Here is a 118,923-nt window from a genome sequence, read left to right as displayed (position 1 = left end):
GCAATTCTGCTACGCTACGGAAAGCCAAGCGATGTGTTGAGGTCTGGCAAACAATAACAGTGTGCAAGCAGACCAAAGCAGTAAACAAGTGCCTAAGATTTGTTTGTATTTTGTTTTTGAAGGTTTACTTAGCAGACCCCTTGGGTTTCTTCCTACATTCGGTACTGACTTACCAAGCGAGGTTTCCAGAATATCATCTCTTCAAAAACAAGTCAGTAGCATGACTCACAGCCTGAGGAGATCCAGCACATATTGCAAGGTGCTAAAAATTCAAAGCACAGTGCTGCACTTGAAAATAACAGAAAGAGATTTTCTTTTCAGAACTAACATCAGTTCTCTTTTGAGCTCTTATTACAGCAATACTAAGGCTATTGCAGTCAACATATATTAGCTAATTCGTTTCCCAAATGATAAAGGAAAGAATCTGTATTACGTGCTCCCTGTACAGGATCTCTTTTGTGGCATTTATTAAATTACATATCTATATGCCTACAGACGCAACAAGAGGTCACAAGTGTTATCTCTGCCTTACAGATCGATATGGAATACAGACCACAACCCAGGTAGCCTAAGGTAACAGGATAAATATAATGGCAGTGAGAATCCCTTTATTCTACCTTCCTTCTATGGCATCATGCTACCTATTAGATATGTCAGTTCTCTCTTCTCACAACAGACAGTTAAGCAGTGCCATTCTGGAATTTGGCATCATTCTTTTATCTTCAGATATATCTACTAACATACAAAATACATTAGACACACAACTAGTCCTTAAAGAATACAAGATAAAAATACTATAGCCCTGCTCTTCATTCTTCACTGCCATCACTTCATAAAATAGTTCTGCTAGTGTGAAGTGGGTGTGAAATACCAGCATTCTGACTACATACCATATTACATTACAGACTAATGTAACACATATTACAGTGCAACAGAGACCAGCCCTATATACTCACTAAACCATCTATCTAACTCTGTATCAGCATATTTCAGACTTTCAAATACTCTATTAAACAGAAAATAATTAATACATGCCAAGTGTAAGAAGCCTGCCATATTCCACAATAGCATCATTTCAGGGGGAAAAGAAAGGAGGGAGGGAAAAAAAAATAAGGATTAATTATAAAGCATGACAAAAAATTCCTGCAACATAACCCACATTCCCAAGACAGAACTCTACAGTACCTGCACAGCTTCCTGCATCTGAGCATGTGACAGGTATGAATCACTCAAGGCGTTTCTGTAAGGAGCTAACACAAAAAACCACTACCATACAAGAGTGGCATTACCCATTTTATTCTGTACGGAACAAACCCTGAACTTCGAATAATAGCAAGGGCTGAAAACTTTCATTTTAGTCCTGCCATTCAGCCAACCCACCACTAGCTGTCGCCATTGCTTCACAAGAAGTTAAAAGCCAGCGCTGCAACGGCGAGGCTGTTTTCAGTCAGTGCTGCTACTCCTGGGGGCGGAAGGGGTGGGGGCAGTCGGAAAAATGAAAAGGAGCTACAAAAGGAGCTACTTGAGTTCTGTAACTTTCCAGATAAGGAAACAGATGTGCAGGAGAATTCCTACATCCTACAACAGCGATGTGGCTGCAATTTGAAGCAGATTGGCACAGAAAGCTTGAAAGGTCCACGACATTTTAGATGTATGACATGAAAACAGAAGTCCCTGGAAACCCACTCACGTGGCAGAATAAGAACAATCAAAATGGACTGGAGTAAGCCAGCATTTCTGTCTACTTTCTGACTCCAAACAGTGCAGCAGCAGTATTGGATGCAATAACTTTAAGAGATGTTTTCTCAGCCATTACCTATGGTGGCTGCACTACTTCCATCTCATACTATGCAAACTGTCCAAATTCAGAAATGGAAAATGCAACTCAATAAAGCCAAGGGGTAAAAGTTTGGTGGGGTTTTTTTGTTGTTTGTTTTTTTGTTTGTTTGAGTTTTGTAAATCAACCCCCAAATCTGCTTTGTAATACTTACTTCTAAATACTAAAGACAAAGCAAGGCCATTTCTGATATTCTGGTGGACCCTTCTAGCCAGTGAAACTAGTCTATAGCAAGCAAGTTAGCTTTTCATCAAATCAGATGTTCGGAACAGAATCTACCCTCCTTCTTTGCTACATTACAGCCAGACTAAGCTGAGAAGGGTACAAAAGGTTGGGATTACAATACCCTTCAAAATATAGATATAGGAAAACATAAACGGGAAAGAGAGTGTTATCCCTGTGTAAGCTTCAGAAGTGAAACTACAATGTTTGTTAATCTGTCAAAAAAAAAAAAAAATGTTTAATATAAATGTCTGCGTATCTTTTTACAGAGGCTAAGAATTCTAACAGAAAGATAGCAAATATCAAAACCAAAAAGGACACGGAGAAAAAGAGAGCATTAAAAAAATTAAGATGCAATTTTCTAGGCATTATCTTCTACGTTTATGTTACATAGTAAAGTGGTAAATCTGGATCAGCAACAGGAAGGAGCTTTATCCTCACCTTATGACACAGAACAACAGTTTTTCTACAAAAGACAATTGATTTGGTTTTATGAGACTGAGCAGGGCAGTAGGTTCCATTCACCAAAACAAGTAGCGTACTCTAAATACCATACACATACACATACAGTACTGCAGACACTTTGCAGATGCAACAACTGATTATGGAGAGAATACTGACTTTCCCCCCCACAGCTTTCGTGAAATAAAACCAACTCAGGGTACTTGGGATTCTGAAAGAAATAGTTTCCTGCTTAGTGCTCACAGCATGTTGCTGGAGGAGTAAAACATTGCCAGCTTAACAGTCATAAGCTCTAAGTACTTCCTTGAAGCAGTATGGAACACAGAAAAGGTTCTCTTCCATGCCAGTATATACGTACTAGTTTAAAGCATCTAAAGGTATTTCTGTCATCATTGCTGTTTGTTTGTTAGTTTTTCTAATAAACATGAATAGATTCTATTTTACTTTCTCTTGCTTCTGTTATGAAAACAGAAGGGCTACAACTAGTGGCTTGGGCCAATGACAAAATGCTGCTTCTTCATTTAGCTGCATTTGGGAAAGGTACAGAAGGTACAGAAATGCTTTGAAGGATGCAACAGGCTGGAAGGAAAAGAAATGGAAATCAGGTTCCAATAAAAAGTCAAATAATCTTTCTTTGCAACCATTTCAACACAGTTTGAACTTGAGGGCTACCGAACAACTGCATCAGTCATTTACCTTACGTGTTACAAAGCGATTGAAGAACTAAATATTCTAGTTTTGTTTGCTGCAGAATGTAAAGGATTTAAAATCCCCTTGCACTGGACAGCTACAGTCACAGGCCGTCTGGACATCTGAAAGGTAGTTGGATTAATAGTTTTGGGGGTTTTGATTTGTTGTTGTTGGGTTGTTGGTTTTTTTTCCTGGTACAGGAGAATTAAGTCATTCAGTCACAACACAACGATCAGCACCCTCCCTAGGTGTGGTGAGCTGACTAGACTTGGCCATGCTGAGTGACAGCTCTCACATGCATAAACTGCAACTGAACAAGCTCACAAACAGCCTTTGCCAACCTCCCATGCTCAGTGTTTTTAAGATACCTGTCAACAACTATGCCATGGTTCTCCAAAAGCTCACAGGAAGCAATACATATACGAGTACAAGACTTACTGAAGTACACAGTAGGAAAATGACAACAAATAAAGAAGTGAGAAAAGAAACAATGATACTAACAGATAAATATATTTCAACAACTACAGTTCATTATCTTGTGAATACAGCCTAAAGAAACCATCCCCTCACACAAAGAAATGACAGCGTTGTCAGGAGGCGTGTGAAGTGATTCTTCCCTCCTGAGAACCAGGAGGAACCTGTAAGCTTAGAAGGTGTTAAAGTGCAAAAAGGCACTCAAAGAAAAAATACACCTCTGAACAAAGAAAAAGCTCATGATACTTTACACCTGTTTAAGAAAAAATATTTAACAAATTGGTTTGTTACTAAAGGTGCAATTAAGTACCACATCATTGAAGAAATACAAACGAAAACAGAAAACTCTAAGAGAAAATGTTAAAGTATCTATCTCATAAATAAACAAAATCAGCACCCTCGCCCCTCACTCCTGGTTATAGACAGTCTCTTAGGAATCTGTTACTTATTAACATAGGATTGTTCCTAAAATTTAGGAAAGTGTTCTCAGTTTTTTCTTTTTTTTCTTTCTTTTTCTTTCTTTTTCTTTCTTTTTTTTTTTTTCTTTCCCCTTTTTTTTGTGAGCTGAAAAGCTGGTATTTGTTCCCAGATTTCCAAGAAAAGGTGCTACTTACTGTGAACAAACACAGCAATGAGAACAGAAAAACCTTTAGGGAAAACTGCTGCTCATTTCAATATCACAAACAAAACACAAGTATGGAGAAAGTGACAAATTTTGCATTCTCTCAATAACAGATTCTCTTTCTGTTAACATTGTAAGCTAGAATAAACTTCAATCACTGTGGCCAGCAGCCAGCTCATGAATAGGCTTACTAACATCAACAAGACTATTGGTATGAACAAATGCTCAAAATGACTATGAGGCTTCTTGTATGTCCTTTGTAATGTTAAAAGCAGTAGGAATACTGTAGCTTGCAAGTGCTCTCCCACATAGAGTAAGAGCTGAAGGCAAGAGGAGCGCTCATGTGAGAAAGTGTGGAAGAGCTGTAGATAAAGGCTGAATTGGTCCATTGCTGTCAGTTAAAAATAGAGCACTGCCTAACAAAAAACTACCAAGCAGGCAGCTCCCAGGCTTTACCTAACTAAAAACTTATGCCTGATGTTAGATTCTGCTATGTACTACTCAAGTAAAGCATTACCTCTACTGTTTGAATAGTACTTGGTTAACTACATATGCAATTCTACTTGAAGAACATGAGATTTCAACCTACATTCAAAAAGTATGGAACCACGATGGTAATACATAAAGGTTCTGTGAGAAAGGAAGCACCAGAACTAGCAGCAAGGTGGGGTTGCCTGCATGGTCAGCCCTTCATTTGAATGCAAATGCAATTTTGGGGCAGGCAGTTATCTGTGACATCAGGCAGGACCTTAGTAAACTGTTACCACCAGCACCTGGTAAAGCCATTGTTAATCATGTGTAGTAAAGGGACATGAGGGCTAGCATGAGTCATTTATAGAGCCAGTCAGAGCTAGAAAAGAGGGAGAAAGAAAGAGGAGGGGAAGAGATCAAACAAACACTGTGAGGAGCAGGATGTCCCAGCAAGACAAAGCCAGGCTGTGAGCATCATGTATGTGAGTTACCTTTTGGATAAAGAGACCAGCATGTATCCAGGACCTGCAAGGTGCAGCAACAACAACCTGCCAGTGCAGAACTTTGTGCCTGCTCCCCCTTACTCAGACTACATGGGGTATCACCACGTGCCAGCTCCAGACAGCCACGGACAGCCCGCGGGAGCCTGGGGACCCCACTACGGCCCCCAGAGGGAGGACTGGAACGCTTACGGCCCGTGCCCAGGGCCCTCCGGCACGGCTGCTGCCGCACAGCTCAGCGGCTCGTCTCCTGGGCAGGGCTCCTACAGTCCAGCCGAGTACAACTCCCTCCATCCCGCTGCAGCCGGGGGGTTACCTCCTGCAGGTACCGTTGGCACACAGCAGGTCTCACCCACCAGCCAAAGGCACAGCTCTTACGAATGGATGAGGAAAACGGTGCAATCCACTTCTACAGGTATGAGGGCAGTGAGGCAGCTAGGCTGAGAAGAGTTTTCCCTTTTTTGGGGTGGTTGGTTTTGGTTACTGTTGTTTTGTTCTGCATATATATATATATTTATTTTTTTTTGCCAGGTTCCATATGTTTTAACAACAAGATTTGAACAAGACTCTTGCTAGCAGTGATGTATTGGTTCAGTTTTTGGATGCTGTTTTTGATCAGCTGATGATTCCTTATATATATATATATATATCTTCCTTGACGTCCATAGCTGAAGCAAATAAAAAAGCAATGCCCTTAGACAGTAAAGTATTTTCATTTGAAATTTGTTTTTAAAAAGTTACATCAAGTAGTTGCTTTTAGCAGGAGTCCAATAGATTTAAAGAAGTATGTCTGCAGAAAGAAATCATGATGAAAACATCAAATATCTCTGCTATCCATGCCTTATTTTCCTTAATTTTTAGGGTAAACATGAACAGTTCAAGCAAAATATATGTAGTATTGGGGTTGGAAATAACTTTGTATTAGATATAGCCCCCATAAATCTAAGAACAGTAAAATGAAATATCTGCAGGATCAAATGCTTTAAGAACAGGAGCAATAAGAAAAGACCTGCCACTTTTCGTAGCAGTAACTCAAAATATGCAGGAGTGTAACAATCTCTGGAAACACAATAAGTTAATGCTATGACAGGTCGATCTCTGATACATGAGAGTGGAGAATTAAAACAAAAATCTTCAGTCATGATTAACAAGTAAAAATAACAAGTTTGATGAAAAGATTCTCCTTGGTTGTGGGAATTAATGCAAAATATATATATATACAACTGTTAAGTACACCAAAAACATCTCTGTTCCTTGAACCAACAGGAAAAAAATAATGAAACAAGGGAGGGGAGAAGGAAATGTAGAGGGGCACTGCCTGAAAAGAACAGGGACAATCTTCTATAGGTGTATGTGATCCGCTGAGGTTCTGAGCAGCTTTGACATGCACCAACCCCAGTAGGAGTTAAGGATACTCAGTACCTCCCCCAGAAATGCTCACAGTACCTCAGTGTCACAACTCAGGGAGGTTCCCTTCCTTCCAGACCTTCCTCCCTTTCCCAGGTCAGTTCCCACACATCTGTAAATGGTGGTTTTCAAAACCAGTACTGAATTAAACTCTGAAGGGAAAGCAATTATTTAAGCATATATTCTACATAAATGAAAGCAACTAAACAACATCAACAACAAAAATATTGTCTTTGCTAAAATAATGCACCTATTTTGCATAAGCACACTGAGTCATACCTATTACTGCTCAATGCAACTTTAGCTCACAGAGAGTCCATGGACAGTACTTGGAGAGAACGCTTTCTTATATTGGGTGAACAAGAATTTTGGCAAATACAAAAAACAGAGGTTGCTGTATACGTATCTCACTGAATGCTACTCAAGAAAAGACAAAAGAGGGGCAGCCTTGTAAAAATTTACTGCTTTCTTCTGCACAGTCCTTATGAACACGAAAATCCTCAGGGGCAGTATGGTTTACAGATGGCAACATACTTGCTCAAAAACCGCTACTGTTTCTCTTTTCTTTACCTCCCTGCCTCCTGCTCTTGTGGATTTAAATTGTAGCCTTACAGTTCTGTTAGCCTTATAACTGTTAGAAATTTCAATAGAGATTTTGTAAAGGAAAGAAGAATTATATATGTTATTTATTACCTCTTTTTAGTCCCTGTAGAAAAAGATAGGAACTTTTGTTCCTGAAGATGGAAAAAATAAGGCTTAGATTTACCTGATGGCACTAAAGCAAATTATAGAAATAAAAAGCATCATTTGTTCATTATGTGTGGCAAAATAATACTTATCAATAGTATGATTTCTCTATAGAAATTATTATTATTAAGGCAAGTAATTTTTGTAAGATGTTCATGAATGTCTGCAAGTAATGCTACTCTAATTGCATCCCTTTAGAATCAGGAGAGACTCCTTCCATAGATTTACTCACTTACATGCCACTGGGCAGCAGTTTGACTTGTAACAGCAATAGAAACAAGGCCTAGAAACAATGACATTTCCATCTCCAGGGGTTTCATGGTTATCTTCTCTTGTTGTGGTGCTTCATTGATTCATGACCTGAGAGAAAAGAAAGAAAAAACACTTGATTGAAGCTTTTCCCACTGCCTCATACCCTACATGTCTTCTCATATTGTTGTTTTTTATACAATTCACCTGGGACATAAGAAGAAATTATTTCAAGTTAAATTTACTGTATGTAACTTGAAAAACAACACTGAATACAAAACCAGGTCTTTACCTTGTATTAAGCAAAATTCATGAGAATACAGTACTTAAAACTACTGAAAGATCTCAGTATTTAATGCAAGACTGTCATGCTGATATGGTGGTACTGGAATGCACTTCCCACATTAAAGACTTAATCAGGATTTCATCCACCATCCTCCCTGATTGAAGGATGTATGAATGCTCCTTCTGCAGTCTTCGAATTGGAGGGAGTAGGACTTCCTCCATGTAGGTTGTAATGCCTGCTCACTGCTTCCCTGAGGGTATTCAGGATACAAGAGAAAGCAAACACATTCTGCTTCAGACCACTTGAATAAAGAACTGAGTTTTTTCATCCAAGAACACCAGTGGAAAAAGACCCTTCCCTAACCCTTATACTGTACCTATCTGTCTCAATTGCTAAAATACCAAGCTGAAAGGGAAAAGAAACACACAGCTACTAGAAATAGTAACTGAGGTCAGAACCATGACAACTAGAGACAGCAATTCTATGTACACAAAGTGTAATTACAGGCACAGTCTTTGATGAAAAGTATAAGCCCATTATTGAATAAATTACAAATCTCCTTATACTGATTTCTGTATTTTTACGGAAGTGTGCAGTGCCTTGTGTAGGAGTAGACTTTACTTACAGCCTTTGTCTAGAAAACAAAATACATCTGTGTAAACCGGCGCACAAAATCTAAAGTATGAAGAGGTAACTGGCAGGTAGTTTCAGCAGCAGTGAGAATTAGATGAAAAATATACCTAAAGATCTGCACCTATCTAATCATTAAAAAGGGAGAGAGCAAGTACAGAAACAGAGGGAAAATAACTGTAAGCAGAGACATCAAGTACAGGAAACACTGTAGTCATTCAGTAAAAATTTACTTTGACAATTTTTCTGGTGGTGCTGACAGTATCATTACCAAATGCTCTGTAAATGTAGAGTATCGAGAAGGAGGAAGAAGTGATATCCTCTCAAATGTAAGAAAGAGAAGCAGAAGAATGACTCTTAAGGAGTCTCTTAAGGAGTCATTCTTGTAAAATTCTGAATGCCTACAGAACATTCACCTGGAAAAAAAATCCAGGTAATCACTTGCTTTTTCATTTATACAGTCACTGGCAATGTGACTTTTCCTGACCCTGCCACTTAGAAAACTACCTGCACTTCCTACAGCTTGTGTCCTTGTGCCAAACAAAACCCCACAGAGCAGTCTGTCCAGATGTCATTTAAAGGGGACAAAAATGATTCTGCTTTGGATTCAGTTATCTTCTGTATTACAAAGATTAATAGCTTACACTAACCAAGGCCAGTGGGCATTACTGCAGAACATACTCAACGTGGAAAATAATTGCACTTTAAATAGAAGTCAGCAGAACAGAGGGAAAACCCTCTAAGTCCAATGAAAGTTGTCAGTTCTATGATGCTACTCTGTTCTTTTCACCACGAGTTACCTGAACATGGATAATAAGAAAAATGATCAAGATCCAGCAGAAAATACAAATACAGAATTTCAGCATCCCAAACCTCTATGCATCCAACTTGGCAACATTTCTATTCAGCTCATTGAAACTTGTGGCAGGAATGCAATTACTGACACTGTGCAGGGCAGCACCCTCGTAACTTCACAGAACTTCACGTGCAGCACAGTGCCCTCCCTTCAATGCATTTATTCATTTTAATTACTTCTGTTTCTCAGATTCAGTTAAATCAGTGAAATTCCCTAGGGTAAGTTTGGAGCTTTTGTTTCCTAAATTTTAAAGGGCATGAATATTGAGAAATAGCTCTCTCACAAAATAAATAAATTAAATTAAATTAAAATAAAGAAAGAAGATTCCACACTGCTGGGACACACTCCAGTGGTCTTTTATTATTAACACAAAAAACTAACTCTACTCCCTTTCTTAAAACTGAGCCACCTTAAAGATGCAGATATGTGGAACATATCTTCAGGCCAGAAAACTATTCCACAATTGAAGTGAGCTTACGCTGCCTTTCAGCCATCACATACAACTATTAACTCCCTCTGATACTATACTAAGCTATAAAAGTGAGATGCTGATACTTGTAAGTAGTCTGACACTATTCTGTACAAGGAGACCTCCTGTCTGAACTAAGGAGCTGCTGGATTTTATGAATGATGTCAACTTAGGTAGACAAGGATATTCCTGGACAGTTAAGAGAGGAGGCACTAAAAAAGGGGCCAGGGACCAGTTCTCATGCTAATTTATTTTACTTTGTAAACTAGTTGTGAGGTCTGACAGTGTTGGTTTGGTTTTGTTGTTTTTTTTTTTACTCCTTTCCTGGGCTACATTGTCTTTGGTTTTGAGGCCTATCTGTCATATTGAGGCAACAGACCCTCTCAACACTTCTCTTTGCTTTGATATGCAGCCTTGTCTCTTCCTTCTCCCTTTTTTCTTCAGGAGTTATATTGCCGGAAAGGGTGATGATTTTCACAGCAAATAAAGAGGCCTTCTCCGAGCTTTATTGTCTTCAGAAGAAATGCTCTGTGAATTTTATGACCAAGGGGAAAGCTGTTCCCTTCCCCCAACTCAGAACTTGGCCAGTCACAAAAATTGCTGAAGAGGGTGTGTGATAAGACAGGATTGTTAAACTTTATCTCACAAAAAAGTCGAGTAAGGCTGAAATATCTTATTTCTCCTTGATCTAAAGGCAGTCTTAAATAATCACTGCCTGTAAAATAGGTTTTTGGCAAAACCCCGAGTTGTTAAATAGCTCACCCAACTCAGAAAAGCTGCCCCCCTCAACACAGAGGCAGTTTTTCTTTAGTTCCACACAGCTCCTGATAACCTCCCCAACCACCTGCAGCTCCATGCTATGACTCCCAAAATATAAATTCCCAATAAAACTGATACTAAGTTGCTGATTAAAGCCATCATCTGTCTTTAATAAAAGATTAACACTGTCAGAAGGTAAATCTTGGTAATTTCCCTCACCTAAGTAAAATCTGCAGGACCTTTAGTCAACTAAAGGACTGGATTAAAATATTAACCTTTATCACTGGATCATTGCATTTTGTCATTATCTACCAAAGAGATCTGACAAATGAAGAACATTCTTCTGCTGTCTCCAGGGTGATGCATTAGTTCTACCTCAGATTTCATTCAGGTAGTACTCCTTGAAATAAAATGCATCACTGTAATTGAAATGAGCAGAAGATCAGTAAGATTCACAACAGAACGCCATCTATTCTGTCAATCTGTTTAATAACAGGCTTTATTGCTGCTAACTCTAGGAAATAAATAAAAAATCCACTCTGCCTTTGAAATGAAATGCCATATGCAGAGTAACTCCAAAACAGCATCCTACAAAGGGATACAGAAGTCCCTTGCAGACACTGGGACCTCACCAGGCCTCACCAAGAGCAAAACATTATATTGCTACCAACAAGGGTTCTCTCTGAAGACCTCAGCAGATTTCAGACCTCTACAGCTCAGATAAGGTTTTAAGCACTTAAAATCGGGAATAGGAAGCTGTATCTTGAAGTTTTCCATCTTGTTTTGGCAACAGAAGCAGGTCTGATATTTGACTGTGACTTCAGAATGAGAATAGAGCTGAAGATAAGATCACCTTTCTCTTTTGTGTTCTCCATCTTAACAACACAAAGGAGACTAAGGAAACATCTTAAGCATTTCTGTCCCAAAGAATGACCTCAAGTTCTCAATTGAAGAGGAAAAAACAAAAACAAAACAAAAAACAAGCTAGAGATCTGAAGTTAAATTATATCAAGTAAAGCATTAAAGCACCACAGGTGACCATATGTTAAACAAACAATTTACACTTCCAATGAATGAAAACAAATGTTATAGTGTTTATGTGGACTGGGCTAAATAATTGCTGTTCTCCAGAGACTTTAACATTTTCACCATAATATTGTAGAATTAGCAGCACTTTTCACTTGATTATCTGAGTAAACATACTTGGGCTAATTCTGCCTTTCACTACAGTTCCACCGTGAGCTGAGAATGTCTGACCCAGCCAAGGCACAATGTGCACAAGAAAATTAACAGAATAATTTAACAGAGTTGTTTTGGCTGCATAGAGGGAGCAGAAACACCAGAACAGGCAACAAACAAAAATGTATACATTCATTCTTCCTACTGAAATATTCCTTTACTTGGAATATGAATACACACTGAAGATCTCATGACAGTTGGAAAATATCTATATCACTGTAAACTCACTATTAATGCACAGTGCTTCCCTAAAGTCAAAGAGCAAGAAGTACGGAAGCTGAATGACCAAATTCTAATGTACAACTTGTAATGAAAGCTGGGAGGGGTCCCAGAGAAAGATTATCACAGAGTGAACCAGTCACTGTCCACAGTCAGAGGTATTTTGTTTACAGCACTGCAGTGACAAGGACTTCCAGTCCTAAACTACTGCGTGTCTAATATCTATACCAACAATACAGAATGGGTCATCACCTTAAGAACCTTGTCACGCATATACCTTAGTGAGCCAAAAATACTTACAATTTGACAACAAAGTTAAATCCTGGAAGACAATTAATTACCATGTGGTGTATGCATTTAGATAACAAGTAGAAGGCAATGTTAACTTTAAACACATTCAGCTCTAAAACAATGAGACTATGCCTTTCTCCACTGGTTGGGAAAAACACATTAACCTGTGAAACCAAATCATGAAGTAAAGGATAAAGTACTTCAAGATTCCACTATATTTCTGTACCTTGAATTCTGAGCCTTGAGTACTACTTCACAAGCTAGGGAAGCTGGAAGAGGGGCTGAGGAGTAACCAGGCTTGGCTACCACCAATACACCCCCAGCTGTTCTGTTGCTGCATACAAGGCTGGATGCTCAGTGGTGATGCATCATGGGGAGCTGCTCAGAGAAGGACATTTTGCCAGTTCACTGACTGATAGTCTATCTCAGTGTTCTCCATTAATTACTCTCATGACCACTGCAAGTCTTATAAGTTTAAGGTATATCTTTTTCTGAGCAGTTAGGCGTACATACATTTTTTTCAGAAAATGATGTCTAAGACAAAAAAAGCCCTTGTATGAAGCTAAGCTACATCTTCAGCACAACCAGACTGCTACGGGCAGCAAGCCCCGGTATGCCTCCCATTTTATGTATGATCCAAGAGAATCTGACTCCAACGGGGTTGTTCTTGCCCATTGGACAGGAAGGTCCACAAAGCGTAGTACCACTGTGCAACACAAGGCACAAATCACCAACTACAAATGTGTTCTCTGTCCCAGAAAACTGACAGTCAATATATATACATTTGAACAAGTGTCCTGACTAAAACAGACAAGGAAGCACAAAACAAACCAATGAGTCACTATTTGCAATCACCGTAACATTGGTTTTAGTCCCAAAACAATCTAATCTTTCCAAAATGCAGGGGGACCTTAAGGCAGGGCTCAGCGGCCATCATTTTAGGCAGCTGTTGACCTCTGATGTTTTGATTGCCTAAAATGAACATTAACAAGGGTGAAAAGGCTGGTGAGAAAGGAAGCATTAACAGTCTGCCTCATTCTCAGTTGTGTTTAATGACTGCCAATATCTGTCCTCACAGATGAAATCGATACATTCCAGCTACTTGCATCTATGTTCACTCACTCATGTTATTGCTCTTACCTTTTTAAAGACCCAGTTACTGCTGAGCTGTGTCTGCTTCTGTCGGCTGTACCCGTAAATGAAACATTGCAGCCATGCTGCCTGAAAGAGAACCAATGGTGCGATTCTAGCATTGTTGAACATCCTTTGTTAGATATTGCTTTCCTTTCCTCTTTTTCTATTGTCATTTGAAAATTTAGCTTACTATTCCATGAGATGTGATCAAGGTACGGTTAGATTGTGCTAGTCTTGAAGGAAAAACACAGACACCAAATTGCAGTAACGGCAACAGTGCTGCATCACTGTTTCTAGCAACAGGATCCTAGGTCCTCTGGAAGTTCTCAGTATCTTCTGTGTAGTAAAACATCACTCACAATTCAACTCTGAATTAAGTAGCAAACAATCAACTTTAGGGAAGAGAAAAAAGCAATCCAACATTGTGCAGTAAGCCTGCATCAGAACAGAACCCAGGCCTCCTGGCTCCTCATTCTTAATAAGAACAACTTCTCTTTCCCAAATGATAACCCAAGGGTAATAAAGAATACAAGATGCAGTTTATCATCTATTTACTAAGGAGCAAATCCAAAAGTTGATGACATTACCCTCTTGTACCATAAATTGATACCAACTCCACTGCAGTCAAAGAAGTTACTCTGGGTAAGTGCATAGAGAACCAGGCTTAAAATACCCACAAACATCTGTCAAATATAAAGTCAGATATTTTATGTGACTGAAGTTAAAAAAAATTCTAGGTTGAAGCAATGTGTTCTTCTTTTAAAACAGGTAAAACAAGAACAAGAGAGAAGTACCGAGTGGTTTACACAGATCATCAGAGATTAGAATTAGAGAAGGAATTTCATTACAACAGATACATTACAATCAGGAGGAAGTCTGAACTTGCTGCAAACCTAAGACTTTCCGAGAGACAGGTAGAGTATGGATTACCCATTCAGAATTTCCTTTGCATTTATTATTGCCGAGGAGGAGATAACCACGCTGGTTAAGAATACAGAAATGTTAATACCTCAAAACTAACATGACTGAATTCTCTTTGTGATTTAGGAACTCATATTATCCAGCTGAATGGCTTGATGGCTTTGTTTGCGTTCATTTTGAAATATCCCATCAGCATTAGTTCAGCTTGCACGATGACAGCAGAGAGCTATGCAACTGCACAGAAAAGACAAACAGGAGTCTGACATACTGTCCTGTTCTGAGAGAATATCAACCAAATCCTGTCAGGACTTTTTGCTGTTCAGCTGGGTCAGTATTAGTAGGGAGAAGCTTTTGCAAACATTTCCATGTCTTGGTTCCACTGAGGTTAGTGGGAAACCTTAAACAAAGCCGTTCTTAGGAGAGGCGTAGCTACTGAATATAAGTGATGAATTCCAGTATGTTCAGGACACTGAAGATATTTAGGTCTTGGCTACCCTCTACCTTTTGTTTAAAATTCCCTGCACACTTGCTAATCCTTTCTCTATTTCCCTCCAGTCCCTGAAAATTCCATTTCATTTCTCACAACTTAAATCCATTCTTCTTGACATAAAGACATGAAATACAACTTGCTTTGGAACGACTTGGTGCCACATTCTTCAATCATGTAATTGTTGTGCCAGTGCCACGTCCTGCTATAGCAAAGCAGAAGCCAAGCCCCTGGCTCTCGAGCACCTCAACTGACTCACGCCAAGCAAAATAAAATGCCTGTCTAGATCTCCAGTGTACTCCTAACATGGGCTGAGCATGTTCTGTCCCATTTTACTTGAGGGTTACATAACACAGTACACGGAAGTAAGCATTGATCTTAAAAGATTCATTGGAAGGACTCTACAATAGTCTATCTCAAGACAGAAGAACAAAGAATTATATGTAAACAATAAAGGGAAGAAGAAATATCTGATTATTTTTTTAAGTGACAAATGATGCACTTCTGATATGGACAGAATAAAAGCATAGAGGAGATGGTGAGGACAAGAAAGAAGAGCTAAAAACTACACTTTGGGACTACTTGCACAACTAAGCAGTGGCAAAAATACTGTAAAAGGACCGCAACAGTTTAAGAACAACTCCACACAAGCTATTAGACTAATGTTACAGATTTGTATTTACTTGTATCCGATAACTGGTATGCAACCTTCAAATGCCTACTAAAACATCTCTCTGGATCTCTGCTGCAGGTCTCTACATCTAGTTTAATAACGAAAGGGAATAAAAGCCCTAAACTCAAAGCAGCTAACACTGAACACAGAGGGCAATTCTGAATCAGGTATTAATTTGGTTTTTAGATAGCTTCATCACTTCATATATTCTGGCAAATGATGGGAAAATCTCGATTACCACAGCACAGTCAGAATGTAGGATATTCAAGACAGCTTTAATACAACATGAACATCATTTGCTACTGAAGTGATATTTCAGAAATTAAGACAACAAAATGAACTGCCACGTGTTTGAGATGACTGCCTGGGACTTAACAAACTTGGGGTCAAATTTCTACATGCTTTATATGCATCCAGAATCTTCATATTCCAATGGAAAATGGGTATAATAATGGCTCAAGAATAAGTACACTGAAACTGTCACAGAGTCCCCATGATGTCTTGAGGGACTTCACCACCAGATTTCTTTTAATGGCCACTGATACTACCACTTTTTCCAGTTTTTCCTTCTTTCTGATTGTCAGTTACCTGTCTGCCAAGCAGTTAGAAAGGAAAAGAATTGCCACAGAATAGTCCTTTTCACACCTGAACAAATTCTGTTGCATTTTCAATTGAACACTGTCAGCTTCATCTCACATCCTCACCTGTTCTGTCCCAATCAAAATCCATATATTTTTCAATAGTTCGTCTCTTCTCAAAGATTGTATTTCTATGACAGAGCAATGACTAAGAAATAAAGTCATGGTCTGTGTGGGAAATAGCAGCAGATTTTGACTTCATCTACACATGCAAGAAAAAGTGCTCAGCTACTAACGCACCACTTCTATAATACTCTGAAGTTACACATACCTACAATGGCACACTGGTGCATTTCTGCTCAAAGGTATATTGCCACTGGCTTATACACTGTAGGAAAGGAATTAATGTTCAGCATGCAAACAGGAAATCTTTTCCCAGCTCATAGGCCAACAACAGGCTTTGAGTTGCTCTGACTTAGAGCAAATAACTTGTCAAAGTAAAGATGCTTTCAAACTGTTTTGGCCACTACTGTGATGCATTAGGTTCTATTCCACTTTGTACCAAAACCAAACAAACAAACAATGACACCAAAAGTCAGAAAGAATCAAACTCCTTTCATAAATACTTTCTAGGAATAAATCGCTTAAAAAGCTACTTATCAAACAAAATATTTTATTATCACATAGGAAAGATTACCTATGTGGAAAAAAAAATACATAAAAGCAAGCAAAGAGCTCAGTTGTCTCATTTTGCTACTGCTTTTCTCACTGGTCCTCATGCAGTTGATTTTCTCCTATGCCCCTTGACTACATACATCAAGAACCACACTGCATTCTATTAACAACTGTAACAATTTTCCTCTGCTCCTCTGCAGGTGAAAATCTGGTTCCAGAATCGTAGAGCCAAAGAAAGAAAATTAATGAAGAAGAAAATGACTCATTTTGATGGCAGCAATCTTGGCTCTATGCAGAGTGACTCTGGCTCAGTGAGCCCAATGCCAGCTCCTGACCAACAGACTCACTCAGAAATGCCCAGCTCTTTGTTCCCTCCTCCACCTCCTCCAGCTCCGCTTCCAATGAACGGCCTGCAGCACACTGGGAACCTGCAGCAGGTGGTGGCCTCTCAGTAAGACTGGCTGAGGAGCTGCTGCTTAACGAACACTATGAACTCCCGGTACACATAGCACTACAATATGAAAGAGGACATCTGCAGCTGTTTTCTGGGGTCCCCAGCATGACACAGTTCTGTGCACATAAGCTCCAAGTTCAATAAATCAAGAGTCACTTGCCGGGTCTGCAGGACAGTGCAAGCTCCCAGTGGCACTGGAACTGCTGTGTGCCAGGAGTCCTAGCTGCAGAGAGCCTCGCAGGAGGCCACCACATCCCTGCAGCAGGTGGGCAGGCACTGGGGAGGAGCTGAGCCAAGGGCTGGAGTGGCCACTTTTGTATTCTGAGAACAAACCAAAGCACGGAAGAGGCCATAGGCAATATGACACTGCTGAGGCTGTGATGGCAGCTTAATGCGAGTGCTCTGTCCCCGCCCCTAGGTAAAGAGTGTATTCCTTCTCCTTCCATCTCCACACGGGTTCCATGTACTAATCTCACTTTCATCAACGTTACACATGGACCTCGATAAAAGAGAACCTGGCTTAATTGTCTTGACTCACTTGATGGAAAGCCTGAGTTGTGGTGGTTGCACTCACTGTGTTTTAAGGGTAAAGGTCATGGATGAGCGTTTTGGATTTGTTTTGTTTTGACAGGTATGATTTCCAGTGCTCCCTTTACTGGTATAAACACGCATGAATCAATCTTACCATAAATGATTTGAAAACATTCTGGAAATATCAATCTTGGCCTAAGTTCATTCTTGGTGGAGATTGCATTTTGTGAGACAGCAGATCTCCTGGATAAAGATGCAATACTTGCATTCAACTAATTTTATACTTGGAGTGGTTTTCAGACCTATTGTGATACTAAAAAAAATAAACGAATTTAAAACGTGAAAAGCTAAATTAATAGAAGACAAAGCAAAAATACTTTACCTGGATATAAGATCTTGCCAATTTCTAAATGGGCATGTAATACTAATCTCCTAAACCCACATCTGAGAATCTAAATAGGAGCTTCCAATTCCCAAACGCTGATCCCTTCCACACTAAGCAGACTTGGGAAGATAATCGCTACTTAGGAATAATCTGGATATCTGCTTCCTGAGTCGACTGCCAATGACACGTATATAATCTCTGCCTGCAAAGAGAACATTTTTGAAGCACTCGGGTAATTTGGGAATTTATACTCCCCTTTGCCAAAAGCTATTTAGAAGTTTAGGATGCTTATCCTCACAAGTTTCCATCGAAGCGTCCTCCTAAATATCTCCAACACTGTTACAAATAAGACTTAGGAACATCAAGTCATTTCGGCACTACGTTCTTTTTTTTTTTTTTCTTAATTATAACAAATAGTACTATTAGATCATCAAATGTAGGTAATGTAAAGTTACTTTGTATATAGAGAACATAAAAATAAATGATGTTTTCAATAATCATTTGCCAATGTGATGTTAGCTACTATAGAAAATGAACATAATTTTCACGAACATTCTGTTACTGAATTGCAGCATCAAGTTGAAAAGCAGGGAGATGCTTAGAAAAAACAGAGTGGTAAAAGCAGGCTGACTCGGGGAGGTGGCAATTTTCACTCGCTCTCTCAATTTTACCTAGAATTTTCTGGTTGTAACAAGGACAGCACGAAAGAAGAGTAAGCTTAAAAGGGATGCACATTTACATTGTAAAATTCCCACACTTTTCCTTCCATTGTGCTGCTAGAAAGAGTACTTTGAAGCTTTGAGTTGGTAAGATAAGCCAAACGGGATGAAGAAACTCAATTACAATACAATTCAAAGTTCAGCAACAGAAAACCTTCTGCTGTCTGTCACTTATTATGAAAAGCAGAAGTTAACAAATAGCACTTATGAACAGGAGTGATTTAACACCCACATTGATGAGCACAACCATCAAACTGAAACATCGATCTCCTAAAGAGATACTTCCTGTATAGCTCTAAAAGAAGAATCCATTGGAAATGCCTAGAACAGCCATTTTGCCTACAGAGGGAAATGCTACAGATATTTTACACACACAGTTCATCGGCATATTTTAACTTAACTGATATTGAAAAAGGTTCAAAGTGAAAAGCAATCTCAATTTGGCCAATTAAACAGAATTAAGGTTACATACCAAAGAAAAATCAGTAAAAGCATCCAGATATACAACTTAAAACTTGCCAGAATACAGAAAGCAGCTTTGTTTTTTGTAATGACATACAATAATTTGATACCTAGTTCTACCTAAATGCACCAGAGCCCCAGGATCGAGTTCACTGTTAGCTTTTAATTACACTTCCGTGACATAGTTTGGTTTTGTAACTGATTTTTTTTACATAATATATTCCTTAAAACTATAAGAAAATAAATCTGAACTCAACTTCTTTCTCTTTAAAATTATTTAAACGTCATTCAAAGAGTGAGGGATCTGGCAAAATGACCCGTTTTATCTTGTTTACATGTAGAAGAGTTATTGAGGAAGATAAGTGACTACTTTGAAGATCCGCCTCATTTCTCCCCCAGTTTGCTGAAAGCATGCTTGCTATAGGTTGCTATGTGTTTCCAATCAGAAGTTGTTAAGTACACAAAATAAGGCTGGATTTTATTTGCAGAAGCACATGTTCAAAGGTTAAAATTTATTGCTCCAAGAGCAGTATCTATAAGCCAGGGCAATACCTTAGGGATTATTAACCCTCTAGTTATGCCAGTGATTGTTTTAAGTGGTTTAATTAATGAATTTTTTTTTCTTTTAAACTTGCTAGCAATCTATTCAAATAAGTATTTTCCAATGTGCTTTAACCTTTTAAAAAGTTGTCTGCCAAAAAAAAACACAGTAAGATATTTTCCATTAAAAAGCTCATAAAATACTGTTGTGTAGGTAAACGAAAAATGAGATGAATCAAGTGGGAGGCAATTAACTGGAAGTATTTTGGTCCAACATTTTGAGTCATGGAATACCTCTGAACACTACCTACTTCCCTTCCAACACTGGGCATATCATGTAACCTGTCACTTTTAGCACATCTATAAAACTAGGGACACTAAAGCGGAGTTGCTGCAAGGCTTGACTGGATGTAAGCAAAGTGCCTTGAAGAAGAAAAGCATATCGTGAGCTACATCACAGGGATACCTAAGCCCTTAATCCTAATTGTGATTAAAGCAACAATCAAGGTATATGCAATCTACAGATATTCACTGAACTCTAAGCCTCATTACCCAGCAAGAAGTATATAGTACAAAAAGAACACACCAGGCAGGATCTCCTACAAAAACTTCATGCAACTAAGAAAGCTGTACAATTCAAAATGCCATTTCCAAAGAAAAGAAAAAAAAACAAAACCCTTCAGTTTGACAAAGATATTCATTCGAGGTGTTAACACGAAAAATAAAAAATCATGCTCCTACTTCAAGTATCCTTATTCAGTTTGCTGGTGTAGCACAGGCTGGCTCCAGACCACACTTCTACAGCCAGAGCGTGCAGAGATGGTGCATCTCTGAACAACTCAGATGGCTAGTCACGTTTTGGAAATGGCACTGGATGTTATTATTGGGACTCAAAATTGTGTTGATACCACTATTAAAAGAATAGTATCATCATAGTATCATAGTATCATAGTATCATAGTATCATAGTATCATAGTATCATAGTATCATAGTATCATAGTATCGTGCGAGTTGGAAGGGACCTTAGAGAGCTCTTAAAAGGCACTCTTTTAATGGTGAAAATGTTTCCCAGCCGTTTTCATGATCAAAGAGCACAAACAACTATTTTGTACATTTTGTAACAGACCATTCTGCAAAGTACCTCAAAATGGAGAGGCTTAACTTAGATTTATCCTGAATGCACTTGGTCCTCCAGGACAGGAGGGACTCGATACACACGACCTCCTACCTGAGAGCAAGGAAAAACAGTTAAATTTCTGTGACAGAAAGGCTGGTCTGCCAGGAATGTAAGCCATGTGTATAGCAAAAGTTGTAAACAGTAAAAGCAGTCAATTCCTTTGTTTCCTAATGAAAAACAAGGACCACACTCAAGGAACTCCCAAAGGACTAAATACGGGGCATCCAACAATCCCCATCTAGCTGTATTCAAGTCAGGATGAATTAGGTACAGTTAGTGGGAACCCCACACCACAGGTTCAGGAAGGAAGCCAAATATCAACAGAGGATCTGCTGATCCTGTTTACAGCTCTGCTAAAAAAGATCAATTTAACCTGCATTTCACATACAGGTTCTTTAAAACCTGCTGCACTCAGACTGTTTGCTGAGCAGTAAGGCACACTTATTACTGTTTGTATTGATTTTGTAACAGATTTTAACTCGTCTTGATTTCAGATCAGAAGACTCTCTTTCCATTCCACTCTTCCCTAGCACATGCAACACTGGTGCAGATCATATACGACTACGACATGTATTGCTGCTACCCTAAGAAAGGGAAAAAAATAACATCAGGAAATGAGAGCTAACTCATTGTTAGCAGCAGTCAGAAAAATAGCTATAAGAGGTAGAAGGGTAAACATTTCACTTTTCAGTACTGATCATTTTTCAGAAGGATTTGTTAACAAGCAAAATCTAGGAGTATAGAATTCAAAACCGCAGCACTGAGGAAGGCTTCGTGGACAGTTGTCATCTCTATTTCTACTTGTTTGTACCAGAGTGGAACTTCTGATCTCTCTCCCATTCCCCCCAGAAGAGCTAACTGGGGAAAGTGAACAGCAAGTGAAAGTAGCTCAGTCACCACAGCTGATTCAGCTCTCCGAGCTCTACCACACTCATCAGTAAGGAGAAAAATCTGGCATGATCTGGTACCTCATGCCCTGAGAATGAGACCTAACTAGACTGTCATAAATTAAACCATCCCGATTAAAAAGAGTAAATAAAATTTTCAGAATGGTTGTTTGTAGAAGCTCCCGTGAAATTGAGATTACTCTTTTCAGTGGTGTGTTTTAAAATTTAGAAGCCAACAGTCTTCCTTCCTTAATTAATATACTTTTTTCCCAGCAAAACTGACCTCAGCTGACAGCATGCTCTGTACTGACTGTCCTTTCCCTCAGATTTATACAACTGTTAATGCTAGGAGGATTGTGTGTGCGTGTAAAGCCTGGTTTGAATAAAGGGTAACGTCTCTGAAATGCTACATTAAACCCATCATTAATATGAAGCTCACCAGCAAACTCCTTAGCCAGCCATAACACTGAAATTGTAGGCATGCAGTTATAAAGGTGCCAGCAAAAAGCATCCCCAAGCCCTACATTATTGATGTGTTACTGGAGTGGTCCCCTGGAGGCAAGGAAACAAACATCTGTTCCCAGCACCTTAGCTAGGATGAGGCATACAGAGATCATATACTTTCTTCTCCTCAGAAACATTACCCCAGAAAGCAGATTGCATACAGTTTTCAAGTGTCAGAAATATATTTCTTATCTTTATGTACAAAGGAGAATGACTTGATGAGTAAGTATTCACAATAGGCTTATAAAAACAATCACAGGTATAAGCACCTTTAATTCATATATCATACAGGTCAATTTTAATCTACCAGTATTCCATGGAATTACAGCTATAACACTTGCCATTAAAACACCTTAACCACATATTTGTGGTTACACTGTTATTGCTGGCTTTGGAAATGCTCTTTAGAACAGCACCCATATTATGCTATGCCATCAACGCTGCCTGTGACAATAAAACTTTTATGGTCCCAATGGCTATCACTACACTTGTTGCTATGAAAATTACCAAACTTTCATCAACCACTTGTTAGAAAACCAGACCATTCTCTTCCCCAGGGAGTAAATACACATAAAGGACAATGGCCACTTCAAAAGTAATGCCTCCTATTTTTATTACATTGGCCCATGATGTCAGAGGAGCATGCTGATGGTGCAGCAGTACAGGTTGAACCTTCCCACCAGTATTACTTTACATTTTGTTGCCGTGTGACAGATGGCAGCAGAGGGGCAGTCTGACACAACGGCGTCTGACACGGAAGTGCATATGAAACAAAATTTCTCCATGCAGAAAAAATTGTACCCGTTGATATTTGTCAAAACTTTCTAAGCATTTATGGAAACCAAGTTGTGGATGTGAGCACAGTGAGGCAGTGTGTGGTGCATTTCAGCAGCAGTGTGAAATACAAGCAGTGTTCTGGATGGCCAGGCAAGTTTTTGCAAGCACAGCATGCATGCTCTTGTTTATTGCTGGTGAAAATGCATAAGGTAATGGAGGTGATTATGTTAAAAAAAAACTGGGGTTTGTAGATGAGGATTTGCTCTATCAGATAGTATGATCGTGCACTTTGTATCTGTTGTAGTTTCCATGGAAACAAATAGAAGGCATTGCTTTCAGAGCAGTCTATGTATATTTAATTTTACAAGTAAGCCACTTCATTCCAACCAAAAGCTCAGGCAATTCCCCGTGGACACTGGCTAAATTAGACACAATATTTTGACGGTTGGAGTAAAATGAAAAGTTATTACCTTGGAGCTCAGTTCTCACTCCAGCCACCAGTGTCTCTAAAGCAAGCCAGGCAGTGGTAAAAATAAAGCAACAGCCTTGCTGCCAGTACCTTACCAATGATTCCTAATCTGCCTTTTTTTTGCCCACTGCTGAAAATTGTATAAGTATAGCACCTGTATGGATGGGACTCCTAGACAACCAGCCTACTGCCTCAGATCAGCTTCTCCTTTTCTATCATCCCAGAAAGGCAAAGAGTGACCATGGTAACACAACTGTCCCACAACCACTTGGAACAGCCATAAGCAGCACACTGACCCTTGCTCTCCCACCATCAACTCACTGCTGCTCCATCACAGTGCAAATATGGAGAGGGAAAAGTGTTTCTGGAACTGCAGAGTAAGGCACTGCTACACTGATGGCAATGCAGCTCTGTGGCTCTGAAGCTAATGACAGGGTGGATTTGAAAGGAATGACACATGGACAGCTAAGAAATGACTCCTGGGAAGGCAGACCTCAATTAACAGTCAGTTAGCTCTCAAAACCCACCAATTCCAAAATTACAGTATCCATAAAATACTAGACTGTGAAAAGATGTGATTCCTTTCTAATGATCCACACAGTTCTTTGATACAAAATGGGAGACATAAGAGCCGGGCTGTGGGAGATGATCTGAATGCTACCATTTTAGTTATCTTATTCTCACTCTGGTGTTAAAAAAATCTGCAGTCTTACCCAGCAATCTTATCCTTCTATGTAAATCTTTTTAAACAAAATGCCTTATTCAAAGTTTACTATTGTCAACCGATATCAAATCAGTGCAGCAATTCGTGATCAGTGTATCTTGATCTAATTACTTTCTGGAAAGAATCGAAAGAGATCTAAAGAAATTTCAGATAATGGAACAGGCAAAACAAGAAAGGGAAAGGAGGAGCATAAACAAAAGATAAAAGAAGAACAAGGAATGAAGGATAAGGTTCTGAGATACAAAAAATAGGATCAAGTGATAATGAAGTTGTGGTGGTATGAGGAGAAGCATAAACAAAGGAAGATAGTTAAAAATTAAGTTGTTAGTAAGTATATATATTATGTGTAATACTTTCTGGATAGGAAACAGTATCTTGTTTAAGCTGAACGATGCTCACTGAGTCCATATATTGTCCACATATGTTCTTTTTATTTTATTTTAAATGAGGAACACATCACTGACAGGAGTCTAGCTTTCTCCATGTCCACAATGCAACTTTCCTCAGCATTATCTCATGGATTAAGAAATAAATCTATAAATATATATAAAAAAATAACCTTAAAGACCACAGCATTTATTTAAAAAAGGTCGAAAAGAAAGAAAAAAGAAAAAAAAAGAGGAATCCTTCCCCTAAGTACATAGAATCCATTGGTACTGAGATTAGAAGGGATGTGCGAGTACAAGCAGTGTCAAAACTCAAAGGCTGATGAATGAAGATCCACACCTTCATAAAGGGAAACAAGCCATTACAATTTGCACCTCTTTTGCAAGCATATCCCCTGACAAGCAGCTCATAGCAAAGAAATTAATCCACAATAGAAATCTGATATCAAAGGCACTCTACAAATTGTAATGAGGCAATTCTCAAGTCATAAAGAGTGGCCTAAGTCTCCCACATTAATACCTAACACTAACATACAACAACAGATTTGGAATCATTCCTCTTAGTAAAGAAGCTCACCTGCACAGTAACAAGTATCAAGCACGCAGCAAACACTATGAGCTCTGACAGAAGATGCAGCCGCTTCATGCCAATGTTCCAGCTGCCACCACTGAACAAACTACACACAAGTTTCAGAGGAAGGCCTTTCAGACACATAAGAGTTGTCATCAGTTTGAACCAGAAACCAACTCAAAATGAGATTTTTGAGCACCTGAGAAATTAAGGGAGTAATAGATTACTTGCTGGTTGAAAACGTGTGACAAAAAAGATAAATATATTCCAGGAAAAAAAAAAAATAAAAAATCATTCAAACTATAATAGCATTTTATGGTGTTTAGACAACTTTCTTTTCCAAAACGTCTGTTTTCTACATTCCAAATACAAGCAACAGTTGCATCATGTTACGGGAGTGGAATCACTGTTGAATATCAGTGCAGGGTAATGGGATAGATAAAAGTTCTCTAAAAGAGAAAGCACCAGAACTAGCAGCAAGGTGGGGTTGGTCAGCCCTTCATTTGAATGTAAATGTAATTATGAGGCTGGCAGTTTGGCTGACGTCAGACAAGATCTTGGTAAACCATTACCACCAGCACCTGGTAACACAGTTGATAATATAAGAGGATGAAGTAGAAGATTCCAAGCAGTTTGGCACTATTAGTGAAAAATCAAGCTACTATTTTTAAGCAGCAATAGAAAATACAGAAGAGCAAGATGTTGTGACTACATATTTACATTCCGCAAGCATCATGTATGTGAGCTCTCTCTTGGATAAAGAGACCAGCATGTATCCAGGACCTGCAAGGTGCAGCAACAACAACCTGCCAGTGCAGAACTTTGTGCCTGCTCCCCCTTACTCAGACTACATGGGGTATCACCACGTGCCAGCTCCAGACAGCCACGGACAGCCCGCGGGAGCCTGGGGACCCCACTACGGCCCCCAGAGGGAGGACTGGAACGCTTACGGCCCGTGCCCAGGGCCCTCCGGCACGGCTGCTGCCGCACAGCTCAGCGGCTCGTCTCCTGGGCAGGGCTCCTACAGTCCAGCCGAGTACAACTCCCTCCATCCCGCTGCAGCCGGGGGGTTACCTCCTGCAGGTACCGTTGGCACACAGCAGGTCTCACCCACCAGCCAAAGGCACAGCTCTTACGAATGGATGAGGAAAACGGTGCATGCTAACACTACTGGTAAGTGCATACTAAACTTTCTACCTCAAAAAGATTTTTTCTGCTATCACTGATCTTAGAAATAATTAACTTCAGTTAAAGCACATAGGCTGGTGGATCATTTATGACATTTATTTAACCTACTACTGCTTAATGCAGTTTTAACTAAAATTGCACTAGTTTCACTTTCACCCTATAAAGGTTTTATATGACTACAGTAGAACGGCTGTTGTATTTACACACGGTTACATCTAACTCAAACCTGAGTATCTTTGCTCTGACAAATATAAAGCATTACAGATGAAAACTGACACCTGAAAACATTGCTTTTAACAGTTACATGCAAAACCAATACATAATCATTTCATGCCACAAGATCAATATACAAGCTGGATGATCTTCTTAAACCTTTACAGACTTATAAATACTTCTAAAGAAAACTATGTGATAATGCAAATTTCATCTGTTGATCCTGTGGTATTTATTGTTCCAGATATTTACCAGAGGGGAAGAAATATCCCCAGACAAGTGATCTGACTCAAATACTCTAGCATAGACTATTTTGTTTGCAGACCACGTGTCTCTATCAGTAAAGCTTTTGCTTCATTTACTTTCAAATCAAAATTCTTACTACTATTAGACAACAGAATACACTTTCTTCCAAGTGTCAGTCATTGATGTGCCTGTTGCAGTCACAAGCTGTGTGCCAGAGGAACTTTTCTGTGTATATTCCCAAGGTGTAAATTGTGTGTAGCAAGGTTTGTTAAACCCATGGTTAAGGTTAAAAGTAGTAAGTGTGTGTCAGAGAGCATCAAAGAAAACACTCTAAAGAGATAAGTGCAGTGACAATTGGAGCATTTCTAGAAGACAGAAAATCAGCAGTGCCACTTGAGAAACACGATCCTTCCAACATTACCACTCAAGAGTAAAATTAGTCTAATAATTGTTTCTCAGCTATAAAGTAGATATGTGCTGTTTCCTCCTTGTTACCAAGTATAAAATGACTAGAGGACATCAAGGCATTGCAGTGTGTTAGCTCCACTGGAAGCCTTTACAAAGGTCTTCAAAGCCAGGCAGATTTCAAATCTATCCTCCCCCCTCCCCCCCCAAACTATGTATCCTCATGTAAATCTGCAGTAACTTCATTAACATAATTGGAGTTTTCCAGGTATAAAAGCAATGCAAGAGCTAAGGTAGATCAGAAGTAACCGCGTCTGTTGCAACGTCATCAAGCCAACCCCTTCTGCTGTGCCACTGAAGTTTAAACATGTTAGGATTTTCTAAGATTAAAACATATAAAATCTAAACCTTAGTTGTACGCATAATGCACAGACAAGGAAGATGCTGCAAAGTTTCACCCCTGCTTGCTCAACTTCATAAAGTGCATAAGCAGTACAGAAAAGCTGTTATGTGTTTCAATTCATCTCTAGTCAGAAAAGCACACAGCTTACAGCCATGCTGAAATACCTCATGATCAATACTGGACAGGTGAACTGGGGGCTGTGCATAGATAAATGTCCTGAGGCTTCACAATCCTGGAGGCCAGTCCTTTGAAGTGTTACAAGCAGCTAAAGACTGCATTGAATTTGACTCGAGAGAACAAGCCTGCTTAATGCAAAGGGGTTGGGAAAGTAAAACACAAACCTGGCTATTTTGTAAAACAAAGAAAGTACTAAACATCTGGATTTCATCAGTGCTTTTATTACAACATTAAGGGTAAAAATTGGATAAATTTGGCACAAGAAGTTGCATGAAATTAAACTCCAGTGTAATTGCAAGAGTAAAATTATGCAAGTAACTACATATTAACTTGTCCATTCTTTCTCTAGGACATAAAACCTACTTGATGCCACTAGCCACTCTTTGAAACAGACTTGCTTTCTACTGGCTCCTCCCCATCAATCATTTTGTTGACTAATACCGCTCTTTTTTTCTAAAATTCCAGGATTATTTAGCCCTGAAGTTTACAATTATTTATGTTTGCCCATGTATCCTTAACACCATTATGGTGCACAGTCACACTAATTTATGGGAGCAGCCTGGAAAAAAACGAAATCCAAGCACACCTAATTAAATGAGGGAACCTTTTAAAATACTAACGCTGGGAACCAGCTTGGGAAAGGAAGCGTTAATTGAATTTTTTCCCTCTATTTACTCTGATTCAATATACTTGGCATTTCATATAGAAGAAATAAAAATAAATCAGGAAGGCTGAAGTGCAAATTTACCCAAGCAAGACAATCCTTAGAATAGAGTAGTACCACCAAGACAGAAGTGCTACTTGCTTACAGCAGTTCAAATCTAGCTTAAAATTTTTACTATTAACACATCTTCTAAGTAGAAAATTGTAACTGCATGTTTAGAACAAACTTTGTGCTGAAATATACAGACATTGCAAATGTATTTACTAACAAGAAAGAGGAAGTTAAGAAACAAACATCCAGGCTTGTTAAAAGTATCTTCCCACACAGGCTCCAACATTGAGAAAAAGAACACTTCCAGTATGTCCTATCATCTTCAGTTACATGAGACTAAAACCTGGGACTAAATCATTTCTAAACCCTGTAAGCTCACGTGTAAGATGTGCAATTCTATGAGAGCAAATCTTCAAGGCACGAAACTCACTAAAGAAACCATATCTAAACAGGGGTCAAGAACTTTGTATCTTTAAATTTATATGAAATTTCAGCTGGGAATGATCCTTTTCAGAAAAAGAACAACTTCAAGGTGATCATGGAAAAGGACAAGAGTATTTTTTTTATATTTTGCAAGATCAGCTTCAGGTTGCTCAGTGTTTCTTATTTGCCTTTATTTATTAAAGTATACGTAATACTTTTATGTCACAACAAGCAGTGATACCCAAATAACTCAGGTTACATCACAGCAGAAGCACAGTTAGAAAGCAAAACAGAAAAGCGAGAAAAAGGGCCAAGTCTCTGCTCTAACGCTCATTTATTTCACTTTGTAAACTAGTCGGAACATCTATTTTCCACTGGGCTACATTGTCTTTGGTTTTGAGGCCTATCTGTCATATTGAGGCAACAGACCCTCTCAACACTTCTCTTTGCTTTGATATGCAGCCTTGTCTCTTCCTTCTCCCTTTTTTCTTCAGGAGTTATATTGCCGGAAAGGGTGATGATTTTCACAGCAAATAAAGAGGCCTTCTCCGAGCTTTATTGTCTTCAGAAGAAATGCTCTGTGAATTTTATGACCAAGGGGAATGAGGAAAACTGCTCCTTTTCTCCACCCCCTCAAATCATGGTTATATTTGCTGATTATATTGAATCCGGAATAACCCTGTTGAATTTTAACTCCTTTTCAAAGATTACCTTCTAAGCCTTTAGTTTACAAGGAATCTGAATATCTATACTCTTGTTAGCATTATAACTATCATCTAGAGCAAATATTTCAAAGCCAACAAATTGTAACTACTAAAAATGTAAACTTAAGTTTAATGGATGTTTTTGCCCTGCAAAACTAAGCAGGAAAATCCTGCATGCTAGAAATCAGAGCGGCACAGAATTTAGGAAAACACCCTTCATTTTCTGTATTGCAAAAGGTCTTAACTTATGTTACCTTCAAATTAAAATATCTGTTTATCCTAAATGTTTGCCCTGAAGAGGACTGAAGAAAAAATACTCGATTTATTTCTGTCCTTTTTTCTCTTCTGTTAAGATGAAAGAGTCTGACATTTGTTTAGGGCTTGTAAATTCCAAACCAATTGGCTTGTGTTTCTGAATGTAAAAGGAGTTCTTGATAAGATCTCCTTGTCGCTCCTTTGTGTGGCGTGTGCTTCATCTTAACACCTCAGTGGATTTTAGGGAACCACTTTAAAGGAGTCTTTGTCTTACAGTTTGTCCCAGAATACTCACATCAAAAAACCAGAAACCTGGGAAGATCAGATGAAAAAGAGCAACTACCTACTTGGCTGTTAAAAGTGAAAAAGAGGAAAAAAAATAAGTTGAAAAGTGATCTCTGTGTATTAATACTAGACAAATAATTGTTTTAAGAAAGTGTAAGAAGTGAAAACTATCTTTTAAACTTCTTCTAAGCTTTTCTCTTCACAGTATTCATCCATTCAAAAGAAAATCATTTTACAAGTTTTTTTATTGTCTAGTCTTATAAGCTGTCAAGTGCCTTCAGTTTCAAATGGTAACTCAGCACACCAAGTAACCCCAGCAGAACTACGCAGGCACTCAGCATCTTGAAAGATTGTACCTTACTGGGAAAAAGAAAAATAACACATTATTATTGAACTTGTAAGTATAGCTACATGGACAGGGGACACACAGAGGTGAGCTATAAAAGCCCAAATAAAGAATTAGGTATAAATAAATAGTGACTGGAGTCAGTCCTGAAATTCTGCAATATTTATGCCTACATAAACATAGAGGTCACTTCCATGAACAATGACATGAAATTCGGAGGTCAAATATATCCAGTACCAATTAAGGTACTGCTATGAATTTAAGATGCTTCACGTAAGAGCTTTATATTTAAATATATGTCTACAAAGAGAGAGAGAGGGAAAAAGATAACCAATGTGCTCTCAGAACATTTAGGACAAAAAACTTACTATGCATCTCATATTCCTTCTCTATAATGAAGAAAATAATCTCAGAAAATCGTTATATGCAAGTACTCTGTAGTTTTATTAACTGCCTATAAAATGGTTGAGAGGTGTGAAAGAAAGATGCTACTGAAAATCAACTACAATGAATTAATAATGTTTCTTTCTCAAACAGGTAAAACAAGAACAAAAGAGAAGTACCGGGTTGTTTACACGGACCATCAGAGAATAGAATTAGAGAAGGAATTTCACTGCAACAGATATATTACAATAAGGAGAAAGTCAGAACTTGCAGCAAACCTTGGACTATCTGAAAGACAGGTACCCAGAGACTAACCATCGCCTGCACCCCTTCACCAGACATGGCTGCTGTCAGAAGATACAAACAGCATTCTTGTTCTGTATGCAAAAGCAGCGCCAGGGCAACCATGACAGCTGATAATAGCCACACAGTGAATACGCCATACAATTACAAATTAATACATAGGTTAATTTGACAGAAACCTCTCCAGTTACAGGTAACCAAGCATTAGGAGTTCATCTGTAATAGAAGTATGGAAAAGTAGTTATTTTTACTTGCAAAGCAGCTTGCTAGGCATCTAGGAATTAAGCAATTTGGCTTAACATTCTCTTAGCGAAGTCGTCAATAGTTATGACGTACTCCATTTTATTTTAGCATGTGTTAAGGAGCTTTTACAGGTGATTTTCAAGTCAGGATTTCATTTGGCTGTTGTATTCACAGGTACTACAAACACCTGTCATGTACAGGAAGCTTTAGGCTATGAAATTTGCTGCCAAATTTTTATACTTGTTATACATGTAATAGACTATCTGCTCAAAAAATTTTCAAGTGCACACTTAGATCAGTTGCTTACTTGGAAAGCACCTCTGCATTCCAATTAAGTATATAATTAAGCACTGTCCTGAATACAGACAGCCTCCTAAACTATCCTAGTTGTGTTCATACAAAGCTTAGAGGAATTCAGGAGAGCTTCGTAAAATCACTGAGTTGGAAAGCACATTTATGAAATGTCTGAAAGTGTAGCAACTGTTGCATCCAGTCTTCCTTATGTAACAATTTCAGTGGTTCTGCTAAAGTTGGAAGATAAAAGAAGACTGGCGGTACTGAATAAAGCATCTCATAACTCAGTAACCAGATTTATTGCCCCCAGAAAAATTTAGAATTTTACAAACTATTGCTTGTATACATACTAAGTCCTTTAAAATACTCTTCTCTTTTGCATTAAGTTTATGCAAGGACATGGAACAGAAAGGGATCACTTGAGGCTGGAAAGTGTAAGGATGAGTAAGCAAGCAATAGGACTTTAGGCTCAAGCACTGGGTTTTTAGACTCATCCTGTAGTACAAAGATGTTCAGTCTCAAAAGCCAAACAGCACACAGACTATAAATCAGATTGAATATTAGGAAAAGGTCCTACATTGAGAGAACGGTTGTGTACTCACAGGATGGGGCAGCATTCACAGCACCAGTAAGCCAGTGGACAACAGTAGCATGCATTGGTTAAGCTTTAGGTAGTTCAGCATGGAGCTGGGAGTTGTACTTGATGATCCTTCCACCTTATGCTGTGGTTGGCTAAGCAGCTCTGGGAAGTAACTAAGAAAACAATTCCATCACCAAAGAACTTTCATTTGTTATACCCTAGGATATAGCTCCCTTGGACAATATTCTGAGAGCTGCAGCTATAGAAAATTCAGTCTCTCTGTGCTAATGTTACTAGCTGGCTGATTGAGAACACAGACATAACTGGAGTAACCAGGGATTCTGCATCAAACCAGCGGTTAGCTTTATCTAACTGTTGCTCTTCTCTTAAAGCCACCCAGTTTTTCATTGGTAATTCTCTTCAGGTGAGATGTAATCAAAACATGACCTATTTCTATTAGCTGCTGATGGAGCTATATGTTTCTGTCATTACCTGTAAGGTAATAATAAAATAACTACTTAGAAAATAGTAGATTACCAACAGCAAAGGTAGAATTTCCTATGTAATGTTGTACTCGGTGTACCTTGAAGGATGTAACAAAAACAGTGAAATCGGAAAGGGAAATTAACATTAAGGAAAACAAAAGGAGTTTTCTGTTCATTTACACTCTCACAAAAGGAAAACAAAAATAGGTATTTAACTACAAATGGGTTTCACATAGGTATGAGTCTTTCAGTATAAACAATTAGTTTGAAATTCACTGTCCTCAAGCAGCACTGACATAGCTGTAAACGGGACATAGCACAGAACCACAGAATCAGATGCCCATTAAAAAAATTAAAAACAAATAAAATGCATCCAAACACAAATCACAACTGAAAGAAGAAATGCACTCTCTCCATTTAGGTTTCAATTAAACTGAGATGAAGAAGAAACCTTAAAAAGTACTGTCTGATTGAATCTTCCTTTAAGTATGGCACATGCTACCATCCAAGTTGAGATGATGAACAAGGTGGATGCTGAGTATAAGCGAGAAATTTGAGTACAGTATTCAAAACACAGCAAGGTCACTATATACCACAACTAAGAAAAGCAATTAATTTCCTACTGATTATGATACAGAAAGTGAATACAGAGTAACTTCAGAAAGTGCCACTGCACAAGTCCAGCACTGGCTTTTGGCAGTTGAACTGGGGGTGTTTATTTGTTTTGCTCACATTTATTTTTCTCATTGCTACTGTTGCTGCAGAAAGTTTGACTGCTTTAAACTAATCAGACATCACTTGTAACGTTGCAGGTAAAAATCTGGTTCCAGAATCGCCGAGCCAAAGAAAGAAAAATAATCAAGAAGAAAATCTCCCAGTTTGATGGCAGCGGGGGCTCAGCTCAGAGTGATTCTGGTTCACTCAGCCCAAATGAAATAACAAGTACCCTGTTCCAACCACCACACGGAATAAGTGTATTACAGTCTGCTGACATCCATCAGGTCATAGTTTCAGAATGAACAGCGAGGGAAAAAAAAAGGAAAAAGGCAGAGTTTCTTTTAACTCCCTCTCTTGAAAACTCAACTTCGCAAAGGACCATTCTTGTTTAACTACCTTCTGAGTGCTTATTTCTACGTAGAGGATCTGGGACTACTGCAAAAATATTTCAACTAAAGAAACCTCAGGGAGCTCATGCTGCTGCTAATACTCACCACCCAAAATCTTTTGAACAGGAGATAATCTACTTCAGATACTGAAGCAGACAAAGATGCAACAGAAGATTCAAGTAAACATAGTTCTAGTCTGCTCACATATACAAAGAAAACTGTCTGTGAATTGATTATAGAGTAATACTGCATATAATGTAAGATGCTGGATGGATTTAGTTTGTTACATTTTATATAATTAAACAGTAGATTTTATAAATATTGTACTGTATAAATATTGTGTACTGAAAATTAAGTCATTTTTTGAAAACAACTTTTTAAACACTTAAACACTCAAGAAACGTAACAGTGTTACACATAGTGACACACTGCATCCAATTAAATTAAACAAATAGTTTTGTATTCTGTGCAGTCCTATCCAAGCATGCCAATCTCCTAAGCAATAGATATATAACATCACACAAACCCTGCTAAAATTTCTTCAGTTGTAAGAAATGTAACAAATTGTGATGCACGTTAATAAATACCAAACAGTTTGGAAGATGTAAATATTACTTGTACTTCCATCTTCAGTAAATGCACATAATGTCTTTGAAAAATCAAAGGACAAAAGTAATGGAAATAGAACTGTTATTACTATCACACTACCAAAAAAGCAAATGAAGAATTCAATTAATGTCTCTACAGCTTGCTCAAGCAGCAGACTTGAGCCACCAGTTTCACATGTAACACTTATTTCAGGTTAAAAGGCAAGAAGTAACCCAAGGTAGAAGACTTTGTATTTCAAAGCTGTTATCGAGCAGCTTCGCATTCACTGTCACCGCAAGCACATACCAAACGTGCACTCCTGAAAGAGCACAACTTTGGGATAAACATGCTCACAGTGTGGTTAGCTTTTATTACTGGTCCACACTGTCAGGGGAAACAGAATCAGCATCTAGAAGGCAACTGATGAGACTGAAAAAAGAAGCAAGAAAACAAAAAGTTCTAGAAAAACATAGATCTTTCCCTAGTCCTACTTATGGGTATTTCCTAATATGAGCTTCTCTGTTGCACTGAATTAAATGCTCCATATAAAAGCTTTCATTTCATTGGAAAAGTCATCAGAAACGAAAAACAGAAAGTACTGTTATCTTGCATATCAAAATCCACACATCATTCTTTATTTCAACAGCATCAAACTCTTGGTCTCTGAAAAAGCAGATCCAATTTCTGCTTAGCAGCACCAAGCATTGATAATGCACTGAGCAACAACAGGCAGAACTTGTCAAAGCATTCATTATCTTGATTCAATACATCAGAAAACTTAAAATTCCCAACTATTTAAAAATAACTCTATTGGAGGAACTCCGTAAAAAATAATTCTGTTGGGAACCACTAGAATAACACTCCTCCAAAAGGAATTTTGCAAGTGCTTCTCTAATGTATTTCTATTAATCCTTTACTCATATGGTTGAAATAAACAGACATTATATTAATGTAAAGAAACTGGAAATGGGAAAACATATTAATATAAGTATTTGTAAAAACTGAAGCCTGTGAGAATTTGAGACTGTGTTCGGACAACTTTAATGAATTTGGGATGCTCTAAAACTGCTCACTTGGCTACAGTGCATGTGCTTATATGTGCACTTTAGAAAATATAGCAGCATATCATAGAGCATACACACAAATCTGCTTCTGCTTATCTGCACAGAGGTGTATCTACTAGCAGACATCTGGACACATACATGATGCTTTGCTCTTCAAAGAAATTGGAATTTGTTACATAAGAGGTCTGGGAAAGGAGGGGTTCATAGTTCCACCAGCCTCTCTACCTGTGTTGGCTGTTGATACATGAAGGATGTAGAATAAAAAAATAAATTAAAATAAATAAATAAATAAAAAGAAGAAGAAGAAGAAAACCTGTCATACCTTACACTGACAAGAAGCAAAAGTACTGTTATCTTGCTAATCAGCTCCAACGTGGAATGCCCTGCTGCTACAGAAGGGTAGGTGACAGCTTTTCTGAAGGTATCTGTGACAGAAACAAAAAATGAGTCAACACTTTTTCTATTTTCTAGGTGTTTTTGTTTTCTTTTCCCCCCTGTCTTCCCCCAAATATTACCACAAACTGAGACTCCAAGCAGCACCACAGTGATTTCACTTCATTAACTAATGAACTAATTAACCTCTAAATATGAGCATGGGGGAAAAAAGATGTACACATTTATTTAATTACTGTAATACTTATTTGACAGTGGAAATCAGAGAGAATCCTGTTGAAATATACTTTAAAAAATAAAAAATAAAGTAGATGAGAGCACAATCAAATCCAAATTTGGCTACTACTAGTAGTAATACAGTAGTAGAAATAAAAACCTGGATCATAAACTTGGCAACTTCTTGAAACTAAGACTACTACGAAAATTATCTACCTCTGCAATAGGTATTTTCAGTGCAGTCACCAAGTAATCCAAGTCGTAATCTTGGATCTGAAACCTGTCATTAGTTGCTGCTTCTCTTGTGCAGTTGAGATTAAAGAGTTTCTAATCATCAACTTAATAGTTCATTCCATGAACTAAAATTCCCTAGAACTCACTATCTTCCTCAGGACACTGGAAAGAACATGCAAGGTTTTAGTAGCACACATTTTATGACTGCCTTCTGATAGCTCTGAACACCGTGTTTTAAAACCACACTTGCCATCATCTTCTGTGTTAAAATTCAGCACACAATAGAACCATCTCAGTTACTTCTAAGTTTATTTCCACGTTAAAATCTCAGTGGTTAAGAAAGCATCATTATGTTGAGAAAGAAATCTGGCCTAGGTCTTCAGAGAAAGGTCAACAAAGCAACATGGTGAATTACACTAAGGTTTATACTAAGTGTACTTTGCAGAGGAATTTAGAAACAATTGGATATGAAATAGACCATTTGAAAAACTATGTATATGGTGAAAAGCTGACACAAGGAAAAAAAGCAATTCAGAATTTGATAGCAAGAACCTAGACAGATGTGTTCTGGACAGAGAAATACACGACTGACACCAAGCAAGCATTCAGCAATGGCTGCACTGAAGGCAGCAGCACAACTGTTCATTCACGGGGCAGCTGGTTGGTTCATGACTTTTCAGGGGTATAAGGCTTCCTTATTTGACACTATTCCTACAGTTTGGGTTTTTAAGGGCTTTCAGCCTCTAGCAAATCAAAACAGACCTTGGTACTTCAGCACACACCTGTACAGAGTCACTGACCTTTGTCCTCCACATATTGTCCATATCCAACCCAAACATCTTTCTATTCAGTCACGTTTGTAAATCCTGTCCAGACACTCACACCAAGACTATGGCTATAGCACAGCCAGACCAGTTTTTATACTGAACATGCTTGCAGATCATTTTTAATGTTTATGTTCGGGCATTTCTATACGCATTCCAACACAGAGCTACTGCTTACTGCCACAATCTATTCTTTCATTATGATAAAAACAATAATGACTAAAACCCGTAGAGCTGAGGCGCTGCACCAAGCCTATCATTTCTTTTTTTTCTCCCAGTTAAGGGTTATTCCTCACATGTCAGGACTTGCTGTAGCTGCAGCCCCACACGAGGCGCAGCACACTGAGGTACGAGCACACAGCACTGCTTATCCGTAACTCAGGCAGTTCTGCTATTAGCAGCAGTAAAGATATCCAAAACTAAGTCAACTGCTTTTTGCTAATGTCCAGAAAGTCCTGGAAAAACAGTGAAAATTGATGAAGGAAGCTTTTCCCAAGAACAGCTGATGGGAACAGAAATCTTTTTCCTCCCTTTTTTTTTGCAGGTAAATGACACGCACTGTGAGCTCCCTTATGATGCACCAAATGCATCCCCTTGCAGCACCTACGAATAAATAAATCTCTCAGAGCTGTGTCTTTGCCACAGCAGGTGGCTGCCAGCCCAGCAGCCCTCCTGAGGGCTCTTCTCAGCTTTGGGTCCCTCCTGGACAGCACTCCCTTCCCACTCAACACCCCATTATTCTGTACGGGGATCGATTTCCAAAACGATCCAAACAAAACAAACAAAACATACAAACAATCTTAGCAACCAAGCCTCGGGAAAACTGCGTGCCCAACTCAGCCCGTTGCACCTCAGCCCCTTACCAACACACCCGTGAGCGCCGCGAGGGAACAAGGAGAGCTGCAAACGAAGGGGCAGGAGGGCAGGGTCTGTTCTCTGTTATTTTACTAAAAGCAGCCCCGCAGAAGTACGCTGGAAGCAGGGATCGAAGCGGGGCTGGAAGCGGGGCTGGAAGCAGGGCTCAGGGCTGCCTCAGGGCTGAGCAGTCTCGGCACCGTGGCCGCGTGCCGCTCTCCTCAGCAGCGCCTCGCGCTCCTGGAAAGGGCGGGAAGAGCAACGAGACGCGCCAAAAAGACGCGGCGGCAGCGCCGGGCAGATTCACGCCCACGCGCACCCTGACGCACAGTGCGCATGCGCACCCGCCTTTCCCCGCCTGTGGCGCTTGGCGCTCCGCCCCCTCCCCGCGCACTGCGCAGACGCGCGGCGAAGCCGCGTCGGGGGTGGGGTTGAGATGAGCGTGCTGCTCCCCAACATGGCGGATTTTGACACGATCTATGAGCTGGAGGAGGAGGAAGAGGAGGAAGAAGATGAAGAAGAAGAGGAGGAGGAAGAGGAGGAGTCGTCCGAGCCTGAGCCCGTGGTGCGGAGCCAGGAGCTGCCGCGGCCCCGCGACGCGCCGGATCCCGTGGTGGTGCGGGGCGCCGGGCACATCACCGTGTAAGGAGTGGGGGCTGCGGGGCTGCGGGGCGGGAGCGAGGGTCGGAGCCACGGGGACTGTGAGGGGCAGCGTGTCACAGCGTGTCACTGTCCCACTGTCCCGCAACTGCGGCCCCTCGCTGCTCTTCGCAGAGGGGTGGCCGTTCAGAGGGCAGGTGCCGGCCCACAGGGGGCTGCCGCAGCTCGGGGCGATCCGGCAGGTGAGGCGGCGTTGGGAGCTGAGGACCCGCGGCGGCCCTGCGTGCGCTGCCCCGCTTCGCCGCCTGCCGAGTGAACGTGCGCTGAGCCGCCGTCCTTCGCGCGGCCTCACCGTTGCGGCCGCCGGGTTGGCGGAGCTGGGGAGGCCCGGCGCTGAGCTGTGCTGCTGGGGGGCACGAGCAGCCACGCTGTCATTTACCGACCCCGAACTTCCTTCTGAGTTCTACTCAGCTTAAGCGTTTTCCTCATTGGAGCGCACCACGAGGCGCAGTGTTTGCTGCCCGGCTGAACAGTTGGAGCAAGCTGCGACATAAATGCGGAATGTCCATTTGGTTTTGCATTCTTGGTGTTTACTATCCCCACTCCAGCAAGTGAAGAGTTAGCGCAACACAGTGTGCCCGTACCGAGTTGTTAGCAGTTACGCTCATTTATGCAACAAAAAGGGTGGTACTGAAACTTTCACGTTGAAGGTATCCATCAAGCTTGCGTTGCTTTGGGTCTGTCTATGGGTTGCATAAAAGAACACACGTTTCTCTCTGTGAATAGGTGCAGTGTGATCTAGCTTTCTGCAGCAAAGGCACTGGGTGGGGAAGTCTCTCATCCTAGGAGATCTAATGTTGGAGTTGCTGTGTCCGCCATGTAAGTCTGAAGCAGTTTGCTGAGCTGGTGCCATGGGTGGCTGCTCTGCTGCACCGCGGTGTGCCCACTGTGCTGACCCCACGCAGCATGCAGCCTGACTGGAGGAGGGATATAGCTTAAGTGAAATGACCAGAGTAGCATATATCCACTTTATTAGCTATCTGTTTTTAAGTACCAAACGGAAAAAAAAGTACATTACACATTCTGCTGAGAAGCTTCCTGTGTATTAGCCATGTTCCTTAAAGTTCCTTTGTGGCTCCATCACCTTTTGGAGACAGGCAGGAGCACCTCCAAGGGTTGTCAGCTAGTGGTGTCGACATCAAAAGAAAGCAATAACTGTAAATGATATGGGAATGGTGAGCTAGAATACTGCCCATGTAAGTACCTGGCCTGAATTCCCACCCGCCTTATTTTCCCTATCTTCCACTCCTCCCAACTTCCTTCCTGTAACAACTGTACCTGTTTGATGGTAGTAAACAGCTTTTCTTGTATCAGTTTGTGACAGTTCCTCAAAATCTCTCTATGCTAATAAAAACTATTAGTGGACGCTATCGGTGGAATGCAAATAGGCTGTGGACACTATAGTAAACAGTCCTAACCTCTTTAATAAATGGGGCAATATTTGGCTTCTTATAGATTTTCCGATTATTGGTGTGCATCAGCTCTGCAATTCTGTCACCTTCTGATCACACGGATGCTGCACCTTTTGGAATCAGCGGGCTTCAGAGACAGCCTGCTCTAGTTATTCATGTGAGACATATCAAGCCCTAAAACTTGTGTTTGTTTTCTGAACCTGTCTGGAATGTTGCTAATAAAAACTTCTGTCCTGACAGAAGTCAGAAACACTCCATTTAAGTGAAGAAAAAAAGAGAAGCATTTCTTTTTAATACAAGCCATCTATTATTTTGTCTCAGATATTTTCTGTTCCTCTCCTGACACTGGCACCTACTTGGATATTTACATAGAGAAAGATATCCTCTAACTCTAGGGTCATCCAGCTTTTCATTTACAGTCTTCATTTACAGCCAATTCAAACTACATGTTGGTTTCTTGCATGAGAGTTGTTATGACCTTGTCAGTGAGTGGCTGACCCTAACAGAGTTACCCTGCAGTCTCCAGCCGTACTAAAAGTAAATTCCAGGAATCTTTTTAGCTGGATCTTGCTTTTTCTACTGACTGTTTGCTAACCTTTCACCCTTGTGCATGGTAAGAGTGAGTGTATAAGTTGTGTTTGTTTCGTTTCTCACTGCAAGGGCATTTCGGAAAGCAGGTAGTGGAGTTTGTGCTCATCTTGTTCAACACTCGCAGCTGAAGATTCTCGTTTTAGGAAAGTTAACTAGCCATCTTAGTTTTAAGTAAGCTTCAGAATTTTAGTGCAGAGAGATCACTACAACTTGGTGAATGCCTTTGTTTGTTTTTGCATCTAGAATCACATGTAGGGGAGATTTCTGTTCTACTACTTAAGTTAGTGTTACTCTGATGGTGTATTGAAGTGTCTCAACAGAAACATTTGTAATGAAAACCGTGTCAAAGCAACAACAGTAACTTTCAAAAACAGGGCAGGGAACTGAACTGAGGAGTTTGGGTTTTTCTGACATACTGACATACATGAGGCAGTGAAGTAAGACATTGAGCCTCATTTTGCCCTTAGCCTTCTGCTTGGGATTCCTGCTTAGGTCTGCAAACTTTCTAGTGTTGGATATAAGTTGACTTTTGTTCTTCCATGATGTTCCCTTTAGGAGTGCCTGACGGACCTACGATGCATCAGGTGCTGATGAAAAGTATATTGTCAGGGGTTGAATAAGGCAGGGAAAAGACAGGTGCTCTCAGTTGCGAAGAAAGGAGATATTTGGCTGTCTCCTATTGCTCCCATCTACACATCTTCTGTGTATTCAAAATTGCAAATGACCTCAAGCTACCACAAGTTCCCAATAAGTTAGTTCTCCAAAACATTATCTGTGAGGAAGGATGCCCTTTAGTAGTTCTGCTGGCTTCATAGTAAGGGTTCATAGACTAGAAAGAAATTTCAGCTCAGGGCTCTTGATGAATGCTTTCATTATTCAGTGACTTTGAACAGAGCTGAGGTGGTGCCTCTATAAAGGAGGTGTCTGGTGATCTGAGTTCATCCGTTCCAGGTAGGTTAAACTTGTGCTGGATTAGGTGTGGGGAAGGGAGCCATGCAAAAAGGAAACCGGAGAGCCTGTCACAGGAGAGTTGACTGAATAGTTTTAGTTTGCATAGTCTTGTAAGGCTGATTACTGTCTGTAAATACAGTAGTGGGATAAGCAAGAATGAGAGACTATTGAAGTTAAAAGGAAGCAGCTCAAGACTCTGTAAATACGTCTGTTCTAGATATAAGTGCTTTCCAAAATGTTTCTGTTGCAGTTGTGGGGACAGGAGACCTCGTTTCTCTCAGTGCTTTGTAAAGCAATCTATAATGCGATCCCTATCACAGCTAGGATTTACAGATGATGATCCAGAACTTTCTTTTCCAGCTTTAATGTATGAGCTTTTATTTACTACATCTGCCCCTGAGAAACTGCATTAACTCTGTTTTACAAATCGGCAAAGTAAGATGATGGGGCTTCTGCTATGCCACACTTCAAACAAATAACAAAAGAGAACAGAAATTGAGGCCATCCTTGTTCTGTCCCACTGCTGGTGCCTGTTAGCCAATGGTTCCTTGCTTTTAGAGGTATGTCATCCAGAGAGAAAATTCCAGCAAAAGTGTGTGAGTAACTTCATGTGAATTGCTGAGCGTTGGACCTCGCACACTTTACACTGAGGGCGCAGTGAGAGTGCTCGGAAATAGTGGCCACCAACTGATGTTTTAAATAATTGAACGGACTGATACTGCAGTTTATTTTGCATAGCTATTTTTAAAGCATTCCGGATTTTACAGGATAGCAGAGGCAGAATCGTGTTATCAGTTATTGCCATGAATTAACTTATTTTGGAAGGTCTAGGCTATTTCTTAATTAAAAGTATTTACCTTATTGAAAGTGCTCACAGAGCTGTAGAACTGTGTGATGTTCTGCTTTAACCGTTATTGCTGGGAACAAATATGTTTTGTTTCTGGAATCTCGTACCCCACCTAATAAAGGTTTCATCTTCCTGAACTCCATGGTGTCACTCCATGGTGACTCAGTGGGAGGGCAGCCTGCACAACCTCTGCAGGTGTCTCTGTGAAACTGCTGAAGGCCGCAGTGCTGCTGGCTGAAGGTAGTGTTGTAGCACAGCATAGTTGTGTTTGCAGGATAGCCAAAGCCTCTGGAACTCTTTCAGCCATTTGTGGGTGTCAGTGTAAAACAGATGCATTTCTGTAACTGAGGAGTCTCGGTCACGTTAAATCTGAGTGGACTGTTATGGCAACTGATACAACTAATACATTCTAAATATGTTTCAAGACATTGTCAGCCTTCAGATTTAACCCAGTAACGTGCACTGTGCTGCACTGTGCTCTCGTTATGTTCTGAACAGCCCTAAGTCAAAAAGCACTCGTTTGTTTTATTTTCTTGGGGAATTGGTAGTACAATGGGGATTTTAGCGAGTAGATGTGAGCAGTGAGATGAAAGATGCTGCCTGTGGCTCAGGAAACTTTTGAACTACAAACTGTTGAAGGTTTGAATTGTATTCTGGGGCAACAGTGCATAAAGTTTGCAAGCTTTTTCCTTCTACCATTCCCTGAGCATCTGCTGCTGGCGCTGTGAGAATCAGTGTTGTGATCTAGGTGGGTCTTTGGCACCAGTTAGAGCAATTCTAGTCTGTGACGTGGGTGAATAATTCTGCAGAACTTCCATAGCATCATAGAATATCTCAAGTTAGAAGGGACCCATAAGGATCATTGAGTCCAACCCCAGGCTCTGCACAAGACCACCAAGGCAGAGCATTATCCAGATGCTTCTTGAACACCAGCAGCTCAGGGCTGTGCCCACTGCCCTGGGGACGTTCCATGCCCACCACCCTCTGGGGCAGACCCATTCATTCCCTGACCCCCTGCCCCTCCCCTCACACAGCTCCATGCTGTTCCCTCGGGCCCATCACTGTCACAGGGAGCAGAGCTCAGCGCTGCCCTCTGCTCCCTGTGAGAGCTGCAGCTGCCATGAAGGCTCTGCTCAGCTCCTCTGCCCCAGGCCCAACAGACCCAGGGACCTCAGCTGCTCCTTATACACCGTGTCCTCCAGGCCCTTCCCCATCCTCTATAGCCCTGCTTTTCAGTAGTTCATTTATAATGAGTTAATTACACTGCTTGCTTGCTAAAGCTTTGTGATCATTTCATGTATTTTCTCAATAGAGAACAGGCTCACATACGTGTTTTGTAGGGCTGTTAGTCTTTTCTGGTTTTTTGTTTGTTTGACCAACTTACTTAGAATCATAGAATTACCCAGGTTGGAAAAGACCTTGAAGATCATCAAGTCCAACCACAGCCTAACCATAGTACCCTAACAACCCTCTTCTAAATCACATCCCTAAGCACCACATCCAAATGGCTCTTAAACACATCTAAAAGACAAGCTACAGAATGTGGAGACTGACCTGCAGGTTACATTGTCAGAAAATGAAGATGAGTTTATATCAGTTACCTCCTTGTTTGCTTAAAATCATACTGTGTTTACCTTTTGCATTTACAGCAGTAATTTAACATCATGGCTTTCCAGTTGACTCGGATATGCTGTAGCCAACGCTGTGCTGCTGTTCAGTTCACTCGCATTGACCTCTAGAAAATTTCCAATGAAAGTATGTTGAAGGAAACACAAACAAGTGGCAATAGGTCATAGTGCTTAGGAAAGCAGAAGAGGCAGAGGTTGACAAACACCTCGGTGAAGGTCTGATCTTTGGGGGTTTTGTAATATTTACACAGATAGCGTGCTAACGTGCTGGTTTTTACAGGTGCCAAGGCTCTGACTTAAATTAGCAATTGAAGAACTTGATGTGACCAGTACTGTTGATAGACACCTTGATTAGCTCACTGGATTTCTGAGGACAGCACAGATTTTTACGCTTCTCTCACCCTTCAAGTTTATGTTTTACTTGTCTGTACTGCTAAGCAAGTGCCATTGCTGGGTTTGGGTAACTGAGTTATTTCTGGGTGCACGTGGGCTGTGTGCTGTGCGGTGGTAGGGGACCCATGCTTGGGCAGTGTCAGTGTTCGTTGGGGTGGCCAGTGAAGAACGCATCAGTGTTGGTTCAGAGGAATGCTCTTTGCCCAGAGGGGTTTGTTTCTATGGTAAATATTACAATGCCAAATATTCATGCTCATCTCTACGGCTGTGATTCTTTTGTTTGCTGTTTGCTTTGAACAAAGATGTTCAGGAAATGGTTTATTAGGGCTGGCAGAACTTGGTGTGCAATGCATTTAACTTCACAGGCTTTACAGGAAGCTTTCTTTGAATAGAGACACTGGAGCTGAGTGACCAGTTGCTGTTGTTTCATTACTGAATTGCAAAAGTTAGAATTCATATGAGACGGAGAGGACAGAAGATCAGAACATTTTATTTCACAGAAACTCATGGGCTTAGTGTCAGGTTGAGTTAAAATTTCTTGCCTACATGTATGCTTTAAATATCACAAAGTCAGCTGTGCTTTCAGCATCCTACTGACCTACACAAGTAGCTCCTTGACGTGGGCAGTTGTCGGTTCAGTAGGTTTGGATCTCAGAGCAACCTGGGTTTTCAAGCAAAGCATCTAAATTCCGGAGAACACCTTGCTGCCTGTAGGCTCTGTTGGTTGTAATGAAGACTTGCTGCTTGCAGAGTAAAATGGCTTCGCTGACAGGAGCCACCAGGCACCGCGTTAGCTAAGATGGCTTTCTAAAGTTCGCAGTTGCTTGAAACCACTGGATGTGTGGGCCCCTATGTGTTTGCATGTGATAGTTTAACCTGGATCCAAGCAGTTCATAAGAATTGTGTGATTATAAACTTTCCAAAGTGGTGAATGGTTGCCTTATAAGTAGCTTCATTTGTTGCATGTGATTGAATTGCATGAGTAAGAAAAACAGCAATGAAAAGATTGGCTACAACTTGGAGGTTCTTGGTTTTTTCTTTAAGAAAGAAAAAAATGGAATCTTACTGCTATCCAATTGTAAAATGTTTTTCTGCTCTTAGTGGCTTGAAGGTATTGCAGTAAAGCAACAAGCTGTATATCTCTTTTCGTCTTATGAATAATACAGAAGAACTTCTATAAAAATAGATTGAAAGCTTATAAAGTAATGTACATGTAAAGGCAAAAGAAATAGTTTTTCTTTAAAAAACAAAACAAAACAACATCTATTGCATTTTTATTAAGGGAAACAAAATAAGTTAGGTGGAATATATTTTGTTTGTCTCTTTTGTTTTCAAGGTTTGGCTTGAGCAACAAGTTTGATACAGAATTTCCCTCTGTTCTGACAGGGAAGGTAAGTGTGAGATTAAACTGTTCTTTTAAATGGAAAGCTCCAGTGCCTCCAGTGGTTTTTGTGTTACAAATATGTGCCTATGAATCCAACACAACTGGTTGCAGGCCAGCACTGCACTGAAGGCTGCTAAATTAACTCTGTCCTGTATGAAATAGCTGGTTGAAGACCAGTCCCCACAGCAAAGATAGTTTGCAATGACTGTAGACTTTACTGACATTCTGAGCACACCATGATACTGTCCTCATGTAGGCAATCTGCGTAAAAGCAAGACTTGCACTCCCTTGCTTCATAGGTGCCTGCAGTTTGTGCTGCATCCTGTGCAAACTAAACTATTTCAGGTACTAGACCTCATTTTTCAATCTGTCTGTCAAGTCCTGAGATTATTTTTAGACAGATCTCTAGAAGAGAATCTATTTGATCTGAAGCTCAATGGAATTAAACATGGCCTCAAGTCTGCAAGTGAAGCAGGTTTTTTTTGGAACGTTTACTGAAATACAGAAATTGTGTCTTCTGCAAATTTGTTGTGACAAGTCTCAGCGTTCCTCTGCAGTCTTGCTGTGTTGCTAAATGCAATTTAATAAATATTCATTTGTAGCTATTTATTAATGAAAACTTGTAGCAAAGTTCTCGACTTTTAAATTCTTTTCATAATTCTGCTTTTGTTTTGTTTGCTTGGGTTTTTTTTTTTGTTGTGTTTTAGACTTTTTTCCCCCCACTTTTGTTGTTTTTTTTTTCCCATTCAGCTGTTTTAGCATACAGTGCTTTTCTTGTGCTTTGTTTTGTCATCCTCTTGCGTATCTCTTCCAGAATTTGAGACAAAAAAGGTACTTGGCTCTTGCTGCTTTCTCTAAGGACATCCCTTACGGCTGCAGCCTCCCCAGCCCCTTGCAGTCACTGTTTTCGCAATGCGCAGAATGCAGCTGAATCCTGTGGAGGTTTCCCCCCTCTGGTGGCATCCCGGTTCTGCCAAACCCATCTGGGATTTTTCTCCTTCATTTTCACCTCCAAGCTTAATGAATAAAACACTTGTGGTGAATTTGTCCAGCGTTTTTGACAGCGGTCCAGTTGTTGGCTGGACAAGCTGCTCATTTGGGTGTTAAAAGGCAACCTGTAAATTCTGGCCTTGTTTCAGGTTCTCACTGGGCAAAAAGGGAAGGCTCGTTGACTTAACAGTGCCTGATGCACGGGCTGGCAATAACACAACTTGCGCCTCACTGCTTTGCATGTCTGAAGTTTTTCTGTAAAGTTCTTTCAGATCGCTGAAAAGCCATGGAATAATTTTTGGGAAGAGTTGTGTTCTTTTAATTAAATGGTAGTTTTCTGTAAGTCATCCTATATTTTAAAAGAAAAAAAAAAACAACCACTACCCTGCCCAAAAATACGTTCATTCTAATACAAGCCTCAATGCCTGTCACATTTCCCACTTGATTGACTTCCTGTTAAATAAACAGTGAGAAATGGATGTTATTACAGGATGTAAGCTTACAGGTGCAAAAGTTTCATTTAAACTGCAGTTTACTGCTTGGGTTTAATTTAGCAAAGAGAGAAAAGGGGATGTTCTTTTACCTGACACGTGAGTGTTGACTTGGTGCCTATGGGCGTGCTGCTTATGGTGAGAATTCTGATAATCCAGTTACTTGTTTTTTTCCCCGTGTGTGGATTGATGGGTTTTGAGGAAAATGACTGAAAATAAATCCAACTTTCACCAATCAGATGAGACAGTCAACAAATCCTTCTTAATGCTTCCCACACACGCTTGTGGAAGGTGGCAAAAGGCACAGCTGTGGCTTGTTGGGGTTTTTAATACTTTCATAAACTGACAGAAATGAATAATCTGCTTCTTCCTCTGGTTATGGCAATCCATCACCTTTACTGCTGCTGAAAATGAGAACTCAGATTTTTTCCAGTAAGTGTTCTTCAAATACCCTGATTAATAATTCACAGCAGGCATTGTGGTCTACTGATGTATCGCTTGAAGATCTTTCTTCTTTACTTTTTATGAAATCTGTTTATGAATAGCACGGTGGCTGTTTATATTAACCATTTTCTATTAAAACGTTCACTGTAAGGCTGCATTAATACGTAGTGATGGTTGTCATAGTTGGAGAATGTCCATGTGATGTTAAGTTAAATGACTTTGTTGTCTACTGTGAATTGATACTAATATAATTCCTCTGCTAATACAGCGTAAAAGATGAAGCTGTTACATGGAGTTGATGGACTTCTCTGTTATGCTGGTTTTCTTCTAAGAAATTCAGGATGAGGATTTAGGTTTTTAAACAAAGGATGAAATCATGAATTTTTTAGATCTATGCTCCCATGTAGTCCTTGGGAATTTACTTCAGTTTCCTGACCCTCGGTTGGTTTACATCTGCATCATGACTCTGGTAAACCTTGCACTAATTTTATTCTTTATCTTTTTTCTATGAAATACACTTCTTTATCCATCTCCTTCTTCCTCTTTATTTCTGCAGGTTCTCTAACAGTTGTTGTAAATTAGCATCGAGCTGAAATGCCTGTGAGTGCATCTTAAATATTTAAGTGGTTGTGGATGTTTGAGGAAATAACGTAGATAATAAAACAATAAAGAAAGTATCAGTTAGGGTAGATATTGGGTCTGGTTAATTCAGCTCGTTTGGCTTAATGTTTGTCTTGCAGAATAAGAAGCAAATATCAGCTGGTGTATAAATACAGAGCTCAGCTTTCAGGAGCATTTTTGGCAAAATTTAGTAAGCCAAGACTTGATGTGCATAATAAAGGGGCAGTAATTAACTTGTAGAAATTGGCTTAAATTTCAATTCTGGCTAAATTCAAATTCTGTGCCCTACAGTTTTGGAGGGTTGTTCTTTGAAAACATACATTTAAAATGGGCTTTAAAACAGCTCTCTTGGTAGCTATTCTGGAATGAAGTAGAACTTCTAGTGCTAAAAGTTTCTCTTGCAGCCATGAATTTTAAACCTGGCTTATAAAGACAATACATTGTGTGAGGAATTGTTCCAGGTGACAAGAAAGTGATGGTGCCAGTGAGCCTTAAGAGAAAAAGTAGAGTTTCCTGCCCCAAACCTAAAACAATCAGGGTCTCGTACAGAGATTGCCGTGCAGCGTAGGTAAATGTAAGCCATAAAATGTGCTCTTGCTATTGTGATCCCATTGCAGTGTGATTGATAGGGTTTGTGATCATGATTGAAGGAGGAAGATCGGGCCTGCTGGGCTGTACTTGCTCTCTTCCTGTGTTTGCAGATTCTCTAACATCCTGTTGTAAAATATTATAACACTCCCTCCTTCCCTTTTATGTCTTTTTTTCCCCCCTTGGAGACCAAAAAGGACCCAGTGTCTCTTTACAAGGTGTACTGCACAGCCAGGAGCTATGCGTTTATCTCATTCTTTTCCAGACTCAGAAATTCAACAAGTGACATTCCAAAACTGCTCAAAACTAAGCTGTTAGTGAGCTTCCTTTGCTCAGCAGATGCTCTTAATTGTTTGTTTTAAACACTTTGACATTTTCTGCTGAACTTTCAGTATCTTTATCTGCAAAAAAGGCAGGATTTAAAATTATGTCAAAAAATCAGCAGCATTCTTTTGTGACTGTTTCATCCTAAAAGCATTTTCTTGCTGAATAAGAACAATGCCATTTTATTTACAGATATTTCATTCTTTGTCAAAGTAGCAAGACTGAGCTGTAAACTGAAAGGAACAAACTGGTTTTGCTTCTCTTTATCACAGAATGAGGCTTATCTTGGTCACTGATTAGTTTAGCTTGAAATGAAGATGTCACTGACACACAGAAGTATTTTTCACGATAAGGTGTCTGCAATGGAGAAACACACCCAGCAGTTTGGGTTTGCTGAAGCAAACTTCAGTAATTTCATCTTGTGCTGCAGTGAAGAGATACACCTTTATTGAAGTAGTTGGTGCATTAGCAGGTAGTCGTTGTGCTGTGCTAATATGACAATAGCCCAAGTAGGAATCTGTGTTTCTTGGCACCCAAAATTTGTTTCTAGGTTAGCCACGTGCAGTGCTGTGCTCATGACAGCATTACACTGTTGTTCTTATAATGCAGCATCGTGCTGTTTGACAATGGGACCAGCGGGCAAAGAATCTAATTGGCTTCTTTCATGTTGGATGGTAACAATTGTGGTTATAAAGTTTGTTCATGATATACAGAACTCTAGACTGCAGATCCAGTGTCTTCAGTAGGTTTGTACAGCTGTGTCTGGGGATGAGATGTGATGTTGTGAAGGTCCAGTAAACTTTGTGAGTGATACAAAAGGAGCCATTCTCTTTCCTTAGTGGACTTCATATCACAAGTACTAATGGGGTAAAGAAAAAATAGGTTATTACTTTTCAAATAAACAGATAGGATGATACATGTACAAATTTCAGCAGACTTTCTGAAGATGGACCTGTTTTTGTATATATGAATGCTAAGAACATAACTTGCATATGGACTTCCTTGAGACTTCTCAAGGAGCTGTGCTTTGTTCGTGCATGTGAGTTTGATTCACTTTGGATCCCGTCTGATTGCAGAAGCTGAACTCCTGTACTCCTGTAACACGCACCGTACAACCAGCCCTGTCATACCTCACTACCAGTCTTGCTCCCATAGTGAATCTGAAGTGGTCTTACTCACATGCATCAAATATTTGGGGTTTCCTAAATATGAGAGTTGCCACTGGCAGAGCTCTGCAAAGCCTTCTGTTTTGAATGCTTGAAAGTACAGGCTAAGTTTCCACATCACAATGTATTTTTTTCTCTTGTTCATTAAATACATCCCAATGCTGTTTCTTTTTGCTCATTTATTTATTTAACTGGGATATTTGTTGTAAAACACGTTTAAACATCGATGTACCATTTAATCTAAGGAAAATGTTTGGACTTGCTTCATTTGTATATGTAGAAAGAAGTACAAGAAGGACATTTCTATACTGAGGAAACAAAGGTAGTCTGTATAATTGCAGAATAAGTGGTTGCTGTGTAGTTATTCATTCCTGCTATAAAATAATCACAATGTTAACTGCTGTTAACTGTAGGTCTGGCTAGCGTACAGACCCAGATGACCTCTCACTCTGTACTGGGTGGTGATCTGAATGGCCAGGAAACAGATGCTCTGTATTTACTCCCTTTCCTGCAGAGCTTTAATCAAGTTATTTCTTGTGATAGGTGGAGGTGGCAGAACCAGGTTGTTGCTGCTTCCTGGCTGCTAGATTCATCTCTTCAGAGCAAGGAGGCACTGCTAATTAATGTCTTTTTTCCCTCCTTGTCTGTGGAATCAAATGAAAAGAGTCAGACTTGATGGTTGGAAGGTTTCTGTAGGAGTTTAATAACTTGGTATGCAGACCCGTTCTAGGCAGGAGATTCTTCAACATGGCAAGTAGGAAGGAAAGATTTTTTTGTTATTTCGGAGTTGTTACATCTGGCTTTTCAAGTCTGTTGAAGTTGGATCTCACTGTTCTGCTTTGTGTGTCCAGCTCTGGGCTTTGTTATGGTTAGGAGTGCCATCCTGGATTCAAGTTAGCTGTAAGACAGTGAATGGATGCCTACTTGTTATTTAGGTACTGTAGGGAGATGGTGGCTTAGGAGTATGTGAGTAGGCAAGTGCTAAAATATAGGAAATATTACTTTAAGAAATAGTGAGCTGAGTGTGCTGAAAAAAAAACAAACGTGTTTCAGCAGCTAGGTTTTACTAGAATCATGTACAAGGTGCATTGCTGAGCCTTGGATGTAATCCAGTCCCTCTCTCTCTTTCTGGGCTTCCCAGCATAGGAAGAAGCCACAAGTAAAGTTGCAGCCCCGTGACTGCGTGGGCTGTGTGAGGAACTGGCTTGTGGACAGTGGTCCACCCTCACCCAAGCACAGTGTAGATGTGGTATGAAAGTAAACTGGACATATCATCCTTCTTCAATGCACACAACAGTGGTTTTGCTATGGAGTAAAAACCTATTACTCCTTATTCTGTTGGAAACAAGATAGTCATCATTCTTTCTTTCTTTTTTTTTTTTTCTTTTTTTTTTTTTTTTAAATTCATTTTATTCCTTTCTTTTTTTCCTGATTTATTTCTGTATGTATGTATTTATTTATTTTTTTATTGTGGTCAGCATAGCTAGGATGCTGCATGGCTGTGTTCCACTTTTTAGCCTTGTTAGGGACCGCTGTGTTATCAAGTCTATTGACCTATGGTATAATAAATATGGATGAGGCTGTTCATCTAAGCTTCACTGGGCTTTTTAAGGCAAATTTTTGCAGGGCTCGCACTGTAAATGAATTTGTTACAGGAAAATGACTTTTCACGCTCCCTGGGTGACTGTTGTTTTGGAAGATGGAGTCATGTTGCAGAATGGAATTACATTGCCTTTACATTTTAATCTATAAAGGCTATTCTTGAGAAATAACATCTGTAATGGCATCCCACTGAAGTTCAGCACTTCTGTTGCAGGTTGCCCCAGAAGAATTCAAGACCAGCATCAGTCGTGTGAATACCTGTTTAAGAAAGAATCTTCCTGTCAATGTAAAATGGCTGATCTGTGGCTGTCTGTGCTGCTGCTGCACACTGGGCTGTAGCCTGTGGCCTGTAGTCTGTCTTAACAAAAGAGTGAGTACGTTTTTCGTTTGTCTTATTTTCTTGATTTTGCAATTTCGATAGCATTAAATAATGCTGAATAGCATCATCCCTGTTCCAAAGCCCTTTTCTTTATCTCACGTTCAAAAGCTAATTCAATTTTCCACTCCTTAGGAAACAGAAAAAAGCATTTCTTAATGAAGCAAATGATATCAAATTGCCAATTGAATTGATAGTCAAGGATATAGCTTAGCTAATCTTACCTCAGTTCAAAGAACAAGGTGTTATGTAGGAGAATCTAAATTTCTGGGGTTTTTAAAGCTCTAAACACTGAATTAATGAGTGCAGACCGAGATGCTGACCCTCTAAAGTAGCCTGAACTACAGTGAGTATTTCTCCTCCTCTCCCACAGCCCATGTTTATTACTGTTATTATCTCTAATAGATACCATAACGTTTCTGGTCTGTTATTTGTTTGTCATACTTTACTGTGTTATTTCTATTAAGAACAAGCAGAGGAATGGGCTTGAAATGCAGAGATGGAATATTTGCAGTTTTAAAAGCATATTTCATATCCCTGTGCAACTGAAAAAATAAATGTCCATGTGAGGTTGTAGTATTAATATCATTCTCAAATGTATGAAGGGTTATACATGTATGTACATGACTGTATATGTGATGTGGTCAGTCTAAGAATCAAAAGTGTATGGTTGTTGTTGATCTCTTGTGGAGGGTTGAGCCAGGCAGTACCTGAGCACACAGCAGCCCTTTGCTCACTTAGTCTCCAGCAGGACTAGACAGAATTCAAAGAGCAAAAGCAGGAAAAGCTCAGGTTGAGATAAAAAACAGTTTAATAAGTGAATGAATAAAAGGAGAAAAACCCAAGAGATACAAAGACAAATCACTCCCTACCTCCCACCAGCAGAGCAATGCTCAGCCTTTCCCTGTGCCATGACAGCCCCAGCTTTGTTGCTGAGCATGGTGTTGTGTAGCCCTTCGGTCAGACTGGGGCAGCTGTCCCAACCTCTTGCCCACCCCTGCAGGAGGTAGGCTTAGAAATAGAGGTCCGTGATGCTGTGCAAGCACAGCCAGACCTCCAGCACTGCTGTGCTACCAACATTAAGTCATTAGATCTATAGCATGGCACTATACAGGCTGCTGTGATGGATTTAACTGCATCCTAGCCAGTCCATGTATGTTCATTTAGGAAAAAAAAAAGGCAAGATCCAGAGGCTGGAATCAGAAATTTAAATGGCACATGAAACAACATGGAGTTTTTAACTCAGAGGATGGCTTCATCGCTGGAATAATTTGCAAAGAGTTAGTGGATTCTCCATCATTAAGTATTTGACTCAGGATTTGGTATCTTTGCATCTTTTTTAATGAAGTAATGTAGCTCACCTACCATTATTAAGTTTGTGAACAAAATACCTGCGTGGAATATCGTGCAGGTAGTTGAGTAGGTGATCACAGTGGTCCTTCTGTGACAATAGAGGGGAAAAAAAGTAGTTGAAACTTCAAAAAAGCTTCATTCTCCCAGTCAGTAAAATGGCTTCTTCTTGAAATGGGCTGCTTTCTTCAAAATAAGATCCCTTCTGTAGGTATAAGCTAAGGAAGCAGATATATCTTCTATCCAGGGTTTCACCTTTGTGTTTTAATAGTTGCCATGATCTTATACAGTATTCTGAGTATTGTGGAAGCTCTTCGTAGCTGTAAGCCTCATTGTAAACCATTTATAATATCAGAGTGAAGTCTGTAATGGGACCATATTTTAAGGGCACTTGTAGAAAAAGTGGAATGTGTTCCAGTTCTGAGCTTTGTGGTTTTTTTGTTTGTTTGTTTTCTGATGCTGAGGATCAGAAGTCCTATCACTTCAACTTCCCATTTACAAATGTTCAATTGTTCAGTTCTACTTCAATGTAACTAATTTATTTTAAGTGATTCTTGAGCCAGAAATGCAGTAGTGAGGCTCTTCTGGATGAGGTTGGCTACCAAACCATTCATAATACAATCTTGACCTATTTTTCTAGACTAGAAGATCAATTCAGAAGTTATTAGAATGGGAAAATAACAGACTATATCATAAGGTAAGAAGTTAGTGCTTGTTTTCTTCGCTTTTAAATAGAAGGAATTTTTTGCATAGTTGGCATGTAGGAATTTTACTGTCTCATTATAATTCCATACTTTCTGCACGGTAAATCTCATTGTCTGAAGTGTTGCAGATCCAAATGATTAGACACTGCTTATGCTTGTTACATTAGTTATCAAAACAACATTGTAGCATGTGTTAATCCTCTGATAATTACTTCCTTAGCTTGGCTTGCACTGGAAGCTGAGTAAAAGGAAATGCGAAACTAGCAATATGATGGAATATGTAAGTATTATTTCTGTTATTTATTTGGTATTCAACATCCATTATTTTATAGTGGAATGTTAACTTACCAGACTTTTACCTATCTGAATAAGCTCTCATAAAAAGCAGCAGTTGTTTGATATACACCTGTGAAGGCCAGCTTTAAAGAGTGGCTATGTCATATATTAAAACAGAGACACTGTCACTGCTGAGCTTGTTCTTCATTCGTAACAATGCTGTGTTTGTACTACAAGTACACTTTGATCAGTAACTGATAACAATGAAGGCCCACTGGGTCTTCCTGCCCTACTGTGATTCGCACAGCAGTCCATAGTTCTTTAGCACTTACCCACCTTTCCTATTGCTACTTATAGTTACTTTGCTTGTTGGTATGGAAATACTGCATGATTTGTAGTAGTGTATTTTTTTTATCAGACCATGGACTTTTATTTATGTATTTTAGTCCTGGCTCCTGGTCTCATAAACATTTAACCACGGTAGTCCATTTAGGAAAGTGAAATTTCAAATATTTCTGATATCCTACCAATCTCTGATCCACTTTCATGTATAACCATGAAGATTGCCGAGGCTTGAAGAGAAAGGAGAATCACTCCCCAAAAGTCAAGAGTTGATAAGCTGTGTATTTCAATATAACCTGAATCTTCTTTGTTACTTTGGATACCGATTCCTTGTAAAATAATCTTTGGACGAGTATAATCCTACAAACCAACTAATGTTATGTGGAAGTTATGCTGAACATTTGAAGTTGTTGATTACTGTGTTTTGTTCTTGTTTTTTTTTTTCCCTTCTTCAACAGGTAATATTAATAGAGTTCTTACCAAAATATCCCATATTTCGACCTGACTGAGGAACTGCATTTGGTCTTTCACGTTACCTGTCATTTTCTACCCTTAGTGCCTTGTAGATGATTTTGGAAAGAAGATGGTCTACTTTGCTGTGATTTAAGAAATGTTCTTCAGTCGAGTACCTTCCTTGCGATGTTCCTTTTTGTTTTGACAACAATTTGCACATTTTTTTAAATGTTAAATGAGGCTTCTGTGTTGCACTCTGAATTTTTAAGATGAACAAAAACTGAGATAGTTGCCACTAGGGATCTAACATCAGTGCTGCTTTAACTCGTTCTGAGCATGCTGCCTTATTAATTTCTATGTTTAGCGTGTATTCTCAAACATGCACCCTGATGCTGTGTCATACTGTATTTCATTCTAAACGTCGCAATCCTATAAGCCCCTCAGTAGAAATGTCCAGGTAAGCGTCTAATAGTAAAGATTTTAGTGTCACTTGCTTGCATAGGACTTGCAATTAACAGCACTGGTTTTGTCCTGCACTTTGCAAAATCATCATTTACATTAGGGGGTTAATTCTTTTACCCACTATAGATTTGTAAATATTGACTCTTTGCATAATGTAAAGTGTGGTATGCCAAGTTTACAGAATGTAATATAGCTCTTGTTCTATTCCCAACAGTTTGGCATAGTTTTATTCATTACATTTGTTATCATCCCTCTGATTGTATAGACCCGTTCACGTACTGTTTTTATGGTAAAGCCATAATGAGTTTGTACATACTGTCAGATGTGTAGGGCTCAGTTGCACTTTTGTTTAGTAAATGGGTGACAAATGTGTAGCATTTGTTTGTTGGTTGTTGTTTGGTTTATATTTTTGCTTTCTGTTTTTTCCGTATTTCAGGTGTTATTTGTGGCACCTGAAATGGGAACCTTATATATTGTTTATCTTTTGAAAGAATTATGTTTATGGGGAGATGGCGGCTGCTATTAGCAAAGCATCCCAAAGCCCACTTCTTACATTTAGAAGATCTGAAAGTCAGTTTCTGTGGGTCGTTTTGTTTTGTTTTCAGAGTAAGACAAAGTGTACATTGTGATTGGAGAGAGCCCTTACTAAGGAGAAGAATTTGCAACAGCCAAATGAAAGTTGAAGTAACAGTGAATATTTCTGTAGCACAACAGTACTTCAGCATTGCAACAGTTAAATGGTGTAGCATCCCTTTCTAGCAGAAATACTTTCTGTCGAAATCAGAGCAGTGTTTCGGAATGTGCCGATGGGAGGAAGTACATCAATCAAATGGGCTCACGTGTGTATTTTGGCATTCGGGAACAGTCTGAAGAGCCACAAATGCCTTGTGGAATTCAGAAGCGTTTTTGGACTCCTCCCTGTTTGCTTGATGTCAGGAACGGAAGTGACCGTAGAAAAACTGTAATGCCTAAGCAAGACCATTTGGTCATAGCAAATGAAAGAAAGAAGCAAATGACAATGCATTGTTTCTCACCCTGTCCCTTTTCCTAGATAGAAGTAAGAGGGAAAAAAAAAAAACAGATGACTGATTATCTGCAAGTTGTGATGAATATAATCATAAATATAATCATAAATGTCCACAGGTATTTCTTTGCAGCGACTTGACTCCTTGCAGCATCACAGGTTGCTTTTTAGTTTCAGACTGACTTAGGACTTCCTCTGAATGTATTTGCATCTCTTCAGTGTGCAATATTGTATTAAAAGACAGTATTAGTAAAGTCATTACATCCTAATAGCTGTAACGGGCCAGATACCCAGTACACAGTGTTTACAGGCCAGTTTTATGTAAGTTGTTACTTGGAATCAAATTTCTTGCTCTTCTAACTGTACGGCTTAGTGTCCGGTTCCAGCACTTGCAGTAGTTCCTGATCTCAGACTGATGCTTCAGGCTCTGAAATCTGTATGGTTAGTGCAGAGGTTTTGTTGGACCAGTAGATTGGTAATGACTAATGGATCAATTGAATTTGTAATTGAATTTAATGAATGAAGTGCAGCGTTGTGTGAATTTAACGTGAGCCACACCTTGCAGTTCAGATTTCTGTCATAGAACCATGCAAAGTATTCTGTCCTTTTTATTTCTACTTGTGTTGTTCAGGATGAGTGTTAACTGGAAGCAGAGGAAATGCTTAATGGCAGAAAGAAACAGTGAAAAGCAAACTTGACATTGCACAGTCAGTTTCCCTTAGAAATAAGCATATGTGGTATAAGTGAAGGGAGCTTAGTTGGACAGGACAATAGAAGTTTCTTACAGTTTTGTTCTAACAGCTTTGTTAGCTATTCTCTTGTGTAAGAAACTCAAGAAATTTCAGCAAGTTCTTAATTTTTGCTTTTATGTGACTATATTTTCAAAGCATTTTTTCCAGCTGAGAGAAGAGTCAAGTGAGAGTTTCAGTAACTGCCAGTGCTGAGCGCTCAGCAGCCCTTGTCTCACTGTGAGCAGAAGTCCTCTGCTGAGTCTGTGCTCTTTTCATTGGATGGAGCTGGGAGTTTTTCAGCTGATCTGTCTTGTTTCAGTGAAGTGCTGTGCCAAGCAGGGGGAATTTCCCACTTAAGAGTTTCCCACTTAAGCACAGAGTATTTATTTTAAAAGTTTACATTTCAAACACGTAAATTCTATACGTTTTACTTTGTCCTAAATTATTCATTGTATTCAAACCGTGAAAGGGTCTTTTCCTATTATGTTTTAATAGGCACTTAAAAACGTGGCCATAGACCAACTAGTAGAGTACCAGAGCTGAAACAGAAGTTTACAGCAAGCTCCGTGTTTTAATAGGAAGATAAATTTGCATTAAACGCAGTATTACATTTGCATCTGAAAGACAGGTTTAATAGCTCATTAAAGATGAAAGCAACTGTAAATGGTGCTGTGAACTTTTCTGCCTACAGGTTCTCTTTTGCCTAGGCTGTCCTTTGCTTTAATATAAAAACATCCGGCAGGTAGTTTGTATCTCATAAGACTGGAGAACTCATTTTCAATAAATCGGCATGCAATGGTAGGCCTGTTTATAGAGGATACTTGTTAATTGGAGAAAGCACCCATGGTAATGTAACAGACTGACATGAGCAAAGTGTAATAGAAATGGTGAAGACAGTGACTGGCTTCAGTGAAATGAAAACGTGCAGCAAGAAAGGAGAAAAGGGAACTGGTAGCAGTACATAGGTGAGTTTGCAGCCATTTTTATACAGCCCTTACAGGAATATAATCCGTCTAATCAGTGTTCAGTTTTTCATATAAACGTGCTGACGCTTCCCTTCTTAACTTGTATGTATGAAATGCCTGTTTGTTTCTTTGTTTGAAATAGAAAGTTTTTGTATGTGAGGAGCATTAAGGAATACTGCGGAGCTCTTACCTACAGTTCCCCACCTGCTTCTTGTGAAGTTCTTTTACCATCGGAGGAGAAAAGAGCTATTTTAGGACATGCACAGGCCAGTCTAGGATGCATAGACTCGGCTGTAGGTGAATAACTTGAAAAAAGAACATGTTTGCTAAAATCTAGAGTGGTATCGATTGGGGGAAAACGTCCCTGTACTCTTCTTCATAGGTACAAAAAAACACTATATGCAAACCCATAAATATATGCATATTAGTGCCCCACTATGACAATTAACCATGTTTACTCGTCAACACACTACCATCAGAGCAATAAAAACGTCCAGCTATTAAAACTCACTGTAAATAAGTTATTACTTCAGTAAGTAACGCTGTGTGATTCCTCTGCCATTTTCTTCCGCTCTCGCTGTTCTTACGATGCTGTAATGTTACTTGTATGGCTTCTGGAAAGTGGTTTTGTTTAAGGTGTATGAAACTTTTTAAATTGTCTTAACATTTTTATTCCGTTCACGAGTGAAGAGCCACTTTTTTAATAGGACCTCACACTTTGAAAGGTTTTTGCTTTTCTTTTAAAATAAAGTTCTGAGCTCTGTTTCTACATTTTACCGCATCGGCTCGTGCCGTTTAAAGAAGTTGGAAGTCGGACGTGCTTAATCACTATGAAACATTTTTCTTTAATTAAATTGAAAGATGAAAAACCTCTGAATAGTGCCGCGTGTTTCTGCTAACAAAGTGGTTTGTGTCTCCCTGCAGCACTTTGCGAGCGCCAATGGCAGCCAGTGGTTGGTTTCCTTTACGTGAGACTCGTTTCTGACACAGAGCAGTGGGACACCCGGTATGGCTTGGCTGGTTGGAAGGACAACGCTTGGAAAACTTAGCAAGGCTTTCCCAAAAGCTAAATTGTAGAATGAACATCACATTTAGTCTTCTCCATGTAACTCAGCTGGCGTGCAGACCCTCTGTAACGAGCAAGTGTTGTGGAATTCTCTTCCTGCAGCCTTCCTGTTCCTTGCAGGCGCTCTGTCACTACTGGAGCGCAGTGATGCAGAGTTCAGAGAGCAGAAAAGAGCAAAGGTTTTTTCCCTATTCCATTGCAGTAGCACTGCAGAGGGAACTTCACTTGAGCACGGAGAGCGTGTTCATGAAATCCATCATTGGCTCATGTAGTGCAATTGGCTCATGTAGTGCACCGTGAGCGGAGGACAGCGCAGCCTTTTGTGTGTGTTAGTGGGCTCACTTTGTAGCTGTGAAAGCAAGGCTTAAAATTAAAGCCTTTGGTTCATCCCCGGAGGGAAAAACATCACATTCCCCAGATAGGCACGTGCAGGGTTTTTTGTTGAAAACTGATGTCCTCAGTTGTTTTGGACAGATCCAGGAGCACCTGGGTCAGGCATGCAATTGATACTCGTTATTATATGAGAAATATAGAGATTGTGCCTTTCTTGTTATGCCAAACATAGGAACGTTTGGCTGGGCCACGGTATCAATCCCACGAAGGGTTAGGAGATGCGAGTGCCTGGGCTTACCGCAAAGGTCCATTTTAAGGACGTTTGGCATTTTGCCCTTTATTCTACTCTTGGACCGTTCAGTACCGAAGCTCACCAAGTGCCAACACACTCGTAAGAAGGGAACCTGCGTACAGCCGTGCAGTCCCGCACCGCCCGCCGTCAGCTCCGCTTCCCGCTGCGGATCCGTCCCCCCGCCCTCAGGCGGGCTCGGTGAGGCGCGAAGCCGCGCTCTGGGGCGCTCTCTCCTCTCCTTCGGCGCATGCGCTCCCGCCCCGCGCATGCGTGTTGGCCGTCCCGCTGCGCGGCGCCTTTGTGGCGGCGGGAGCGGGTGGCGCTAGGGCCCGGGGCCGCCTCCGCTCCCGCCGGGGGTCCCGGCCCATCCCGTCCGTTCCCCACCTCCCGCGGGAGGCAAAGAAAGAGCGATGGCGGCGCGCTAGCCGGGCGTCCTCGGCGCGGCCCGGCGGCTGCGGCCCTCCCCGCCCCGTGCCGAGCGCAGCGGGCGCGCGCCTCGCCTCAGGCCGCGGCGGGAGCCGAGCGGGGCCCGGGAGGCCGCGGACGCCGCTTCTCCTCCTCCTCCTCCTCCCCTCGGCCATGGCCACCGAGCTGGAGCCGCCCGCGGCCGGGGCCGTGTCGGGCGCGGCGCCGCTGGAGGCGGAGGAGGACGAGGAGCACTGGCTGTACGGCGGTACGGGCCGGCGCGGGGCCGGGGTGGGGTGGGGTGGGCCGGGGGTGCGTGGCCGTGGCCTCACGGGGGTGGGTGTGTGTGTGTGTGTGCCGGGGGCTGGGGCGGGAGCCGGCCGCCTCCGGGGTGCAGCCCAGGCCGTGCCGGGATGCCTTCAGCCCCCGCCATCCTCGCGCGCCTCCCAGCTTCACAGTTCCGCGTTTCCTCTCCCCCGACGTATTCGACCCCGCAGCTGCCGCCAGCTCCCCGCACGGCGCGTGCCTTCGGGCGGCTGTTCTGCGCCTCTGGGTGCGGGTTTTGAAGCCTGTGCCCGCTGCTGAGGCTTCTGCGGGCAGCTGCTGTTGGGTGTGTGGGCTTGGGATGCTTTTGGTTGGTTGTGAGCTGGGTTTTTTTGGTTCTGCCATTTCTAGTTGAAATTTGTTAGGCTGCCCTGGGGTGACGTTGGCCATGTCACGACTGGGTGTTTCTCTTGCTGTGCGTGTTTTGTACTTAAATCTAGCCGGTGTGCATTCACTCGAATAATGTTATTGTTACCGTTTTTCCAGATGACACCACTGGTAAGCAAGAAGACGGACCAACTTCTGGGTAAGTCGGAGGTTGTTTCTTCATTCTAAGACTGTGCTGCAGAGGTTGAGGTGCGCTGAGCGCAGCCTGAGGAATGCCATGGACCAGTGCTGCTGCCAGGTGCATCCCAGCCCTCCCCATCGCATGGGGCCACCACCATCAGACCGGGCTCACACACTGTTTGTACGTGTGGAAGGTGAACTGGGTCAGTCGGCCCATTTGATTTAAAACTCTCCCTTTTTTTCCCCTCCAATACATTTTAAATCAGATTTATTCTCCAGTTTAATTCCCAGGGAAAATAAAATGGCCTGGGGGTAGAACTTCATGTCAGTCTGCTGTTAAAACTGTGGCAGGTACTGGAAAAGCGAAATACCTTGAGCCTAAGTGAAGAACTTACCACGATCAAGTCAATTTTGTGTGTGTGTGGTCTGTAAACTATGTGGTTCAGGTAATGCTTACCGAGCTGTGGTGTGCTCAGTGCCATCACACGCTCTTTGTCGCATTCACTGTCCCTGAAGGTCATTGTAGAACTGGAATCTGGTACTTTGGTGGTTGTTACATCTACTATCCTACTGCTGCATTACGTACCCTGTGCCCATGGGATACAACAAACTGACCAAACAAAAAAACCCCAACAAAACAACAGAACAGAAGTTTTAGGCAAACTTGGTAAATGTTTACCTAAAAACATGTAAATGAGTCAGAAAGAACCACCCTTGGTTTAGGTGGTTTGCAACAAGTTTCTAGAATGAAACTATTGTTTGTCCCTTTCTTCTAAAAACATTTATATTTTACAAGCAGGGTTTTAAAACTGGATTTCCAGCAACCATCTCTATCAGCTGTGATATGTGCGACAGCATCCTTGTTGCACAATGAGTATCCTGAATTCAGAGCTGTGGTGTGTTCTGTGAAATCCTCTGTTTGTGGCCCCTATTAGCAGCTGCCCAGGGATGTGGTGCTGGCTTGGCTGTAGTGTTTGCCTCTATCCACAAAGTGTGGCTCAGGGCACAGCACCCACTGTCATTCCCAAGCCTAAAGGGATACCTGCAGCCTGTGCGAGAGGCTGCACCATCCGCACACAGTGTGCGGGGTTACCCTGGCGTTCTGAGGAAATAGAACAGCTCTGATATTTCTTTTGTGATGGCTGTGGTCCTATCAACTTGTTGGTTCCCAGGGAGCAGGCATGTTAGGGACTGCCTGTCATACATTTTAATGCACACCCACGGATACTTCATGTAACTGAAAGCTGGATGTAATCCTTGTCGCTCTTGGTTAATTCAGTCATCTTTGATTGTTAAGAAAGTTGCAGGATTGAGGTGGATGTTACAAAGTTGCCTGGATGTGGCAAACCGCTGTGAAAGTTTTTGGAGCCATCTGTGAAGTTTTCTGTAGTGATACATCTTCTGGTCCTTGTGTGACCGGCCATGTCTGTGACCTTGACCTACTTCCAGAGGCAGATTGTTCTCTTAGACACCTTTGCTAATTTGTATAACAAAAGGGTCTTCAACCATCACCTCATGAACATCACTTCAGCTGCTGAACCTTCCTCCATCTCTTTTGTCTTGACTGAAGTTCTCTGTATATGGGGGGATTCTGCAAGATAAGAGCTTCAGTGACTGCTCGTATTGTTCCTGCCTGATTTTGTTGTTGTTCATTTTTCTCGCTAGCTGCTGAGTTTTGTTAGTGTGATTTGTGGCTTATCTGTTTGGTGTCTCCTTTTATGCAGCTTCCTCGGTGGTTTTAATCCGACCAGCGTTTGGATTCTGTTGGGTGTTACGTGTGTTTGTTTTTGAAGATAACCTTGTGTGTGTTTATTATCAGACGTGATGTTTTAAATTAATTGCAGAGTTGTTGGTTGTTTTTTTTCCTCCACAAAGTACTGGTGGCAAAACTGGCTGAGGCTACTCCAGCAGTGTGTTATAAAAGCCAAAACTGTTTTGAAGTTCTGCTGGGTTTTTACCTGTGCCATTAGAGAAGAATGGCCTCTCTTCACCTTCCAGATCTGTAACACTCAGTATACTCTTTTCTAGCTTATGTGTGCCAGTTTGACTTCCTTGCTTGGTGAATGCAGTAGGCAATGTTAGCGTTTGTACCAACTCTTTCATGGGAGATAAATCTGAAACTGACCATTGTCGCATTAGGACTAATCTGTAATGAACGGTAAGATGGGGTAGATACTTCTCTGTCTCTTCTTCATCAATAAGTAGTTAAAGTTTAACATAAGCGATTTGTGGGAAGACTACAATCACTTTCTCCCTAATTTCTACTGGATGAATGTCCCTGTTTTTTAACATATACACATATTGTTAGCAGTCTTTAGGACAAGATAACTTTTGTTATGCTGTGGACTTTGAATTCTGGTTTTATTCTATCAGTGGTGATTGTGTCAAACCAAAACTGAAAGTCGTTGCAGCAGCCACAAGCATAAACTGCTGAGTGATGTTTGGCCTTGCTGGCTGTCAGGCATTCTTTGGAACCTCTAGCCTTGCTCTTCCCAAGAAAAGCAAAGCCAAGCAAGGATGGTTAACAATTTGTCCTACCTCTGAGGCAACTGCCAGCAGCATAAGCACACTTCATAAGTAGAACTGCTGTATGAAAGTCACCTGGGCAAATGCTTTAGAGATATTTGTAGGTAAACCTCTAGGTTGGACTTATCCACTTATTTTTACCTGTTGCATTTGCTAGACATGCAGAATCTTCTCATCCTCTGCAAGATGCTCCTCAGGAGAACCGGCCCGTCGGCAGTGAAGACCGAGAGGTGTCACAACATGTATGTATGTGTTCCACTGCAACTGGTAGACGTACTTGGTTTTGTGCTTGTAAATATTCACATATAAAACAATCTGTTTGTGAAATCTGCTGTTAAATACATTTGGATTATTGTGGTATCCTGACGATTCCCGATAGTGGTGACAGCAACAGACTTTGCATCTTGGTCTGTCATGTGTAGAGGGGACTGAGCTGTGGTCTAAACATTGCTTATGCCCGCTGAGGTGGCAAAGGAGGACTCTGATGCCACAGGCTGGAAGGAAAAGTATGGCATTGCCATCAGCTCAATATATAATGTTATTTGGGGGTCAGTAAAATACTGGGAATGCCGTAAGAGAAGGCCCAAAGTGCTGAGGTTGCTGGGAGTCTCATTTTGATTCTTCTCAGACCTCATCTCATTGCTGAATGGTGGGAAGAGGCTTACTTTTCCCCTCCCTTGTCCTCCAGACTATTCAGTGGGGTTACTTTCTGCCACTATGGTATGTTTGTAGCCTTTCTGGAGAGTTCTATCACTCCTGCTTGCTGTGGAAAGGCAGGGAGTGTTGGGAGCAGCTTCCCTATGCCCTTTTGTAGTGGTGAAGTGTTAATTCAGCTCATGCATCTTATGAAACTGCACCTGCTGGATATTCTGGAGAGGTTTGCTGCTCTCTTGTACACCAGCAGCAGAAATGTGTTCTTGATCACAGTGGGTGATACACTGAAGGTAAATTGGCAACTGAAGAATTAACGTGTAAAGTTAACAAAGTCGTTGTGGGAAATGAGCCAAAGAGAACTCTTGAGCAGCCTCCTGCTGTGAAGAATGTGGTGTGAGAGAATACTTATTCCAAGGGCCTTACAAGAAGGCTGTTGAATGTTTTAGTGATTTTATTTGGAATTTTATAGCATGACTGTGGACCAGTAAAGCAATGTCAGACTCTCCCATCTGTCTCAAAGAAAGCAGAAGAGTGGATCTGTGAGATATGTTGTGATTTTTTGGACTGAGATAAATCAGTTCCACCTTGAGAAATCTTGCTTTGGTTTTCGTCTAGGGTCTTTTCTTCAAAGGACACTGTATTTTTTATGGGCATCTGTCTATGCTGAAGACTGGTTGCATCCATGTTTTTGTGGGGGGCAACTCCATGGACAACTTCATCCAGCTTTGGATTGCAGTAGAAAGCATTATCTCTATATCAGATCATTCTTTATAACAGTCCTTCCTCGTACAAGATTCGTAAGATTTAGAAGTACTGTCTGGGAAACTTCTTAATTTTATGTGCTAGTAAACTCCTGTGTGTTTTTATTATTGTAAGGCCCTTCCAAGTGGAGAAGATGATGAAGAAGACAGTGATAGTGACAGCGATGACGATGACGTGAAAGTTACTATTGGCAATATTAAAACAGGAGCACCATCATACATGTACGTATTGCCAGTTGTGACGGCAGGGTTTGATCCGAGGTTGACCTGGTGCATTGATTGGGATTGGAAGTGGGGATAAGGGTTGGTCTGCATTCTGGGAGACATGGAGCAATGGCCAGAAAGCAGGAATGAAATCCATTGTTAAAATAGGAATGATGATTCATGGATCTGCTGTTGGAAAAGTAACCAAATATTTATTATTGCTTGACTGAGTAAAATTGAAGTTGGAAAGCTACATTTAACTCATCATCTGTGAAAACTTCAAGCAAGATCTGTATTGTTAAGAGTTTACAAAAGCTGTGAACTGACTAGTTTTAGCTGCCTGTTTTCTTATGATTCACAAATGGTGAGGCTGATTTGTGAACCAGGCAGTAGTGTCACTGAATTAAAATAATACCTAAGTTGGATTAATAAAAATAAGACAGTATTTTTTCTTTTGGCAGCCTTCCTGTTAAGGAAATGACTTGCACATACTTTGTAGCATATTCTAATTCTTTTACTTCTTGTGTTTTCACATCTGCAGTCACAGAGGTAGTTTGAGTCTGGTGGATTGCTTTGCAAAGCAGTGCTCCATCCTTTCTGTCAGCAGATCACTAGATTTTGCAAATGTTCTTTTTGAAATCTGATCCTCCTTCACTTCTCAGTCTGTGGTACAGGTGCAGCTTGATTTTTCCATGTTGTTCGGAACCATTTAAATCATAGAATCATGGAATGGCCTGGGTTGAAAAGGACCTTAATGAACATCTCGTTTCGACCCCCCCCCACCATATGCAGGGCCGCCAACCACTAGACCAGCCTGCCCAGAGCCACATCCAACCTAGCCTTGGATGCCTCCAAGAATGGGGCATCCACAACTTCCCTGGGCTAAATGTTCCAGTGTTAAATGACAATACTCATTCTTCCAGCTGCCAACAACTGTTTCAAATGCCTTTGTGTTCTTGATTAAGACAACTCCCTTGTATTAATGTCGTTGGCCAGTAAGTATGTTTCCAGTATTTCCACAGGATTAGGGAAAATTGTGCCCAGTGAATTTCACCTTTAGGGTGCTCCAGCTTAGTACTCAAAATTGTAGAGGTGTGAGTAAACCAAAGTGAGCAAAGTGTCTTTTGAAGGATGTCAGGGTTTTACTTTTTGTAGAAAAACTCCAGGTAATTTGCCTGCATACCAATCTAGTCATTCTTTTCCATACAGGGGAACTCCTATGAATCTAAACTTAAAAACGGGTAGAGGCTATGGAGCATCAGCTTCAGGTATTGCTGTTACTTTCATCCTTTGCATTTTGTAGTATTTCACTTCTCTGCCAAGGGCAGCCAAAGCAGCTGCAAATCTTGTTCTATGTTTGGTGGAAAATAAATTAGTGAATCTGATTTAAATTCGGAACAATAAATGGAGAGAGAAAGAAAAAAGTCTGGCCTGGAGTATTATCCGCACAGATCTCTACAGATCAATTTTTCCCCACCATTCAGTTTAATTTATTTAGTATATTGAAACTTGTATTCTGTCCTTCCTCATGTGTGAGACTGTCCTTTTGTGGCCTTTGCATGCTTCAGTAATTTATGTATGCAAACAACAACTTACCCTCTGACTGAGAAGATGAGTACAAATTTCCCTTGGAGGTTCAGTACCCAATGGGGTTTTTCTGATTCCAGTTAGTACATTTTCAGGATTTATATTGAGCAGATGAAGGCTTTTGTTTTGAGAAAAATTGCATTTTTGGGGAGGGAGAAGTTAGCATTTGGCCTGGGGGGAAAAGCTCTTTTCTTTGTTTGGGGTAAATTTCATGCATGCTGTAATCAATTACTCCTGTTGTATCAGTCTGTGTTGAATTTGCTTCTCTGCTGTTTAACTGCACGTGCAGCATAGTCCAGCAATTTACGGAGTAACTGAACTTCTTTTTTTATTTAAAAGTTGATTGTGGATTCCCCTGTGCTGCAAAGCCAGCACCGAATTCAGAGTAGAACTTCTTTGACTAGAGCAATTTGCTCTACAAATTAGTGGATTAAAGGCATTGCATTAAAGGTAGTAACGTTTTCTCTTTCTCCAAAGCCAAGTTGCAGCCCAAAGGTATTGATTTAGATGCCGCAGGGAACATAAACGGATTGCCTGTTATAGAAGTGGATTTAGATTCATTTGAAGACAAACCATGGAGGAAACCAGGTGGGGCCTCACAGTTTCTTGTGGTAAATATATTTTGCAGTTGTCTTTTTAATTTCACATGTACTTCCTGTCCTTTTATTGCTGCTGGGGTAGGTGGGTGCCCGAAGAACTTACTTTGCTCAGCCTCTGATGTCTGTCTAGACAACTGGTTCTGTTTACTGATTGATCAAACCATGCTTTTACCTAAAATTGGGTTGCATTTACTCTACTTACATCATTTTCCCAAAGAGAGCATGTTTTTAAAACACACCATTAATTCACCAGTTCAGTAAACATTGCTCTGATAGCAATACAGTCAAGTTGTTTGGCTGTGGGTAACACGTGCTCTACCCTTTGTGTGCAGCAGTTCACTTCCATCTTGTGGTGACCATGCTCCCAGCCACCCCATGCAGCTTTCTCTGGCTAAAATATCCCTTCTTCAGGGCGGTGGTGTTGAGAATTGCCATGTGGCAGCGTATCCTCAAAGGAAAGCATTTTTTTCTCTTGAATTCTGCTGCTGAGGATAGTCGACTAGAGGAGAGCAACAAAATGCTTTCTACTCTGATATGGCTGGGATTTTTCTTTTAGAAACACAGTATTGCCTAATTCTTAGTCAGATTCTGCCCCTAGGTGTATGACTGAGGAAGCAGTCCCAGCTTACTACTTCAAGACCGTATTATGGAGACAGAACTTTGCACAGCAGATCTTTGTATATGCACAGTCTCTTTTGTCTTCATTGTTTGTGTTAGGGGAATTTCTCCTTGGAAGCCACAGCCATGAACTCTTCAGAAATAATTATTTTCCCAGTAGGGCCTGTATATTATCTACCTTACAGAAGTTTTAGAATGCTTAGTAAGTAGTACTTCTGTAAGGTTCTCTGTGGCATATTCCTGTTATTTCTTGTCCGCATGAAATGAAAGGCATCAGAGTATAGCAGTGCAGATAACTGTGTTGATGTATTATGGTATCAAATCAGCACTAAGTACCCTGTGATTATTAATAGCTAGTACAGAAAGTGTCGCTTTTCACATATAGGAGTCTTCCTATTGATTGTGGTGTGAGAATGAAGGGGCTAGGAAGAAAAAAAGTTGAAAGGAAAACAGTGAAGTTCAGAGTCAGTGCATGGAAATCAGTCTGGTGGTGCTGAACCAAGACAGTGCAAACTAGCCCTAAAAAACAGCACTGGAGTATGAATAGAGAAGGAAGGTGTCTGCAGAGGTGTGAACCATAAGTTAATTTGAGATGGCAAGTAAGTAGCTTACTCAGCAGCATTTCAGGTTTACATTCTTAACAGGTAATTGTTCAGCAGGTTTGTATCTCTTTAAGAGAGAGAGCATGAAGAAATACGGTGTGGAAAAAATAATAGAAGGCTGAAATATAGGCCAATCAAAGAGATAAGGAAATGTTTCTGAATCTGCATTGCTGACATCTGCGTATCTGGGAGGTGCAAGAGGAGGAGTGGCTTGCTTTGGAGACAGACTTAAACCTCACTTTGTGTATCAGCTGCTTGTCGTCTGGCTGGAAGTGCCCTTGCAAGGGGATGTAAGGGACACTTCAGCAAGGTGCAGGATATCCTAAGATGCTTCCTGATGCCAGGTGTGCCTTGCAGAGCTGTAGCATTTGTCTCTGTGCATCTGCATTCTTTTGGCAAGCAGTTTGAGGCCTCCTTTCTTGCTCAGAAGTGTTCATGTGGAAACTGAACGTTTTACAGAAGAGTGAATATCAAAGTAAGGTAACATCTTGGATGACCACAGTTAGGATTGCGACTGAGATGTAATAGTGTAGTAGAGCTGTATCAATAAAAAAAACAAAACAAAACAACTTTAGAACTGTTTCATCAAATGGCTGAGCCCCACAGTTTCTGCTCAGATGAACAAAGGCTGTGATGCTGCCTGAGCTTTGCTAACAAAAGGTTCTGTGGCACCACTCCGTTTACTGGCAGTGCTTGGTGTGTTTTCCCATTTTTCAGCTCTCTTGGACAACTGTAGAAAAACAGTCTGAAAAAAAATCCAGTTGCTGAATAACTATTTGCAAGCATCTCTTTTTGTAGCCTGCATACATTCTGTATTCTACTTGCCAAGCAGTCCATATGCTATCTAGGTTGCAGTCCCCTTCCCAGTTCAGTTGCTGCAGTCTTAGCTGTGGCACGCAACAGCTTTCTGACAGGATGAAATGAACTCTATAAATAAAGACTTGTTCTCTTACCTTTGTTTGAGCTATTAGAGGACAGTTGGAGAATGCAGGCCTACCAGAATCCCAGTGTTAACCTCTACTCCCTTTATCAGGTGCTGATCTTTCTGATTACTTTAATTATGGATTCAATGAAGAAACGTGGAAAGCTTATTGTGAAAAGCAGCGACGGCTTCAGCTTGGGCTGGATCCTGCTCCTCCCATCAGCACTGAAAATAAGATCACGGTAGGTGACGTGTAATCCTTGAGTGTGCGTACAGTAAAACTAGGACTTGTTTTTTGTAGTCATGGAGATGATAGTACAAGGGCACCTGGTAACTTAGTACTGAACTGTTCCCTATTCCTTCTGGTGATGAGAAATACAAAAATATCTTCAAACGTTAAATCTCACTGCTAAAAGTGCTCTAACAGCCTGGCGAGTTCGAACTGCTTGAGCAGCAAGACCTGAGTGAATGTCTGGTTGACCTCAAGGCTGTTCAGCTTTTGGGGTGTCGGATTGGTAGATCCTGTGGATAGGAGTATGACTGATGGAACTATTGCTTTCAGGGTTGATCTGAGTGGAGCTGGGTATAAGTAGCTGTTAAGGTTGTCGCTTATTCTTGTTGCAGTTGTGTTCTGCGTTTTGTGTTTAGTGATTGCTTTGGATATGAACCTTCGTAGAATTTCATTAGGTGGCTAACAGCTGAACTCGAACCAGTGAGTCAAGAACAAATATTACTGTTTTCAGTTTTGATTTGAGGACTACGTGAAACCAAATGTGAGATTATTAAACTCTTGGACTTCTAATGGGGAAAAACGTGGACAGCAGTTTGGAATAGACAACTAGTTAACAGAAATATCAGCCCCATCGACTGTAGAATAGGTTGTTTGCTCATAGGAGCACTGTAATTGTTTCTCAGTGGAGACCTTTAGTGGAGTATCATCTCTAATGCTTCATTGATTTCAAAGGAAACGCGTTGAACTTGTGTGTTATGTATTGCCTTCCTTAGGTCCAGCAAGGAAGAACAGGAAATGCTGAAAAAGAAGTGGAAAACAATATCATAAAAACAGAATTCAAAACAGACTTCTTGGCTCTGGTGGGAGGACGCATGAAAGCTGGGCCTCCTCCTAATAGGTAGGAGATGATGCAGATATAAAGCTTGAGTGCGCTCTGACATAGTTGGGATCCACCTGGGCTATATCTGAACCTCCTCAAACTTGAAACTGAAGGAAGATTAAATTGTACAGGAAGCTACTTTGGTCATTCATTCCCTGTTGTCGTCTGCAATAGTGCTTTGCTTAGTGGTATGCAGCCCCTGCCTGCTCATTTATGGGCCCCTGTACTCTGATCAAAGGGTAGCAGCTCCAGGAGTGGGAAAAACAAGGCAAATCCCTCAGCTTTGAGAGCACACCTTGCTGACTGCTTATGCTTACTTGGCTTATTCTCATTCCCTTGATGTTAATCTTTGCCTTTAAATGAGGATGAATCACATGTTTGGTAGCTGATGAGAGGAGCTATTGGTTTCTGAACATGTGTGCCACACTGGTAGATGTGTACTGATCTGTATCTTCCTGCCACAAGAGAATCCACAAGGCTGGACTAAGCAAAACAGTTGAGTTACTTTGATTGACAGCCACTTGTGGGGGAAATCGCTTTGACTTTATAAGGTAGGAGGGTTTTTTAATCAACAGCTTCAGAAAAATAAAGCTGTAAGGAACTAGAAAGGTCAGGGGCTCAGAGTCCAATCTTGCAGAATTTAGTCTTGCATCCCAGCTTTCCTTTTTCCAAATAAAGCTTTGTCTGAAAAAGAATCAACCAAATACTTCAAGTATAAGCTTATAAAACACTTCTCAGTCTGTTTGCATGTGAGCTCTTTGCTAGCATTTCTGTCACTGTTCCTAGTGTCATCAGATTGGTCCTGGTTTTTTTTCCATGCATCCCTCCTAAACTTTGAAAAACCTACAGCCCTGTAAGGGAAGCTGGTGCTGTTTTTATTATGCTGCATTTTTGTCCACGTTAACTAGCAGTCTGGTTTGGATAATACTAATACAGGCTAATGGAGCTCTTGGTCGGGACCAGGAGGAATATCCTCACACATTAAAGCATCACCAAAATCGTGGGGTTAGCAATGAGATTTCTTTTTTATTTTTGCTTAGACTTTGTAAGCAGATTTCACTGAGAACTTTTATCAGCTAGTTGGCATGGGTGTTGTTCACCCCATCTAAACTGCCTACAGAGTTAGAAAATTCAGTTAAGTAGGAAAAGTTACAGTGTTTTTTCTACCATAACTGCTGGAAAACATGTCTAAGGCCAAATTTACACTAATCTACTGCTTTGTGATTGTAGGGTGAGGGAACCATCGCTTCTGGATGCCCCAATCTAACTTGTAGTGATGTTACAATAAGCTCCTGTAAAAATGGTCTTGCTCTGAGTGTGATGTGGGTAGGACATAAAAGGACAAAGCAAAATGTAGTTTCTGTGACTGACTTTCACTAATGCACAGACAGCGCTGTGTCTGGGCTACATAACTGTACTTTTGCTCGAAGATTTTAGCCTTGCCTTTGCTGAAGACAGTGGCAAAACTTTTTTGACTGACAGAGTGTTGGGAGATGGGACAGAAAGTATCTAACAGTCTCATTTGTAAATAGTTCTGGTGGTGTCAGCATCAGTTGGAAGACTGAAACTAAGAGAAATCTAGGCTGGTGATGCTAAAGGCTTCTCTTGATAAATATTCTTTTTCATCCAGCATGATTCTGGAATTACTGTTCAAATCCAGGGAGTTAGCAAAAGACTTAGTCTATCTACTAGGGGGGAGAACTGCTCCTTTTAATGTCTTTGAGCCTAAAAAGATACATCTGCTTTGTACCAGGAAGCTGGGTGGGACAATTGATGTGATCGGTGGCCAGGCAGGCACAATTAGGAGAGTGGAAGGAAGACGACGTGATAAGCATGCCTCTGAAGAAAACCCAATTCAGGTAAATGATTGGAGCTCTATTGAATTTTTTCTGGTTTTTACTGCATTTCTGTGAACTCTGATAAAAGTCTGTGCTTTCCTGACCTGCCTTATAACTGTTCCCATCTAGTAGTAGGTAGTGTATCACCGCTCCTAAAGTGTATGTATGCATCACTCTTTTTTGCAGGTTGAATTAAGTTCTATGCTAAAGGCTTTACCTTGCTAGGATCTAGAGACTGTCCTGTCAAACACCAGCCTTCCCATCTGGCCTGTATTACCAGGTCTTAAAAGAAGTAATAGCCTACAGCTTCAAACTGGATCCAGTTCAGATCTTTTATGTCCATCAATTTCTGGTAGACTTACATGGCAAGAACTCATCCCTTACCTCCTTTCTCTTACTAACCATCCCTAATTCACACAAAAAAGGACAACTTTACCCTTTCTGGGCAGTTTTTGGTTTGTGTTTTTACATGTGTGTTCATGCTCTGTTTACTCTTTAGTGGTCAGTTTCCAGCTTCTGCCAACTGAGGCTGTAAAAAGAATTTGTTAAGATAAAATTTGCTGGGTGATGGTTGTTTTTCCTCCCACTTAGAAGCGTTGATAGCCTGTATTTCTGAGTCATGCTGGTCTCCCTGCATATTGATCATTCCTTCAGCAGTAGTGCGTGTTTAACCTACTTTTGTTTGAGATGTGAATCCAGTTTTCCTCTGACCTACATGGTCACAATCTAGAACAGAATTGGCCTCTTGTTGTCCTTGTGAAAGACAACCCGGATTTAAAGAAGACTAGAAGATGACAAATACGAAGCAGTGCAGTGTCACTCTTGAGGATGGCTGCTCTTTATTGGAAGCCTGTGCAGGTGCCATTTCTATTGGAGGCTGCATTCAGCCTCTCAGCAGTGGAACAAATGTTTGTAACACTGAAACATTCAGCTGTCTTGCACAGTTGTGCATACTACTTGAATGTGGTCTTGCTGCTATTCTGCTTAAGAGAAGATATGTTTGTAAGCATATTGTTTGCTTTGATAACTTTCTTCCTCCCCAAAGAGTGCTGTGCCCAGCACGGCCTAATCTTTTCAGGTATCTCAGGGCTCGTGTTGGTGATACGCTTCCTTTATGCTGGTGCACTGAAGTCCTTTCTGCAAGAATGAATAGACTAAAAACAGTTTTCTTTTTCCTCTGCCTCCCAAGGTTCTTGGGGATCATGGAAGCAAGCCCCAGCCCCCGCAGCAGCCCCAGCAGCCGGCGCAGCCACAGCAGCCCCCCCAGCAGCAGCCCTTTGCTCCCCCAGCTGGTCCGCCACCACCCCCGCTGGCCGGACCCCCACCACCGCATTTCCTGCACCCTCCTCCTCCTGTCACCTCTGTGCCACCACCACTGCACCCTCCAGGTGGGTGCTGAGCAGTGCAGGCAGCCCGGATGCAGGCTGGGGTATTCCAGGCTCAGCAGATCGGAGGTTTGGTCAGTAATTGATGCATGCAGACAGGCAGCAGGTCCTTAGGTTTAACCAATCATTGCTCAGCATCTCCATCAACTGTTTTAGCATTTTTTCTTAAATATTTTTTAAAATGGCATCTGTTCCTTGAAGAAAAAACTCTAGATTTTGTTTGGATGAGAGGGTCTTTAGTTGTTTTGGATCCTTTAACTTTATTGATTAATGTAAGGAAATGGGTTTCTGGTTATCTGTGGAGGAAGAAAAGAACACAAGAATTGCTGAGCTGTGTCAGATCAGCAGGCTGTTTAGCACAACACCTGCTTGATTCTGACTTGTTCCAGGTGCATCAAGAATGATGCTAGAAATTCAGTATGAGAAGGCAGCAGAATTAAATATTATGATATGAAGGTAAACAGATCATCATTTGGGCAAACAATACTTTGTAAGCCAGTTACTGCTTAACGGCACTTTCTTTTCCACTGGCTTGTGTGTTCAAATGTGTGACTTTATTCAAAAGCTTTAGCTTGAAGTACAGAGGATGACGTGCTTTTCCTGTTGTCCTCATTTGTTTTTCTTGCTTGTTTGTTTCCATAGGTTTGCCACCGCCCGGTCCAATTCCAGGTAGGTGTTAACTTGCTCTAATAACAACAGCATGCACAGATGGCCCTATTGAGCATTTGGATTAAGTAACTTGAAAGAGGATGACACTGAGGGCCATTTTAGAGCACAATTAATCTAAGGTTAATAAACTCCAGTGCAGTGCTGAACTCTAGCTGCTTATCTTGTATTTTGGACCTGAATAACAATTAGTAGGGATTCTTTCTTTCTTTCTTTCTTTTTTTCCAATCTTAAAAGCAATCCAGGCGCTGGAGAACTCCAGATAGCAAAGGCCGGTTAGATTTGAAATAGTTCAGTTCTTATTTTGCCATCTTACACAGCAAGTCTTTGAGTGACAAACTGACGATTCATATAGGAATTTGGAGTGTGAGACCGGGCAGAAGGAATGCAAGAAATGACAAAGAAATTCCATTTCCATCAGAAGCCTTTGCTTCCTTGTATGCCTTGGAGCTGGTGAATGCTAATAAAGAAATGTAACAACCAATCTTTAGCATAAACTGTGAACCTCACTAGCTCAAAGCTCCCATAAAACTGAGATTCCTTTAATTGTAACTATCTTTTTTCTACGGTAAAGTTTGCCTAATCCAGGGAAAAAAAATATGTAGCAAATTGTGTCCAGTGCTGGTGGCCACCACTTACGTGCAGGCAGTGGCCTGCCTCTGCATTATACTGTACACCTGATTCATCTACCTGCAGAAGGTCTGCACCCAGAGCACTTTTTTGGATCTAATGTGCTTGTCCTCACTGAGTGTCAGACATGTTGGACTTGTTGCACAGCTTTCATGTTTGTGCTTTTGTGTTCATGGTATGCCCAGGGCTTCCCAAATAGGAATGCAGAAAACCTCTACCAGCTGGGCTATCTCTGAGACTGAGATAACTTCTGTTTGTTCAAACATCGCTCTTCATGCTCCTCTCAGTGTACATTAATATTGCAGAGCTGGTTTTCCTTGTAGCACTTAAAGTAACCTTTAAGTACTCCTAGTAAACTTGGATTTAGAAAGCTTTACTGTAGCGAAACTGGGTGCAAATGCTGGTCTTTTAGACACTGCAGCATTCAGGTGCTAGTCGTGCATTTAGATTGAAGCTGTTTGGGAGAGTAAGGTAGAAAAAATGCCTAGGCTGCTGCAAGGAACTTACAATACAGGTAACCGGGTTGAAAAGGGAGATGAAGGAGAATACCTGCTAATTATGGTAATGAAGCCACCATTATTGCTAGGTGTTCATAACAGTAGCACTTTGAAGTACTTGCACTTGGTGAGCAAGTATGATTGAAGTGCTCTAGGCATTGTATTTTATTGGAAGGTCTTTATTTAAAGAAAAGAAAATACAAGCATCTAAAGGTGAGACTGTCCTTCAGCTTGTTGCAGCACAGGTGTCCACGAGGTGAGTTAGAGACTTCAGGCTTCTTCTATTGCAATGAGACCCTCTTCTTGGGAGGGGTTTTGCTGACCTACTTTAGATGCTTACAGGAAGAGGTGATGAATTGTCCCAGGTTTCATCAGCTGAGCTGGTTCAATCTCCATGGACCTGAAGAGGAGCCTGGAGCTGCTGGCTTTAACATAAACAGCTGCAGTTGGGCAGATGGCTCCTATCTTTTCAATCAGCACAGTGTGCTCTTTTTTGTTGTTGTGTAATGGTGAACAGATGAATTTTTATGCAAAAGTAAACCAGTGGATGTCAGTAACTGCTATAGAAAATAATGGTTCCTTGCAGTTAAGAGCAAGAGATTAAGAAGTTCTTTTAAGAGCAATTGGCACGTCCTTCTCACACATCACTTAAGGTTGAGGAGTTGAGTTTTAAAGGCTCATGTCTCTTCTGTAGGTCTCCTTTGTAAACTGCTTAATTCTCCTTTCTGAAGGCAGAGTCCTATGGTCCTACATATAAACTCTTCATTTGTTAGAAATGGACTGTTTTTAGCCTGTGATCTCTGCCTTGTTGGTGCCGTATCTTATGATTTTTAATTACATGAGTACGTGCCCAGAAAATTGGCTTTCTATAAGAGCACGGCTAGTTTTAGTGCTGGTTGGAGATATAACTCTAAAGGGAAAATACTGCGTTCCAAACAGGTCTTTGTTCAAACATTTTATTTTATTTTAAACTTTAACCACGTTTACCTGTGAGCAGCAATGGAGTCTTGTTCCCCTCAAGTACAGCTGTGGTCTCTGTGTTCCATTCTGTGTTTAGGGCTGTTCCCGCCGCCTCTGGCCCCACCGCCAGCTCTCCTCATCCCAACACTGGATGGGTAAGACCGTGCCTGGGGTGGGCTCCCCATAGTCAGCAGTGGTGCAGGGTCCTCCTGAACTCAGTGCCAGTGGTTGTTAGTCTAGGTTTTGGCTGGGGTGGGAGATGGGAAAAGATTCCAGATTGAAATCTGTTTGCAAGGTGCTGATTGATTTGGTTTGCCTTGGTTTGTCATGCTAATGGCATGGGAAGGAGTCAGTAAGTTCTAGGGTTGCACTTAAGTGTAGTACAGAGCAGTTGATAGCATGTTATGTTCATCCAGCTTTCCTGTGAGTCTCCAGGTACTTAGTAAGCATGGGTTATTTCCCAGGAAGCTTTCTGTGCCCGAGTGAAACCAGGGAGGGGTAAAGCAAGGCAAGCAGTTGAGGTAAAACAGTTTCAAAAGGTGTGACAAAGCAACTGCACCTGTGGGCACTGCTGAGGATTTACAATGCAAAGTTAAACACAGTCACTGGAACCAGGGGTTTCCTGTGAGGATGTTCTTCATAAAACATGGGTTAAATGTGCAGCACAGACATACCTACAGGTGGTTTAGCCGAGGGCTGATGAAGTGAGTAACCTGCATTCCATTCTCTCTCTCCAAAGGCAGCCAGCCAGCTACAACAACAGACAGCCCCCTCCATTTGGCTACAACTCTGCAGGTGAGTAATGAGGACAAGGAGCAGTCAGACTTCCCACATCTTCTTTGGTGGTTTAGGCTTTAGCCTTACAGACACCATGCTTTCTTTGACTCTGAGACCTTGCTTGTGGCTTGAACTATCACAGTCAGCAGAAACACTGGATCTGACTATTCCAGAAAGATGGATGTGGCCCATACTGTAGCAATGACAAACAGTGTTGTAGTTGAGTCCTAAGCCTAAGCTCACTACTTTCAATGTAGGTATCTAGCTACAGAGAATCTTCCCGTGTGCCTCATCAGCGTTTTCTTATGCTTGTTTGCATGCACCCTGGCTCTTCCTTTTCCCACACCCTTCAGGGACGAGCATGGCCATCAGCTTTACATCTCCTCCATGAGCTTTTTAGTGCCTTCCTACTACACTTTATCATGTTCCTTGCCTGCAGGCACATGCAGCATCTGACTCCTTTGGTTCTCTAGTGGCAGAGGCAGTGCCAGAACTTCAGATTTTCTTCCCTGTTGCAGCCCTGCATGCAGTGCTTGCTCCCCTTTCCTCAGTGACCAGTGGCATGGGGCCGTGACCTGATCCAGTTGGGCAGGTCCTGCAGGCCAGTGCCTGGATTGGGACCTACTGGTGTCTCTGGGCTCATCAGGTGGCATCCGTAAGCCACAGCCATTGCCCCAGCTGCTACCTTAAGCCCCAGAAGTGGGGCCTTGTAATGTCTATTCTTGGTTGTCTTGGTGGCAGGAGGATGCCCAGCTCTGTAGGCCCCTTTGCCATCTAAGCCAGGATGTCTGGAAAATTTTTTTTGATGGGGACCCCATAGAGCCTCCTACATAGGAGGACCAGCAGAGAGCTGTGGCATTGTGTAGCCCTGGCATAAAGGACAGGGGTGGTTTTGCAACAACACCAGTAAATATCTGGTCTTGATTGCCTCTTCCTCAGGTAAGAGGTGTTCACATGTTCTTAGTGAGCTGGTAAAGGGGTGCTGTGGGGAGCTGGGCCTTTGTTGTCTCCAAGAGCACGGTATCCCCTTTAGGTCCAGCTGTTTGTCTGGGTACGGCTGCAGGAATGGATGGGTGGGAAGGATGCTGATACTGCTGCAGGCAAACATGATTGTTGCTGTCTTGCTGCAGACTCGGGTTTCATCAGCTACCCACCCATCTCCACGTCCCACACGCCTTGGGTGACCACGGTGGACAAAGGTGCGAGCGGCTCTGGCAGCAGTCACTGGGAGTACTCGGGCTCACGGCGCGAGAGGGAGCGAGAACGGGAGCGGGAACGGGACAGGGACCGCACGCCCACCACCAGCGAGTACAGCAAGTGAGTGCTGGGGTCTGGCAAGCTCCTGCTGCAGCCGCCCTGCCAGGGCTCGGCCTTGTCCTGGGTGCAGAAAGCTTTGGCCAAAGTTTGGGGCTGGACCAGTTACATTTTCTGGCAAAGCGTACTTCGGATGAATAGGAGACATAGCCAGGAGCCGGTGTCACTGTCTAATCTCCTGCTTCTTTTCTTTTTGTTTAATCCAGCAGGACCAGTTCTGCTTGCTCACCCACTTGTAATGTGAGGCTAGTGAATGGAATAGCCCCTCTCTGTTTACTTGGTGTTTTACAGCTCAGTGTGAAACAGCAGCCATAAAAGCTGCTGCTTCTTGTCTTATAAATGAAACAGTGACATCAAAGAGAGAAGTTGTGCATTGCTCAGCTGTCCTGCAGAGGCTTCAGGGGTGCCAGTCACCAGGAGCCAGCCAGGAAACAGGAATCCTTTAAGAGACCCTGGGTGCTCCTGAGCAGTGCTGGAACAGTCATTTAGCTGGGAGCTGATGGGAGCAGGTTGCAGCAGTGCTGGGAGCAGGTGGGAGAGGGGGCTTCAGCTTCCCAGCGTTGATCTAGATCTCATGTGAAGGCTCAGCTGCAGCAACTCCTCCTGAACTATGGTACTTCTGTCCCAGTCAGAATCAGTGTTGTGCAGGTTTCAGGACCAGAAGAGCCACCAGTCAACCAGAACATGACCAGAATGTGTGCTCTGGCAGGGCAGTGCTGCCAGCCCTGTGCAGAGTAAACCGGGCAGCATTTCCTGGACTTTTTTCTTTCAAGCTTATGGGCACTGTGGGAGGAAATGGGGCAGAACTGAAGCCACAGGCTAACGTACCACAGCACGAGGACCCAGGCTCCTGCGCTTCCTGAGAGGGTTCTTGCCACAGCCAGGTCCTGAGAACATCGTTGGCATTTTTGTGTGCTTTCAAGCACACTGGCCTTCAGGATCATACCTGCCAAGCAGGGCAAGTCGCTATGCTTAATGGAATCCTTTAGAGCGCTCTCAGATGATTGATAATGCACATTTATTGGCTTGTTTCCACGAGTCATAGAATGCTGTTTCAGATTTCATTTCTCTCTGAGGCTGAATATTGTTTCCCACAGCGGGTCTTATTAACCCTCTCGACATCAGCTTTCAAAACTGGAGTAGGGAAGGGCCTGTGGAATGATGAGGACGTTGCACCTCTTCTTTGTATGTTGATTGGATGAGGTGCCTTGAGGTCTTGGGTGCAGGCAGGAAGACCCTGTCAGTGACTCACCATTGCAGTGTGGGCAACCTGAGTTTTTAAAGTCACAAGGAAGAAAACAGTCTCCTAAGCTGTCATTCTTTCCTGTGGGTTAGGCTCTGGAGCAGTAGTGCAGTGAGGCAGTGCAGCACCTGGGAGGCAGAATGACAAAAGGAACACGTTGCCATTGGTTCTGAACGAGATAGCTTGGGCTTTCGGGAGCACCACAAGTAGCTCTGCCTGTGTTGGTAGCAGGGAGTGACAAACTGTGGTGGGGAGGAGGGGTTCTTCGGTCCTGTGAGCACGTCTCCTGGCTCCGGGGCCCACGAGCATCACATCCACACCTCACTTCCCGCTCTGTTCCCAGCGAGGACGAGCGGTACCGCTACTACGGTCGGGAGCGCAGCTATGACTTTGAGCGGGACTACCGCCGCAGCCGGGACCGCAGCCGGGAGCGGGAGGACCGTCACCGGGAGCGCAGGCACCGCGACAAGGAGGAGAGCAGCAAGCACAAGTCCTCTAGGCGGTAAGGGCCACCTGGGGCTGAACTGGGCTGTTTGTTGGTGGGAGCTCAGCTTCGCTGTGGACAAGAAGCTGGGTGCTCTAAGGGTGTACTTTGGTCACGCCAGCTTCCTGGGATCTGCTGCAGCCCTGAGATATGCTTGGGCAGGGAGCAGGCCTTGCTGCTTGCACCAGCAGGATGTCAGTCAGTGTCACTGTGTCACTGCAGCGCTGTCTCACAAAGGAGAAGTCAGCCTGCACCAGATGCCACGTCAGAGCTGCGTGGGTCCCAGAGTTAAGAAAATGCATACATAGTGCAGATCCATAGGAAAGGCATCTGATCTCGGAACTGTGTGTCCCTGTGCAGAGTAGGTCTGGTCTCCAGTCTAACCCAGTGCTCAGTTGCTGTGTCACTCTAAGCCCTGGTAATGACTTGAGCAGACTTGCTCAACTTTTTTGGTGCTTCACCTTCTTTCTTTCAGAAGAAAATCACGTCAGCTCCAAAAGTAATTCCCTTTCTTGAATGCGGTGTCAGAAAAACTCCTATATAGTGACTTGCAGGCAAAAGGCTGCTCTCATAAGGAGATGCTTAGGTTTCCTAGGAGAGAAGGGAACTGCCTCTTTTTTGTTTTATTTCTTTCTTCTGATGCCTGTGGAGCTCCTCATTAAACAAGTCAGCAAATTGCAGCCAGAAGCTTTTCAACCAAAGCTTCAGGGCTTTGAGCTGGCCTGGCACTGGTGTCCCAGCTGCAGTAAGAATGTGTCCCTCCACTTGGCTCTCCCCCATTTGTGGGGCTGTGTGACCACACGTCTTCACGTGACAAATCAAATCTGCTTTTTCCTGTACTCTCTCCTCTATTTTAATTCTGCTACTTTCACACCGTGGTCAGTTTCTGGAGAGATCGTGTGATTTTAAATCTGTGAGGAGAAATGACTGAATGTTGGCAAAGCAGCAGAAATCTCCTCCAGAGGGGCCAGGAACCAGCATAGGCAAAACCAAAGCTGCTGGTTTCCTCATGCCCCTGCTGGGAGACAGAATGCAGGCCTTGCCAGGTGCTGCAGGCAGCCACTTGGGCTGGGGCTGCTACCTTGTGCCAGGGATCCTGCATCAGTGTCCCCAGAGATCCTGGTGCACCTGGAAGCCAGCTCTGGTGGAGGAGATAGAGGAGCTCTAAAGCTGGTGGAGTGCTGTGAGGAAAATGAAGCAGAAACAGGACCTGCCTTCCCACTGGGAAGCCCGCATCTCTCAGCTGCTCTGACCCACTTCTTGCTTCTGGCCTAGGATTGCCCCAGCACGCTCAGAAGAGCGGAAGTTTCCCAGCACCTCTCAGATCTGGGACCCTTCTCAGTAGCTTCAGTGCTTTGTATTGAAGCTGGTGATGTGGCAAAGCTATCAGAGTTCTCTTGGGAGTGGGATAGACACAGAGACTTCATAGAATTGTTTATTATAAATAAATAGAGCGCTACCCCAGTGACCCTGACAGCACTCCACCAGCACTGCCTGCCCAGCTGGGGTGCTGCCACACCGTGGAGCATCCCACAGCTGCCTGGAGCAGCTGGCACAGCCTGACCCTGGTGCCCCAGCATTGCTGCTCTGCCTCCTCTCGTTTGGTGCGTTTGGGTCTCTGCTGTGGCAGAGCTGTGCTGCTGCGGGCTCTGAGGCCTTTCCTCTCCTCTCTCCACCCCCCAGCAAGCAGCATGAGAGCGAGGAAGGGGAGAGCCATCGGCGCCACAAGCACAAGAAGAACAAGCGCAGCAAGGAGGAGAAGGAGGCCAGCGAGGATGGCACCCAGGAGGGAGAGGAGCAGGACAGCAAGGAGTGAGGGCCTCAGGAGGGACGTGCTCCTATGGAACCAGCGCAGCGGTGACGTTTTGTTCCGGTTTTATTTTGTGTTTTCTTCTTGTTTTTTTCCCAAGGGAAGAGGGCCTGGCTCTGGGTGAGCAGTGAAGCTCATCGCAGTGGGTTTGAGTCGAGGCTGCACGTGCAGTGAAACTTCATTTTGTTTTGTTTTCTTTTTTGATACGAGACAAAATACAGCAGTACTAGTATATAAAGCACTGAGCTACTCTGTTCATAAACATCCTTAGGGAGAACTTTGTTGTATCAGATCCTATGGTTTCTGATGGAAGATGGCTTCAGCTGAAACTAACGCATTTAGGTCATAGTTTTTTTGTGTTTGTTTTTTTTTATGACCATCATTCCTCTTTTGAAAAATAGGGCAGTAAGTGCAACCTGGAATTTATTGTCCAAAGAAAAGTGTCATTTAGAGCCAGCTTAGAGACTGCCTTCTAGTAGCAAAGTCTCACCCCAAGATACAGTTCTGTATAGCTATGAAAACACGTTCCCACTTGTGTGTGCCAGGCAGGCAGCCTGCAAGGAGGAGCAGCTCCTGCTGCTGGGCCTGGCTCTGTCCGACTGTGCTCTGCTGCCTTTGGGGAGCTGTTGTGTTCACACAGGGTATGCAAAGACTTCAAAGCTTCTTTTAATCCATCACAAACGTAGTTCTACCACGTTACACCCCCTAAGTGGAAACCCAATGGACGACCCATAGTTAAGAGCATGAATTTCTTTTTAATTAGCTTCGACTAACTGTTGTGTTTGTTTTTTTTAACCAAGGGTTGAGCTGAACGATGTAGCACGCTAGGTAACAACAAGTCCCATCCAGCAGTTTGCCCTGGTGGGGTTGGCTTATTTCTATTTGGGTAATACCAACAACACTCCTGTGCAATGCATTCCTTCCCCCTTCCACCTTAAAATAAATTCAGTCCGATTCCAGACTTTGTTTGGCCTTTAGTGCTGGTTGAGTAGGGTGCAAACGTAACTGTGGGTGGGAAGAGCAGGGCAAGGAGTTCGGAGGGGTTTTGGTATGCCGGGTTCTTAACGAGAATGTTGCACTTCTGTTAGCATGAATTCAGATGTGTCTCATTTTAAGTATCTTCCGCTGTTTTCACTTGATATTTCCAGCCCTTCTAAATCCCTGCCCTACAATAATGTGGTTTTGAAACTTCACAGATTTTTTTGTATTGTAATCTTGCAAGTCGGAGTGTCACGTGGAGCTTGCAACTGTAGAGACCTGAGCCAGTACAGCACTACGGTAACAGTTTATATGCTATGACGGTGCATTTGATGGGCCATTAACTACCGAACCTATGGGGAGAAGAATAAAGTATGGGGTTTTTGGTTTTTTTTTTCTTGGTTGGTTGGTTTGTTTTGTAACTGCTTTTACAACGTGCTTTGAGGTGACAGGATGTACCTGTGCCATCAATTGGCTACAGAGCAGGGCCACAATCAGGTCCCTGGGCCAGGGGAGCAGCTGGGGTGTGGGATGAGCACAGGGGAGACTGAAATAAAGCTGAGAGGGATTCAGAGTGCCGGCTGCGTGCAGATTGGAAGCATGCTGGTGTCCTGTATTGCTGTGGGGGTGTTTTGGTGCTTGCAGAGGCTACAGTTCAACTTGCTTTTTGGGCTGCTTGAGGCCGTTTGTTCCTCGATGCTGGGCCAGCACAGTGCGGTGCTGTGCAGGCAGGATTTGGCTGACAGCAGTCTCGACGGGAAAGCAGGTTGTGGTTGTGCAGAATGCTGTCCTTTGTGCGATTTGCAGCTGCCGGGCACGCTGGTGTAGCTGGCCCCGTGTAGAAGAGAGCAATGGGAGTGACAGGGAACAGGAGCCTGCCCTGCTGCTGACAGATGTCTGCACCCTCATCATTGCACTGAGGTGACAAACGTGCTCCCGCTCCACTTGCACTGCTGGGGAGCACGGAAAAGGGAGAAGCAGCAGGGATCCTCGCTGGTGCCTTCAGAGCAATTCTTGTGTGCCATCATGATGAAATCTGATTTTGTTTTCCCAGGACACGATCTCTGAAATCATTGGGCACTGAAGGAAAGGCCAGGCAGTGGCCCCCAGACCTGACTGAGCTGCTTTTTGCCTTTCTTGAATCAGGGGGAAATGCTTGTCAGTAGCATTTCATGCTAAGGTGAGCGTAGAGTTTGACCCCCAGCCAGTTCCTTCTCCTCCATTTCTGCACTCAGGTCCAGGGGTTGCACCAAACTATTCTCCATCCCTGCCCCTTCTCTCTCCCCGTGTTTGTGGAGGTGTAATAGGTGTAATTAGGAGTGATCACGTCCAGCCTGCATCCTGCTGCACCCAGGTTCTGTGGTGAGGTCATGACAGGAGGGAACAGAGAATCCTCTACTGAAGAGTTACTGCTGCCAGTTCCTTCCTCGTGTATTGTTGGTGAATGTCCTCCCAAAGAGAGACAGGAGCCTTTCACTGATATCAGATGGGCTAAGAGTTTTATTCTACTGCAGTAAATAGGGGTGAAACGTTTGCCTTTGATGTATCAGAGATTTAAAAAGATGGAGCTTTGGAAATAATCTTTGCTTCTGCCAAGTAACTGCTGTAAGTTTCACGTCACGTTCCCTGGGGCTACTGAATGGTGACTCCATGATGCACAAGAGATCAGGGAGTTGAGCTTCATTCCATAAACTTTAATTCCCTGGGTTGGCTTTTTCAGTCCATCCTGTTCTGAGCCCCCCCTGGGCACCAGTGAGATAACGGAGGGAAAAGAGCACGTGGGAGCTGGTTTTTCTTCTTTCTCCAATCACAGCACATTTCTGGGTAGCCCAGTTCCTATCCCAGGAGAAGCAGAAGTCAGCTGACAACCTCCTGCCTGCCCTTAAGCCCAGCACTGAGGTGACTGTTCTGGGGCACGAGCTGATGTGCAAGAAGGTAAAGCAAAAGGAAAAACAAAAGCACCCATAATCCGTGTTGGTTTTCAGTAATATTAGAATAATTTATCAAGACATCAAAACAAATTCAACATCTATTAACAAGCTGATCTTGCAATCAGTACTTAATTATGAGGACGTTTTGGTGAAGTTAAAGGCACCTTGAAACGAGATGGAGCAATAGTAAAAGTCATGCTGACTTCTGCAGCATACCCTTCATTTAAAAGGTCTGACCACCTTCTGCATGGCTTCTTCCTACCATCCTTTATACAAGCCCCATTTATTACACCTCAGTAAGAACTGCCCTCTTTCCACCTAGGTAAATGTTTACTGTTCCATATCAGGCACAGATTCTCTATCACGGAAGGAGACAAAAATGTTTCACCTGCTCTGTCAGATGCAGCTCAAGGGACTCATTTTCCACAGGCACGGTTCTGACTTCAGAATCCTTTTCCTCTCACTGTTTGCTAACAGCAACAGCTGGCCCCTTCTTTCTGCTGTTGAAGACAGTAGCTGCATTTATTGGCCAAGTGGAGAGGCCACACCACGTGCCTGGGGAGCTTTTGTGACAAATGGGTCTTAAACTATTTCTGTACAATAGGCTCCGATAACGGGGCCTGCTGTATACTGCCTTAAGCTAACAGCCACAGGAAGTGAAGTCACTCGGAGCGTAAACAGCTCAATCATCTAGCAAGAAACAGGTCTACTCTGCTCTAATAGCCGGTTACCAATAGCCAGCCCTAAGAAAAGCATTGCTGAGGACAATGGGCACAAAGCTGCAGCCTGTTTGCTACTGCAAGGAATTAAAACATTCATTCGAGGGAGCATTTTTACACAAGAGACTCCTTGGATTAATCTGACAGTCTGAGCTGGCTCCATAAAAGGTACAGCAGAAACAGCGCGGGGAGATCTGTGGTGTGAGAAAGATCTGTTCCTTATACTGCTAATTGGCAACTTGAAAAAGCAGAAAAGGACAGAATTGCTTCATGTAGAGTTTGTTTCCAGGTAGGAATTTAACAGGTATTGGAGGTCAAACCAACCTGCCAGGACTTCACTTCTTTCATTCTAACCTTTACCTACGCTGTGGGTTGGACCTGAAGCCCAAGGTGTCCTATCCTGGAGATCCCAATGCAACAAGCTGCAGTTCACTATAGCAGTGACAGAGCCACAAGCAAGCCTTGTCCCTGCTGCCTCAGCTCTGCCTCTCAGCACTGGGAAACTAAGGGATGACAGGCAGCTGCTCATCAACAAACCTGCTTTCTGAGCCTGCTGCCTTCTTTGGGGAAAGCTGGTCACTCATCAAGTCTTAAAACCAGAGACATCGAGCTGAGGAAGTTGAGGAAAACTACACAAGTTCCTCATCTCTGCTACCTGGTGACAGGACCATCATAGGAGTCAACACAGCCCTGCCCTGCTCAGTTGGCAGCTCTTCAGCAGCCAGCAGTGAGCTGCAGACTTCTTCGATGTACAAAAACACTCAGTAGATCGAAGCAGCCTAAGAACATCCAGCTGTGGGCTGCTTAATTGGACTGCATCCTCACAGTTTTATTACTGGCTTTTAGAAACATATAAAATGACTCCGTGCCCAGTATGGCAGGAAGGCAGAGAGCAGTAGCCAAACGGTGTTCTTAGACTAGCAGGGGAAACAGGGCAGTCACATTTGTTTCAACCTGCTCAAAACATTAAATGGAAAGAGGAGCTCTAAAACTAAAGACAATGCCTCAAAGCAAAGATGGGTGAGCTGTAGAGAAACACCGGAGAACCAGCTTTCTCTGCAGCACCAATGCTAACAAGCTTTGGTGAGTCCAAGAAGCTGCAACTGTCCTGAGTCGCCATTACTTTGAACTGAACAGTCAGTCAGTGGCAGCCTCCACGCAGTAAAGAAATGTTTTCTCCAGAAATGAAGTGAAAGTTGTTGCCATAACACGACACGTTGGACAGCAGGAGTGCAGCGTTCCCTCAGTCTGTCACATTCAGCTCAGTGTGGCGGTCAGCAAATATCTGATACCAAGGATGATCCTTAAGGCGGCTGCGTGATTTGGCACAGCTTTCACACGAGGCTCCCTGGCCAGGACACCACAGTAAGTGTCACTTTGTTCTTCTGCTCCTTCAACATCGGGATCAGTTCTGAGTTGCTCATTCCAACGGCTGGGACTCCATTGACTGCCACTATTTCATCTCCACACCTCATCAAAAAGACAAAAAAAACGAGCCTGTCATAAGTAAATTCATTAACATTGTAACCTTGGACACCAAGATCACCTACTCCACCCCGTACCAAGATCATAAATTCTTTATTGCAGTGACTCTTAAGCTAGATAAAGGGCAAAAAGAGTGATGTGAGCACAGGAATGGCTGCCGACAGGCTCAGTCCTGAAAATGAGGGCAGGGGAAGGAGGTCGGTGCTGGTGCCCAGTGACGCAGCAGTGATGGGTACAGGAGTGCAAGTGGCGGGCAGCAGGGGGCTGGGCCAAGAGAAACGCCCACGGGCTGAGGCATTCTCTCCCTCTGTAGCTTGATTCATTAAGTTTCTCGGGTTGCCTGATTCACCCAACTGCAGCACACCCAGATACCTTCCACGTGGCTCTACAGCTCGGCTGCAGTAGGATGAGATGCCAGAGCCAACCCCTCTCCTTCCCTTAGTCTTACAGGGCTCTCTGGGCACTAAGACAGGATGCCCAGCTGGCCCCAAGGCTCTGACCAGGTCTTTCCTTTCACACTTCCCAGTGAGCAAAGCCTGACTCTTTGCACTGAAACTGCCCCCCTGCCAGAGAGCAGCCTGTAACACTGCTGCACTTGCAGCCTGTGCTGCACGCTGAGAAGAGCTGGTTCTGGTGGATCCTGGATGTAATGCAGCAGTGTTTGTGGAATGCTCTAGCACTGCTGCTCACCACTCTGCCCGCTGTGTTACTGACAGGGCAGCAAGGCTACCTTCCATCTTCTCTACAGGAGAGCTTTTCTTACTTGCATCAAGATAGTCTTTGTAATTCTTTTTAGTCACTACATAAACCTTTTTACTCAGAAGCCTCTGAAGTTAATCTGGAACATCCCCTTTCTAGCTCTTCTTAATTACTCAATTGAAGCCTTTACAGCCTTTTAAAATATAACATTTAATTCCCTTTGGTAGGCAGTTATGTTTTTATAGAAAAAGCATTCGTTAATATAGGGCTTTGGTAACACTATTAACTGCCTTAGTGAGCAGCTGTGGATTAGAAGTCCTTAAAGTTCAGCCAGTCAAAAGCCCTCCAGGGAAATGGAGCTTCTGCCTCCAGCCCCAGGAACCACAGAAGGGTTCACACTCACTTGAGCCTTGCGTTGCGGCAGGCAGGTGTCCCAGGCACGATGGTTTTGATGAAGAAAGGCTGGTTTCCTTTGCTCTCCTCAAAGCCTCCAACGATGCTGAAGCCCCAGCTTTCCTGGTTGCCTTTGCTAAGGACGATATCTTGACAGCAGTGAAGGTAGCTGCAAAGACAGGCAAAGCCAAAAACAGAATGTTCAGTGTTCTCACTGATGGCAAGTGAGCTCTATGAGGTAAGGCAGCCTTTCTTCTCCTGCATACCACATCGGAGTGTGAGATGCCTTTCCTGCAGGAAATGACTGCTAACAGCCGGTGCTGCTGTGCACAGTAAGATACCAGATGGCGGATCACTGTTTGCTACCCCCATTCTGTGAGGTGCCTTCCCGGCGAGCCCGAGGCACACGGCAAGAGAGACCACAATAACCAAGTGCTAACAGAACTTGTGCTCTGAGCTTGCAGCACATGCCAGGCCCTCGCAAGGCATCTGAAGAGGTGTGGCAGAAGCACAGGCCAATGGTCAGGTAATGTTCTGGCACCAGCAGGTTGCATGGAACTGCTGTGCTGCTGCTCACCCACTGAGGTACTCCAGCAGCTGAACTTCTCCTGATAAATGGTTTGCCTCAGGAGCTTTGCTTGAGCAGTCTGCAGATGAGTTTCAGATTTCAAAAGCCTTCCCAGTTCACTTCTCACTGAGACAAAGATCCAATTATCTGCTTTCAAACGGTCATTTTCTTTTGTACCATTTTCTTTTGTACCAGTTCCTCCTACGTTAACTGGGAGACCCAGCTGCAGCTCACTGCTGCCTCCAGTTTTCTTCGGCTGGTAGTATACAAACTGCAGAGAACACAGACAGCCATGGCAAACATACACGGCATCTGGTGCAAATAAACCGCCCGGACAACAGAAGTGCTACTTCAGCATAAAGCCTATGTGAGCACTGAAGGCATTCTCCACCAGTTGAAGAAAGTTCTTTGCTAGAAATCTATTTCCATACGAAAAGGGGCTTTTAGGAAGAGAAACAACCATTAGTTCACCAGGATGGAAAATGACTGTGGGAAAAACATTTTGGGACTTGACAGAAAGTAAAGGTGCAGATTGTATCCTCCTGCTAGATCTGCATCCCCCTCCCAGTTTGTGGAATGTGCTGCTCCAGTGGGGCCGCAGCAGGGAGCACCTGAAGGTCACTGCAATAGAGTTGAGGCTCTGTGGACTGGCTGCAGATAGATCTCAAGGTGAGAGGGATGCTGCTTTTCCACCCCTGAGCACTAACAGCCAAGCCTGCTGTGGTGTGGGACTGTTTCAGGAGTCAAAGGCTGATACAGAGCAAGAGAGAGTAACTCAATCTCCGGGATTCCAAGAGCAACGAATCAGGATCCCCGACACCACATTCTGAGTTGGTATTTTATACTATGAGTAACTTGTCTCACAGTACCATGAAGAAACAAAGCTCCTTAGCTACGTTCTGTGACACATACAGTGATCATGATACTCATTCAAACAGCAGTAATTGGTAGTATATAATTAACCGGGCACACTCACCACCACCAGATTACTAGCAAAACAATGGAGAAAGTAGAAGTCTATGGGGGCAGCAGGGTTTCCCACAGCTGTGCTACAAGAGCCAGAATGTCAGGCACCGGGCCCTGCTGCCTGGGGCTGGAGAGAAAAGCTTCCCACCTCTTCCCTGCAGCAGCACAGATGTCTGCAGCTTCATCGGGCATGCATGGCCAGAGGCAAGGGTGGTAGCTTGACCCAAGCTTACACACCAAATGCTGTGGTATCCAAGTGGCCTTATGAGCATGGAGTGTTTTTCCTTTCAGAGGACCGTGGTCAAGACGCTCCTGTTATTCTGTCACCTGGCATCCCAAGAAAGACACAGGACCAGGGCTGTGATCTCCTGAAACTGTTCAGCACCAGCAGCCTGGCACATAACCCAGGTTCTGCAGGATGGGCTACAAGGGGCTGTTGTGGTTTCGTAATGTTGCTGTCAATATTCCACATTATAACATCAAGTGCAGTATGGATCATTAAAAGGTTCCTACATTTTGTAATGCTGACAGCGACATTACAAAACCATGACAGCTGTGCAGCTCAGAGCCAGCCTGACAGCATCTGATGTAAAGAAAATAACCCACAGATACAAGAACCAAGGCTGGAATTAAACACTCAAGGCTCAAGCGCTGCAACAACTAAGCACACTTTTCTAGCCCCGAGCTAGACTTTGACTCCAGTCTTTCAGCATAAAAGCTTCCTCTGAGAAGGATTTAAGGACTCCTGGATCAGAGCAGTAGCTGAAAAAAATTGCTGAACATAACCAAAATCCTACGTGCCATCAGCACTGAGCTTAAAGCTCCCACACTAATTGCTACCAGGTCTTATTGCAAGCAGGTGGGAAAGCAGATGAGAGAAAAAGCCATTTTTACTACTGGATACAAGAAGGTCAGTGCAAGAAAAGAAGCCTGGAGAACAGAAAGGGCATCTGAAATCATTGCTCCCTGCTTCAGAAGTGAGACCTTCTAACAGGCAAAGGAAGGGGGAGCCAACATTATTACCAGCAGCGAACAGCAGGTAATGTCAGCCTGTGCTTGAAATGAAGGCAAGTTCCCAGTGACTGAAGAGTGGACTTCAGTCCCTGCAGCAGGAAGTGGTGATGCTGGGAACCAGTACACATCCAAACTAAACAAATGGAGAAAGGAAGAAGAGGGAAGGCACGGCCACTTTTTCCTGGCTGTACTTCAGTTCTGGAGCACCCGAGAGGAACAAGCACCTGCTGGCAGCTGAGGATGTGTACCCAGGTTTGGGCTATCCAGGTATGGCTCCAACTGGTTCACAGCAGGACTGTGCAGAACGGACGAGTTGATTCTGAGGGAGAATGGAGGAAACTAGAGGACTGTGCTGAGCACAAGCCAAGCTGGTCACCTGAGACACAAAGCTACCTTCCTTGGGCTGTTTTGTTTAGCACTTACAGGCTGCTAAGTAACACAAGAGTAACATAACAAGAGGCTTGTTAGTCTTTCTTCTTTCAGGTGCCTCAAGAAACAAGGCTATAAATAATCTGGGCTTCCCACAAAGGGGTTTGGCTTTACTGTTCTACATTTGTCTTCTGTATGTTCCCTCTCCAGTTACCTGAAATGACAACAGATTCTGTCTTTTCTGGCTGAATATACTTCCATGAAACCAACAAAACAAGAGGTCCGCCTCACCAGAAGGGAGACAGAAAGTAAGTTTTTGACATCTCAGCTCTGTAACATGGGACATACCACGCTGCTGCTGAAATCTTTGCTGAGTTAACGATCCAAAGCTTTGCAGCAGGGAAGCTCAGCAATTCAGAATGGTGTGTGCTTCACACTAATGATCTCACGATTACAACAGCCAGAAAGAATTAGACTGAGAGAGCTCCTCCAAAGCTGATAATCAGAGTAGACACTGCAAAGCAGCACAGGTACCTCTGTAATGCCATCCAGAAAGAGACACAGTCATTTCAGCTAGCGACATTTCAGAAGGGACTGGTTCTACACTGACTACATTGAAAGCCTCCAATTCCAAAACATTTGCTCTGCATTTCCTGTCACTTCTCTTAGAGGAAGAAGAAAAATAAAAAATAAAAAAAAAAAGGTTTTCAGAAACTTCTGAAACACTGTTAGTGTGCAACAGAAGTAGAAAAACAAGGGGTAACGCTGTGAGAAACAGCTGAACTTCTTTATGCATTCATTGCGCTGTGATCACCCTGGCAGATGAGGCTTTCCTCTGCCTTAATGTTAACAAGGATATCCACAATGCTTCCAAGTCAACCCACAACGAAGTCCATTTCTAGTGTTGAAATCAGCTGCGTGACTGAGATCAGTGAACTAACGTACCTAGGCAATCCAAGCCACATGATCCAGAGGGGAGACCAGCTGAATCCCCGCTCCTTCATGTCCAGAGACGGATCTGTGGGGTCCGCTGAAAGGATTTCCAAGGCTTTCAGTATGACCGAGTGGGAAGCTGCATTAGATTTCAGTGCTGAGACAGCTTCATAGTAGTTCAGATGAGTCAAATCGATGCCATTTATACTCAAAAGTACGTCTCCTGTTGATTAAATAAAATGGGATTATTGCAAAACTTGTTTTGTGAAGCACATTCCTGCCTCAAGGTCTCACATGGAACCCTGCTTCCAACTTCACTTTCTTATCTAAATCCAAATTCTGCTTAAAAACAGTTCCCAGCCTGCAAAGGCTCTGAATCTCCTTACCTCGCTTGATTCTGCCATCCCTGAAGAGGCACCCAATGGGCTGCACGCTTGTAACATATATGGGGAGCTTGTTTTTGTTATCTCGTCCACCTCCAATTGTTATTCCTAGGGATTCCTTTGGTTCCTTCTTTATTGCAACTGTCTTTTCATGACTTATATATCCTGGAGGTAACTCCTACAATGAAACACCAATGCAATACACAGGTTCATTAACGCAGTTAACATGAAAAGCTCAGAACCAGAACAAAATAACCAAACGTTGTTTCTTTAACTCAGAACATTCGGTGATACTGATAGATGGCAAAGTCAGCTTCTCTTGTACTTGCTATGGGTGAAAATACTGCTCTGTATTTCCCATGTGACGCTGCTATGACTGAGGCGCAGCTGTCTGGGAAACAGCTGCTCTCCCAACAATCCTGCTTCCTTTTGCTGCAAAGAGATGCTCTCTCTTGAGAACAGTTTAGCACCAAAAAACAAGCTACCAACTCATTCCAAGGCCGTTCATATCAAGCAATCAACCTTTTTCTGACTACTTCTGGACTGGGATCAGTAACTTCTGAGTTATTTTGCTTCTCATGCACGACATGGAAACTTGACGCTCACTCTGTTTATGTTATAATCACCACTCATCCTGATTTCTGCTCATCAAGCCAGTATGACATAAATGGATAACACAGGCAAATGGGAGATGTTTGACATACAGTATATAAAAGAAAAATCAAGCTTGGAGATGCCGACAAAGATGTCCAGCATCCCTAAAAAATGAACGTGTCTAACGATTATAAGAGTATTACTTAAAAGGTTAAATATCAGAGTTAATTATTTTCCTGTTCATCTGCAAATAATTGCAGGTGTAACCAACTGTGGAGGTAGAAGTATGTTCCTCACTAACCTTCAACAGAGGCATTTAGACACAGAAGTCTAGGCAGTTCTAGACTGTTTTCTCCCACAGCTGGTAGCACTAAGCATGGAGCAAACCTCCACTGGTACAACAGACTGGCAATTCTCCTCTTGCAGGATATTCTTGTAACGTGTAAATGGATGGCAGATACAACACTCAAGTCACAGCAGCACTGCAGAGTGATTTGTAGAGTTTCTACTTCTGTGTCACAGAGCTGTCTAGCTCCAAACCAGAAGCATAACTTAATATCAATGCACAACACCCTGAACGCACTGAACTTTATGAATGTCAAAGAGGTCCAGCTCTGGCCCTGTTAGTGTCTCATGGACTGTCAATTTCTTGTGGCCCTTACCAAACAAGGAAGGATTAAACACTGGTTTTGCATCAACACCAGGAAATTTTGATATTTCAGTAGATGACAAATGCAGAGTTTTTTAGTGCCAACGGCCACAAACACACTGCTTGTCAATAGCTCAAGAAGAAAAGGAGCTACTAACCGGTTTCATATAATAAATGACTGTCACGGAGCTAACATAACGGATCTGTTAGACCAGGAGTAACCAGTGCTTTTGCTGTTATTTCCAAGCTTACCTTCTGGTAGTTGGACTTCCGTCTGTAGTGACTCTGGTCTAGTCTCCTCCGGTGGTGCACTGGGCTTCCTCCTCCACTGCTGCTGCTGCTGTTGTTTGACGTGCTGCCATCTTCCCCTGGGTCCAACAGCTGCACACCTGGCTGCCTCAGGACTACAAAGTTTACTCTGGATTCGCTGGTCTGCCAGGAGCAAAAAGAACATCTGAAAGCATTAGAAGGCCAGGTCAAGCAAAAGAAGGCAAAACGGGATGATTGCTTCCTCCACTTTGGTACATGCAACAAGAACAGTGTATCGCAACACAAAATGAACAGCTAGAATGACCAATCCGCACAATGGACAACCATGAGAAAAGTAATGGATCCTTTTTCTTCTGCTGTAAAGAAACTTGTTAAAGCTCCTTCCCTCCCAGCCTGTACGTCGCATCTGTTGTTTAGCGTTTCTCCCACCCATTTTCCCCCAGATACCTGAAGACCTGACCTTTTGCCTAAGATTGCTGCTAGTTAAAAATTCAACCATCTGTATATCTGGCCTTGGCAGGACTACAGGAAAAGCATTCACTATTGTAACTGCTCTTCTATCTGAAAGAACGGACTGAATTAATCCAACAAAACCTTATTGTGAAGGACTCCATTGGGGCAAGGCATCTGCGCTTGCTTGGGGCATTTCCTGCAACAGATGAGAGAAGTACAGCTGCTGTTCTCACTATTGGAGAGGAATCCCACTCCTCTGGTGCCATAGCACCAAGCAGCAGTGTATCCCACGGCCTGAGAACAGGGACTGCATCAACTGCTTTACTTCTGTTGTTGTTTTAGTCAGCTGGTTGCTCTGTGTGTGTTTCTAAACTACCAAAATACAGGGTTTTCACAAAACACAAGTTTTAAGCCTCTTATCTCCAAAAGCACTCCAGGATGCATTTTTTTTCCCCAAGCAAGTTGGCAGCAATCTATTCCTCTACAAAATATAGTGTAAATATTGCATCCTGCTTTGGGTTTTTGCCCTCCACTTCATCCCTGAGTAGCAGACTATGTACAGTACAAGTGGGTGTGCATATATAGCATTGGTGCAAACGCTACTTCATAATACAGATAGGATTCTTTTCTCCAAACAGTTTGCAATGAAAATTAGAACCAAGTTTATCCAAGAAGCTCTCAGAAGAACAGACAACGTTTGGAAGAACGTCAGTTCCACAGAATATCATTTCAAAAGGAATTAAATTCCCAAAGCCACCAAAGCCAGTTCTGAGGCACTGATCTCAGTGGGATTGAGTTCCTCATACAGAATCTACACCTACACACAACTACAGAAATATAACAGCAAGAATTAAAAATATATATATAATAGGTCGTAGTATGGAATCATGTATACAATAGAAAGAAAGATCTCGGTGCTGGAATCCTGCTGTTACTGTTCTATTCTCCCACTCCACTGGACTCTCCTTTGCTAATTAGTAGGAAGAGAACTGGCTCTCCCCCACTCTGCTGACCTCAGATCCTTCCCAGGATATAAACAATATGTGATCAGATGCTTTGTGTCAGGATCTTCAGATAAAAACAGAAACTGGAGGTCACCGCCTAGGAAGATAAAGAATTTAAAAGCTGATCCACACGACATCTACTGCACACACAGCAATCCCTGTTCCTCAGCCAATATTCCTAACCTGCTCTGTTCACCAAAACATTTGACATGCTGCAATAAGAACAGATCCCTGTTGTGAATGAAAAGGCCACCTCTTTCCTGCCCTTTTTAGCATTTAAAGAAGTTCTTAGTCTGGGATGTTGTTTGCTTGGAGAGGTGCTGTGGAGGGAGTCTGGAAAACATCATCAGTTTGACTGCTCGAAGCACACGAAGCTGTCCTAATCTCTTCTGGTTTCTGTGATGTATGCATCTACACAGCACATACAAATACTTATTCTTCAAGAAACTCTCCACACTACCACACCACAAAGAAATTCCAATTGCCTTGGCTAAGCTTACAAGCCACTAGCAACTGCCTCACTTCAGACTTGTCAGATGACTCATGATGCATTCCCACCCTTCAAGTTTATCTTTGTTTGGAAGCAGTGTTTCCCACACATCTGCACAGAAGTTACTTTCCCAGAAAGAGATTTCAAGGAAGGCAGTTTGCTCCAGCATCTTCTGTTAGCCCCTGGGTCAGAGCAGAAGCCCTGCCATCAATGCAGGAAGCTGCTGTATCATTAGCCACACAACTTCTCCGCGTTATAAATTACCTGGATGATCTGTGCAGCAGTCTCAGGTGTTCCTTGCCTCAAATCCTGGCCATTAATAGACAGGACTCTGTCATTCCGACTCAGCTTCCCATTTTTGGCTGCCAAACCTCCCTCCAGCAGATCCAGAATAAAAATCCCTGCCTCATCCGTCTTCCTGATCAGTTTGATTCCCAAGGGCTCGGATCGGTCTCTCTTTATCAAGGTGACATGGATCACTTCCTGATTTGTAGCAGACGTGGAGTCCTGCTGTGCAGTCTTATTGGAAAAGCCTTTCTCTTGCAGGACCATGAGGTGGAGAACAGGACCTGGGTGGCGCAGGAAGGACACAGCTTGGCAGTGAGTCACACTGCTGATGTTGACACCATTCACCTAGAAAAACAAACCAGAGTCCTTAATCAGGACCTACTTAATTTAGGCGCTGTCTACAACGCACAACATCACAAAGCTGGAGACAGGATGCACAACCCCCAGTCAATGCTGTGACTGAAGCAGCTGTTCCTCATGCACATTAGAGAGCAGAGGTTGTTTTAAAAAGCAATGCAGATGAACTAAGGCCATCAGTGATGGTGTGAGTAGCTGAGTACAAACCTGAAACTGCAAGATGTTAAATCACGACGTGTATGTCATGACACCACAAAACTGCTTTCCACTAACTTCCAGCATTCAATGTGCTCTTGGAGGAGAAGAGCTAAATTGGAGACTACCCACCTCTCACTTGGGAGAGCAGCCCACACCCTACACAACTTCTGGAACCGTCACTCTAATCGTGCTTTTACCAAAGGAACTCTGAGAAGCTGATTTTCACTTTGTCTGTTGTCACATGAGATTTTGTAGTGTCCTTCTTTCAGGACGGCATCGGGGCTACTAAGCGTGGGGGGCTGCTCTAATTACGGTTCAGTCAAGACTGAAAGGTGTACAGTTTGGATAGAACAGAAGCTGTGTTGTTGGTCTGCATGACAAACCAACTTGGACAGTCAATCGGCCACCTGTGCACAGGCTGCCAGTCATTACTGACATCCTCAACCCAACAGGATAATTAGGTCTCTATGGCTTGACAGATGATTGGGCAGCCATAGCCGGAAGGTGCTAACAGTTTTTTTGCATGTAGGCTTTCGTGCCATGGATAAGCCTCTCTCACCTCGGTTTTAGCACACTACAACAAGCAGAACGGCATGTTGGATTCATCTGGAAACTAAATCTGGCCATGGGTCAGCATGGTACAAGGCTGGTGCTCCTTATTACTCATGTTATATACGTGGTGTTAACTTCAAGTTGTAAAGTCTTAAACTTCCAACCTGCCCATTAATGAAACACATCTTAAGCAACACAGTAAAGCAAGTAACTACAACCTCCAAGCTAGAGCACAATCAACTGGAAAGAAATGGTGCTACTGGGTGCAATTTATCATGTAAAGATCTTTTATCTTTATATAAAATGGTATGAATTTGGAAATCTTGAGGCATCAGAAGGATCCACAAACCTACTTCTCAGCTCCAGGAGACAGATGATGCTATTGACAGACACATCCGATCAGTGCTTTTATTTTTTAAAGCAATGAGACAGGAGGGTTGCATACCTCAAGAATATGGTCCCCAGGTGCTATTCTTCCATCTGCAGCAATGACAGAATCCCGTAAGACTTCCTGAACAACAATGTTTCCTAGCGGGGTGTCCTTACCCCCAACTATTCTCATCCCAAGCTCTTCCTCTGGATCTTCTCGGTGAATTTCAATGGTGCTCGTTTCAGCCACAGGGCTGGCTCTCTGAGGGACGTCTGAGGGTGGAAATCAAAGAGGAAAAGAAACCAACACGTGAATGGAACCTTCCCCCACATGGCCCCACAAGACTTTAAACACTGGCATGTTGTGTTCAAAAGTAGCATCTAGAGGGAAAGGAAGAGAAAGCAGTTATCGGGAGGGGAAAAACTAGGTCAAACTGAAAGCTAATAAAGCCTTATTTCTGTAGTTTCTCCAGAACATCTTGCCCTAACTTGTGGCAAATTTTAACTCTCACTGCTTTTTCTTGTGTTTTACGACAGGGCATTCAGTATGTTTCACTTAGAGATTCATTTTTCCTGCTGTGACAGCTGGACTCCTAGAAGCACACATGCACTAATCCCAAATTCCACAGCACCCATTAGGAAAGGGGACTGCCGCGCTATAATTACCGGATTGTCATGAGGTGATTCTACCACAGACACTTCACTACAACTTCCCCTCCTCTAATTTCCTTTCCTCCTCTTCTCCCATCTCTCCTACAACACAGAGGTAATGTTTACCTCTTTCACAGCCTCCTGAAGCCTAAGCAATGCTTCTCAGACACTTTGAAGATGAAAGTAGCTGTTAGCAAGTCATTTTAAAACTACCAGCACTGCAGCATTTAGGCAAGCCCAGCACTCTAATGAAGCCAAGCAGACTGACTGCAAAGGTGAACGGCAGCTCTCATACAAAAGATGCAAAATCTGCTCCAAGTGTACGCAGGGTAAAAGCCAACCAAGAACTAATTTGACCTGTGTAATAGCACATCAGCAGACAAGAACCCAGCTCCAGTCTCTGCACACCTGGAAACCGGGACACACTCTGAAACAAGGCACCAACATTTCCATGTTCCTGCCTTCTGGCAGGGATTGACACAAGAGGTTCTAGGCTGCAGTGCAGATGGTTACTTTTATCTGCAAGGGTTTCATAACCAGTTACTAATCCAGAACCAGGCCAGGCTATAAAAACATGCTTGCTTTGTACTGTTAGGGAGGTAGTGACCACTCCAGGAAATCAACTGTATATTTAACTTTCTGAACAAGATTAAGAAGTTGGAGCATTTCCTCATTACTGATTATTTGGCTTCTATAAGTGCTTTTAGTGCTGCATGTTCCCATTGAGAGAAACTGCACTTGTTTCTGCAAAGAAAACTGCAAATACAACATTCGCTGCAGCCTGAGATCTCAGAGTTGTTTTGCAGCTCTATGCTTCTGAGCAGATCCTTCCACATCCATCCATCCATCATTGCATCTTCCCTCTCCTCAAGAACAAGCTGAGGGAAGAGAGGATATCGAGCAACGCTGCGGACATTTGAAAAACTGAAGCGTCTGAAATAATTACCTCATTCTATATTATAAAAGGTAATGACATAATTACATCCATTTATCAAACTCTCACCTTCTTCAATCTCCTCAAAAGCTGGGTTAACCAGTCCAGGCTCCGCAGTCCCCAGTGATACCACAGCAGCTGCGGAGCTTTCCGCTACAAGCGTGGATCCTCCGCTGGGTACCTCCGGATCCCTGGGTACCTCTGGATCCCTGGCCGTGGTTGTCTCCACCTTGGTGAGGGGCTCTTCCTTCCCTTTGGAAACAGGGCTCCTTTTCCGTTGTAGTTCACATTTGTATTTCTTGAAGCCAGGACACCTGGAGGGACATTGTCAGTGACTGTAAGTGACTGACCCAGCACACGTAGGCTCTGAGTGACAAAGGCAGGCAAAAGTACGTTCAGGATCCCAGCAGCTGCTGAGCTTATATCACAGACGCTTGAAGTAATTCTCATTCCACTTTCAGCTTCTACTTGCATAAGCAGAAGAGTGGACTACCTGCTTACTTCCAAAATTATTAAGCTAATATTAAGAAAAGAAAAAAAAAAAGCAATAGGAAGAGGACTTACTCTTGCTAAATATTTACATGGCAAACTCTCAGTGAAGACAATACCTCTTTTAAAACATAAGCAAACACTTAGCTCTGTGCTTTTAGAGCTGATGATGAACTGTAACTTTATGCAAAGGAAGTGACTCGAATTTCAAGCTCAGCCCTGAATCAAGCTTTGTTTTTAACGAGCCGGTAACATGGGAGAGCAGTGAGCAGAGCTTGCTTCTTTCTCCCTTGAACGAGGCCTGACCCTCGGGCAGCTCCTGGCCTCCAGTCCACGCAGAGGATGAATGGGAGCAATTCACAGAAGCTTTACTCCCACTGACCACTCCCCACCTGGAGGTTCAAGGAATAATTCTGCATTCAAAAGAATGTGCTCTGTGTGCAGTTACACCGTAGCTCTCTCAGCAAAAACAAGTGAGGAAAAACAAGCTCTTTTATCAAAAGCACTTACAGAAAAGTAGCAGGTAAGGAGGGTGATGAATGCGAAAGCAGCGTCACTTTCAGAGACATGAGTAGTACTGGGTGTTTACCGGAGTCACTTTGCAAATTAAACTCTATTTACATTCTGGATAAACAAGCCTTACCCAGGTTGCTACTTCCTCCAGTGTGTCCCTGGTCATCTGTTGCTTGGAGCCAACAAGATGACCCTAAATGTTACAGGCAGAAGCTAGCTGACCCACTTGTGCACAACCCTCTTAAAGATGTGGAGAAATAAATGGATTCTGCTAAGAGCGATAGAATCCCCCCACGAAACAAGCTGCCAGATGCTACTTCCCTTAGGAATTCCCTTAGGAATCCCACCATAATTTAATCTCACGGTCAAAAAACACCAACACCCAAACCCCGGTGTAATTTGTTTTTTCCTCCTTTTTTCACTTTCCATCCAAACAACACCTGCAACCCAAAGTCTGCTCCATCCCCACTGGAGATGCTAAGAACTGTATATGGGAAGGATATCGTTTCCAGTCAGACCTTCAACATAAACACTGAAGGGTGCCTCCCTCTCCAAAGTGTAACTCATGCATCAGAGGGATTAGCAAGTGACAGAAGTTTACTGGTACCAGGGCAGACTAATGGAGCTCAGAAGAAGGTACTGACCTCTCAGCTCTGTACCCAGCCCTGCTCTGGCCATGCCTGTGCTAAACCACATCTACTTAGGCAGTCCTGTCTTCAGCACCAGCATTCAGCCCTGATGGTAATGAGAAAGCAGCACAGAGCACACTGTAAGCGTTCCCAGGGCATCTTCCATCACTGTCCCTGTCTCTTAACATGAGCTCTCAGCTTGTGGTAACAAAGACAAGCAAGAACGGCAAGGTATGTGCCTAACTGGAACCGTGAGTGTATCCCAAATGCTGGGTGACCGATTTATAACATACAGCACGGACTCAAAAAGCTACAACATAGCTAAAGAGAAACAAGTTGAGTTTCTCAATACCCCCTGAGAAAAGTACACCTTACCAAGGTCTGCTTCTGCCTGTAGTACAGCTTGCACTTAGCTCCCTTTTCTGCAATCATTAACTAGGAACATGGCAAGACCTCTGTCACTGGCACTTCTTTCAAAGCTACGGAACTTTGCCTGCCACCAGCTTAGCCAGCAATGGAACTACCTACACATCTCTGCCGAAGTGCAAGAAAAAAACCTCTTTCTCTACGCAAAGGGAAAAATGTATATTTCATGTGCTTCGTTTTCTCAGCAGAAGAATGAGAAAGAATAATGGAATTATAAGTAGGTGATTCAGCAACTGCATAATGCACAGCTTGGAGGGACTTACACTATTTGGATCAAAGACATACATTGCGCATCTTAATTGGACCAATTAAACTGGTAACACTGCAGGATCCCTTGCCTCCAGAGTATTGACTTAGTGCCTGTCTTTCTTTTCCATGCAAGTAAAAGAAGAAATATGCATGTTTTAATTGTTTACAAACAGACAGGCTCCCCAGATCAGGACACACAATTTATATACGTTTGAGTGGTTTTGTGTTCATAGACAAATTGCCTGCAAGAAGGCAAGGAAGGATCTCAGTCTTTGCCCTGTAGCACATGGGAGCTTGCCTCCCTAGCTCATAATTATGCTGTCTTCACACACCCCCACCTTTCTGGCCTCACCTGCTGTCACCTCACCTGTGCTGTCCCATTTTGTCCCCATCTAAAAACCTTTCTGCTCAGAAGCACACGAGACAGGTGGTATGATGCAAGGAGTGATAACGCAAGGTAAAGGGGAAAGCACCTGTTCTGCAGGTGAGCTTCTAGTTCACACCGCTGCATTGTCTGCTGACACTCTGCCTTGAACGGACAGATGACAACCAGCTTATCCAACAGGTTTCGGACTAGAAGGCTGGACTTGTGGCACTGCTGGAGAGAGAGTTTCTTCCGATCCATAGGACAGAAGTTATACTCCTGCATGAAGTTTTCAAGGCACTTGAAACAGTATGTATGTCCACAGGGGGTATCCATAGGCTGGAGCAGAGGCTGAAGGCAGATATGGCAAATGAGTTCATCGTCCACTTCATTCTGGAAGTTGTAGAGATGATTGTCTGGCAAGAGGTGGAACTGTCCGCATTCACAGCACAGCTCACCACCGTGGTGTGCCTGCTCTTCTGCTGTGGGATCAGCCATGGTGGCCAGGAAGTGCACTCCCAGGGCAGCAGGAAGGAAATGCGTCCCGTAGCAGCTGTCTGACAGAGTTCCTCTGCTGAAAAGAAGAGAAAGAGAGATTTCCAGCCAACTGCCAGCTCGTGATGTAGCCAATTAATTAAATTGCGTTCCCACCTTAAGTTTCCCCCGATATTCTCACCCCCACTGACCCCTTAAGAGTTCTTCCTTGCAGTGAGATCCTGTAAATGATCAACCCAAGGATGAGAGATCACAAGGACCTGATTCAGCAAAATGTTTCAGTGGATGAAGTGCAGCTGAAATTCCTTTACATGCAACAGTGACACAGGGTGTGTAAAACCCCGCTAAATGCATGAACTGGAAAAGCTGAGACAAACACTGCACATTCCTGACAGAATCATTTTGACATGGACCGGTTTTCCCCCCGGAGCTTTCCAGACGACACTGAACGTGCACCATTTGTACGATGCGGATGGTGAGAGACCAGTTTGAGGATTTCTACTTGTCTGGATTCCTGGTTTGGTCTTTTTTTGGGAGAGCGCTCTGAGGATGAGGAAGAAGAAGAGGAAGAAATTTCAAAAGAAACAAAAAAAAACCTGACCCATATTTCCTTCCTCTTCAGCTACTCCCTCCACAAAACATCAGTGTTAACAAAGAACGCATTATTCCCTTCTCATCCATGCCTAAATTTACCCACGGAAACATATTCTCTATGAAAAGACTCAAGTTTTCTAAGGGGGGAAAAGCCATGAATACAGCACGTGTCAAAGCTGGCTGTAATAAGACAAAGGCTCGAGCTTCAGCTTCTTACAGGTTGAGAGGTAAGGGACAAACCGAGCTCTTTGCAGCTGCTGCTGTATTGATGTCAATAACAGTGTCTCCAGTCACACCTCTTCTGAATCTTGCCTATTCTCATTAAATATACAATTCACCTGAGTTTGCTAGCAGAACACAGGCAGAGCCACTGCTGCAGAAGGATGACTCCTAACCTGGCGACATGGTACTAGATGAAGTTACATTACTGGGTTTTATAAGTCCATTTTAAAAAATCCCCCTTTAAAAATAAAAGCGCAACCGTGATGAAATGGAAAATGTTTGAAAGTAGTTGCTTTGTCTGAAACAGGTCACAGCCTAAGCAAGAGTGAACACCGGTCTGCACCAGTGCCTGGAGGACACGGCTGGCACGCAGCAGCGACACTGCAGGAGGGTAGGCAAGAACAATAAGATAGCGAGAACAGCCAGAAAAAATTAGTCACGGGTTTCTAATAAAAAACATACATCATTCCACCTCAATTAATTGTCAAGCATAAGTCATCTATTTAATTAAAGGGATAATATATCACCAGCAGAAACAAGTGATTTCCCGGGCAAATTTTTACGTAGTTCCAGAGAAGTGGTGGCAGTTGCAGGGGGAAGCAGGCACCAAACCACTCACTGCTGAGCCAGAAAGCATCTTCCCCCACAGGAAGGGGCTTACATCGGGCCTACAGCCCCTGCTCGTTTCACTGCATTCACCCCTTAACTCTCATCCACAAAAAGGAGCAGATGTGCCCTGACCTTCCACTGTTCTTCCCTGCCCTTCCACTGTTCGTTACCTGCCTGAACCAGACTCAGACACCTCCGCTGTTTTTCTTGCTGAAAGCTCCCATTGGATTCGAAGCCCGTGAAAAGGGAACATTTCAGCATCACTCACCTGCCAATGCTGATCAATCAGCTCAGCACCCGCACTTAAGGAAGCTTCCAAGGCTAACACCTACCAACACAAAATACTTGTGCTTCGGGTTGTACTATTTGCATAAGATTTTGGCAAGTGATTAAACAACTCTACTGCCTCAGTGAAAACAAACTCTATGCTAATTTTGCTGATAAACAACTTCTAAAGGGGGGGGGGGGAGGGAAGGGGGCACCGCATTATTTACCAAATTCATACTCTGCTTTCTGTGCCTAAAGTTATGTGTGATGATCTCATTTATGAGTCACTCCAGAACTCGTGGAAGATAAAAGCATCACCAAAACCTTACTGCACTTTTTTCTTCTCTGTTTTGTCCCTGCGAGCCCAGATTCCTGAAAGCGAGGCGTGAAGGTTTCATTCCAAAGTGCCAAAGAAACTTTTCCTTTTATCCCACCTCCCTTTCCGCCAGGAGGACCCTCCTGCAGCCAGCAGGGAACCTGGGGCCTGGCACCTCAGCCACGAAGAGAACCCATCCCACACAGCCTTCAGCGAGGCAGCGAGCAGCTCGGGGAGGGCAGCAGGCTCAAACAAGCCTTCCGCCTGCTCAGTGATTCAGCCAGAAAGCAGATGTTCTGTACGAGGGAAACTGCTAACGTCTTATTCAGCAAAGATGACTACTGTGCAATAAGACAGACCTCAGGTGTCTGGAAAATGCAGTGTTTGAACACAACAGGCACGGCAGCCGAACGCTCAGGCGGAGCCCAGCTCCAGCTGTCCTGCAGCCTGCTCCCAGGATTCCAGCTGTTTAGTGAAGCTGGAAACCCACTCCATCTATTGCAGTTTCTGCTGCACTTTCTGGCTTCTGAAGGCCAGACCATCCCAGCAACCCCTGCTCATCCCGTGCTGTTTTAAAAACATGACAAAAAGTTCTGTCCCAGCCTGCCTGCTCGCCTGCTCCAGCGCTCAATACAGGTCACTTTCAGTCACAAATACACCTCAGTGCCATCTCCTTGGGGTACGACTTTGCTGCTGTTCCCATTTACAGACTGAGCTCAAGATGCTGAACTACACACACACACATTCTCGTTCTCAATATTAAAAAAACACATTCATGCCATGGAAAATATGCTGGAAATACAAGGGCTTCGAGTTAACACATGCTGATACTGACAGCCCGGCTATAAAAGCTGGCTTTGGGATGAAGGGTGCATGGCCCACGTACCCGGCTGTGTAACAGCTGTCTGTGATAATTGCGCCAGTTATTATATTTATGACTGTATTTCCCTGGGAGACTGGAAATACGGCATTCCACGTAAAGGCAACACAATTAATTTTGGGAGGTGGACAAAACAAAGGCAGCACATTCTGGATTATGACAACCGAGGGCACACACCAGGAGGACACCGACTACAAGTAATCTGATCACATAAAACAAAGCAACAAATTCATGGTGGATCCTAACATAGCAAACCCAGTGCGCTAGCTATGAGCCATAAGAAAAACGGACACCAAAACACTGCAAAACTTTCTCCAGTTTCCAACTGGCTCACAAGCCTTGAGCTCCTCTAACCTGGAATATTGCAGAAGTGTTCTGTAACTGCTGGCTTTGTTTTTTCTTTAGCTGAATTTCAGCTCTGCTTTGAAGGAAGATTTCACAAGCACAAAAAGCGGCAGGTTTTCTATGAAGCACACCAGCATCCTGCTCAAACACTTCCAATTACTGCTGCAGTCTTTCACAACGATGAACGAACCATCCTTAGTTTATATCAGTCACCAGAAGATACGTGTTGAAACATCAAATCTTCCTAAGCAATACTTGCAGCAGGCTGCCTCTTCCAGAAGGCGCAGTACCAAATGCCAGAATGCTTTACAAAGGTGATAGCACAGAGCCCTGTTGCTTTTCCTTCTTACTTTCTGATACTGCTGAAGATTAGGCCACTGAAAGTAAAAGTATGAAACCAAAGCTGCTGTAAACAAGAGGTCGGTCCAGCTATACAAGAAGTAACCCCTTCCATGATTAACCTTGCCTTCAAGCCAAGGGTTCCTAATGAGGCACCTGGGAGAGGAACTGCTCAGCACCTACCTGAATGCTTCAATGAGGAGCTCCACATCCAGGCTGCTTTGCTGCACTCCATCTCAACAGAGACTGCCAGTTCAAAAAGCTCTCGTTGTCCCCATCACTTCTGCTCCTTCCTTAACCATAAACCCGAAAACAAGTTTTATTCTAAAGCCCTCGCATTTTTGTGCTTATTGGACTGCTTGGAATTTAATCTGCTTGAATTTCTGGGCAAGCATCTAGTTTCTCAACAGTACTTTCATGGGACAGGATCACTGTCACGTTACAGTAGAAAAGATGTGCTGTTCTAGAAAACCTGATTCAGAGGGATGTGCTCCAAGGTTTGGTTGATGACAGGGAGCCTAGCCCAAGGGTTTTCTCCTGAGCAGCTGCTGCAGCATCAGTTCTCAGCATGGCACACAGGCTTTCATTTTCAGGTGGTTGTAGTAATATCGGAAAGCATAAAAAGAAGTTCTTCGCTTTGTATTATTTGTTTTTACAATCTTGCTAGAAACAAACAGCACAAATGGCAAACGTGGACCTGATTTTATGGAAAAGCTACAGCAGAATGAAGGAACTGGTGCTCCTGCTCCATTTCTCTCAATGCCATACAGACATTGAGTTTCTTAACTCAATTAGCATTGCCACGGCAATGCCACAGAACTGGAACCATCTCACCAAAGGCCCGTCTGGCTCTAAAGCAGCAGGACAGCACAGTGTGATTCCGACAATCCTTTGTACAGAGCAGGAGATTCTGGTGCTATTCAGTTAATAACACCTGGGTAGCAAGCACCTGTAAATTTCCTCTCTCCTCTGCTTTTTAACAAGAGATTAAACAGAGAGGTATAAAATGTTTTTCACCTACACTGTTCCTCCAAGGAGATTAAACAACGACTATTTTAGCACGCTGCCCTGAAAAACTGATAACTTCAATGCCAGCAAATGGGTGAAGTGAAGATAAATGCTGCGGGAGAAGCTGTTTTATTTACATTTCTGATGCTTTCTCACCTTTGCGAGATGGTTCCACTACATTCATCCTCCTTTCCACACCCTTTCTTCCCCACAGACATGCAAGCCGCCTGCTTCATGGTCACAGGAACATAAAGCTTATGCAGATTGTTCTGTTTTACCAGTTAAATCAATTTGCTTCTTTGCAGAATACAACACGCAGACTTCTATGAGGTCTTCATTGCCGGCAGCACGCGTGTGTTTTCTTTGTGTGCTTTGTCTTTCTTGTTGCATCTAATAATCACTCTCTAGGAAGTTAAATACCCCTACCTCCACCCCCATCTCACCTACGCTTTGAATTGGGCAACTACCTACAATTCCATCCCTTAAAATGCGTTAGACATTTGTGAATAAGGCTTTCTCCAAAGAAAGGGGGAATCCATTACTGTGCTTTAAGGAGAAAGGACCTAATTGATAATAACCAAAACTTCTCCTGCACTTGAAGCAAAAAGCCGCAAGCCAAATCAAAGGAGGAGATCTGATGTTGAGATTTAAGTTCATCTAAATATCTGGTGCAACACACACTTTCCTAAGAGCTGGGTTTTTGAGGACAAGAGGTGAATATGCTATGTCATACGAACACCAGGCACTCCTATCCCATCACACACCACTGTGTCTACCTGAGAAGTCCTTGTTTATGGAAAGAAAACAGCACCAGGGTTTACAGAATATGAAATAAGCATGTAACATGCAGAAGCTTGTCCCAGGTACAAGCCTTGGTAAGTGGCCAACCCCGATAGCTACTGCTCTTGCAGTAGCCTGATGGCAACCTGTACACTATTGTCTATTTGTGGTCTGAGTGTCATAGAATGCAGGTCAGAAAAGGAGCGGGTGTTTTTTATGCCTAGTCCATAAGGGAAGAAGCAAACTGCGCATCATACAACTGCGTGTTTCTAAAGTCCATGTTTAAATATCCTTACTAGGGCAGACATTAACATATATAATTATAAGCAGTGTGAGGAGTGAGACTGCCTTGGGTAGACATACGGCATTTCTGTAGTTCTAGGCCTCACCTGCCTTGTGAGAAAGCAAAGCATTCATCCTCTGTCACACCTGCAGTGGTTACCATTAGAATCATCTGATTAAGGCTTTATTGCAGGATAAAGTAACAGAACTTTTAGCTACCTGCACCAAGGCAAATTTGGGTCTCAGTTACACTGGCACTTTTGTGTTGTTGTGGTTTTTTTTTGCAGTACACTTGGAACAGCCAATGAAAGCATCCCTTGATACCAGCAGGCAGCAGCAGGGCGCTTCACCCTGCCCAGCACACAGCAGCGCAAACTTCCCTTCACAAGGTAACAGCACATTTCATCAAAAGGAGTGCAAAGTACCATCTAGCCCGAGCATGTTCCAACTAACTTAGAAGCTGAATTAAAAGATAATTGAGTTTGTAGCTCCCTTTACATCCCATCAGATCATGCTAAAGGGGAAAGAAAACAAGTTATCTTCATTTAAAAAACAAAAAAAAAGGCTAACTAATTCCCCAGCCCACAAGCTCTCACTGCAGTTCCTCAGGGTGTGCAGGGAGGTTTGAAAGCAGTTTAAACTCCCGCCAGCCCACGGGCAGGCAGGATGCAACCAGTCACCAAACGGCCTTCCCCGCATAGGGCAGCTCAAAGGCACTGCAGGAAAGTGGAGGGGAAAAAATGAAGTCTCTTTCCACTACATTCTCCTAAAGACTTAAAGAACAACATTGCAGCTCGTTTTAAGCACACAAATTCTATTGCTTAGGACATCTGTTTTATGGGTTCAGAAGCTTAAGCACAGTTGCACAGGCAATTGAAGATGCATTTTTGCCACATACTTTCTCCTGGTTATATCTAGTTAAAACAAACACCCCTCACTGCTTAGGGGGAACAAACCAGAAAGAGACTTTCTTTTCAAGTCTTAACCTGATTCATTGCTGCCTGTAAGTTGGTATGAGAAATAGGTCTTTAAGAACCACTGTTATCTTAACTTTTTAAGGTACATATTTACACTATGAGTAAATCGTTATCTATGTTCCACTGCTCTAAAAATAATGTAAAAAATTGGCGTGGCCTGTTCAGCAGTTCCAAGAGCTGGAACAGCCCTGCTGACCGAAGTCCTCCCACTACCCACAAGCAAAGCAGCAGTGCCATCCCTCCTTCGTCAGCAGGCAGCTGCCCCAACATGACCTCAGGTGCAGCACCAGACAGGAGCGGGGCACAACCCCCCCCGCTCAGCCAGGTGCTAACCTCACAGCAGAACTCTTCTTTTCAACTAAGTCACATATACAGAAAGGCCCAGAAGACCGTTGTTTACTTCTGTGCATCCTACTTGAAATAATCACACAGCAATTCTTGTCCACTTCAAATGACATCGTTTAACAAAGGATATCCCCCAGACTCAAGGCTCCCAAGGCAGGGGGTTGCTGGTTGGGTTTTTTTTCCCCTTCTTCTATTTATAGACCCGTAGAAGGGCTTATTAGATGAGAAGAATGTATTTGTTATTTATTAGTCTAGGGGCAGAGGTTAATAAGTCTGAGAACTTTACAAATAGGGCCGATCAAAAGTTACACCAATCACAAAAGGAGCGATGGCAGAGATGAGCAGAAATTCTCAGAGAAGAAGGTTATGTTTCATCTCAACCCCCGTCTTATCTGCCACACAGTCAGCTCTTAATGAGAAAGTCTGCTGCAGCTGTTTGCAAAGCTTGCTCGATTTAAGGCCCAGGCAAAGAGCAGACAATGGTAGGCAGCCCTTCCTTTAAACAAGTCCATTCCACTACTTCCCTTCCATAGACAATTCCAAATAAGGAACAATATAGTCATCAAAAAACTCTGCACAAAGACCCTCTGGAGCAGCCCTACACATAAAACCAACCCCCACGTGCAAGCTGCTGATTGTCTCTTCAAATTCCTCCAGCTTGATTCCATTTCCCTTCTTTCAGCCTGGAGTTTATTTTCCTGGAGCAGCGCAGTAATTCCCAGTACCTGTGGTCACCTAAATCCCCTCAGACACTCCCAATAGTGCATGGCATGCTGGCACGTGGACAATTCCTCATCCAAAGTATCGAAAAGGTTTTAAACTCAATTCCTTTCAAGAAACTTCCAGGGCAAGTTTCAGCCTCCGGTAACATTTTGCATGCTATAAATCAAAGCACAAACTGATGGGAGACTGTCAAACACGATTCCTAACAACTGTACGAGCAGCACCACTGAAGTAAGCTGAGAAGGCCAAACAAGAGGGGTTTGTAATGGACCAACAAAACATCCTCCAGCCCATCAGACAACAGCTGCAACCACTCTCACAAGAAATACACAGTTGGAATGAGATGATGCAGCTCTATTTTCTAAACCAAGCTGATAATCGCAATTTCAGCACATTTTTTTTTTAACTTCTGCTTTGCTTTCAATGCAGAAAACAAGAAATACGTGGCAGTGCACACCAAAGAGTTAAAAATACAGCAGCGGGTGCTTCGTGAACAACAGGTACTTTATTCTGGTCACCTACTATTAAGCCTAGGACTCTACAATTGCATGAACAGGTAAATTCAGCCAGTCACTGTGCTTCGGGAAGTACAGAACTATCATTGCTTATGAAACCATTAATTACAAGTGCTAACTGACGTTACTGGGATCTCCATTCAGCTGGCACTCATGTTATGCACAATAATCCTCAACTTGTTCCATCAGGCATCTCTGACCCTCATGGCTTTCTGCAGCAGAGGAAGGTCGTTTAGGCACCAGATTCCTTCTGGAACTCTTTCACCTTTTGCAGCTCTCATTCCTCACACCAGGTGGTTGGATTTGTTCCTCAGCTCTTACTTCCCTCATTTTCTTTTGGTAAGAAACTTCAAAAGAAGCCTGTTTTTCAACAAGAGAAACTTCCTTTTTGTTGCAACCACAGGTCCCCTCTCTCCATTCCATTTCAGTGAGGTTTTATGCCAGTACATCTCCGTTATTTAAATGAGTTATATATGCATCATGCTTGCGTACAAAGGTAGACACAGCAAGGAAGGTAAGAGAGGTGTGGTTTTCCAGCACAGCTGTATTCCAACTAATTCCACAAAAGACTGACCTGATATTTCCTTGCTCCATCCTCAGCTGAAGAACCCCCCCATTTTTTCCCCCCTGCACATGCACTGGTGCTGTTCTGACTTCACGAGCTTCTTCAGGCAGCAAACTTCATTGGGAAAGGCAATAAACGTGACCACTGACATCTCCTTTCAGCAGGGCACATTCTACATCCGCTTAGCAGTATTGTAAAGGAGCAGTTCAGGCATTAAGAGTTTCAGCTTGCAACTTAGAAGTTTTGTTTTGGAGGAGCCATGTGCACGATCTGCTTTCTTTAACTGGAGAACTGCCAAAGAACTCTGGCCTTCAAGCACCAAGGACAAACGTCAGTGCTGTCCCTCAGAGGCACGGCACACAGCTGGCACTGCTGCTGCAGGGTAACTACTGTCCTGTACACCACATTGTGCCACCCTAACCCAGGGCTCCTCTGGAGTCTCCAAAAGCCAAAGGACTGGACTAGAAACCTCCGGGGCCTTATGACAGTGATATGAGTCTCCCTGGGTTGACTTGTGTGCTGTCACCTGGTGCCAACATACTGTTGACACAGCAGAGACTTCTCACAAAACTTACTATCTGCCCTTGGGCTGGATTACTGTTTTCTAAGGAGACTTTACACAGTTCTGATCCTTGGCTGTAAAACAGGAGCAGAAAACGAATAGCATTACTCATCTGTAGGCTTGGTAAGCAACAGGAAAGTACTCATTTTGGATCAGTGGGACCACAAATCAGCAGAAGGGATGGCAGTGTGCTTCCAGGCCCAGCATACAGCCCCCAGTATGCCCAGGGGGACAATTCTCCTGTGCCATCTCCCCACTGGCACCGCTCTTTGCTGCCCGAAGCTGAAAGTGAGGGTAATAGCAGACGAATGTGGATGTCAGGAGAGCACAGCCCAGCATGAGCCAGGGCTGTGCAGCCTGGAGAAGAGAAGGGAACCTAAGAGTGGCCTTTCAGTATCTAGAGGGTGGGAGGGGGGACTATAAAAAAGAAGACAGACTCTTCAGCAGCATCTGCTGGGATAGGAATGGGGAAATGGTTTCCAACTAAAAGAAACTGTTTTGTACAATAAGGGCAGTGAGGCTCTAGAGCAGGTTTCAGAGAGGTGGTGGTAGCCCACCCCTGGGGACACTCAAGGTCAGGTTGGACGGGGCTTTGAGCACCTGATGGAGCTGTAGGTGTCCCTGCTCACTGCAGGGAAGCTGGACTAGACGACCTTTATGGTTCCCTTCCAACTCAAATGCTTCTGTGGAATACTTCAGGACTGTACCTTGTTTCAACACACAGTCTGAAACCCTCATGAAAAACTGCCATCACCAGCTGAAATAAAAGCTTTCCCATCCCACCGTACCCCTCACACGGCTCCTTGCGAGCCTTCCACAAACCCTTCCAGAACATTACCTCATCTGTAGCACCTCATGTATTTATTACCTTCAAGGCATTCCCAAAACGTCCACGCCGTCACGTTGCTCCCCTTTGCCCACTGCTATTTATTAGGCTTTTCTGCATTAATTATCAACGCAGCATCAAAAACGTGCCAACTTAGCGCATCGATCAGAGGAACGCAGCTCCGCAGCCTCCCCTCACACCGGGCCCGGCCGCTGCACTTCTTCCTCGCGGGGCTGGACCGGGGGCCGCTTCCCAGCCCCGCCCGACACGGCCGGGCCCAGCGAGGGCTCCTCGGGGCGGGCACCGTCCCCGCACCGCGCGCAGGATCCCCGGCCGCAGCGCCCTCCCTCCGCCCCTCACGGCCGCCGCGTCCCCTCGTGGAACCCCGGGAAATTCCGTCCCCGCCGGCCCGGACCCCCGCCCCGACGCAACCCCACGTTCGTCCGCCGCTCACCTGGAGGGAAAGAGACGGGGCGGGAAGAGGAGAGGGAAGCCCGGCGCCAACTCGGCCTGCGGTGGCGGCCGGCGCGGCTGCCGAACCAAGTTTCCGGGCGGGGAAGAAAGTCGAAACGTACGTGAGGAGGAGGCAGAGCAGCCCGCCCAGGTGCTCCCGCCCGGCGCGGTGCAGCGCGGCGCGGCCCTCCACTCCCTCTGCCGAGCTGCCCTCCTCCTGCCGGGCCGGGCCGCCCACAGCCCTGCCCCCGCCGCTCGCTCCCCGCGCGGCTTTCCCGCCTCACCTCAGCTGGCGGCGGCAGCTCCCCCTCCCTGAGGCGGACAGGTGCGGAGCCCTGGGAGCGGCTGTAGTGCATAGCAGAGGGCAGTACGGTAAGGTAGCAAGAGGCAGCTCGGCCGGCAAAGAGCTTAATAGAACCAAACCGTCACCTCATGGGAGGATTTATTTGCAAGGAAACCGTAGTACATCAACAAGTGCAATGGGCAGCGCAGGTGGAAGCAGTGCATGCCAGTCTCCATTTCATCATTCAGGCATGCCTCACAGCTAAGTAAACCTAAATAAAAAGAGTGAGTGCTTTCAGAGCCCTGAACACGGCTGTTTCTGTAGGGGCTGGAGTTTTGTGGCATTCAGGTTAAATCGTCTGAGCAATCATGAAATCACAGAGTAATAGAGTGGTTGGAAGGGATGTTGAAGCTCACCCAGCCCCAAGAGCTGCCATGGGCTGGCTGCCCCCCAGCACAGGCTATGCAGGGCCTTGTCCTGCCTGGCCTCGGGCACCTCCAGGGATGGGGCACCCACAGGTGTCTGGGCAGCCTGTTCACTATTGGTCCAGAGGAAGGAGATGGCTTTTTACTTCATACAGGGACTGTTTGGGCTCCATTTCCTAAGTCCATGCTAAATTTGTTATCTTTTTTTTTTTTTGTTTTGCAGCTCAGTGAATCTGTTGCTTCTTCTTGTGGTCTTTCAGTGAGGGGCTGAGCCGTGTTACCATGTGAGAGGATTTTCTTTTCCCAGAGGTGAGATTGTAGCAGAAGCATGAAAAACTAAAAATGCAGTAAGGCACTTCCTTCTGTTTACTGAGATAATCGTAGGGAATCCAGTGGATCCAAGGCATACCTGGCCAGCAACGTGCCCTTGCAGCCCAGAGAGCCAATTGTATCCTGGGCTGAAACAAAGGCTGGATGTAAGAAGATTTTTTTCCACAGTGAGGGTGGTGAGGCAGTATAAAGCAGGTTGCCCATAGAAGTGGTGGTGCTCCTATCTTTGAGACACTCAAGGTCAGGCTGCACAGGGCTCTGGGCACATGATGGAGCTGTAGGTGTCCCTGCTCACTGCAGGGGACTTGGACCAGATGACTTTAAGGCTCCCTTCCAACTCAAATGGTTTCTATGATTCTGCAGTATCTCACTAGTTTGTGAAAGCCTGGGGAAGGAACAGAGGTCAGCAGTAGGCTGGAGCTGTGCAACTGCTGGAATTGCATCGCCTTGCCAGCTCACTCAGGAGCACCACAGCCCCATGTAGAGGCATCAGGCTGTGTCCACATTGTCTGCCAACCTCACATCAGAGTCTGTGCCCATTAAACCAGAATTCATTTGTATTGAACGCTGGCTTGCATCTAAGCAAAGGCTTAGGCCATGCTCTGGGGCAGAGAAGTTTAAACCTTAGCACAGAACCAGTCTCATTCGTTCAGCCTGCGATTCAGTTGGTGAGGACAGGAAATGTGTGGGTGAACTTGGGGTATTGGGAAGACAAACCCCAAGGAAATTTCAACTGGATGCAAGCCTTTAAATTTAGGAACTCTGTCTGGTTAGTGCACGCTGGAGATGTTTATCAGGTCTGATGACCTGTTTTTTGGAGTGGACAACGTACCCACGTATAATTAAGATATGGTGAAAGTTTATTGTATAAGTGTGCTGGAATTTTGGTTTGGCTTTGCAATAAAGGGATCACTGAGTCACAGTTGCTAAACAGACCATGGAAGATACAGGTCTCTGCTGCCGAGCTAGCATAAATGTAAGGAACTGAAATTAATTTATTTCCTAGTCCAGGTAAAAGCATCTATGCTGTAAATAAGGATGTGGCTTGATGACACAAAGCCTTTGCTGTGTGACTGGTTCCTAGCTGCTCCTTGTTCCTGCCCTTGCAATGCAGCACGCCATTCCTTAGCTGTGCCTGCAGCTCTCTGTGGTTGAAATGGGATCCTGAATGGATCAGGATTCCAATCCATCAGAAAAACAAACCATGTGAAAATATTCGTAAATATAATTTAAATTATATAAAGATATTTAAAATAGATGCATGTGTTCTTTAAGTTCATTCATCATCTAATTTATTATTCAGAGGCTAGGGATGGATTTTGTTCTTCCTTACTACTACAGGAGCAAGCAAAAGTGTAGCAACATGGCTAAATGTGAAACTGAGCTCAGTGAAGAAGGATGTGTTCCTCAAACAGTGGTTGAATATTTGGTCTGTAAAGCGTAAATGGATTGCTTTATGGGATTGTTGTGCATTCAGTTAATGTGTTGTGTGTGTTTGAATAGCATCTCTCATGCTGTTTGAGATGTACACGTGTTGCAATAAAGACAGCTCAACAACTGGGATAGTTTTTTTGGTAGCACTCATTATAACCTGGGTTAACCATACATTGAAGAGAAGGCCAACGTGTTGTGTCTGTTGGTCTCCACTCTCGGTGCTATCGATTTCAAGACAACAGAGTTGTTCTGTGGAACTCTAGGAGTCTTCTTGTTGTTGTTGCTTGTTTGAGTTGTAAGTTTTGTCAATTTACATGTGTACTTTTTGGTAACTGAGAAAACTCCCTACGATAAAATACAGCAGTCTCAGCTCCAGCCTCTATCTGCTCTGACTGCTGTAATTACCTACCTGTGATGGCATCATTTGTACAACAACCCCTGTCACACTATGTGCAGAAAGGTTATGGGCCACATTCCATTGTAATGCACACATCAGGATTAAAACGCCACTTTCTGATGCACAGAACTAGATACACCAAATACACTCACATGTTTATGGAGCGTTACTATTTTTTTTATTTAACATGAAGGTTTAGAAAGTATTACTTGTAAAATCTGATAGCGGAAATAGAAAATAAATAAAGAAGTGGGTAGGATAAATAAGAGCAGGAAAACTGAATGGCGAAGCAAGATCACACCACACTAAGATTTACAGGTTAGTTTGACGCCATTAATAATACATAAACCTCGCTCAACGTGTGTGTTTCTATCGTCCTTTTGTGGGAAGGTACAAAGCATAAATGACTGCACGGTAATAATTTGGGAACCAACTTTGATGTTTCATCACAAACAAACCTAAATTCCCAACCCACACACAAGAATGTAAACACACTTTAAAAAAACATCCCACAAACAAGGAGAGAGAGTCATCCCAGGAATTTGTGATTAAATGGCATGGAATCTCCCTTTTGCAGAAAGCAGACCAATGGACGTACGCGTGCATGAAGGCACGGTAGATTCAGCTAAAGCCAAAGTGCTAAACACACTGCTTGAACTCATCTCCCCCATTCTATAGCGCTTTCGCTATCCTTTTGCACTGTTTCATTATGTTTGCTGCAAATTCCCCTTATGTATGCATTGCATGCTGTGTATGCATAGGAGGTAGCTGGTGTGCCATTGGTCCTACTATATAAACGAGAGCAAGAGGTGCGTTAAGAAAGATAGCGTGAGAATTTTGTGTATGTTAGTAATAACTTCAGGCTGCTTTACTTTCTCATTCTTCCTTGCGGTGTTTTATTAACGCTGGTTAGTTATTAACTATGCTGGGTTCCTATATTTGTTGAAGCTGTAAAACACTTTCACTAGAAGTAAACAGATTGATTCTCTGCTTGTAGAAAAGTGCATTTGGCAGATATAAAGAGGACATCTGGCTTTCCCTGGGAGGGGAGTAACCCATCCTGCTTGCAACAGTGGTGCAGATATGATAGCATGACACAAAAGAATTAAGGTACGCGAGGCAAATCGCTTTTCACCTTTGTTGCTTTGAATCACGTCAGTTGCTATCTCATCATTTTAAAATTGTACTGTTGAAATGCTGCAGCTTCTTTTAAACCAACAGATTTCTTCTGATTGCAATCCTTCCGTTGCAGCATTGAAAAAAAAAATAGCACCTGTCAAGGAAGGTACCGTAACAACAGGTAAAATAACATTTTATTGGGCTGATTTTCATGTCCCACTGAATTTTCCATTATTACTTGACAGGACTGGATTTGATGTTTTGCAGTGCAGAGCCCTGCTTCCTGGGCTCCCTTCCCTTATTAACTCCTTGTGGGGAGAGTGGGGAGGGAAAAGAGATAAGGTACTCAAGGTTGCTATAGCTGTTATTTTAGTAAAACAAGTGCAGTGCTCAGTTTTACTTCCTAGCCCCTAACTTCAGTGCTGTTCTCTTAATTAAAATTGATGACAAATAGTAAGTAGATTCTATCCAAGAGTATTATCTGTATAATTGTGTGCCTGGAAGGTACTGTTCTTCTCTGATGTTGTATTAACTAAATAAAGTCTTTCTGAAGAATTTAGAATTTGACTTCTAGCCACTTTTGTTCTGTTGACCGTTTAAAAACAGATGCT

General features: G+C 42.8%; 5 protein-coding genes across 10 annotated transcripts; 4 read left to right on the top strand and 1 right to left on the bottom strand.

Moving 5' to 3' along the window:
- The first annotated feature begins 5,192 nt into the window (after positions 1 to 5,192).
- LOC140251792 (homeobox protein CDX-1-like) lies at positions 5,193 to 17,353 on the top strand. The gene is made up of 3 exons (XM_072335872.1): positions 5,193 to 5,693; positions 14,333 to 14,478; positions 17,099 to 17,353. The coding sequence occupies exons 1-3, from the start codon at positions 5,255 to 5,257 to the stop codon at positions 17,351 to 17,353; spliced, it is 840 nt and encodes a 279-aa protein (XP_072191973.1). The 5' UTR covers positions 5,193 to 5,254.
- An 8,865-nt stretch (positions 17,354 to 26,218) lies between these two features.
- On the top strand, positions 26,219 to 34,152 carry CDX4 (caudal type homeobox 4). Its single transcript, XM_072335873.1, has 3 exons — positions 26,219 to 26,657; positions 31,382 to 31,527; positions 33,946 to 34,152. The coding sequence occupies exons 1-3, from the start codon at positions 26,219 to 26,221 to the stop codon at positions 34,150 to 34,152; spliced, it is 792 nt and encodes a 263-aa protein (XP_072191974.1).
- A 4,657-nt stretch (positions 34,153 to 38,809) lies between these two features.
- Positions 38,810 to 60,059, top strand: CHIC1 (cysteine rich hydrophobic domain 1). The gene is made up of 6 exons (XM_072336416.1): positions 38,810 to 39,055; positions 46,232 to 46,286; positions 52,720 to 52,875; positions 54,872 to 54,928; positions 55,156 to 55,215; positions 56,012 to 60,059. Exons 1-6 carry the CDS (start codon positions 38,850 to 38,852, stop codon positions 56,060 to 56,062), a joined length of 585 nt encoding a protein of 194 aa, XP_072192517.1. The 5' UTR covers positions 38,810 to 38,849; the 3' UTR covers positions 56,063 to 60,059.
- A 1,102-nt stretch (positions 60,060 to 61,161) lies between these two features.
- LOC140251161 (uncharacterized) lies at positions 61,162 to 84,674 on the top strand. The gene is made up of 16 exons (XM_072334557.1): positions 61,162 to 61,552; positions 62,095 to 62,134; positions 64,799 to 64,883; positions 66,172 to 66,278; positions 67,470 to 67,528; positions 68,325 to 68,435; positions 70,700 to 70,830; positions 71,594 to 71,718; positions 73,454 to 73,559; positions 74,728 to 74,926; positions 75,566 to 75,592; positions 77,774 to 77,831; positions 78,416 to 78,471; positions 79,584 to 79,770; positions 81,354 to 81,512; positions 83,178 to 84,674. Exons 1-16 carry the CDS (start codon positions 61,459 to 61,461, stop codon positions 83,308 to 83,310), a joined length of 1,677 nt encoding a protein of 558 aa, XP_072190658.1. The 5' UTR covers positions 61,162 to 61,458; the 3' UTR covers positions 83,311 to 84,674.
- A 1,127-nt stretch (positions 84,675 to 85,801) lies between these two features.
- Positions 85,802 to 114,719, bottom strand: LOC140251160 (ligand of Numb protein X 2-like). Of its 6 annotated transcripts, none has more exons than XM_072334550.1 (11): positions 114,609 to 114,710; positions 114,326 to 114,402; positions 103,331 to 103,795; positions 100,621 to 100,865; positions 99,043 to 99,239; positions 97,467 to 97,835; positions 95,238 to 95,417; positions 93,746 to 93,920; positions 93,372 to 93,582; positions 89,520 to 89,678; positions 85,802 to 88,402 (listed from the first exon to the last, which is right to left on the bottom strand). In XM_072334550.1, exons 1-11 carry the CDS (start codon positions 114,678 to 114,680, stop codon positions 88,267 to 88,269), a joined length of 2,286 nt encoding a protein of 761 aa, XP_072190651.1. In that variant the 5' UTR covers positions 114,681 to 114,710; the 3' UTR covers positions 85,802 to 88,266. The 6 variants fall into 6 exon arrangements, with proteins under 6 accessions (XP_072190651.1, XP_072190652.1, XP_072190655.1 ...); XM_072334551.1 differs by having other exon boundaries at positions 103,331 to 103,792; XM_072334552.1 differs by having other exon boundaries at positions 88,359 to 88,394.
- Positions 114,720 to 118,923: the final 4,204 nt, after the last annotated feature.

Source organism: Excalfactoria chinensis, chromosome 4 (genome assembly GCF_039878825.1).
Source record: "Excalfactoria chinensis isolate bCotChi1 chromosome 4, bCotChi1.hap2, whole genome shotgun sequence".
NCBI classification, from domain to species: Eukaryota; Metazoa; Chordata; class Aves; order Galliformes; family Phasianidae; genus Excalfactoria; species Excalfactoria chinensis.
This window is presented reverse-complemented; position numbering and strand designations above follow the sequence as displayed.

Excerpts from the sequence above, each read along its gene's own strand:
- LOC140251161 (XM_072334557.1), top strand. The coding sequence starts at position 61,459 with ATGGCCACCGAGCTGGAGCCGCCCGCGGCCGGGGCCGTGTCGGGCGCG. Across the intron at positions 66,279-67,469 it reads ACAGGAGCACCATCATACAT|GGGAACTCCTATGAATCTAA; the intron begins GTACGTATTGCC and ends TTTTCCATACAG. Across the intron at positions 75,593-77,773 it reads ACCGCCCGGTCCAATTCCAG|GGCTGTTCCCGCCGCCTCTG; the intron begins GTAGGTGTTAAC and ends TTCTGTGTTTAG.
- CHIC1 (XM_072336416.1), top strand. The coding sequence starts at position 38,850 with ATGAGCGTGCTGCTCCCCAACATGGCGGATTTTGACACGATCTATGAG. Across the intron at positions 46,287-52,719 it reads CCTCTGTTCTGACAGGGAAG|GTTGCCCCAGAAGAATTCAA; the intron begins GTAAGTGTGAGA and ends CTTCTGTTGCAG. Across the intron at positions 52,876-54,871 it reads TAGTCTGTCTTAACAAAAGA|ACTAGAAGATCAATTCAGAA; the intron begins GTGAGTACGTTT and ends CTATTTTTCTAG.
- LOC140251160 (XM_072334550.1), bottom strand. The coding sequence starts at position 114,680 with ATGCACTACAGCCGCTCCCAGGGCTCCGCACCTGTCCGCCTCAGGGAG. Across the intron at positions 100,866-103,330 it reads GAAGCTCACCTGCAGAACAG|GTGTCCTGGCTTCAAGAAAT; the intron begins GTGCTTTCCCCT and ends ATGTCCCTCCAG. Across the intron at positions 93,583-93,745 it reads GGATGGCAGAATCAAGCGAG|GAGACGTACTTTTGAGTATA; the intron begins GTAAGGAGATTC and ends TTTAATCAACAG.
- CDX4 (XM_072335873.1), top strand. The coding sequence starts at position 26,219 with ATGTATGTGAGCTCTCTCTTGGATAAAGAGACCAGCATGTATCCAGGA. Across the intron at positions 26,658-31,381 it reads GGTGCATGCTAACACTACTG|GTAAAACAAGAACAAAAGAG; the intron begins GTAAGTGCATAC and ends TTTCTCAAACAG. Across the intron at positions 31,528-33,945 it reads TTGGACTATCTGAAAGACAG|GTAAAAATCTGGTTCCAGAA; the intron begins GTACCCAGAGAC and ends GTAACGTTGCAG.
- LOC140251792 (XM_072335872.1), top strand. The coding sequence starts at position 5,255 with ATGTATGTGAGTTACCTTTTGGATAAAGAGACCAGCATGTATCCAGGA. Across the intron at positions 5,694-14,332 it reads GGTGCAATCCACTTCTACAG|GTAAAACAAGAACAAGAGAG; the intron begins GTATGAGGGCAG and ends CTTTTAAAACAG. Across the intron at positions 14,479-17,098 it reads TAAGACTTTCCGAGAGACAG|GTGAAAATCTGGTTCCAGAA; the intron begins GTAGAGTATGGA and ends GCTCCTCTGCAG.